Raw genomic sequence first — 144,179 nt, forward strand, 5'->3', positions numbered from 1 at the left:
GGTCTTTGGTCTTTTGCATTTGTTGATCTCACCGCTGTCTTCCTTTCAAGAATGTCCTTGACATTGTCCACCCCCTGGTGTTTGTTGTCTCTCTTATGGGTTTGTTTGAGCCTAATGATGGCCTCCTTGACTTGCATAGACACCTCGCATGTGAGAGTTCCAGAGTTTCGGCTATCAATATAACACTCATGACCACCTTCAGGACTTTTATCTGTTTAATTAGTCATGGCGTAACCAGGGAAAAGGACATGGAATAGCTGGCTAACTAGGAAGACATAATGTAATCATGCTATCCTTCCATCAATTCTGAACTGTGCATTGTCCTCTAGAACAGGGTCATAGGTGGCTTGAGTCAAGGGGGGACAGGCAGGAGTCAGGGTACACCCTGGACAGGTCACCAGTCCATGGCAAGGCTAGCATAGACAGACAAACAACCATTCACACTTACACTTACACCTTCAGGTAATTTAGTGTCACCAAATAACCTAACTAGCACGTCTTTTAGAATATGGGATCTGGAGGACGTGCAAACTCTACACAGAAAGGACCCAGCCCAGAAATCGAACCTTCTTGCTGTAACTGTGGCAACCATGACTATTAATTCTTTTTATGTATGTTTTTTTAAAAGCCCGTTTTAGAGCTTATGTTGACAACCACAATAATCACAGTTTAATGTGTTTCCTTATTAATAAGAATGGAGTCCATGTGGTTAGTTTGTTACGAGAACAAAAATAAGAAAGAAGAAAGGAAAAAAAAAAGTTCAAGTGAGCAGAACTTCCTTTGAGAAAGTCATATTTTTTCTCCAGCCCTCGCAGTGTTCGACAGCTGAGTCATATTTCATCGAGCAGCGAGAAGGGACCGGACTGGTGGAAGTCTTAGTGAGTTTCTCAGGTGTGACTTTCTGCCAGCTGAAAAATTTGTGCTGCGTTTCGCTGTCACCTTATCGATCTGCTTGCTATCACTGTCATTTAAGCAAATTCCTCCAAGGACGTGAACCGATCGACCCGGGGAGATGAGAAAAGATCACTGATACGATGCACACACACACAGGCCTACTGTTTCTCTCACTTTAACACCTAAGAAAGATGCACTCTTAGCACTGTGTTCAGCCTCATGTTTTAATCATAAACTCTATATAAAGATGGTCAAACCCTCTGTGACATAGGTTTCCTGGAGAGCTTGTGGTGTTCAGTATGGGCAGTACCTGTTGTAAAAGTATGTATAGAGAACTAGTGATCTGTGACAGGTCTCCCTTAATTCCACATAATAATAAACTGCAGTTTATTTCTGCTTTAAAGTGGCACCTAGAGGAGTCACAGTGTTGAGTTTCCTGGGTTACAGTAGAGTACATATATATGTAACTTTTGACTGTACATTTTATGTCCTGTACTGTATTTATTTAAAGGACAATGGACAGTTGTTGTTTTTGTTGTCCCTTAAAAGACATGACTGGGACAATTTGGGGGCCATTGTCAAATATAATAAGCTTGTTGTTGTTTGGTTTGGTCACAGGGCATTTGTTTCCAGTCGAAACACATATCATAAGTGGCACATTAAGCAGCTTAGGTATTAGCCGCATGCTATAGCGGGGATCAAAACAAAGCTAAAATGAGACAAGTGTTGGACCTGATTTTGTTTGACAGCCTAAATAATATTTTATGTCACCCATAGGCCTAGTGCTACCCCTTAGTAGCTCAGCTATAAGGAGAAGCTCTATTATCTATGGAACATTGGGCAATGACCAAAAGACCAAAATTGTTAATTCAAGCAAGTAAGAAGAGGATTCCTCCACAGGGTACATACAAGAGTACATCTGCTGCTCATTCATACTGAAAGGCCAGTTGAGGTGGTTAGGGCACCTGATTGGACCTTCAGAGCACCTCTCTAGCTGGAGGGGATTACATCTCCCAGCTGGCCTTAGTGTAGCTGTTGATGCTTAAGACAGGGCTGGAGGAAGCCACTGGAAATCACAGGAAGACCAGAGGTCAGCTGTGCTGTTATCGTATTGTCTGGACTATAAGTCGCACTTTTTTTCATCCTTTGGCTCGGTATGGGACTTATACTGAGGACTTATATGTGTTATATATTATTTATATGGTTTTTTGGCTGGTGCAACTTATAGTCCAGTGCAACCTATAGTCCAGAAAATACGGTACTAACTAAATTATGCAATTCTACTAAGTGACCGTGACATAGCCATAGCTACAAAACTTGTGAACACATTTACGGGTATGAATGTCTCAGTGCCTAAACGCAGAACCATAATTCCACCCAAACTTTGGACTGCCTCAACTAGAGCGCAGTGTTACAGAGGATCAGTTAAGGCTAAATAAAAGCCCCTTAAACTGTGTGTTGTTGATAGTACTCACACAAACACAGCAGGCAGGATGGCCCTAGTGCTACTATGAATTTGTATGTATACTACAAACACCCCCATGTGCTGTACCTTTTGGTCACATTATTAATAGTCGCAGCCCTTTTAATAAACAAGTGTGCTCACAGACTCTCTGACTGCTTCTCAGGCAAATTTACGCTGATGAGTTTGAACATGAGTTCATTGATTCATTAGGATCTGTGCTGGTGTTATGTGCCTGCTTGCATGTGTGTGTGTACCAGCAGAGCCCACAGCATTATGATTAGAGCATTTCTTCTGCAGAAGTGTGCTGATGAGTCTGTCACAGACTGTGACTGGAGCCCCTCCAATCATTATGACTGCTTCTTCACTTCCTAAGATGATTAGAGGCTGAATAATTTACACATGCCACATTTTCTCAGCTTTGTTTGTCTCTTTTTTTGCAGTTTGTCTTTTTCCCTTTGGTGTTTCATCACTCACTTATGAGACATTGCCCTCAACAGCTTATAGTAGTTAGGATTTTGTGTTCGCATAGCTATGGCTACAATCTCATCACAATTCTAACAAACTAAATAAAAATAGCAGCAGAAGATCAACATTTTTTTCAACCTGGAACATGTTAAAGGCAAGTGAAACAACCAGAATACATCTCTAGTGCTCAGAATATTCTAGAGACACATGTGAGGACATCTGTTTGACAGTTAAAGCTTGGTGGAAACTGGGTCATACAACGGGACAATGATCCAAAGCACGGCAGCTGATCTACATCAGAATGACTGAATCAAGGTTTTGGAATGGACCAGTCAAAGTCCAGACCTTAACACAATTGTAAAGTCAATGCCCAAAAACATATCTTTTTGGCTTCATCCATCCATCCATCTATTTTCAACTGCTTATCTGGGACTGGGTTGCGGGGGCAGCAGTCTAAGCAGGGACGCCCAGACTTCCCTCTCTCACTGGACACTTCTTCCAGCTCTTCTGTGGGAATCCCGAGGTGTTCCCAGGCCTGTTGAGAGACACAGTCTCTCCACGGTGTCCTGGGTCTCCCCTCGGGGTCTCCTCCCAATGGGACATGCCCCAGGGAGACGTCCAGGAGGCATCTGAACCAGATGCCCGAACCACACCAGCTGAAGATTTTGGCTTGATGTTTTTATGTGTTGTTCATTTAAGGGTTGTATGTGCCTAACACTAAGATCCACTATGATCAGATTAGTTTTATTAAAACGTAGAATTCAAATAAGGGGTTCCTAACTTTTCTTCTATAGCCTAAAATGTGTCACCATGGGAAAAAAGAAGAAGTTTTGGGGCCTGAACAAAAAAGTAGCTGCACCGGTTGGCCTGCATTGGTCTACCCAGATACTTTGGCATGGTTGTACAGTATAGTTTGCGCATATGTGTCAATGTTGAAATGTTTATTCATATTATTCATATTTTAGTGTAGCCTCACAAACAGATTTAAAAAAAAAACATTTATTTGTAATAAAATTAGTATAATTATTGTTCAAGAAAACATAAAAGAGATGAACACAAACAGGTAAATGTTGTGAGGATAAAACTCCCATGTCAGGGCGCTTCTTGAATGTCTGTCTTGTATGGCTGTCAGCAAATCAGAGTTGAGTGTGTGGGGAAAAACACACCAGCACTTGTCAGACACCATGCTTTCATCTGCTGTTGCATAAAAAGGAGATGTCATTGCTTCAAAGAAAGCTTTTGGCCTCCTCTTTCTCTGCACTCCCTTTTTTTTTCTAATTCTGCTGATGGACTTTGGTCCGAAGTAAACAAAGGCTCTTTAGCACCCTCGCACAGTTTCGACGTGCTGAATTATTGACATGGTTTTTCAAAGCGGCATCGCACAGCTTTGTTTCTCACGGCAGGGTGGAGAAGCAGGACGGAGAAGTGTCTCGTGGTTTTTCTAGCAAAAATGTGAAATCCATTTGTGTCCTCTCTCTCTCCTCTCTCTCTCCCTGCCTGGGAGCAGAGGGGATCACTGCCTGTCATTATGGCTCTGTGGATGGCTGCATGTATTTGGGACAGATTTAAAGGTCATCTCATGCACAACAGTTTGCTTTGTGTTATTTTTATCCTCGGCAACACACAGCATCATCCAATTTTTAATTTATGACTGTAGGGCATCACTGATGCTTCTGGGCTAATATTAGAAACGTTAAGGCTCTCTATACCGCACAGCTGTTACCAGGCAGTTTTATACAGTTCTTTACTATGATCTCTGCTCATTTGCAATGCAATACTATATAACTAAAGAATGCTAAATTCTAGCATCTGCATCCTTTTTCCCTGTGGCATTCAGTGCTCTTTATCAATATGGATGTTATTTTTGTACGTTGGTCGGCTTGATTTTCACAACATTCATGAAATCACAAATCCATCTTCTCGGCTTCAAGCTATGTGTTGTGTTCGATCTATGTTGTGTACTGCCAGTTCTTGCTTCTGGTGCAGAATCACCAGTGAGCAAGTACTGGCAGTTATATATGTGTTTAGGTGTGATGGCAGACTCATTAGCTCCCTGTTTTTGAGGTTGAAACTGCAACAGCAGTGGTTAGCACTGTCGCCTCACAGCAAAAGGTTCCCGGTTGGATTCTGACTGGGGCCTTTCTATGTGGAGTTTGCACGCTCTCCCTTTGCCTGAGTGGGTTTTCTCCAGGTGCTCTGGCTTCCTCCCACATTCTGAAGAAGTGCTTGGTGACTGAATTGCCCACAGGTGTGAATGGTTGTTTGTCTGTGTGTTGCCCTGCGATGGACTGGTGACCTGTCCAGGGTGTACCCCGCCTCCCACCTATAGATAGCTGGGATAGGCTCCACCCCCCGTGACCCTGCACTGCAGGACAAAGTGGGTGCAGATAATGGATGGATGGATGGATGAAACTGCAACACAAACAACACATGATGGCAACACAAATGCAAAACTGACAACCTAGATATACTGTAACAACAAAAAATGCAACACAAAACCCATGCAAAATCAATACAAATGCATACATCTGACAAGAACTGAAATTATAGTCACAATGGATGTTGACAAAACTGGTGGATTACACAATTTAATTTTCTGCATGATTGTAAGCTAATGAACAGCATTTCACATTTTACCAAACATGTACAATTTCTTCTTCTCATTCTTTCTCTAAATAGAAGATTTTGGGACTAACTACCACTGTAATTAATTTCTGTTGTCAGGCTTTTGCATTTGTGTTGTGGTTTCTTGCATTTATGTTGTGAGTTTTGCATTAGCGTGGGTTTTATAAATAATATAATAATAATGAAAAAAACAGCAGATCAATCAAAATGTCTTTATAGAGCTTTATTATGAAATCATCGCTTAGCCTTTCCTTCATGTGTTTTGTAATTCAACTCTCATGTTTCCTTACTTTACCTTCGCAGCCAGTGCCCGCATTAATTTTTCAGCAGAATATATCCAGCCCAGCAGTCCTAACATGTTCGGCAGCTATGAACGGTCTCCCACCTGTATTAATATTGTATTAAATGTGTTTCTTTCCCTTCTGTCTTTTACAGGTTATCTATGCACTGAACACAAAAAACGATGAACACGAGGCGGCCATCGCCACTCTGAAGGAGGCGCATGAGGAGGAGGTGCAGCAGATTCTTTCTGAGACCAGAGAGAAGATACTCCTGGTGTGTACAACTCACTTTACTTTCACTTTGTTAGCACCAACACCCTGAATCTCTTAACCAATCAAAGTGTAGTCGTCCTACTTCGCCCATGTGGATGGACAGTATATATATGAGGGGTGATAAGTTTGTGGTCTAGGGAGATGTGATAACAAAGACTGTTCACGGTCAAAAACATTTTGTTCTACTTTGAGAAATTGCAAGTCAGTATTTTCCAAGGAAAAGGGCCATTAGTCTTTATGGATCCACTACCTCAATCTCAAGGGAGGTCCACAAGTACACAGTGGTCAAGTGGAACACTTGTAATGGGTGTTCCTTCACCTACTTGGTAAAGGAACGGGCTTGCGAATTCAAATGTGGCAACGAGAGACTGGAAGTTGGCCTTTGACCTTGGGTGCACCTCTTCCAACCAAAGACCAAGGAACAATCTAAACACTGGAACCAAAGTCTCCAAATTATTGAGGTCAGCATCAAGGTGAAAGCTTCTGTGTGCTCTTCCACAAGGATAGCACTCTAGGTCACAAGTCCAACAGTTACGTGGAGTAGTAGAGCTCTTTCCTTACGCCTAAAATTTACACCCAGGCACTGTATACTGTATAGGAATTGAGTCTGAGCGGCTACTCATTTCTAGTTCTAAGTCAGACATAACACTCAGGTGTAGTAGTACACATTGGGCGTACACATTGCGGTCACCATGGTCACATGATCATCAAATGACAGGTCAGAGTTTTGAATAACTGGAGAGAGCACCCACACCGAAGATGACGATGATGAGAGTGGTAGTGTTAAAATAGCTGGAAATATTATGATAACGTCTAATTTTGAGTCAATTAACTGGAAGAAAATCCTGGACATCCATTTTGGATTTCGGTGAGAGAGAGAGCTTAATTTTAGAAAGCGAAAGCATAGTCATGGAATTTAAAGGGATAGCATTAGTGTATCATCTGCATAGCGGGGAAAGTCAATTTTTTGTATATATGAATATGGACATGAGTAAAAACAGTGACTGATTCATGAGATCTAAGAAGCATTTGTTTTTTCCTGGATTTAAAGATCTCTTTATAAATACACCTACTGTTGTCAGAAGTCATATTTAGGTCAAGATGAGACACTATCAGTGTACATCCATATCTAAACTACATCTCTCACATAGAAGCTGATCCATTGGAGACCTCAGACCATTTTTAAAATGAACTCATCAATATTTAATCTAGTAAATATGAAATATTTAAATCTATTATGTCATGACTCTTGAGGAAGTTGACTTGCTTCCCTGTGACTATAAGCCACAGTTTTCCACAGACTGTCCCCGGAGGTTGTTTATACTGGTGTGAGTTGAATGCAGTGTAATTAATCGAAGTGAATCAAATGAACCTGTTTAATCTTTTCAATTTTCACGTTCATTTGTTTATCATAATGAGGAATTTTAAGTCCGTGCACATCAGCTCAATCTATTAATAATCTAATTTTAATTAAAGCTAGAACCCATGATGGTTAATTAGAGTCGCCAAGGAGACTGCGGTGTTTGTTGACTTGTTTTTGTTTTTTAGCATATCTAAAAAGGTCAGTGAAGTTTGAGGTATTTTGAAGGATTTGGCTACACGGTTTTTTTATACAATACAGTGTAGTGGATGCAGTTTTTCTAAGCAGACCTTTGAACACATTTGTTGCAGTATAAGAGCAAGATCAGCGATGAGATGGACCTAAAGAGGCGGATCCAGTCTCTGGAGGAGTCCATGGAGCTCCATGAAAGGATGAAGAGACAGGCGCTCGCTGAGTTCGAAAGCTACCGTCAGAGGGTGGAGGACATGCAGCTGTGTACCGAGGCTCAGGTAGGCGGCCGCCTAATACTTTTGTCCTTTGTTTCAATGAATGTGTCAGAAAATGTCCTCTGTATAAGTGATGTATAAAAACTTATCAACCACTGTTCCACTATGCCACTCACATGCAGAATGCCGTCCTTGCCCTAATAACAAATCAATCTAAGTGGAGTCGTTTCTTAGCTTTCAGAATCCGTTGCCATTTTTTGAATATTTGCGGAGACATGGTTGTTCAAAGTGTGCAATGTCCCTTGTGCCACCAGCTGCCGTTTTAGGAATGTTAAAGGGACAGTTCACTCCAAAAATCAAAACACCCACGGAAATACACATACACTACATTGCCAAAAGTATTCGCTCACCCATCCAAATGATCAGAATCAGGTGTCCTAATCACTTGGCCTGGCCACAGGTGTATAAAATCAAGCACTTAGGCATGCAGACTGTTTTTTACAAACATTTGTGAAAGAATGGGCCGTTCTCAGGAGCTCAGTGAATTCCAGCGTGGAACTGTCATAGGATGCCACCTGTGCAACAAATCCAGTCATGAAATTTCCTTGCTCCTAAATTTTCCACAGTCAACTGTCAGCTCTATCATAATGAAATGGAAGAGTTCGGGACTCTAGAGCAGTGGAGACGCGTTCTCTGGCGTGATGAATCACACTTTTCCATCTGGCAATCTGATGGACGAGTCTGGGTTTGGAGGTTGCCAGGGGAACGATACATTTCGGACTGCATTGTGCCGACTGTGAAATTTGGTGGAGGAGGAATTATGGTGTGGGGTTGTTTTTCAGGAGTTGGGCTTGGCCCCTTAGTTCCAGTGAAAGGAACTTTGAATGCTTCAGGAGACCAAAGATTCTGGACAATTCCATGCTCCCAACCTTGTGGGAACTTTTTTTTAAGGTCCATAAAGACATGGATGACCGAGTCTGGTGTGGATGAACTTGACTGGCCTGCACAGAGTCCTGACCTGAACCCGATAGAACACCTTTGGGATGAATTGGAGTGGAGACTGAAAGCCAGGCCTTCTCGACCAACGTCAGTGTGTGACCTCACCAATGCGTTTTTGGAAGAATGGTCAAAAATTCCTAGAAACACACTCCTCAACCTTGTGGACAGCCTTCCCAGAAGAGCTGAAGCTGTAATACCTGCAAAAGGTGGACCGACATCATATTGAACCCTATGGGTTAGGAATGGGATGGCACAAGTTCATGTGACTCAAGGCAGGTGGAATACTTTGGTAATATAGTGTATGAACTGAGAGGATGCCAGCCATTTACACATGCAGTCATCAACACGCTTAATACCCACTCACAGTTTTTTTCACCAGCAATGCACCTTGATATTTAAGGAGTTAAAGTATGGCATTATACTATGAAGACTTTTCAATTCTCCACCCCAATTAGCAGAGTAGTTATGGGTCCTGTGTCCATTAATTCTAATGCTAGATGTGATCACAATTCAGATTCCGAGCAGGTCTGTCACACTATGATCATAAAAATACAGTAGTATAGTATAACATGTATGCATCCATGTGGAGCTTGAGGTTTTGTGTTGTTGTCGTAAAGTTCTAGTGAATTAGTGGGAAAAAAAACATGCAGCTGTCAGTCACAGTTCTCACCTGCTCCTCCTAGACCTCTCAATCGTGAGTGAAGGTGCAACATTGTACAAAGCCACTGATTATGTAATTATCTGCTTCCACGGAAAACAAGTGCTCATTTCAGACTGTGCAGCCAAATTGAATAAAAGGTGTGAAAATATGTAAATCCAGCCAGAAGAAATGTTTATCACTACCTGCTTCTACCTCTTAATACTGTGTGTGTTTCTGATCAACTACTTTCTCTGTCAGTACACAGCAATGGGTGCCTAGTGATAATGATGATGCACCAACGTTTTAGTACCTGGGCTTTGTAGTTTCAGTGGATACCTTCTACCAATACAATTCCTTTGCAGGTTGCAGGTATCGTTTGAACTTGTTAGTGTAGCAAGCAAAGTGCCTCAGTACAGCTGACTCTTTGGATCACTTTGCAAACATAAAATTGAGGAAATTAGAGCGGCCTCATAGTTTAGCCCATCATTAGAGAATCCAGATTGGCAGCAAAAAGGTCAAAAATCCCCCCAGCCGTTACTTTACTACTTGGTTTGGACCTTTTAAAAAGTCACCTGCTGTGTAAAAAGCCTACAAACCCATAAATCAATCCCCCCATCACCCCTTTCAGCTCAGCCTTTCATTCCTGTTTCCAGCACACGCAGCGTGTGGTGTCCATGTCGAGGGAGGTGGAGGAGATGCGGCGGTCCTTTGAGGACAAGCTGCGTACATTCAGCCAGGCCCAGGCCCAGTTCGAGCAGGATAAGAAGGCTGCCCTGGAGGAACTAAAGGCCCAGCACAGACAAGAGATCCAGGAACTCCTTCGTAGCCACCAGAGTCAGAATGCAAACTACAGCAAAGACCAAGAGAAACTGGGACAGCTTCATAAAGCAGAGGTAACTACTGCAAAAGTAGAGCAAAGATGCAAGAAACTGAACCACTGCAGGGAATTCCAAACAAAACTGGGACAGAAGCTATCAAGTGTGTAGAAACCAGTTAATTAATCTGCAATTCATCATTAAAAGTTCTCCATCTTTTCTTCTACAGGTTGATTCTCTGTCGGAACGGGTGGAGGAGCTCAAGCAAGACAAGAAGAGACTGGTGGAGGAGTATGAAGCCAAGCTGAGCAAGGTACAGAGATGTAGCCTCTGTAGTTATTGTAACACCTAAACAGCTGCAAGTGTCTTAGTGATGATCAATCAGTCCATAAACTCTTCTTCCTCTTCTTCAAAGGCTCAGGCGTTTTATGAGCGCGAGCTGGAGGCCATGAAGAGAACCCAGCAGCTGACCACAGACAACCTGTTGGCGTGGAAACGTACCGAGGCCGAGCTGCGGTGGGAGTTCGAGACTCAGGAGGCTGCTCTTCAGAAAACTCTTGGGAAACTTAGGGCAGAGCTCGCCAGGGTCACAGATGAAGCTCGGGAAAACCGAGAGAAGTCCCACAAACTGCAGTCGTCGCTCAACGCCGCAGAGAGCAGCGTCAAGGTGTAACCCTCCCGTCATTGGCTCTTATTATCCATATTCTGATGAAGTTTTTATGACCAGCCTGCAAAATTTTATGTCTGTAATAGAAGATAAAACGCAGATATAAAATAAAATGGGGTATATGGGATGAAATGAGGTAAAGTGGCTACCTTTCAAGTCACTTTATAGATTAAATAACACAAAGTAGATCTTTAAGCACCTGTCCAACCAAAGCCTTTTTTCATATTGTAGCTTACTTCAGAAATTAAAGCCACTATTGCCAGTACCTTTATTTTAAAAATGGATGAAATAATGTAATGTGAACAAGCTGAAGCTGATTTTATTTCCTCCCTCTTGCTGCTTTCTGGTTTTATGCTCTTCAACTTTACTGGTTCCAGTCCCAGAGAGCCCACTAGTGATCTATTAAGCTGCAGCAGGCGGCCATTATGAACCGACTGTTGGGCAGACAGATACAGTGGTAAAATATTTAACAGCATGTGTACTTTATCTACATTGTACAAATTTAAAAATAACATGGTCAAAATTAGGGATGTCAGATTCAATCAAGTGATTGGAAATCAGGCCAGAGTGGTTTCAGACTCGATCGGAATCGGACGTTACCTCCCAATCAGTACTCGGATATATATGTATTAGTGCTATCAATGACCCTCTGGCGCGTTGTCTAGACGTATGATAGTTGCTTTCGTATACAATTCAATTCAATACTGCTGTCAGTCAAAATGTACTTGTCGGGCTCGGGCCGAATTCTGTCGGATTCGGTCCAGGTCGGGCCTAACTTTTAAGGCCTGATTACAGCTTTAATCGTCTTTGCTGTGGCCTCCCCTGATTATCTCGACCGTTGAAAATAAAGTTGACGTGTGCTTGGGGGCAGGGGCCTGATTAAGTAGGTCTTTAGTTGTTATGACGCAAAGCTTGTGTGAAATTATCTGTAAATGCACAGAACAGGAAGGAATCTCCTCTGCTTAGTGTTGCTGCGAACACGATCAAGGTCAGCCATGGCTGCAATGTTAATCATTTATTATCTATCAGGGCAATTAACTGTAACCCAGATAAAGAAGCAGACAGCAACAACTTCACTTGATAGCATTTGATACAAGCAGATAGAAGAAACTGTCTTTTGTGCGCTGCATGGTTGATTTGTTTCTGTTGTTATGGTAACATCACAATAATCACTTAATAACAGCCTCAGTGTATGGACATATCTCTTAATCCTTCACTTCCTGCTGCGAGTTCATGGTTGGAAGATAATAGATTTTAATTTAATCTGAACAAGCTCACAGCTTATTTTTAATCTTTTGTTTAATTTCTTATCCCTTTGCAGAAACAGAAGTTGCTCAGGTGGAGGGACATTTTTAGATAGGCCAAAAAAAAGAAATGTATTGAGACTCTAGATAATTAATACGTTTCTGAGTCTGAGGATGGGATAATTACAAGCGCCCGATCGCTCCGTGGGTAGAAACAGTGGCATCAAATATCGAACAGTTGTTGGTTGATGCCGGGGATGCTACATATCCTTGCTTCTCCTGTTCTCTGTCATCCTCCGTTAGCATATGATTGTAGGCAAGTCTCCAGAGAAACACAAGCATATGATCGCTCGGAGTAACTCAGACAGACGTAATTAATGGCTGACTGCTCACAAGCTTCTCTTGGAATATTCATGCAGTTACAGTTATTCCCCCCAAGTGAAATTCTCTTCTAAAGGGCCGTGGCAAATTGATGCTGTCAGTGTGTTTGGACTCTCAGGTAAAGCCTGTCTGGACAACTTGATGGAAGCTTTTAGCAAAATAAAACAATCAATCAAGGAAAAGAGGCGCTTTTATATCTAAATAGAGGCAGCCAGCTTCTATAAGTGTGAAAGGCAGATGCGACGCCATGAAATAAAGTAATGTGATGGTAACAAGGTGGGACTCTTGTGGGATTTGTAGTTACTATTTTTAGCCCATTGAGCTCAGTGAACTTCCAAAACTGCAGTACCTGGAATACCTTGAGGGGCTGGCTCCACAGTTGAGTCAATTCCTATAGGTCTCCATGCAAATAAACAAAAACAGTTTCCACTGTCCTTTAAAAGCACTTTTAGAAACTTGTCACTGACATCATGGTCAGTTCATCCTTATAGTCTATGACAAGAGTGGAGGACTGGAGAATAAACTCCAGCAAAGCTGTCGTAGTTCAACAGTTGTTTACATACAGCTTTTGTATATGACCTGGACCTCATGAACTGGAAGTATGACGTGGCTTGAGGGTTTCGCTAGCCGCATTTTCGTTCAGACCTGAGCCAGATTTAAGCCAATCTAGCTAGATCCACCTCTGAGAGGTGGATTGAAATCAAGCTGGATATAGCCGGATTTGCGGTGTTCACACTCATACATCCAGATATGAATCCTGCTCTAGCCGGATTGATTTCCCCAGTGTGAACCGGGTCTAAGAGTATCGGCCAAGTTAACTTAAAATCGCAATTATGGGCGTTGCCGCTTGAGTGACAGACAGTTGCTGTGTGTGAGTTTCCTGCTTCCACGATCGCCCGCCCCCCTAAACCCCGCTCGTGCTCCCCCTCTTTGTCCATATTTGGATTTTTAGCGGACGTGATGCTACCAACATAGCGTCGGTCATCACTCCCGGAACCTCCCACTGAGTACAGAGAAGCTCTGTCCATAGTTTTTACTGTCAATGGTTTCAAGACTAAAATGGAGTCTGTAGCTTGAAATTTGTTGGAGCAGATACATTTGGCCGATGACCCTCATTGAAGGGCTCTCTCCTAGACTCCATGTTAAAAATGACACCGAAATTGCTTAATATTTGGAAAAATTAATTTTTTGAAAAAAACGTATGGAAGAATAAGATAGAAGAAAGAGGGTGAAGAACAATAGTTTGATTGCCTAGCAACGGCAGTCAAACTAATGACGCAGGGACATGCATTTAGACTCCCAAGTCATACCATCAAGTTCTAGGAGGAGTGGCCAATGGAAGGATTATAACCCTGGGGGTCTAGACCTGGTGGTGTTGAAGAAACTAGGACTGGAGATTGGGAGAGATGAAGGCTTGGCATGGCATCAAGGACTTGAGGCTGGCACTATACAGGGCGGAAGAGGGTTGCAAAAGACATTCTAAAATAACAGCTTGATGCCACATTGGTGGCTTGAGCAGAGACTGATGGAGACTAGAAGCAGGAGAAGAAGAGACTGTGTGAGAAAGGAAAATAGAGAAAAACCTCCATCATTAAACATATAACATCCATAAAATACATTATAGGTGGTAAATACCTTTTTCACAATGTCTGTTCTGGACAATAACGTGCCTTACTTCTGGACCAGACTCCAGCATACACCAAGACCTTACGCAAAAGCAGACGTGTGAAGAAATCAGGACCCCACCAAGGGGTCTTGGTTCATATACTCATCCAAATGACATAACATAGGATCAGTAAACAATAGCAAATCAATGTGGTGCTACAATACAGCTTGCTTACCAAGCTTAGCTAATTTTACCAATAGCAAACACGGTCAAGGTCACATCATACCAACAAATCCACGATAATGAGATGATATAACATCAGTGAGCTGTATCATCATCAACATCAGCTGATGTATAGTGATTTGCGAACTACAAGCCTCACACAAGGACCAATTCCTGCAGTACTGGTACAGTAAGAAAATTAAAAATATATGGGTTTAAAATTTAAAATGGATAACACATCAATCAGCATGTGTATTGTGTATTTCATGTGTGACTCCTCCGTGGTTGCACCAGACTGAGGTTTCATTGTCGTAGGCGCAGCAGCATTAATTAAGTTTGAGGCCGGCTGTTTGATGGGATTGAAAGATGTGAAATTGCCTCTCATGAGTTCTTACAAAGAGCTAAATCACACAGCCACTGTACTGTACTGCGTCTGTGTGTTTGTACGTGTGCGTGTATGTGTGAGTTCATTTCGAATCCCTCCCTGCAGTGTAGTTCGTATTAATTGAGCAGCAGTCAGCATTTGGGTTCTTAATCGTCAGTATTATTAATGCGCCATCAATATGCTAATATTGGCACAGTGATTGTGGAAATCTGAGGTCCCGAAATAAAAAAAAAATTCACATTTTTTTTATTGGATTGGCTGTCATTCTTTTATTTGCATAGTTAAACTTGTAAGCAGCAGTAAAAAAAGCTCATCTTAACAAAGCTGTGTGGTTTCACCTATCTGCAGGACCTAACTAAGCAACTGGACGAGGTGACCCAGAACTCTGAGATTGTGGAGATCCGTCAGAAGGAGGCTGAATGTGAACTGGAAGCAGCCAGAGACCGAGTTCAGCAGCAAGCAACTGAAATATTACTCAAAGCCAGTAAGATATCTTCCTCTTCTTTCCTTGTCTTTTTTCCTCCTCTCTCTCTATCCCCTGTTGTCATATGTAGCGCATATGTATTTTGTGCGAACACATCAAACATATGCGCTAACCTCTCACCTTGTTTGCGGAATTATGGCTTGTAACATTAATAGCATGTATCCCTGTATGTGGGAGTTAATGGCATTCCCAGGTTCTCAGTGACAGAGGAGGCTCTCTGTTACACCCAGTTTGTGTGCACTCGCCTTGGGTGAAATTGTTGTGTGTTAGATTCGGATTTAATATCTTATGATGTCTCTCTGTCATTACTTCGTGCATAAACATTACCATCTGCAGCATGTGAGTCGTGGCAGCAGCTTAGCGCAGAATTGTACTCGGCCCATTAGTTCCTGTGAGCTTTGTGCGCTCACCGAGGATGCGTTATCAATTTCCAACAGAGCTGTGCGCATGTCTTATGATAGATTAATAAGATGTCATGACAGCACAATACAGATCGTACAGCCTGTCAAGGTCAGTCAAGAAGGGATTAATGTGGAGTAACCGGAGCATCGGGTATGCATTGTGGAAACTGTTAGGGACTAAGCAAAAAAGGAGGACAACAAAGGTGTAAAAAGTATTAAAATATTTAATGAAATCTTGAAATTAGGTTTAAAAAGCTAAAAAATAAATATAAACAGGGCCCAGCCAATCATACACAAGTGTTATGGTAGGACCAGAGCCCTTGATATAACCCAATCAGAATCATAATATCAAGGGCTTTGGGACAGGAGGATATCTATTGGTAGGACGCAAGAATAGAACTGAATTTAACCCTTCCTGAACCCAATGAGTGAAATTTTTTTTTTTTTTTTTTTTTTTAAGGGATCAAATTATTGGCGGGGACAATTTAGTAATCGCTGGACATTGGTGGGGACACCTCCACCTCTGTCAATGATCAAACTACGCCCTTGATTTCAAACAATTAAGTGTTGTGTGTTAATTAAATTACACCTAAATAAGTGGCATGAGGTGGCCACACCTGATAGAAACACACCACCTATTTGCCGGTATCAGGTTAAAGACTTACATGAAATTTTTTTTTTACTTCTCTTAATGCAGCCTGTATAATCAATTGATTTGACAGGCCTCTTCCAGACTCTTCCAGAGGCCTGGGAACTTGAGCATTCTTCGTAGTATCTTAGCTGTTCCTAGCACTGCGCTCTTCTGGACTGAAAGTTCTGACGTTGTTCCTGTGATCTGTTGGAGCCACTCTCCGAGTTTGGGGGTCACAGCCCCGAGGGTTCCAATTACTACGGGGACCACTGTTACCTTCTCTCTTCCACATCTTTTCTAGCTCCTCTTTAAGCCCTTGGTATTTCTCCAGTTTCTCATGTTCATTCTTTGGTATGTTGCCATCACATGGGATTGCTACATCTACCACTACAGCTTTCTGCTGTTTGTCCACTACTACTATGTCCCGTCGGTTAGCCATCACCATTTTGTCGGTCTGTATCTGGAAGTCCCACAGGATCTTAGCTTGGTCATTCTCAATCACCTTTGGGGGTGTGTCCCATATTGACCTTGGGACCTCCAGGCACAGATGTTCCTGTACACTATGCCTTGGTTATGCCGTTCCATGTACGCCCTGCCTGCTAGCATCTTACACCCTGCTGTTATGTGCTGGATTGTCTCAGGGGCGTCTTTGCACAGTCTGCACCTGGGGTGCTGTCTGGTGTGGTAGACCCCAGCCTCTATCGATCTTGTGCTCAGGGCCTGTTCCTGTGCTGCTGCGATTAGTGCCTCTGTGCTGTTTTTCAGTCCAGCTTTATCCAGCCACTGGTAGGACTTCTCGATGTCAGCCACTTCCTGTATCTGTCGGTGGTACATTCTGTGGAGGGGTCACTAAGTATTCCATCGCTTGGGGCCATCTTCCTGATGTACTCGTGGATTTTGGCTGTTTCATCTTGGATGGTGGCTCTGATGCTCACCAGTCTAATATATATATATATATATATATATATATATATATATAAAGATTTCACAAATTTCACAGTATCTAGATTTCTTAAATTTTTAAACATTTTTGGAAAAAAGAAAAAAAGACAAACGAAGCAGTGTTTAATGTCCCTAAACAATATTTAGTGAGTTACTGACTTCTGATGCTACTCCCATGTTGTCTTTGAAAGGAAATCAGAAACATAAACACATTCAGGACTGAATAAAATGTGCTAGATGCATTTATAAAAATGACCTAGAATGACAGTATGCTGATGACATTCCATTCTACTGTGCGGTCTCCTCACGCCTGTCAACTCTGTCCCCGTCATAGGTCAGATAAGCAGCCTGCAGGCCACCCAGATGACCCAGGAAGCAGCCATCAGGGACCTAGACAACGAGCGAAGCCGGCTGAAGGACAAGGTGGTGAGGATGGAGGAAGAGAGGGAGGCCCTGCTGAGCCAGGGCCAAGCCCTCGAGGAAAGACAAAAACAGCAGATCCAATCCCTGGAGAAGGTGTGTGTGTGTTGTTTTATATTCATGTCAGGCTGTAGTAACTCCGCTATGAATAACCAGTAAGTTATCAAGATGCAGTGACTAAACCCATCTGCAGACTTTTCTCCAGACCTCTTTTTTTCCTAACATTTAATAGCTCAGTGCTCAACACAGAGTTGTCTATAAAATCCCACCAATACTCATTAGAAGCCATTAGATTACTGCATTACAAATAATGGTTAAAAAAGAGGAGACAAATTTGAACTGTCGGTTTTTTCCCATGTGACTTGAATGCAGCATGACTTTCCCAAAACTACTCACTCTCCTCACCTGGAGAACATAATAATAGGACAGCACAGTATTTCTAGGCCTTGGAAACAACCAGCTGCTGTAATTGACATCTTTCTGGGGTATATCTGTATAGTGCACGAAAAAATGTCTTAATTGGGATGACAGCCTAGAAAAGTAGTGTTTGTTTTTTCCACATGCAGCCAATTTTAATCTCTAATCCTTTCAGTGAAAACTAAAGTGAAATTGAGCTCAATTATACCTACTCCTTACTTTAACTGGTGGAATTTATTGCTCCACTCATGCAAACAACACCACATGTTGGTTTTGGAGTATCAACCAAACATCGTGATCATGTTTCTTTCTTCCTTCCTTTTGGACTTTCCTGTGATTTTACAGGCCATAATCCCCCATCTGTGCTCATTCAAGGCCTTTAACTACTGTACAATACAAAGGCCATTAAAGCTAAACTAACAACACTAACAAAACACAAAACCTACAACATCAACGCAAGACGAGTGTCAAGAACAAGCTACGAGAGCTGCCGAACAAGCGCTCCGAGAAGGGGCAAGAGCGAGATGAAAGTTCTTTGTTCTCGTAGAGTATGGAACATAAGTAGGCACATATTATATAGATCTTATGTATGCAACGAAATATTTAAACAGCTGAATAGGTCAAACCCGATGATTGGAGCATTTACAAAGTTTGTTTAAAAAAAAAAAGCTTAAAGGTCAGATGATTTAAGAAACAATGTAGTCAGCAGACCAGCCGCAGCTGACAGTAAATGTCAAGCGTTGCTGCTTCATGTGTGTTTTCCCATCCTTTTATCGCTGACATTTGTGCCGTGTAATCCTCTGAGAGCTGGGAGTGTTCCTTGCTGTGAATTTAAATGGATGATGGGAAATCTTGGATCACTTCTCCAACAGCTTTTCAATCCTAAGTCATTTCTTGCTTGACATTATTGTTAAGATTCATATCAATTTTACACTTTCTAGCAACCTGACTAGCTATACCCTGTGTTTATTGTCGTGTCAGAGCATGCACACTCTGTTGGACACTGTTGGACAAAGGACACTATGTCTAAGGAATGTCTTTAATACTTTATCTGCAGGCAAGAGGTAGGGTATAGTCTGGACAGGTCGCCAGTCCATCGTAGAACAATGTTGCGTTCTAGGGGATAAGGGGAAGCAACAATAATGTTACCCAGGCCTGAGGAAGAGACAGGAGGTGGAGACTTTTCCATTCTTGAATAAAGAATAGGTAAATAAAGAACAAAGCAACAAAAGCAAACAGAAAGGCAAAACCAAAAAGGTCAGTACTGATCATCATGCTTCCGCCCCACTGGACGGCGCAAAGATGGTGCCTACAAGTTGCAAGCTCGTCTCTCTGTTTGGTTGGTACTGCTCCCTGGAAATCCATCTTTAAATCCATAAAAGAAGAACAAAAGAAAGGCCAGGACAAAAGCTGTCAGACCTTGTATTGAGACACAGAGACAACAAACTCTACTCCGCCAACAGTGGACTCAGTTTGTTGTCAGAATGTTGATTTTCTCGGTGGAAAAAAAAACTAATCTGAAGCCACCATATTTGGATTTAATTAGGAAAGTAGCTGCTTTTTCACTGCATGACTTCAGCCACATTTTAATTAGCCAAATCCTGCCAAAACACTAAAAAAAGGAACAGTATTATCAATTAGTTCAGCTGACGATGCACAAGAAAAGTGTGAGAGTACCTTCTTCTGGTGCTAAAACCATAGTAGTAGGCACTAAGAGATCCATTAAAATATTATAGACTATTCTTTTGGTTCTTTACTTAATAACAGGTGAGATTATGATGATGCAAAAGAAATTTTAACAAATTAGCTCTGCAATTTCTATTTTATTTAGGTGCTTTAAAACCAGTCGGTATCTGGCAGATTATCTGATGCTGGCAGCAACATGAAACAACTTCTAATCTCCCATCAGAGAGCGATCACACTGGTGTTCAGTAATTGCTCCAAACCAAAGGGCTGTTTTGGAAATTTACCAAGAAACATCAAACAAACTGGTCAAACTGGGTGAGACTGCTGTGTTTTCATATGGCCTAAAAGGGAAAACTCCACAGTGTGACATAAACAAATGAAGTGAGAGGTTAATTTCTCCCTTTTGCAGAGAAAGGGCCACATTAAATCCCGTTTAGATCTACCGTTTCATTTTCATCACTCTGAGTCCTTTGCTGTCATTTAAGGTTTACGTCTCTCTCCTCTCCTTAGCCTGTGTGTGTGTCTGGGAAAGCATCTCCTTTACAACTGTTGTGTTAGATGCTGGGCTCAAAATATACTTCTAACTGGTTCAGAAGATTGAGGATGGATGGGCGTGGGTGGTGATTCTGGCCAGATTGAAAGGGCGTAAGGGCATGGGATATTAAACTTCTTGTATTGTGCAGACATCACCTCCACCCTAGAAACCCCCTTACCTGGACTGAGTGGCAAAACAAGCAGCAACATGGCTGGTTTCAGAGGAAGACACTGTGAAAACACAAGTAAAAAACACAATATTATCCACTTAAATTTTACGGCAGCTGGACTCAACTCAACCATGAGCACTGACATGTGTCCAGGAATCAGATTTCCTGACATTTACATGTAACTGTTATTGATCCAACTATTGCGCCCCCTTGTATATACTGACCCCCTTGATGATGAATGTTGATGATGAATGGTTTCTTTGTATTTAGGTGTCTTGGTGTAGCTGATCGTCTATTTGTTTGGAGGCTTACTAACGGGTGGCAGTGGCTTAGTGGTAGAGGGTCGTCCAATATAACCAGAAGGTTGGCTTGAATCCCACTGGAATCTTTTAACCATCTTGGTGGTGGCCCATTCACCAGTGTATGAATGAATATTTGGCAGAGGCCGTATGTGCAAACTGGTAGTCTCTGTTAGTCTTCCCCAAAGGGAAGCTGTGGCTACAGGTGTAGCTTACCACTGCCACTGTGTGAATGTGGAGTGAATGAATACCGCACTTTGCACGAATTAGTATTGTTATTGACAGGGCGCATGGGAGCGGGCTGCTCCCTGCTGCCCGGGAAAGGTGCTCCCTGGTCGGGCAGCCCGCTCCCATGCACCCTGTCAATAACAATACTAATTAGTGGCCACGAAGTAGTATTTTCTGCAAATGAATTAGTATTTCGTGGGAACAAATTAGTATTTCGTGGGAACGAAGTAGTATTTCGTGGGAACGAAGTATTTCGTGGGAACGAAGTAGTATTTCGTGGCCACGAATTAGTATTTTGTGCGCGCGTTATACATATTTCGGGGGCCACGATTGATTGATTTTTTTTACCATGTCATCACAGGGGCTCCGTAGTTTTCAACAAAATGCTGCCACTTAGTTGGCATAACAGCATCCTGTGACATCACGAGTTTAACCTCCATTGATCTTTAGACATGTAGAATAAAGTTGTTGTGAAATTTCTTGATTTTGTGCTTAGAGTTGCTCGTACATGGTGGATTCAAGGACCATCGGAACAAGATGTCCAACGATACTGCCTGTCACTGATTACCAGTACCAGCCCCTCCTGTGCAGGAAAACCAATATGAGTGTGAATTGGTGACAGAGAGAGAGACAGAGAGATCAAATTTTAGACACCACAGACAGGATGCAGGATTAATTCCTTGGCAGTCACTAAACAAACACTGGCAAAAAAAGGCTGAATAATACAGCATATGGTGTGAATGTCAGCCCAAGCTCTGTGTTATGTGTGTTGTCTATCAACATTCTCACCTTTGAGCTTAATTCAAACCGGTGTGTGTGTGTGTACGTTTTGTGCATGCCAGGCCTTGCTCGAGGAGAAGACATCCCACAAGATGGACATGAACACCATACGAGCTCGATACGAAGAAGACGCCAGCCAGATGAAGGAGAGCCAGGCTCGAGCTCTGGATGAAGTCGCCAAGAAGCACAGAGTGACCCTGGAGAATGCTCTCAATGCAGCAGAGAAGGACAAAAACCGCCTGCTGGCTGTGAGTACACACACACACCAAATCTAGGTTGTTCCCTCTTGATTGAAGAAGACTTGTAAGCATAGGAAGCATCAGATGGTCAACTTCACCAGACTCACTTTCAGATTGCTGCTTCTTGAGTAATCAGCGTTTGTTTGAAATGAACAGCTGTATGTTTTTAATTGATTCTGCATCATCAAACTCTTGCTAGAGGACACAGATGAGAGGGCAATTTTAGGTACTTGTGACTAGTTGTAAGTTTGTGCAACTTATTTTAGAACAAAGGGGCATATTTTTACATATTTATTCCACCACTCTTACTGTTGTTTGATGCCTCTCTCCTCCCTGGAGAGAAAAGCACTCCCTGTGTGACCCAAAGTTTCCATGTAAAATGTTTGTCAAAAAGTGACTACACCAGCTGCTTCCTCCATATGGAGTCATTTTTCTGCATGGCTTCCGCTCGTACAGTTACTCCCAAATATCTAAGTCCAGCTTGAAGCTATGAAATCTGTGGCAGACAAACAAGAAATCTGTGGAAGTAGGATTTGTAGTTTCAACAACAGTTCTGGCGAATGATGAAGAAAGTTTTAATATTTGCTTGGCTCGGCAGCTGCTTAAACCTTCTAACATTAGATCCAGTGACATTAAATGTATTTAGACTGGGTTTTTACTAGGGGTGTCCCAATTCTTTTTTTGCCCTCAAGTTCGAGCCATTTGATTTTGAGTATCTGCCAATACCGAGTCCAATCCAATACTTTTAGGGTTCACTACAAAGGTGGTCACTCATTGCGATTATTTGCGCTACCTTGGCTGTGATGTCCTGTGCCTTTGCGCTGTCACGGGGCATTTTTTTTTCTCCTCTTTAAACCTATTACTACTCGTGTTTCTTTTTTACGTAAGCAAATCCCTGTGTGTGTCCCGAGAGGAGCGCTCGCAACTGCACCAACTACCATTTCCATGGGCACAATACTTCGAACTGCCTGAAATGCATTGCCGCAGGCTATAAATACTCTATCCATCCCCAAACTGGGAAATTTCGCAAAGGAAACAGCTCATCGGACTCTTGAACCCAGGACCTCTCACACCCAAAGCAACAATCACACCCCTAGACAACGCACCAGGGAGTCATTACTAGTCATTACATATATCTGATTCCGGCGGTAACATCTAATTCTGATCTAGTCTGAAACCACTTAATCTGGCTTGATTTCCGATCATGTGATTGGATCGGGACAGTTCTGTGTCTGCCAGCTGCTGCACGGCATGTCCTTTCAGTTAAAAACTACCCTATGGCCAGAGGTAGTGCTTGCCAACAGGAAACTACATAGTGCCCTAGGCCAGGCAGAGGCCAAAGAGGGTAAATAACCTCCCTAAGGGGGGCCCACTACATTCCACTCAGTTGCACTTTGCGAGTGTTGAGTGAGTCTTAACTCAATCATTTTGTTAGTTTACTTGGCTGTTTAATGTTCATTAACTTAGCTTAGCTTACCATGCTAGTGGGTCCAGGTGGCTCTACTGGGCCATGAATGAGTTGAGTGCATGCTGTACGATCAGCACTCTACTTGTTAGCCAGCAGGCTACTTAAAAGAACTAGCATTCACAGTATTAGCGCTTCATAACCAGTCAATCTGGTTCTGGGCATCATTAACATGGTCATGTTTTTTTTTTGAGAATCTGTCACTGCCCCTTACTGGGAAAGCAGAAATCTGTATCATGATTTGGAGCTTCTGCCGCCTAGCAACCTTTGCCCCTTAGAGAAAAAGAAGGGAATCATTGCCCTGCCCATGATAAGGTTAAAGTCATCAAATGGAGAACTAAGTGACTAAATTTGTAGAAATCACCTGTTGCAACAATTCATATTGTTAAGATGAGCAAATCATCATTAAAAATCTGACTGATCAGGACTGACTCGGTGTAAATACAAGCTGTCAGCTGTCACTGCCTTCTGCAGCTGCTGCCTTGCCAAAAGATGTGTCATAAATGACTCTGTTGATGTTATATCTGTTAATGAATGAGTGACATCCAGCTTTGTTTACATCTGTTTTACTGTGTCACTGTGATCAACGCTGCAACACTGGCCACAGTATATGTTGCTGTCAGTGTGTGTGTGTAGGAAGGTACGTCGACCCCCGTGTGGGCATTGTTCAGAAGTGTTCGTGTAGGCTAATGCGCGCAAAGCGATTTCTTAGAGACAATCTGGAAGTTTTGTCAAATGGATTTACTAGAGCAGCTATTTACAGAGTTTGCCTTGAGACTTTTATTTAGCATTGTAAATTTTGTATTGTCTGAATACTGTTACAGAAGCTTGTCTTTGTTGATATGGAAGAGAAAGGCTGGGAACAACATTCGGATCATTTGGCAGCGGATTTGGCAGGCGATGCTCCTCCAGCGTGTTCAGTTCAAGCCTTCACTAGAGTCACTGCCTTTTAAGATTCAGAGAGTGCAGTGCTGCCTGTATATAGGTGAGCAAACATAGTGTTTGAAGTCATTGGACATCTATGAGAAAGGTGGTTTATTCTGCTTAACTCTGGGCAGCGATGTGTATGCCATCTCAACACCGAGACTGATGCCTCTGGATTTGCTTAGTGCTGAAACTGTTGACATTTTTCAGGATCTAATGGCAGTGCTGATATTACTGTAGAGTTACTGAGTACACTGTAAAAAGAATAGCAGAAAAACAAAAAAATAGTATATTGCTGTAGTAGATACATAGATTTACTGTACATCAAGAAACACTAGGTAGCTTTACTTTTTTGCTGTTAGGTTAAAAGCAGGTAATTAAAAAGCCACTATCAACATCTTCCCCTCGCTATATTAAAAAACAGGACAGCAAACATATTGGAAGTGATTTGTAAAGTAGCACAGAATGGCACTAAAGAGAAGTACAGGGACCTTTAAATTGTCAGTGTCAAGTCAAGTCAAGTGTTGTCAAGTACAGTGCTTGACTCAATTATTTAGTTACTTTCCACCCCAGCCTGAGGGTATGTTTGCAGCCATGGCAGTATCTTTTTTTGGGGTTCAAGAAAAAAGTGCAATATTTCAAATGTGTATAAGTCAGTGAAAGATTTTAGATAATTATTTAACTTCAACCTACTGCCACGTAGATACGAGTGTGGCACTTTAAGAGACTTCATCTCAACACAATGTACAAGCTGCAGATATTTACAAGAAAACCAAACACAGAAACACGGTGAAAGGTTTCTATGGACCAGCCTAGCCAGCCATCCTAATGATTTTTTTCTATTCTAAACAAAGAATTAGTCTGGTACCTATTGATTCCACTTGGATTTCTATGAGGCGCTACCAACAGACACAGAACTCCCCTCTGGTCTCATTTGGATAATTCAATTCAATTCAATTTTACAACCAATACACCCATTTAAGAGACACATACAAGCATCAGAGAAACAAAGCATGCGATGTAGGCAGAGCAACAACCAGACTATCAACAAAAGACTTGAGATTTTAGTTTAACATTTGAAATTTGAAACAGGTGCCAAGGCTAACCATGGATCATCAAGGGCGGTCATTAACGTCCTGTGACTTATGTGACTTATGAAGGTACTTCTAATCAGTGCTGATGGAAATTAGGTTTGTTTTAATACACATTATACCACAATATATTGTTATATAGACCTGTCCAGGGTGTAGCCTGCCTCTCACCCATAGTTAGCTGGGATAGGCTCCAGCCCCCCGTGACCCTGGACTGCAGGACAAAGCGGGTTCATATATACATAAGTCCTTCCATTGTGTTCTAAGTTTCGTGTTGTGTTGTGTTTGACAGTTGAGTCTACCTGTCTTCAGGTTTTGGCTCTACCAAAGTGCAAGACAAACAGATTTAACAAGTCCTTTATCCCTAGACTTCCATTATAACCACATTTTTGGACTGCACAGCCATGGCACTACATAATCATGCATTCTTGGTTGTTGGTGGTTTACCCTGTTGTTGTCACAAATTTTACCTCCAAATTTAACCTCCTACCAACAGGGTAAAACAACACGAAAGGGGGTAAAATTTGCCCACAGTGTATTATTGACCTATGAAAAATTTAAAAATCATATTAACAGATTTTATGTAAAATTAAGCTTATTCAGCAAAAATGATTCAATTTGCTCACATATAGACAAAAAGTTACTCTCAGAGGACAAAGATGTCCTGAACAGTGCATAAGGGTTAACCTTTTCACTGCGTTAGCACGGTTATTAGAATGATCAGAAGACTTTTGGCATGTAGACCTGTTTCTGGGGAATAAGGGAAAGAACGTTCAATAATAACCTCCTTAGCATACCGACTAAAGGTTAAGGGATAAACACTGTTATTACTGTGTCTCTTTGCAGAGGTTGTTAAAATGAATTTAGCTATATGTAAGCGTCACAGGCCAAGGAAGTAGGGAAAAAAATTAGCATTTTGTTTAGGTTGGACTAAAATACTTCAAAAGGAACCCGAGCAGCGACTAAGAAGCTGGTAATCTCGAAGGAGGAAATTCAACCTACTGACGTGGGAGCATATTTATATTTATCACCTATAAATGTCATCTAGGACACCTCACAGAGCCTAAGCTGGTGAAAATGTGCGGAACATCGGGGGGAGCTTCTTCTGTCAGGGTTATATTATGTTACAAAGAAAGGCAAATACCAATAAATCCTCACTGACAACAACGTTGGGAGATGTGGCAGCTGACACACGCAGAGACTGCACACAGTCTCCCTGATGACTCACACAGGTGATAAGAGCGTCTCCGGATGCTATTTTAAGGATATGCTAAAATTGCTACTCCACGCTTCACACGCAGATTTTACGCGGCCCCGCCGAAGCATGGAGACAATAAGGAACTAATGAGATTAGGACATGAGAGCGAGGGGGGGGATTGTGGAAATCTTTCAAACAAACCCTGAAATGAAGCTGCGGAGGTTTGACATTTAAAATGAGTGCACAACCCGTGGATGTAAATTCACAGTCCTGCTTGAATACTGCTGACATTTACAGCGCATAAAAACTGCAAGTGGGGAAAGTAAAGTAATCAAAATGAGGACCAAATGATTTGATGCTGAGAGAGATGGATGTGAGTCGTTGGCTGAGGGACCCTGGCAGACCACCAGTCCTTGTGTGTGTGTGTGTCTGAAACTTCAAACATCAATATTTTAATACTACTTACTTAACACAGAGTGTGGCCACCCTAACAGGCCTTAAGCTCATACATAGCGTATACACTCGCTTCTTTGATGGCGCTTTTACACTGCTTGTCCATTGCATATTCTATGTTATATATATTTTTTACTCCATCACCTTTTTTAACTTTCAAAAAAACTTTTATCCTCAGTGAATTCAAAATCTGATGGTATGAAAATAGAAACCCTGTGAGGTGTTTCTTTTCTATTCAGTCTCCACTGTGGAATCTAGAAGAATATGTAATTGAAACTGACTTTTAGAGAGGGTGTTGGTCATGTTTTATGGAACCAACTGGAGCATATTGAATCCTTGTTCATAGAATACTTGGACTTGGAGAAAGTAGTCCCTTGTAATGGCGACTACAGACCACCTCCTTGATCTTAGGGTAGAGGTACTTTGTACTACTACCACTACTTTGGAATTGTATACTGGAGCTCTAGTGTAAGATTCCTGCTCTGAATCTCATTCTCCCATGGCAGAGATCAGCAAAGTCAGCCCCTGTAGCACTGTGAGCATTCCAGGTGGTCAACCAGAAGCCATCGGGAGCCACTGAATTTGCATTGGATTTGGTCTCTGGTTGGAAATCCTTCTTCAAAAATGGCAAAGATTTCATTGTTCTCACCCACTTTGCAATGTACTACAGGGTCACAGGGGTGCAGGGTTAATACCCTGAACAGGTCACAGACAGAGAGCTTTCATGCCTACAAACATTTCAAAGTCTCAATTGGGTTAATGTGCAGTTCTTTGGTATATGGGAGAAATCCAGAGTACCCAGAGAGAACACACAAAAGTTCCACACCAAAGGGCCCAGCCAGATTTGGTGTGAAGCAACAGTGCTAACCACTGCTAACTCACACAAGGCCAATCTTTTTTCATTTTTGTCATAGTGACCACAATAGTTTTAACAAGAAAGAAATGTCCTCCTATATCTTATAATCAAATAGTAACAAACAGACATTTTCCATAATCCTGATATGAGACTCCAGACTACAACCCACATCTGGGACTTGTTCAATGAGCTTGAGGTTGTGCTGCATCAGAGGGGCACATCCACCAGCCTGAAAAAAAAAGCCATGTGAGATGTAAGATCTCCACCAAATCCTTTATTCCAGTCACACACAGCCACGTGAAAGCAAGTGATCAAGTATTCTCTTGCATCAAAGTTGCATAATGAGGACATGTTTTTAAATGATATTCCGCTGTAGAACCGATCAGAGCTGACAGCTACATTAAGGGAAGAGTGCCGTAATTAGATATGCGTTCCACATACGAAGAAGCTCTTCCTATCTGGGCTAGTGTGAATTTCATGGACTCCTATTCCCTTCCTACTGTGTTCTGAACTGCGCAGTAATTTCCCTGTTGTTCAGACCTCTTTAGGATTGTTCTGGTAGGTGTTGCTGCAGAGTGTCCAGCATGTAAGAGCAATGAGGAGGAAGAGGAGGCGGCTTCTCACTCAGTGCTCCTTCAGTTTCTTTTCTGCAGCATCTCAGATATGAAGAAGTCCATCTATTCTCTGTCACTAGATTCTTTTGTCTGTTTCATCACCTCTATTCTTTCATCACTTTAAATTATAATGAGGGTTGTCTGTGAGACGGCTGCCTTTGTGAATTTAAATGAATACGTCTGCTCTACCTCGGTCTCGCCCTCTAAATCGAGCCGCGAGGTATGACAGAAATCCTGATGCGTCATAATGGATTTCTCACCGTCTGTTTCAGCGTCAGCCGATGGAAAAATAATGATAAATCCATTCATTCACGCAGGGTGCTGTGTTTCATGGTTGTTAGTGATTATCTGATAGCTGTGCATGCTTGCTCTTGGTCTAAGGACTGGTGAGACTATCAATATACAGTTATTCTTTGAGCATTTTAGCATCTTTCAGTTCCTTGTTTTGGATTCATGCTTTGCAACATTACTGTTGATTTCACCTACACTGTTGCTTTCAGCAGGAGATGAACGTCGTATGCATGCCGATGTTTTTCTCAATGGCTGGTTGAAGTGGAGTGCACAAGCGCAATGTAACTGGAATTAATACCAAGTGCACCAAGCCGTAGCTGCGCCTGGTCTTACAATGCATGTCACTATGAATACATGCAAAGCCAGGATTGTTGCCAAGCAACACACTTATATCAAAGCGCAAGATAGCTTTTGCCTTCAGACATGGAGGACACGGAAATCAGAAGAAAAAGAAGATAAGTGTTACTGAGGGAGTGAGAAGGAAACTGAAGAAATCTTCTTACATACTGCTGTGTATGGGTCATATCTCCCACAGTATTGTGAAAAGCCCCATGTGTTTGCGTACAATCTCAGTGAAATCAGGAAGTGCAGGTCATTGACAGCAGAGGGTTTCTTTCTGTGTGAAAAATCCATCAACTCGCTGTCTGAATTGACATCCTGTCACACCACTCATCTATGTCATTTTTTGATCTATGAATGAGACACACTGCCATTGTTGTTCTTTTAAGGTTGTGTGATCATCATTTTCCATTATGAGTATTATGATTATTAGTCCATCCTGCTCCATACGAGGTGTAAAAGTTACATCTTAAGTCCGAGTGGTGCATGGGTCAGAACCGAATGTTTGTTAGACGTAAAGTTACACCCAGGCGTATACCCCAGCTCCAGCATTCACACTGCTGACTTCAGGCTATACCCTTGTACCCGAACTATCGTGGTCAGTGTCTTGTTAAAAAGTACTTACATCATGATGGTGTCAGTGAGAAGGGATCTGTTTGGATATGGTAGGACACACGTTGTTATGCTGGGTTTACACTGTGAGATTCAAGACGACCATCGTAGAGAACAATCATGGAGGTATCTTTGGTCGTGGCTCTAAAACGATGGTCTTGTGTCGCACTGTGATACAGCTTCAACGACGGCCGTTGTTTTTACCAACGACAACCTGAAATAAAATTCTAGCGGTGGCAGCTGCTACGACCTGTCACCCTGCATCCACGTCCTCCTTCTCCTCCTCTCATAGTGACGTACATCGCAACCTGCGATCACCTGCGATTCAATAAATGGTCATTGTACAAACTTGACATTGTCATGCAATGACTTCCAATCATCAGATGGACAGAAACATAACTTAAAGAACAACTCTAGAAGCTTCATTGTCCTGCTGTGCTTTTACAGACCTTTATGGTGGAGCAGCATGTTCATGCATATCCATTTTAACATGCATGTTAACTTGAAGTTTGTTCTGTGCTTAGTTATTATTCCATTGTATATCTGCAATTTCCAATAGCCATAATAGGAGGATGTAAAAACTGTGTAGCGATCTTATTGAACCAGCAAGGACTTCTTGATTGTAACGTGTTAGCACAGTACGTCAAACAAAGCTTTATATAGTAGAGATTGTTGTTGTATGCTAATGTACATTTTATTTAAACCTCAAACATTCAGTGGAATGATTTAAGCTGTCAGTTTCAATTGTTGTTGGCATGGAAAGCTAACGGTTTGATAGTTATTATCCTACCAGCAGAGAAGTCTTTCCTACTCTGTGATGAACAAAGTCCCATTCATTGTCCGATGTACTAATTCTTTTTTTTAATACAAGACATTACAAACTCCATCTTCCTGTGTAATGAATAATAGTGGCAAATTTCATGTGGCATTACAGCAATTTCCCTCAGCTCTAATTGTCCTTGGAAAATGGCAATCATTGCACAGTAGAACAGAAAGTGTTCCCCATTCATCAGCAGACATAATAAGCTTTATTACGGTAACAATGCGAGAGCTCTCCTCTCTGTCAAGGACAACGAGGATGTTTGAAGTATTTTTAGACATTTGTACAGATGAATGCTTTGAATGTAATGTCAAACAAAAGAGGAAAGAGGAGGCCATTTCTAGATCTGTGCCATGATTGCCTGGCATGTAGTCCTGTGATCCATGTGATCCTGCTTTCATACATCACGATCATCCATTTTCTTGAATTGTAGCATATTTGTTTTTCAATACTGAATCATCATTTTCAAACTTTATCACATCCATTACTAGGCTAACATCTCTGGATAGCATACCTTTAATTCAACCCAGCATCACAATTCTACTATGCCAGACATGGGCCAATCAGGGCCCTGTAAGGAATCATTGACAGCTATCGTTGTGTCTTGGGCGTGGTAAGGGCCATCAGGAAACACTTTGGAAACACTTTTCTATTTACTATCAGCTTTTTTTATATAGTTATACTAAAGTGCTAACTGCTACTTGTTAGCTTTTTGAGAGGTACTGCTTGTCAGCAGACAAGGCAGGCAACTGCTTGGGTTCCCCAAGCCAGTCGGGGCCCCCTTGAGGAGCTGACAAACTTTAAACTATACTAATGTACATAAGTTTGCAATTACTGTTGGACATTTCCAAATTTTTAAAAAAAAATTTTAAATACCTTTTTTCAGTATTAGATTATAACGGTGATGACTGCCGATTGGAGGTCGTACAATCACCACTGAATGATGAATAATGCTGTTAATATAACTATATAAATATAAATATATATTTTTCTGCTGTTAAGGTGGAGCTAGCCTCAAGTGGCCAAAAGTGGAAGTGCAACTTTTAGCACTTTTTCATGCCCATTGTTCGCACCTTTTATATCTGTTGCTTTGAATTAAAGGTAGGGTAGGAGATTTTGAAAACTCAGTAAGAGTCAGCCAGATTTGGAAAGTAAACACACGCCCCTTTCTCTTGGAGCTCACCCCAAAGCCACGCCTCCCAACCACATTTTGAACACAGTGTTTTTATGTTTGTGTGTTTATGAATGTTTTCCACAGGAGCTGGAGCAGCAGTTTGAGAGAGAGCGCCTCTCTCTGGAGGAGCAGAAGACGCTGCTCAGGCAGCAGCTGATGATCTGAAGGAGGACTCACATCCAAACTAAATGCAGCGGATGAGAGGTAGGGGGAAAAAAATGACATTTTATTTGAGTATGTAGTTGTACTAGCTAAATAACCAAGACACAAAACTTTCACCCTGCCATGTTGGACGATAACAGTCTTTTGTTAGATGTAGCTACTATAGATGTAACAGCGGAAGCATTTCCAACTTTATTAGATTATATTACAAGCCACGCTAGCTGTCCGTTACCAAGTAGATGACTAGCACTAGCCTTCATGCTTAGAAATACACCACGTCTCATCGATTCATTTCTTTGTACACATTTGAGCAGGGTCAGGAGAGAAAGCCACCAAGAGCTGGGATGTTTATGCTCAGCAAATATGAAATAAATAAATTATATGATGCTTATTTACATGTCTCCTTTTGTGACAACAGATGTTTGCACCTAAGTCGTGACACTAAGTTACAGTGCTGCGTCGCCATGCTTATGCTTTAGAGTCTTCTTAAACAGAGCTCTTGGCTTAAACTTTGAATTTAATTTGCATCTGCATCTGCAACAAGCTTCTCTGACATTTTCATGATGTGACCTGTCTGGTAGATTGAAATTAATATTTGAATATACTTGCTGGTTTGGTCAGTATATGAGTGCTGAGGATTATTTCCCTGAATAGTCTTCTACGGCCACAACTGTTTACATTAATGTTTTTTTTTTGAGCACAAGCACATACTTTCATTTCAACTGTACTTTTAATGTTGAGGATGCATTGCAGAAATATGTTGCCACGTTAGCAAAAGTATGTGGGTCCTGGCTCATTTGAAATTCAGAAGTGGAAACCCTTATTGAAAGCAGTTTTGCTTATGTTCCACCTCACCGAGCATAAAATGCTGATGTAGTTTTAGGGCCAAAGCCTGAAAGCGCAGAACCGTGTGGAGTTTACTCTCTTCGTGCCTGCAGGTGTCTCGGTTGCAGCAGGAGGTGCAGCAGAGGGAGCAGGACCTCGGAACATCTGAGGGGCAGATCTCCACGCTGAAGGACGCGCAGGACAAACTGCTGGAGGAGCTGGACGCTACCAGGGCCCGGCTGAGAGAGACCAGCACGCTGCTGACGGCACTGCAGGTCGCGTTTACTAACCCTGATCCTAGCCATCACATGGTGCAGTTTCAAGAAACAGTCATAAAAAATTCTGACCTGTGGAGTCGATTTATTTCTCCACTATAGATAAGAAGTAAGGGGATACCATCAGAGCCATACTGCACTGAGTGTCTCTGTTGGTCTGAATGAATTGTTTAATTGTTTAATTTTTTAAAGTTCATATCTGAGAAGTGCTTGGGACGATTCTTGTCTAGTGTTCCTATACAGTTTGTCAGTTTATTTAGGTATTTACTTAAACTTAAATTATATAAAATACTGTAAATAAAGCACATAATTTAACCATCAGCTTTAGAGAAACAGGGACTTTTTTCCAGAGTTTTCCATGCCGCATTGGTTTTTGGATTGACATTGCCAGGAGCCAACTGTCCATGTTGACATTTGTCAATGTCCATCCAGATGTTTTGACAACTTTTTCACGCTACAGGAAACTACAAATCCACAACTGGATTTGTGCCCTAAAGAGGGGGTTATACTTAGACTGAGTTTCTCTTCCGATATTTCAGGAGGAACTGGAGACCCAAAAGCGTCAGCATGAAGCCAAACTTATCACCACCAAAGAAGAGAAAAAACTCAAGATGGACAAGATGGATCTGGAGCTGGAGCTCAAATGGACGGAAACGCTAGGTAGGAGTTGGTGTACAGATCATAAAATTAGAATGGATGGGAAACAATGAGGTATTACGCTTTCCTATAGTAAAACTGGGTACACACATACACACTTATAGCCACAGACAGCATGCCACACAGGGGTCACCTGGCTCCCAGCGTTTACCGTGACAGCGCATTCGCCTTGGCGGACTCTGCAGCTTCTCAGCTTAATCCAGCATTAAAGCCCCTAGCTCAAAGTCTCTGTTAGCGTCCACAGACCTGCGAATTGTGATTATTCACAAATGGACTGTTTTGAGGTGTGACCTCATACACTTTTCACACTGTACTTGGCAGCCACTAAATGCTTGAATGATCTATAATCTCAGACACTTTTCCCACTTGAGAGTTGAGATGAAAGAACATTATATCTGACTTACTCCAGGTTAAAGATTGGTTTATGACTTCTCTTATTTCAGGATGTCGGGGGGTCGCATTTGCTTGTTTCTCTCAGCCTGCAAGTTGTTGAACCAGTTAATGCTTCAGCTCTTTGCAAAGGTCACGCTCGATATTATTTGATATTTTGAGCTATTTGTTGCTCTGTGATGGCTTAGGAACAAGGGAAAGAGAATTTGTTTCATTTCATTTTATTTGAAACAGATTTCCACCCTGTAGTCTGAACTGCTGAAGCACAACCAAGATGGCCATCCTGTGCTGTCCAGGAGCATTTTTGGGCTGCATCTGCATATTTCTCTCCTTGGAAATCAATGGATTTCCAACATTTAAAGGGACACTTCACCTCAAAAATTAAACATCTATTAGTTAGTGACATAGATCCAGTCAGTTTAGTAAGAAAAGATGGTATAGGTATGCACGTTTGATATTGTAGCACCAAAACAGAGTACACAAGTACAAACATTTCAAATTAGGATCAATTGATAAAAGTGAGATTCTGTCTGGAGTTTGCTCATTCTCCCTGTGCCTGCGTGGGTTTTTTTCCAGGTGCTCCCACTTTCTAAAGACATGCTTGTTAGGTCAATTGATCACTCTAAATTGCCCGTAGGTGTGAGTGTGAATGGTTGTCTGTCTGTATGTTGCCCTGCGATGGACTGGTGACCTGACCAGGGTGTGTATAAAAGCTTGTATAATTGAAGACAAATCACATGAGCTGGTCCTTCCAAGCCCAAGGGCCAAGGTTACAGCCTCATCTCTGGAACAAACAGAATGGCCAAACCTAAGGATCTAAGGCTGCATGCTGGCTTATCAAAAAGTCAAAACTGCAAGTCACAAATGTAATCATGGAATACTGTAAGCAGTAAAGTATTACAGGTACTATAATAATGCATCCAATATGGATATAATTAACAAGACAGTGTGTTGGACCAGAGTGTCTGATCTCAGAGGGAGGAGTTGTACAGTTTGATGGCCACAGGAAGGAAGAACCTCCTGTGGCGCTCAGTGGTGCATTTAGGAGGGATCAGTCTGGCACTGAAAGTACTCTGTACCTCAGCAGCACATGGTGTAGAGGATGGAAGCTGTTCTCCAGGATCCCTGAGACAGCATCCTTCTATCAGACACTGCTGTCAAGGAGTCCAGCTCCACCCCCACCACACCACCGGCCCTTCTGATCAGTTTGCTGAGTCTGTTTGTGTCCGCTGCTTTCAGTCTGCTGCCCCAACACACGACAGCGAACAAAACTGGCACTGGCAACCACAGACTGATAAAACCTCCTCGCCATGCTCCGACAGATGTTAAAGGACCGGAGCCTCCTCAGAAAATAGAGCCCTTCTTCTAGAGGGCTTCAGTGTTCTTTGAGTGATGTCAGAATCTAGTCTTTAGAAAACAAAGGCATGGATGCCTTTTCCAGGTCAGTTAAAAGGTTTGTAGCTGAAGATTTCCGCAGTGATGGCAGGATCAAATCCTCACTAAGGACCCTATCTATTCTACCAGTTCTCTCTGAAGTCAACATAATGTGTGCACTTCGAAGGCCAATTTTGCAATCAGAGCTGTGCTTCATGTGCGTAGTTTTCACTAGCTCACCTTACTCTGTTACTCCCTGTTACTGAGGTCCTACAAAATGCTGCCTCCATGCTTCTCGCACAGCACAGTGTGAGTGGAATAAAGGTGCAATGGGCTGTAATAGAACTAGATGGCTCTCGGTCAAAGTGCCAAAAAAAAAAATGAAAAGTTCAAAAGTCAAGCTCAATGTCAAAGTGGGCAGCAGTGACTCAGTGGTATAGAAGGGTTGTCCAATAACCGGTTGGTGGTTCAATCCCAACTCCTCCCTAGTCACTGTTGTGTGTCCTTGAGCAAGGCACTTTACCTGCATAGCCTCCAGTGTACTCACTGGTGTATGGCGCTCTTTGCTGGGCTGCCTTAAGCAGTTTCCCCATTGTGGGACTAATAAAGGTTTCTTAAAGCAGTGAGACTTTTCTGAAATCAGCAGCCTGTTACTAAAGAAAATCCGCAGACCTTTTTATGAGCCCCAAGATGAATGGAAGACATTATGCATCAAGTCGTCATGAGTAGATAAAGGCGGCCCTCAGTACGGATTTCTATCATCACATCTATCCGTTGTATTACCCTACAATGGCATTTTATTTGGAGTTATATTGTTCCTTTCTAAGAATAAGACAAGACTTTCAAAAAGCACGAAAATAGGAGGCCAATACGAGTCAAGTCATACATCGAGTTTAAGAGAACTGATGTTAAAATATCAGGAAACTGTTTAGGAACCTTGTGCATCATCTTCTTTTTATCTAGAGAATCATCACAACCTAAATCTGTCAGCAGCTTCTCTCCAGGCACTCTTTTTCTTTTTTATTACCTCCCCAGAAATATTTGCAAACACACACTTCCACCTACCAGGGACCTACTTCTCTCCAAACATGTGCAGCCGGCTAACTACACCCTGTGTATACTTTCCAGAATAGAGGGGAAAATCAAAAGGGGGTGGACTGCAGCAGTTTCCATCTTTGGTGTGACATTGGTGACAAAACATGACGCCGTCACAGACAGATTATGTTGTCTAATCTTATAAGCAGACTGTAGAGTTAACAAACATACTTAAAGAGCGCTCCCGTCTTTGTGCCACTCCTGTTCTCCTCGCCGTCTCCGCTCAATTTTGCTTTCATTCAACCCTCCTTTGTCTTTCGGTGCCAAGCTCTTTATTCTCCGGAGAACATCTATTCATTTGAGTACACTGTGGCTAGTGAGCCGTCTGAATTAAGGAGGCAGGCTTTAATCCCCGTTTCACAGCGGAAACAGAAGGTTTGTCTGTGATAGTGTAATCATTGAAAGCGCCCCCAGGATTACCTAAGGAACTTAAGGAAGTTCAACGGATCAGCAGACGGTGTCGTGCCGGTTGCTGTCCCGGTCTAATGACCCCCAGTCCATCCTCACAAGGAAGACATATAACATGAGGTTTATATATCAGTCCTTGAAAACAGAACAATTTGTGTGTATTTCTCACCTCTGGGGGTGGAAGCTGTTTCCGTGGTAGCCAATAATGGCGACCTTTATCCTGTTGTTAATGTGTAATTTTTGAAAAAAGTAAATAAAAAAAAAAATCGCACACATGGGCAACAACAAAACCACCTGGGTGCCCAGGGATGCAAACCCCTGAACTTCTACACAAAGATCCACCATCCGCCTTTACCACCACTGTTCCCAACCTTTTTCCACCACAGACTTTTGCATCTGTATTGGTCCCATGCTCAGATGACATTAAACAATATGTTCATATGTTCCGATATGCTGTTTAGCTTAATGTAACACTGTTATCTAGACCTTTCTTAACTCTTTTGTTGGCTGATCAGATCACCCACACTGCAACACTTTGTAAACATGTGCACCTAAAAACTTAGCATCAGCTGGCTTGACTGAGTTTTTCAGATGATGGCCTACTTTACTGCAGTAAAATCTCTGCATTGGTTAAATTCTATTAGAAGCATTTGCTCCCACAACTATTGTGGTGTTAGGCAGTATCTTTGCAGCAAGTATAGCAATTATTATGATTTTTATTATATGCATCTTGAAAACAATACCAACATCTAGACCACGAGATCCTCATGGGTAGTTATGGCCAAGCTTAGAACAATGGTCAATATGTTGAAAGGTAAGGGTGCATAATTGTCCAAACACCCTCCCATGTCTGTGTTGAGGGGGCTGCTCCTTTAGCTACTGACTTTGATGTAACCATTTCTGGAAAAAAATGTATATGAGTAGTACTTTTAGATATTAATTTGTGTCCATGTCCCATCCGGTAACACAGAGGAGGTGAAGTTCTTCTTTTTTTTGGAGAAAGGGAAGTAGCAATTTAAAAGCAAGAAAGCATCTGAATAATTCAAATCCAAATAAGATGATAAATACTGCTTTTTCGGGTTGCTGCTTTTTTTCCTGCAAGGTGACTCACTGCCTTTGCCTCCAGGTATAAAAAGAGTCTTCTAGCAGTTTGAATTTAACAAGAGTTTGACTAAAAAGCCTCCAGCCAGTTTGTTTTCAGTGATATCTGCTTTTGAGAAAAAGTGTTGAGACTCAGCACCTCCATCTGTGAATTTGACATTGACAAGGTAAATAGCAGGAGGACAGATAATATTTAATTACAGCTTGTAGATCCACCTTTAGTAGCAAGTAAGTTGACGTAATGGTTTCCTGTATGACTTTATCGGTCTCTCACATCATTTTGGAGGACTTATGGTCCATTCTTCTTCGGGTTATTGATGTTTTTGGGCATTCACTTATGTACGGACCTCTTAAGGTCCCACCACCACCTCATTTCCATAACCCGAATTCCCTTATTCATTTCAATTTAATTCAATTCAATTCAGTTCAATTTCATTTATATAGTGCATTTTACAATCAGTTGTCTCAAAGCGCTTCGCAGAGACCCAGATCCTGAACCACCTTAAGAGCAACAGTGGCAGGAAAAACAGGAAGAAACCTTGAGCAGGACCCGGCTCATAAGGAGAACCTTCCTGCTGACAGTCGGCCGGGTAGAGAAGGAGAAGAGGAGGTAGACAGTAGGGATGTCCAGATCCGATCACATGATTGGAAATCTGGCCCAATTATGTGGTTTCAGACGTTACCTCCCGATCAGTACTTGGATATATATGTATTAGGGCTAGCAATTACTCTGGCGCTTTGTGTAGGGGTATGATTGTTGCTGTGAATTTGCTTGGACGTCCACTCCTCTGAAGATTGACAGCTGTCTTGAATGTTTTCCACTTGTGAATAATCTTAATCAGTGTAGAACATTGAAAGCCATATTAGGACTTAACACTGCACATAATTAAGGACATGACCAAGCACCGACTTACTGCAATTGCCTTTATTTGGAGTTTAGGTAGACTGTGACGCTGAGAACATGGCGACGGTCAGAGCGTCCCACAGACTCTTTAGAACCCTGCAGGTAATATCATGGAAGTTTCGTCCATAGTCTAAAACATCTGTTTATATAGAGGTCTGCACACCTGCTGATGATCGGCTCATCAATGGTGGATGATCAGCCTCTAATTTGTTTACACAAAAAAGCAATGAGCCCACACTGACTGACATTATATATTTTATATATAATGCCATATAAAAAATACTCCCTTAAAACATCCAGCATGCATCTGCAACTTCTCCGAATTGATGTCGTATTAGTACATTAAGAAAATTAATGTTACATCTAGATACGCAAAACACTTAATGCAAGGCAGGACTAGCTAATGATGGACTCAATTAGAAACATGACTTATTTAGTGCACACACAGCACACTCAAGGCCATATGCATAATTTGACACACCTTAACCCAGCACATGTGCCTTATATCTCTCAGGATCCAGCCAATTATCCCACATTTTCTCTGAATGTTTCTTTCCATCTATGACAGTTCCTTCATCCTCTCCTTTTTTTCTTTACCTCTCTCCATCTGCCCAGCAGATGCTATAGAACAACACTTATTAGGAAGACCAGGGCTCTTTGAAGCCCAAGGCCTGTGTGTGTGTGTATATATGAAAGCGAGAGAGCGGTAGAGAGAGGTGCAACTTCTGCATGCTTTATCCCGAACGAGGACATGAATGATGACACGTGCCAAGCGCGCCGCACTATGAACGTGACTGTCTGGTGTGCGACCGCATTGCAGTGCACACTGTGTTGTGTGTGTGTTTGTCTGCTTTCAGTCTGACACTTTCCAGCACTTAGTGACAAGAAGACACACACACACACACACAAAAACATGATTGCCTGGATACTTCATTTAACAGCTGCCATTTCAACTCCCACACAGCTATTACATTGGCAACATGCAGACACATACACACACATTGGCACACATCGCCACGCGGAGAGCTGTTAGCAGCAGTGTTAAAGAGTGATGGTCGCTCAGTAGATGGAGTGTGGAGGTCTGATGATTCAGGACAATTTATTGCTGCCAGGAAAGGGATATTGAACTCTCTGGAGCTACGTTTACAGCACAGTTTGAGTGTCTCCTTTCGGATATTGTCGAGTTGTTGTGAGCTATGATGATGGGAACATCTTGTAGACAAAAACTGAAGAGAAAAACCATTTCAAACTTTTGTTTGCTTTATTGCATGTACACCTTTTATTTTGCCGAGTGCCTGCACAGTGCTGCTGCAATAGCAACATTTCCCAGCTTGGGATAAATAAAGTATTTCTATTCTATTCAGTTGTGTGTCTGTATAAGCCCCCTGACCTGTCCAGGGTGGACCCCGTCTCTTGCCTGTAGATAGCTGATAGAGGTCCTGGTTTTAAGACTTGGATGAGTCGTTTCCGTTGTGGCGAGCGCTCCTCTCGGGACACACTCACGCATCGAGTTTTGCTTATGCAAAAAGAACTGCGAGCAGTAACAGGTAATAGGTTTGAAGAGGAGCGCGAAGGCCTGGCATTCGTCTTTGTAGAGAACCCTAAAAGAATTCGGTACTCGGTATCAGCAAAATCAAATGACCGATACTATTGATTATTCATTTGTAACTTCTCTCAAAAGTTGCAATCTCCAGTTTCATTTAGGTTTTTTTCACACTGTTAAACAAATACCTGAATCATGAATGCACTTTTTTCCCCACTGTGTTGTCTTACAGGCAGGAGTGTAAGAAGCTCCGAGAAGAGCTGAAAGAGGAGCATGAGGAGGACAAGACCACAGCGTTGACTCAGCTGGCACAAAGCAAGGAGCAGGAACTGAGCAGCGCCAGGGAGAGCTGGCAGAGGAAAGTGGAGGACCTGCTGGAACAGGTACGGCTGACGCATAAATATGGAAAACAAAAAGTAGTCCTAGGTGTAGAACACATGTAGTAGAGTTGTTTACTGGTTAACAAGAGTTTTTATATATATATATCTTCAGCAGATCTTCCTAAACACAAAATGGCTGATGCCTACAGCTTGTAGTCAATTGGCCGTAATTACACCAGCAGTAAAAATCAATAGACAAAGAGGAAAGAAAAGAGAGGCTATAAGAGCAACTGCCTCTCTTATGTTCTCCCTGTCTCTACCAGATTGACTTTTTTTCCTTCCTTACAAACACACATTCATTATGCACTTCTCTGCACGACACACAACACAGCTGCCGCTGCTGCTAATGACCGTGCAGTAGTATTAATGTAGCATGAGTAAGCTCTCTTGTGGTCATCATGCGTGCTGAATCAATGGCTTTATTTATGTCGATTTTTGTATTTGTTGTGCGTTAGCCGCCGCTCATCAACGCACCATCCTGCCCATCCGTCATCGGGGATTAATGTGGTCGTGTTTTTTTACTCTTAACTTACTTAACGCCCAATCAGGGCAGCAGTCAATCACGTCATATGATCATGTTCGCACTCACTCTTTTAATTTACACAGAGCTCTTAAGGTCCTGATGGCATTTCAGTTGTGTTGAGATCTGGACTTTGACTGGTCCACAAATCTTGATTATTTTATTTTTCAGACATTCTGACACCAAGCTTTAACTGATCACATTTGTCTCTAGAACACTCTGGTATACAGAGGAGTTCATGGTCCACTCAATGACTGCATGGTGTCCAGGTCCTGTGACTGTAAAACAAGTCCAAACCATCATCCCTCCACCACCGTGCTGGACAGTGTGTATGAGGTGTTTCATGCTGTGTTTGGTGTCCAGCAGACATGGTGGTGATCATTAAGACCATGTGTCCATAGGACATTGTTCCACAAGTGTTGTTCTTTGGTCAGATGCAGTTTAGTGAACCTCAGTCCTGCTTCCATGTGCTTTTTAGACATAAGCGTCTTTCTCCTGGTAACCCCTCAAACAAACTGGACTCATTCAGTCTTTTTCTAATTGTGCTGTCACATTAACACTGAGCTGTTCAAGTACCATTAGGATGTTCTGTCATTAATGAGTGAGGACGTGCTGGTGTTGTGACATAACACAAGTTAAATACAGTTTTTCCCAAGCAGACTGTGCTTGTCTGAACACTTGACAACCTGAAGTATACCCAGCTGTCTAGACAGTCTAATCTCTGAGTCACACTGCATCCTCCTGTTTGTAGTGCTACATTCAGTGCATTGCAATATTAAATACTTTTAAATACTAAAGCAAGCTGATTTTTCTTAAGGCTCTGCAAGCTTTGAGAGTGTACTATATATATTTGGTCGATTGACACCTTTCGCTTGGTCTCCCTCTTATCTTATGACCCAGAACTTATAACTTTTTTTCTGTCCTTGTCCAGATCTCCTTGCTGAAGCAGAGTCTGGAGATGCAGCTTTCACAGTCGCAGTCGTCGCTTCAGCAGCTACAACACCAGTTCAGCCAGGAGAGGGAGCACCTGAGGATGCAGCTGGACGAGCTGCAGACGGAGCACCAGAGGCGACAGCAGCGCCTGCAGGAGGTCCACCGCTGCGCCATGCAGGAACTGGAACACGTCAGGCAGCGCGACCTGAAGGTAGGCGGTGGCCTGCTGGTTTAAAGCTTGATGTTGAAATGACTCAGCAGTTAAATAAGGCTGCATAAAATAAATGAAAAAAAATGAAATGGACGTGATGCAATGTCTGAAAGAGGAGTTAACAGGAGGAAAGATGGTAATGCTAGACCTTCAGAATAAAAGCACTGAATTTATCAAAGGACATTATTTAAAGAGTGCTCATCTGGAGCTTTTCCAATCAGATTTTCACAATAAATGCACATTTCCTGTCATTTAAAAGACTCACATTCACATGTGAACCTTTTCTACTCTGTAATGACGTTTGTGCTCTCTTTCAGCTTATTTTACCTTTTTAGACTTTTGACAATATTTAACTTTTTTTTTCCACATTTCAGCACTAAATGACTCAACATCTTTTCTCAGCTTTAGAAATCATTTCAGGTTCACAACAAATCACAAGGCTTTGCTCTATTAAACTTTAATTAAGATTCTTTCAGAGTTACTTCAGCCCTTTTTCTGCAAATTCTGCTCTCATTTCAACATCGCAGCGCTGCACATTCTCATTTATTTATTTATAATTATGTCTATTGCATACATTTTAATAACATGGCATCTCAGGGGAATACAGTTTCCATAGCCCTTTTCACACATGCACTGCAGCCCTATAGTTTGCTTTCCTGAGGGCCTGAGCGCGCAGACATTAACTAATCATGTGCGACTAACGTTCTTAGGCAATCGCTGGAGAATTCAGTGCAAGTGATGAGGCGCACTAATGTACTTGATACCTTTATGAGTTTACATGCTCCATACCGTTTTTCTCATTTCCACTATAATCTCATGTTTATATAGTAGACATATTTAAATACATGTATCACCACACCAATCAGTCCTTCTGGCAGCAATCAAATTATTTACATTATCCAGCAGGTCATCATACAGGATGTTGTTGGATCTTTTCTATATTAGACGTTTCTATAACACAGCTTGCTGAACTGAGGGCAGACCAAGTGGCTCAGACTAGTCATTTGTCAGTCGCAAACATTTTGTTTAATATGAACTAATCTTTTATATGACTCAGGAGTAATGAGTCATCTCAGTGAGTGATTCGTTCACTTCTCTCAGTCTTTAGTCAGCATTACAGGAAACAGAAATTTCACGACTCGTTTGTCCGCGGGTCCTCTTTTGGACCGTTCTTTTGTTACATGACAGCTAGGCCGCTCAGGCTGTGTAAGAAGCAGTTCTCGTTTTTTACAATGCCACGACAAGAGGGATACAGCGCCACCTGCTGTAAAAATTAACAACATGAACGACATGACTTACAAAAAGATTCGTTCAATTAGTGTTCGAGAGTAAAAGAACTGAGTCAGTAAAAAGAGTCGAACTTCACAACACTAGCTGAGACATGAAGCCTTTGCAGAAATGCTCAACATTGCAGTTCACCCCACAGCCTCTAGGGACTTGAGTTTAGGTTGGATGTGACAAAGCCAACATGGCAGACAGTCGAAACCTCCTACAGGGACTCCAAATGTTTCTTTATAAACCCATGGATGACGACATGGACGTTACTCTCACAAGACTCGCTCGTGAGCATTGTTACTAAAACAAGAATCTGTTGGAAATTACTACAATTTCCTGCATTCTTTATGGCAAAGTCATACATCTTTTAAAGAGTACATGAACATTCCTGTCCTGCCTGTTAGTAGTGCAGCCATCCTTGGCGATTTATAATGGAGGCTTGTCAAAGTCAAGGTTAGAGTGGCAGTGACTCATCACCATCGTTACTCACTCTCACTGACAGCAGGCAGCTTCTGCATCAAGCAGCCACACTGACAGCTCTGTGTTTCCTCTTTTTAAAATGTCAAAATATGCAACACAACATACACACACTACCGGAGCTGCCAAGAAAATGTTCTTCGGCGCTTAATCCTTCCATTTCACAGTCAAGGTCGATTTGGATCAGCCATACATCACAATCCCAAATCCCTTCTTCGTCTTGGACGTCTTGTAATTGTATTAATGCTTCAGGCAGGATTGGAGGTCAGGAAACGGCGTCCTCGCGATGTGGTTTTGGGGGAGACTGTATGAGGATGAGCGTGGCACCTCTGACTCACACAGCTCTTATGATAATGTCAGTTTTCATCATTTAACCAAATGTACTCCTATAACAAACACACCTCCTTCATCTCCTCCTCCTCTTCCTCCTGCACCACCTCCTCCTCAGATGCACATTAACTCAGAGCTGCCACAAAATTAACCAGCTATTCTTTGGGTCTGTCACAGCCTTAGTTAATGAGCAGGGAAACCAAGTGTTAAAAGCTTTCATCGTGACAGGTGTTTGTGTTTCTGTCTGCAGTGCAGGGAGAGAAAACTCCATCCGTCGTTTTGTGTGTGTGTGTGATCATTTTATGTTGTTGAGCTGGATGGGAGGTACAATCATATCGTCTGGTGTTATCACTTCACAGTTCACAGGAAGTTCTATCAAGAGAATATTACATTTGTGACAAATACCTGCTACACACACACATTCTAATAAGCAAATGTGGCTCGACTTGCTGCAGATGGAAGCACAGAGCGTGCATGAAGGAACTGACAGATTTTTTTATTCTCTCAGCCTTGTTTGTGGTAGTTATTTCTTTTGTCTCCATGATGAAAGTGCATTTGTTTGTGACCACGTAACACAAATCCATGACCAAAAAAATACATAGGCTCAAATATTATAGCGACAAGCCGATGGACTGTTCAGACTTTTATGGTTTGAGTTCAGTGTTAACTAGAACAAGTTTGCATGCTAACAGTGCCGTCGTTAAAGGCTGTATTTGAACTGTCACAGTGGCAAGTTTAGACTGCATCTAAGGCCGCGGCCTTTGTTAACCTCAGCTTATCAGTTCTATTAACCCTCAACCTTCACACAAGATTCATTTTGCACTGGTGACATCTGGATTATTTTATCCAAGATGCTGAAGCACAATCTGCAGATTAGCATAATTTGAAGTAGCTCCCCTTCCTATAAAGGGTGCCTGTGTTTCCGGATGTGTTCATTGGTCCAGTCTAGTATGAAGTCCAGCTCCAGAACCCATGTATTTGCAGGTTTAAGACCATCCTAACACACCCTTGAATGAACACAGGTTGCAGGTGGTGTCTATGCCTCCAGACTTTGCCCTCTGACATCATCTTTGGTGGAGATGTAGATCACAAAGACCCCAATCAGGCTCTTGTACTACCCAACTCTGTATTTCCCCAATGCACCCCACAATGGCATTGTCATCATGAAAACATGTGCATGTGACACAAGTCCAAGTTGTACTTGAATTCTGAGGTGTACAGGGTGAGCAAAGCCTGCCAGAGCACCCCAAGGCCAAAGTCTCATTCTTGTTCCTCACTATCACACCCCTTTAACTCACTTAAATGGACTCACCCACCAACAGTAAAAATATTGACTGTCCAGTAATGGAAAGAAGATTGAACAACCAGGCCCTCTCACGCGTAACCATCGCAAAGATGAGACGGGAGGGAGGCGGCTGGAAAAACATTCAAGTCAATTTGTAATTATAGGATTCACCACGATTACGTCTAATTAATGTGCTCCCTTTAAATTAAAGGAATAAAAGGTATGTTTTTTTACTGACCCACAGCACAAAAAGCACCAGTGATCAATACCAAGAGAAGATTAGTGGCTTTTAAAACTCACTTTGTCACAGTGTCACACAGTCTCCCACCGGAGATTCACACAACACACATTAACTTGTTAAAGACAGAGAGGATTAGCTATGAAAATGAAAAGTCCCTCTCTGGACAGTGGAGCTACATTAAAGACTATAGACTATAGAGCAAGCTTAAGGGTTTCTCACTGCTGTCACATTTTTTAGTCGCTTCACAGCAAATCACAGTGATGATGATTTTGCTGACACTGCCAGTGAAAAGGAATTCAAATCATCACAATTTTAATTACCGTATTTTCCGGACTATAAGTCACACTTTTTTTTTCATCCTTTGGCTTGTTCTGCGACTTATACTCAGGTGCAACTTGTATAATAAAATATATTATTTCACATGTTTGTTATTTTCACGCCGACAGCCACTAGAGGGCACTCTTGGCTTGTCCACCTCTGGAGTCAGCGGAGTTTTTCAGAAGTGAATTCAATGGATTTAATGGACTTGTTTTGTTATGTTCTTTATGCTATAGTTATCTGAATAACTGTTAATATGGTACATAAAGGACACCTATTAAGTTCGTATTTATGCTTCATGTAGCTGAATAGCCATCAATTTGTTACGTTAGCATACACCTACCTTTTTTTTCTTCTTCATTACGCATTTTTTGGCTAGTGCAACTTAATAATCCGGTGCGACCTATAGTCCGGAAAGAAGGTACACATTTACCAACATGTATAGTGCCATCTTGTCCTATCAGACAGTGACACCTGACTGTGTTGGGTGGTGTGGAACTCCCAACAGTGGCAGGCATTACCTAACCTGGAGTGACAGCTTTGACAATGACTACCAAGCTTAAAGTGATACAACAAAAGCCAATGTCTGTACTGCCACTGGATGTAGTGAGGATTTAACAGCCAAGAAAAGATTGTCCACTTATTTTATCTCTTGAGTACCAAGTGGTTGGTAAGCTAGTAGCACTAAAATGAGAAAACCCCATCGTTAGCAATGGGATGAATTTTGGAAACACACTATTTACTTTACCTTACCAAGTCCGACTCAGTTAGGTGCTAGCATTTAGCAGTGGTACACCGGTAAGACGCAACTGGTCAGTGGCACACCATCTCGGACACAATGAAGCTATACAAGGTACTAGTTACCTAGTTCACTGATAGTGTTAAATCTGTCTTTATTTTTCAGAGGGATAATCCATTGTTTAAATTATGCTTTTTAAAAAATTGTATTTTCTGGCTACACCTCCTTCCTGTAAACTCACAGCGACAAACACAAACATTGCTCACACACATCAACAAGCTTTTTTTCTGCCAGAGTAAACACTTGGCTGCCAGCAGTGTAACATTAGTAGGTCTAACATTACACTGTGAGTGTGTGTGTGTGTGTGGCAACCCTCCAGTCAACACTGCTAATGTCTGATGCTAATACTCTGTCTGTGTATATGCACTTGTCAGTTTAATATGTTGGTTTGTTTATATTCTTATAATGAAGCCGAAGCTCATCTGAAAGAGAGAGACATCAACAGCTTATTACCGGTCTAATTATTGTCTATTGGTCCTCTTCTACAAGGTCCATAGGCCGCTTTGTGGACTAAGGTCCAATGAGATGAGTTATATAGCTTTGATTTCATGTGCATGCAGTGAAAACATATTAGAAATTCATAACTTTTGTGATATTTAAGTTTGGAAAAAGTGTCCTTAGTGTAGCCGGTCTGAAGGACGAAGCAGTACTTTGGCATGGAGCTGGGTGTCTCCCAGGAACATGTCTATGCAGTTATCCACAACAAACTCCAAATGTCCAAGCTGTCAGCTGGCTGTGGGCCTGGAAGCAGATTCGGAGACAATCTGTCTTTTTTTTTTTTTTGATGATGAAAGAAAAGTCCAAATCAGTGACGTCTGCATTGAATGATAGACCACCACTGTCACGAGGGACTTCGGAGTCTAATCTGAAAACTCCACACTAGAATGTTTTTGTGACAGTTCAAGTATGAAAGGCTTGTACGACTTTCACCGAGCATCTTGGTTCAGAAGGTGAACTTCGTTTGGTGGTCACACAACGAAAATGCTTTTTCTAACAACCCCTTCTTCTTTCTCTTACTTTTCCCACCCACCCCTTTATTTTCCTCCACCTCTCTCCTCACACTCTCTCTTCGATTTCCTCCCACTCTCTGTCATCCTCTTCCTCCCTGTTCCCCTGTTGCCTTCCTCTGTTCCTACGTCCGCTGTCTCCATCAGGACCTGGAGGAACGACTCCGTCATCATCACCACTCAGAGCTGCAGTCTCTGAGAGAGGCTCACCGCCAGAGCATCGAGAAGCTCAAACAGCAGTCGGAACAGGAGCTGCAGACGCTCCGCTTTGAACTGGAGGACGAGGGCAAAGCCATGCTGGGTGAGGCGTCCAGGGTGTGAGGCGTGTGATGGGATATATAACAACTTACCTATGTCATTCATCAATGCTGTTGTTGAAAAAAATACACAAAGCATACATACATTTACAACTTAATATTGTCTAGCTGACGTCAGTAGAAAGTCAACATGTGAGAAGACTGTCAATTTATGCGTGCTGCATGTTGTTTAAATATGCTTACAAATTTCACAGCTCCATTAGCCGAGGTAGGTGACAGGAAAAAGCTGTTTCTGTTAGCTCAGCATAGACAGTCTAGAGGCAGAGTACACCAGCTGAGCATTATGTCTAACCTAGAACTGAAAGTTACCACCCACTTAGACACAGACCTGTATGGGTGCGTGTGACTTTTAACACCTAGTATGAACCAGGCGTAAATTGTAAAAATCTGACTAATCTCTATGGTTGCAATACGGAAAAACTAATGATCGCACGATCAAGACACTGAAGGCAATGTAGGTGCTGCCTTCTACCAACCAGGCACAGTCGGTCCACATCACATCCTTGTGTTGTGTGCTCAAATTCTGTGATGAGCAGCTGGAGGACATCTTCACGATCATCTTCACGAACATCCTCCACATCTTCCACTGCCCACCAGTTTATAAACTGCCACCATAAAATCTATTAACTCCGTCGTACGTCCCACATAATCTGGACCCACTGCAGTTTGCTTACAGAGCAAAAATCTACAGAGGACGCCATCTTCACCTTGCTGTGTTTTGGACGTTCTGACATGCAGATGGCAGATTGTCAGAGTTGGCAGCATAATATCTGAAACCCTGTACTGGGTTCGTTCGTTTTGCCATTTTTAACAGCGACTACATCATTCATATATTCATTCAGATACTGTTTTCAGCCTTATTGCCAACAAGTGTGTGTACAGAGAAGGGGTAGAGCACCTGATTACCAACAATCGTATTACAGCTATATATATATATATATATATATATACATATATATATATATGCAAAGTGCATTAAAATCATAGCCAGACTCACACCCGAACTGTGCCGTGATGAACGATCCTCCATTAACCTTCATGTCATGGTCCTGACACCGGAGAGCTGCTTCCATCTATCTCTCACTTCCCACATCCTGACATCCTTTTATTACCTCTGTCTCTCTATCTTTTTCTCTCCCCTGCCTTTTCTGTGCTTTATTGTGCGTCCACAGTTGTGTGCATAGTATGTATGTTGTGTGTATATAGAAATAGTCATATGTTTTTTTTCCTCTCCCCCCCACCAGCATCTCTGCGGTCAGAGTTGAACCACATCCACGCATCTGCCATCGAACACCTGAGGCAAAACCAGCAACAGGAACTGGCCGCTGCCAAAGCTGAGTTAGAGAAAACTCGGGAGAACAACCGGACACAGGTAGGACTTCATCCTGTTCACACTGGGGAAATCAATGCGGCTAGAGTGGGATTCGGGCCGTATCTGGATTTATCTCGATAGGTTTTTTTTGTGAGTCTGAACAACGCAAATCCAGATATATCCGAAATTGATTTCAATCCACCTCTCGGAGGTATATACCCAAACTACAATCTTCACCTAAACCTAAATGAAAACCCAAAGTAAAGGGACATTCGCACATTGTTGACTGTGATTGATTGACTTGATGGGTATTGACTGGCAGGTGGTTCATCCAATCAGATGCCAATTCTTTTAAAGTCCCCTGTCTTTTAGAAACAGCTTCCAGATAGGACAATCTTCCAGATAGTTCTGTTGGTTTTAAGAATGTGTTACCACCTCTTAAATCTGTAGCTGTAACTAAATTATAGCTACAGATACACACACACACACACTGACTGCGAGGTAAAGCCATACAACGGATGACTTTCTAGTCACGTTATAGACTCCTCTCAAACACATTGAAAAGTGTGATTGGAGAGAATCCACACTGTGCAGACACCTCTCAATAGATTTTCTACGGGGTCCCTTTCACACTATTACAAACATTCACACACACTCAGGTGAGAAATTACTCTCACTGCTAAAATGCTTCAAGGGAGAAATATTGTGTATAATACACAGCCGGGGTGTAGGGAATCAGAAAGCTGTTCACAGACATGGTCTGAAAAATGATTCATTTAACCCTTGTGCATCATTAGGGACTGTTTTTTTACCTCCTTACCTGACCACCATTTTGTCTGTGTTGGTGCATATGGCACTTTGTTTTATAACAAAGGGTTTTAGAATTCAAATTTATATGCATACATCTCATAAATCAATAGAACATATTAATACAAATTTACTACGCTGTTGAGTCATTAGGAACAAAAATGTCCACCTCGAAAAAAACGGCTATAAAAAGTTAAAAGATGTTTTTTTTCTTTGCATAAATCTCCAGCAACAACTCCAGCCCTGCTCAAAACTACAAAGCATTAAATCATTTGGAGGAATTTAACCCTTTAAATGACAGTTTAATTACTTGATGTCACAGTTGTTATTTTATGGGGGAAAGCACAAAAAAAGAGAGAGAAAATTTTTTTTGGGGGTGGCTGACAACAAAAACTAAATAAAGAAAAAAAAACAGTCATGGATGTGTCAAAGGTTTGCTAAAATATTGACCTTGTTACATTATTAGTTTTTGTGTAGCAACATTTTTAAAAATTGACTATCCTCTTGTGCCATTGGGAACAATATACTTCCAAAACACTGCTATTAAAAACTTAATCAGACAAGATTTACAATGCCAACATGACTACTTCAGACACATGAAATGGCACAAACAGTAATGGCTATGATATTAAAAATGTGGTTATATAATAGGACTACATGGGACCCAAGTGGGAATTACCATTTAAACCTGATGCTACACAAAAAACTAGTAATGCATCACAGTCAACATTTTGCTAAATCTTAATAATTTAAAAAAAAAATGCCCCATCCACCCAACATTTGTTCGAAAAAAAACTTATTTTATGTGTGTGTATTTTTCCATAAAAACCAACCGTGACATCAAGTATTTTCACTGCCATTTAAAGGGTTAAATTCGTCGGAATGATTTATTGTTGGGTAGTGTTGAGCAGGGCCGAATTTGTTTAAGAGATTAAGATCATGAATAATAGGGAATAGGGAATTAAGAAGAAAATTCACCCTACCTCTGACCTCATAAATAATATTTTTTCATTACATTCTGAAATGTAAATTAAATATTATTTACATAAAAACAGGCTCAGGTAGAGTCCTGGACAGTTGTCACCTGAGTTTAATGTTTAAAGTTTTGCTGGCTGAATTACAGAAATGACGACCACATTATTAGATGATGTCTCATAATACACCTGCCAGAGGCACACACACACACACACACCAGCCGGCAGGCAGCCTTCTTACCGTCGCTTGTAAATCTTCCTAATTACCCCCAAACACCATGGGCTCCTCTCTCGTATCACCTTGTGATACAGATGTTCTTGCAGAGACGCACAGCTGGTCGTCTATAATCCTGAATCTCCATCAGTCCCTCTAATCTGAGGCCAATAGGGAGTCAATAAAAGGCTGAACCCCCTGTCAGTCATACAGTCTTATGTAAGTTTCTACTTTAGTTCTTCTCCAGCCTCATTAGAACTCACATTAGATCCATAAACTGCAGGCCTTTATTAAGCCCATTCACTTAGCTGTGACTTAATGTAGCAAGGCTATAGTGGAAACCTGGGATTACACCACCAAGTATTCCTGGCATACAATTGTCATCTGGGAACTACAGTCTGCACAGTTTATTAGTGTCATAATACAGCATCCCATACATTCTGACAAAACAACACCACATTTGGTTGATAATACAAACCTCCGATATAACACATCCTTACACTGCTGGAAGAAAGTAATGACCCATAAGAGTGAACAACTAGAGATAAGCAAGCTGTAAACATGCTAACACAGCTTACCGTTTTTGCACCAATCTCACTCACTGCAGACTGGATTGTGGGTCTGTTGCATTTTGTTTCCAGAACAACATGTGGCAGTGTTCTGGAACACACAGTGAAAATGGAAGGCGCCAGCAGTTTGGGGGTTTCAGGGTCAAAACAAATAATAACTAGCCTGGCCAGCCATCCTTAATCCTTTCTCTGTTCTATACAAATAATTAGCCTGGAACTGAGTTGGATTTCCAGGGGGCAATACCAACAAGACGCAGAAGAAACTCCCTCTACACACACACTTTAATAGACATACAACCACTCAGAGAAAAGAAGCATGTGATGTTAGGTAGAGTGGCAACCAGACTAACTTCAACAAAAGACATCCAAACACCCTGAATAGGTACAAAAACTTGGAAATCCAAGGTGCTATTACCAATGCTGCAAAAATGCAAAGGCCGTCACATAATAAAGAAACGGTTTCTATTAGTGTGATAGGGTCTGTTATGAAGGGAACAGGCTGTGAAAGGGAGGGACTTCAGGCCCACTTTATGGAGAGGGTTTATGCAGAGTGATGGGGTATGGCTGGCAAACACTACCTCCTCACTGTAGTAGTAGTAGTAGTTTGATATTTTAGACTCTCTTTAATGCAAACACACAAAATTCCTATTTAATTTTTTTGTCCCTTATAATTTATTAACGCTGCATGCGGTGACAGCGAGAGCGTGTGTGTTTACATTACTTCTCTGTTTACTATGGCAGAGCCCTAATGGCACATAAACTTCCTGAGTGGAGTCATCAAGAGTGGAAGAGCTCAGCAGCACGCAGTCGACACGCTGCGTTAAATAATGTTTCTCCAATACTTCCAATTACTTAACAGATGGAGAGGAAGTGTGTGTGTGTGCGTACACATTGTTATCTGTCTTGTCTGATCTAATGGAGTCGTCTGATCAATTACGTTTAATATCTGCTTTGTTCTATTTCTATTAGATTCTATTTCTGATGTTTTTACTTGTTTTTCTTATCATCATCAATACATTTTTCTCTTATAAATATTATTTTTCTTCTTTTCTTGGTGTTTGTTCTCCCTAAAGCAGAAAGACAAGGGCATATCTTCTTCCATCTTTTTTTCAGTTTTAGGCTGCGTAAGCGGGGGCATCTTATGTTCTATGGTCAATTCCTATATTTAGTCCAGAAAATCTTCCCTTTTTTTGTAGAATTCTTAGGAGCGCAATGGCAGCATTTATATCATCCCCTTGTGAATCTTGTTGATGTTCTGTAGTAAGGCCCTGTCACAGTGTAAGCCTTATCCAGGTGGACTAAGAAAACAGAGGCCTTATTAACCTGCAGGTACGCCTCACTGATTCTGAGACTTGGACTCGGATTATTTGGCTTTCTGGTTAGAAGTGGACAACCCGAAACCTCTGCAGATTTGGCAGATCATCTCTTGAATCTGCTTCTCATGCCAGCTTACTTTGTGTCAAATGTTAGTATACTGTAGACCAACTTCCAGGGCCCTTATCCTGCCTGGTGACACCCTCTATCCAGGTTTAACCCAAATATCACAAAAACAGAATAATCTGTGCCCAAAAAACATTTTTATGCGGCAAAATGAATCAATCAAAGGTAGGTACTCATACTCTGGTCGATGGGTAGAGCACAGTACCAAGTTTAATGGTAAATGGTCTGTACTTATGTAGCACTTATCCACGTACTCAGGCACTGAGAGTGCTTCACACTGCTTCACATTTACCCCTTTCATGCACACATGTGTCTTGCCCAAGGACACATTGTCAGCCCACAGCCGCCCTATGGCCGAGGACGCCCTACGGCCGAGGACGCCCTATGGCCACATATGGTTGCTAATGTCCTTAATTATGAATATTTGAGTACCTTATTTATTTTTCAAGGATAAGAAAATGAAAATAAAGAAGGACTGGCAAATGTTCTTTTTTTATTTGACACTCCTAGCCTGTTACTTTAGAGATGTTTGGTCTCCATTCATTCATTTATTCATCCATTCATTTGATGTTACCTCCTTCTTGATAAAGTCAGATGTTTGCTGATCTTACCAGTAAAATGATCAAATTACAGATTATTCATCCCCTAAATTTATGGACATCAATCACATCAAGTTTAGATGCTAAGGGGAGATGCCGTTAATATATGCAAACTAATGGCTTTCGGACGTGTAAACACAGCTCTTGGCATAAATTGTTGTGAGGACAATTTAAATGGGATATTTGCAGGGAGATGACTCATTAGCGGACAATGGCTCAAAGACGTTTAATAGAATTCTGATGGAGCTAAGTGGCGCTCACGTGGGAGTCTTCAGATTACATCTTGCTTCCTTGTTCAGGTCTCTAATCATAACGCGCGGTTTTGGCACACGAGGCACCCCATCATCAACTTGGCAGTTTTCAGGTTCATGTTAATCGCTTGTAATAGCAGTATAATTTAAGTCCGAAAAATATCAACAAGACATTAGCAGGTGTCGGTTTTTATCAAAGAATATTATGCGTCTATAAGAGTGGTGCTGGGTTGTATTACTGCAGCAGGACCGATGAGGTTCTCTGCAGGTGGTGGTGAAGTTCTTCTGCTTTCTTGTACTCTACAGATGTTGAGTTATAAATAAATATTCACGTTCTTATACAGTTGATATATACATTATATCATTATACATTAAAAAAATTATACATGTTTGATCAAATTATATTTATGATCAATTATTTACTTCTTTATACTTTCATTGCATGCTCCATTTTATTAATGGTGTATGTCATTTATGTCTGTTTACCTGTCTGTCTGTGTCTGTGTCTGTTTACAGTGTTCACATCAAATTACTTTGATTTTTAATGTTTTCTTTTTATATTATTTCTACCGTTAGAGGTATATGTTATGTCTATTCTATTCTATTCTATTCTATTCTATTCTATTCTATTCTATTCTATTCTATTCTATTACCAGCTTGGTGCAAAATTATATTTTTGAAGCTTATCATCAAAAAGAACTCTATGTTCATGGTAATGCTGTAAATTATATTGAAAATGTCCTTTAACATCTTTCCACTCTCATTTACATAGATAAATCATTTTCAGATAGAATGCCAGTGGCTTGATTTGCACTATAAAGCTGAGGCTTCTATGCTTGGCATCCACCCAAAGAACAAGGTTCCCGTATCTCTGATTCTGATTCTGATAGTCAAACACGGTGGTGGCAGTATAATGCTTTGGGAATCTTGTCAGGTTGGAAGGAAATGAATGAATCAGCAGCAAAACTGGGTCTTAGTTGTCGTTTTCTCTTTCACCATAACAACCACCTGCAGCATACATCTATTCCAGTGAACAACTACCCCCAGTTTATCATCACAAATTCTGTCAAATTGCTCTCACATGGGGAAAAATACCTTATCTTCTCACACAACATCTTTGTTTTGTTCCCCCTCCTGTTGTAGGAGCGTGAGCTGCTGGGCCGTATCTCCGAGCTACAGGAGGAGGTGTCCAGAAGGAAGAACCACATTGCTCAGCTGGACCACCAGATCCACACACTCAATGAGAACATAAGCACTCTGACTAAAGAGCTGGAGCTGAAGGGCAAAGAGGTGCTGAAGATCCGCAGCGAGGCCAATCAGCAGATCCGGTACACCCTATAATCTTTAATCTTTCAAAAGTGATCAAACTGACATTTTCCTTTGACTGTTTTTTTTCTAGCTTCTTCTGTACCCTGCTAACTGTTGCTTTGCTAGCTCAGTTAGTAAAGCATGAGACGCTTAATTGCAGAGTCATGGGTTCAAGCGTTTCACTATGCATTTCATTATGTACAACTGTATATGTGACAAAATGATTTGATCTTCTTACACTTTTTACATGCAAAAAAAAAAAAACAGAAGCTAACGGTTTATCTTTATTGTTGCCTTGGCAACCAAACAGCTGAATATTAGACAACATGTAAGTAGTCTGTGATGTGGTGCTGTCTCAAGTTGAGTAAGGAGTCAATGTCTTGCTTTTCACCCAGACAATGCCACACCAATGCTAATCTTTGTTAGCGAGCTAGCTTTCATCAATCTTAGTCAATTAGGGTCAATTAACTCCATTAAATCCCATATTCCGTGATCAGACGAGGTGTTCTGTGTAATACATGTGTTGATGGCTAATTACTCCCACTGCTTAACCAGAATGTTAAGCATGTTATGTCTGTAGCTTTCAGTGACATCGGTCTTTTTTAATCATACTGCGCTTTTGTTCAAACACCGAGCTTTGACGTCAAATGTGATATTTATAAATATTTCCCATAATGGCATCCCATTATCAGTGACATTTCAAGAGAGCTGTGACATCTACAGCCCCCTTTCTTTTACACACAGACACAGTCAGAGGCCTTGTCATCATGTTGCTGAATTTGCCTTCACTGATTACACTTGGATGACGATAGTTTGTGCAAGCCCCACGCTTCCCGATGAAAATACACAAAGATGAAAGGAGCAAAGCGAAAGTGTCTCTCCATCCATGTCAGGATCCCATTGATTAGAAGACAGAAAGGTTATTTCGGGTGAAAAGCAAAATAGAATCTATCATCATGTTGTCCCCTGCGGAATCTTATGAATATTTGAACATTCTGTGTGGTTAACGTGCTCCTCGTTAGAATCAATCACGCTGTATTTCATGTGTTTGATGTGCTGCCTTGTCCGCCGGTGTACAGTACTTCTGTCTCTCTGCTGGCAGGCCCATGCGCAGCACATTCCCTCCCCTGTTACGTAACATCACTGTCTGAATCCTGGTCACAGGGATAAAAATAGGCTAATAAATAAATAAAGAGGAAGCAGCCAGAGATAAGATGTGTGCCCCCTCAGGGGGGGAAGGCTGGCCCACTCAGAATGAGAGGCAGACAGACATCAATGTTTCCCCTTCATCATCATCCTCTCTATTTGCCTTTCTTTCCCCCTCCTCATTTCATCGCCATCGCCTGTTTCTCCATCATCTTCTTCCTATTAATTCCTGTAATCCTTCAAATACAACGCATTCGATAAGATGAATAATTCATTCCACACATTTCTGGACATGTGTTTGCATTCATATGTGACGTCATATAAATACCACTTACGTCATCCTACATTTGTGTTTTTTGTGCATTATGTGTGTCATAGCGTCTAAATCTGAATCAATAACAATAATAATTCCGTTCTTTGTATGTTTCCATGCATTTAGAATGCAGTCCATGCATCAGTCTCCCTTTCCTAATCTCGGCACTGAGAAGAAGCACCTCATTTTGCTTCTCCTGAGAGACGTACAGAGAGGAAGCAGGTCCTGATTAAGTCTTAAACCAGGATGTTGTGCATACGCAATTAAATTAAATGGTGGTCATAATGTCATACTCTATGAGTGCATGTACAATTAGCTTGAAATGAAAAAGAAGATATTCTGTATTGCTACCATTTGACATGCAACTAGCTGTACTAAGGTCCCTTCTATGATGTCCCTTCAACTCAGCACAACTGCCCACCTGCCTCAGCTCCACCTGAGTTCCACCTCTTTGGAGTTTAGAAGGACTGTGATGCTGCCAACATAGTGATGGTTGGACGCTCAAAACAGCTCTTCAGAGAAACCTAGCTGTCTCAGAGATCAGCGTAGTTGGCCCCTGTAAACACTGCAGGCCTTGTCCCAGTTAAGGGGATGCGTTTGTAGAGCGATGGCATCACTGGAGCACAATTAGGTTGTCCTATTTTGAAGGCTTCTTTTAACGTGGCTGACATTATTAGATGGTCATTTTGTCAATGGTCCGATGTGAGATGACATGGGTCATCTTGGCATGGCTTGTAGAACTGGACCCGTGTAACCCATTCTACCATAGGGTAGGGTAGGGTTCTTCGATTTCCTCTGCTGACTGCTCTCCTATTTCTGCAGTGGTCACGAACAGGAGCTGACAAAGAGGCACGAGAGGGAACTCACCGAGCTGAGCACCGCCCACAGCAGAGAGACGCAGAACATGGTGTCAGACTTTAACAAAGCACAGGAAGTGCTCAAAGACAAGATCTCCGCCCTGCAGATACTGTAAGTACATAACGTGCCGTCCTATAGCACAACATTTCTATTGTTCTGTAACCCACATCCACTCGAGTCAACCACAGGAAAGGTGATGTCCAGTATGAGAAAGAAGGGGGTGGAACTGGCTCATATCCAATCATTTACAGCAAACAACTGGTCCAGGGCCTGATTCTGTATGCAGGAGGCAACACACCAATCCATGTGTGGAATCAATTTAATAACAATGACGAACGTTTTTCAGACAACTGATTCCAACTTAATGAAAGATTAATATTAAAAATGGATCTGTGTGTCTGAAACTGTGCTGTCAAAACAAACAATGCAAAACTGTCCGACATGACTTGAGGAGATCCACTTGTCTCTTCATTAAAATCTGATGTGAGCCCTAGTCTAAATGAAACCAAAATGACAACATGTGGTGAATACTAAGTACCTCCATGATTCAGTATCTTGTAGATCCACCTTTAGCAGCAGTAAGTTGAAGTAATGGTTTCCTGTATGACTTTATCAGTCTCTTGTGCGTCTTGAATTTCGGTCCATTGTACTTCACAACATTGATTCAGTTCATTGAGGTTTGTGAACATTCACTTATGTTCAGATGACTTAAGGCCAGTTGGGTTGAGGTCTGAACTTTTACCAGACCATTCCAAAACCTTGAGTCATATTTCAGTCATTCCGATGTAGATCAGCTGCTATGATTTGGATCATTGTCCTGTTGTATGACCCAATTTCCACCAAGCTTCAACTGTCAGACAGATGGACTCACATTTGTCTCTAGAATGCTCTGGTATACAGAGGAGTTCATGGTCCACTCAACAACTGCAAGGTGTCCAGGTCCTATGGCCAAACCATCATCCCCCCACCACCGTGCTGGACAGTGTGTATGAGATGTTTCATGCTGTGTTTGGTGTCCAGCAGACATGGTGGTGATCATTAAGACCAAACTACTCCACTTTGGTCTCATGTGTCCATAGGACATTGTTCCACAAGTGTTGTTCTTTGTTCAGATGCAGTTTTCTGAACCTCAGTCGTGAAGTGGTGCTAACTTTTGAACATGACCATAGGTGCTACAGGGCCAGAGAAAGCAGACGGAAGAGGCTGTGTGGTTCTCTGTGCCAAAGAAGTCATAAAATTTTAACACCCAGAATGCACTGGGCTTACTTTGTCAGCATGTTGAGAATTATGAGAGTAAGATTTAGTCCCAAAAACACCATCTAATACCAAAACACTGTCACCGTGGCTCTCACTCTGTTCTACATCAATTTCCGGCTGCTAGCTTTGGTTGTTTTTTCTTGTTTCATTTGGGGATCATGATGATCTAAATGATATTAGCTGCTGTGCCTGCCATTGTTGGCCTTATCAACCCTGACATACTTGCATTTCCAATAGCTTTATATCTTCATAGCTTCAGTAGCTGCAATTTTTTTTATGATAGTCTGATGACCGTGAGATGATTGCGCCTGATGAATTTATTGTTTAGGCAGAAATGCAATGTGAGCCATGCAGTTTAGCAGCTGTAGGGGTAATGCCATGGTGATATATGGGGTCATCAGGGAATAATTTCCCATCAGACACAAAAACAGCTTAATTTAAACATTCTGTTCACATTGGTGTCTTAAAATGCTACATTTAAGTGAGTGAAATCACACAAACTGTATTAGCATCTGTACATTTCTCATCTGAAGACCTTGCAGATCAGCAAGAAATGATTCTATGACTCTAGGTAGTGTTTTATTTTTTTATTTCCTGCAGATGAAGAGGGAGGTCTGTTATATTGATGAGGTTTGGTCAGATGCATCTGTAGACAGAGAGAGAGAGAGAGAGAGAGGGGAAAAAAAAAGAAAGAAAACCTAAACAGATCGAAGTGAGTTGAAAGGTAATTCCTTGCTGGTGGGCAGCAGCTCATGCCAAAGCGCAGAGGAAATGGACTGAGGCAGATCTCAGGAGAGCGAGACTCAAAAGAGAAAAAAAAAACAGGGGTGAGAGGAAAAGATGCAGAGAGAGCCAGCTTCCTCCTCTCAGCTGACCTCCTTTTACTGCATTCAGCTGAGAGCACAGCGCCACCTGCTGGGCCTTTGACAAACGGTGTTGTCTCCAACAGATGCTGTAATGAAGTGAAGTGAAGTTACACACTTTCGTTTTGACCAAATTTGCATCCTCACTCTCCCTAAAGATGCATTTCTGGGTCTCTTGTCAGAGTTGATCCACTGTCTCTCATCTAATTAACTACATCTTAACAAGTCTTCCTACCTAATTAATCACTACTGTGATGACAGCTTCGCCCTCCCTCTTTATCCCTACCCCCCACCTGTTTGTGAATATTGAACTATTTTTGTCCCAGTGTTGCTCGATCCTCTGGGACTTCAAAATTTCACATCTGGAAAAAACATAATTACATTCAACACTTATAGAACACATCAGCGGCTTAAATATATTTAACCGCAAGTAACCATAGCAACAAAATGTCTCCAGTTTGCTTCTCAATAGCAGAAGTTCATGATGAAGTAGTTAGAGTAACCCACTAAACCTTATGTCCCAGTCACCATTAATTCATCCTTTGGTCTTTTTAGGCATGTACACCCTTGTGCGTCTTCCTTCTGACGGATCATAATCTGTAGGACTTCTGCAGGATTTATTTCAGGGTTAGAAAAAAAGTTAGACTATGTTCCTGCAGAGGAACATAGTCTAACATCGCTGCAGCAGTATGAGAGTATGAGAGAAATTTTTTAAGAGAGGACCAGAAGGTAGTGATAGATAACAGGAACGTTCTCTTGACCATCAGTCATTGTCAGCTTCAGTAATATTATATTCCAACACCTCTGACTCTTAAGTCATCACCTTATCACAGACTCCACCCATACCAGAAATGAACAACTTCCTGCTGACATTTCAGCGCAGCATCTCCTCCGGTGTTTTTTATTTTTTTTTATCAGCTTAACCATGCAGTGGAGTCCCCCCCACCCCTGCAGCTTGTGTTGAAGAAAATCGGCTTGATGGTTTCCGTATAAATCAAAGAAACAGCAGGTGCGTTTTTTGCTCAAGCCCTGGAAATATTCTGTCCGTGTGATCTGAAAGCCAAAAAATATGATGGAGCCACGGGTGACACTGTGTCACTGACACTCCAGCTGGGTGTGACAGAGGGTCTTCCTGCTCACTGAAGGGTTGCTGATGCTGCTGCACTCAGCCGAAAAATAGTTGGACACCGAACATTTGGCCTCAGTGTGCTCCTGCTCAGAGAAAACTGCAGTTCAACCACAAAGATACATACACTGAACACCAGCTGGAACAACACACCGGCCTCTGTGGGACCAACTTTGCAGCTGCACAAGGGAAAAAGGCATTTGAGGAGTTTACATAGCAAAAAACTCTTCTCCTTGATATTAGTTAAAGTTTTTCTCTCTGGCATAAAAACAAAGAAGTCAGTTTACACAACAGTTGGATTGATACAGTCATGTATCATAAAAGACTGTTTTTTTTTCATTTAACTGCCTGCTGTCCTGCACTTGTGTCCGCCTTCCACCCTCAAACCCTGACAAACACAGCATGAAACACCTCATACACACTGTCAAGCACGGTGGCAGAGGGATGATGGTTTGTGCTTGTTTTAAACCATTACTTTGAGCTAATGGTGCCAGATGGTGTTTTTATCACATATATTACAGTTCTCTGAAAACCATTGATTGATTTTAAAAGTTCTTGTAGAAGATCTGTGCATCTGTTTGTTTTTTATTTATTTATTATAGAGAGGACAATTAGTGTTTATTGATAAGAAGCTAATATAGAAGGAAAGCTTATGACTCGCTCATCTGCACACTTTTAATTCTTGACATGCAATACAAAGTGGAAGATCAAATATAGCGATCGATGCGCTCCATCCTGCCTGTATAATACTGCTATTCATCATTTTCTTTTAACCCCAATTATAACCCCAAACCAATTACAGGAAGTTGCCTGAGTGCCTTCAAATATGACAGACTATCAAAATAGATTTCAAAATAAAATACACTTAGGGGAAAATCAGCATCCTCTTGACATCCTCTACATGATCAATCCCTGTCTCTACCTCTATTAAGAATGCATGCATACGCAGGGAACTATACACACAATTCTGATGGTTAGTTGTAAAAATATAATTTGTCTGAATAGTGGCCTTTTATTTTTGTTCAGAATATTGATGGTTTTGATTGATGTTTTATCTGCTCACTTGCCTGCAGTCTGGAAGGAACAGAGGAGAAGTTTAGGAACCGAGAGAGCCGCCCTGAGGATCTGCAGATCATCGCTGAGCTGAAGGACATGGTCTCCGAAAGAGAATCTCTGGTCAAGAAACTGGTGGTAGGTGGCAAACGAGGAGGTAATACCCATACCCAAAGCTATTAAAGTATTTTGTGGTAGTTGGTAGGCAGGTGTAGTAGCATTTCATTTACACAACTTTCCAAAATGCTAAGTTATGTCATTTTATTTGTCTTTTGTTCGAACATTAAAAAAAATACAATCTTTGGGTTGGTACTACAAAGTTGCATCACAAATACTGCAGATTTTAAGCTACAGGAGAGAGGAGGGAAATGGTAGGTGGCACCCAAGATGGTTAGAAATCTTCCTTGAATAACTGTAGAGACCACAGAACTATCTTCCTCCATATTGCCCTCTGCATGACTCCTTCCTCCCTCTCTGTAATCTCCTTCCTCGCTGCCTGTCTTTCATTAAGGTCTCTGCAGAGGTCCTCTGGAGTCCGCTGACTTGGGATTTCTTTGTTCTTTATAAGTTTCACTTTTACAGTGTGCTCACTCATACCTGACAATGGCCTGAGATGTTTGGCGTCTTATAAGGTTAGGGGTTAGGGGGTATAAGTATGGAAAACAATGACTTAGACAGGACCCAAGGTACAACCAAGTGGAACACCATATTTGTTGAATGAGGATCATTTAAGGCCAGTAGAATATGGATGAAGTAAGATAGGCAAGGACAACAAAATTTCCAAATTTGTTGTAATATACTCCTTGTGAATGCGACTGAACAACTCGGCTTTACAGTGTGCTGCTGTGGCCATTATGGTTTATGAATAATTCAGATTCAGTCTACACAATTTACAAGGTTAATTGAAGGGCTGAATCTGAGCCTGATCTGGATTTGTTCATCAGATAGATATCCCATTTTTCAAACTTGGTATCTGGATATCTGTTAGAAAATACATAGTTGTACACATCAGTTGTACACATTTCTTCGCACACTTGTCCGTTGCACTTCTAGAGCCCATAGAGTGGAATGGGGGTGGGGCTATTGGGTAACACAAAGAGACTAAATCCAGGTGGGAAGATGAAGCTTATTGTCAGAATTCTTTTTTTTTTTTTAAGTATGTGTTCGTTAGCCGTGATAGAACTCACTGAACAAATTACATTTTTTGTCATCATCCACGGACTCACAGGCGGGCCATTAAGCTAACGCGATTTTCTCCTCTCAGGACGACAAGAAGTTCTACCAGCTGGAACTGGTCAACAGAGAGACCAATTTCAACAAAGTGTTCAACGCCAGTCCTAATGTAGGAGTCATCAACCCACTCATTAAGGTAAGGCCCTAAATGTCCGGTATCACACCACACACACACACAGGGGCACTATCTATGATAAGCCTGTCCCTGTTGTTTTACTGCATATAGCAAAGACGATATCCACTCCACGTCATTTCATATACATTTGTGCTGATCAACCAGGACGATTGATGGGGGTTGTTCCAATCGCCCTCTACACAAGAAAATCTGCTGTAGGGAATAAATGTGTTTTATAGCAAAGGACAGGATTACTACGTTCCCATAAAAACAGCAAAGTTTATAGAAGATGATAAAGGGACGATGGAAAAATCCATTATTGGACAGAAGTTGTCCAGGCCAGAGAGCAGCATGACTGAAAAGAACATTGGTGTTTGTATTTTCTTGTTTTCTGTATTCTTGTTTTTTTATAAGTCATTTTTATAAGCATGTCCCTGGTATCACCAAAATGGCGTATGAATAACAGATAAAATTCATTAAAACAAAAGGTTATCGCAAGTGAAAGCAAAACAGTTAGTGGCGTGTATAGTTGCAGTTGGGCGAACCTAAGACTACACCGTACCACCCTACCCAACCTTCTGCCTTATACGAACCTTCATTGCTTTGTCATTCCATGAGCGCATGGGGTGTGAGGTGACGTCAGCTGATTTTTAACCAGTGTTTTGTCATTTGTGGCCAAACAACAGTGTGAAATAACACACCAGTAGCCTAACATTTGAGTCCATTCATGCAAAATAGGGTCAAAGTGACATGCGGACGCTTCAACTGGATGTTATTTATACGCCATGGCATGATATCACGTTCGATGGACTATGTTCTATGTATTAAGGTAACGGTCTTGTGAATTCAGAGCACTCATAGTGCATCAGAGTAAGGAAACCTCTAATGCCGGGTATACACTGTACGATTTTTTGGGCTGTCCTGGACAAAAGACGACCATTGTACTGAAGGATCGTGGAGATATCTTTGGTCGTGGCTCTGAAACTGTCTTAGAGACAGGTTCAATGATGGCCAGTGTCAGTGTCTTGTGACTAAAGGCAACCTGAGATAAAATACTAGCGGTATCAGAAATTTAGGATGACTGTTTCACAGTGTGACAGCTTCTACGTCCACGTCCTCCTTGCATGTTGGCGTACGTCGTAACCTGTGACGTAAATGGTCATTGTACAATCTGTACGCATCGCTATTCAAGCAGCACCCCAATTATCAAGACACACAGGCCAATAGACGCAGCCTTTTTCTGTTCTACCAGTACCAATAGACGCAGAATAAACTGCCATCATCAGACTAGTGTCAACAAAAGACATGTGCAGTGGAGTAGGTACACTCCAAAGCTGGATACGTTCGGACCTATTTTCAAATTTACTATCACACATGTGTGTCCACGCTCAATCCAGCTTAACCTGGCTTCTTTGTTGTCCTCCAAACTGCTAGGTGGCACCTCGTAAAATTCAGAGTCCGTTCAGGCCATGCTAGGACAGTTGTGATACGTGTTGATACGTCGTGTCTTCTTTTGTTTTTTTTCTCCTGTGTCGTTCGTTCTTTCGTTTTTTTTCCAGGTTCTAAAAGCAATTTATTTCTTTGTAGCCCTGTCGAAAATAAACTCTGGGCAATGCTGTCGTATTTCGGGTTGTTTACACACAGCTTTTGTACGCGACCTAAGTATGACGTTGCTAGCAAATGCGGCTAGCGAATCCTGTGAATGCCTGGTGCCTCAAAAACTATAAAAATGTGTTCGGTATGCTTCGAATATTAATATTCAATTCTGATCGGTCATTTGTTGCATTTTTTTTAGTGTATAAGTTGCAGATCAGTTTGAAGGTTTTGATGAAGAACTGACTGGCTCGCCCTTTCAACTAGATTAGATTACAACAAGGAACTTTTGCTTCTTCCTTCTAGCATAAAATAATCCATTTCCATAGCTGGTTGAATTATGTAACATTACTCTTGTTTCCAGCAAGGAAGCTAGTTCAGGAGATATTTTTTCTCCAGCTCACCTGGTTGTGATGTTTCATGTGTGTTTTGTTTCCATTGCATGATCAATATTAAACTGTTGACTCCATCTCAGGTTCTATAACTTCCATTTTTTTTTTTTCTTGCTGTAAATTTTTATTTACGTTTTTATGTGTGTATGTGGATGTGTATGTGGACCGGTCCTCCTAACTGTCTTCTCCTCCAGCTTTCCCTTTGCTTTCCAAGCCATTTGTTATAGCGTTAGAGATGTTTCCTGCTTCGACACATCTCCTCCTCTTCCTCCTCCTCCTCCTCCTCTCATCTGAACTTTCATTTCTGCTCAGAGCGACTGTTGCTTTAAGACTGAGTGTGAGGCCAGTCTTCAGATGATCGATCCATTCACTGCTGCTTCAATCAGCATTTTTTAAATATGATCAAGTCAGCTGCCGCTCTTTCCTGTCTCCCATCGGCTGGACTGTTTCGACCGAAAGCCCCCCCCCATTCCTCCCCTAGTTTTCCATTCCTTCTCATTTTTATTTCTTTGTTTTTTAAACCTCCTTCTTGCTCCCCTTTTTTTCACCCCCCACCCTCTCCCCCCATGCCCTCCCCTTTCCTTTGTGTGTTTTCTTGTGTAGCAAAAGAAAAAGAATGAGAAAACAGCAGCCAGCAGATTCGGCAGCTCTCCTAATCTCAGGGCTCGGGAGACAGCAGGTTTGAGCCTGAACGTGGTGGGTCAAGGGAGTGGGCAGCCTCCACAGCCACCACCACCCCCACCCCCAACCCCGCCCAGCCGCCTAGAACCCATCCCCAACTCCCCCCTTCACCACCTTGAGCTCAACTCCAACAAACCTCTTGCCCCGCCGACCCCTCCCACCGAACCCAAGAAATTCATGAGGTGAGACCTTTCTTAGCCCCCGGCAGCTCATGTCAGTCATTTAATCATCCAATCACAGGGCCTCGGTTTAAAGTGCGGGTTCTTACATTTGATTGGACTGAGTCAAACCTGCACTCATCCCTACCCCTTTTAGTTTTTGACTTCACAATGGTGGCAGATTCACATAGATTTAAATGACTATGGCTATTTAAGGCTTAGCAAGCAAGGTCGCTAACCCTAAAACTAACCTGCAATGAACAATCAAAATTTTGTGTCTGTTTAAAAGCACAAAAACAAAACAAGTGTGAAGTTTTAGCCATTTAAAATAATTATTTAAAGGGCTAAACTATTTGTATACTTATATATTTACTTCTACTTAATCCAAATACGCCGGAGGTTGCAGGCAGCTCGCAATCACACTGTGCAACCTGCCTGTTACTCACCATAAAGATGGACATTTTAACATGGAGTTGTATGGGGGAGATTGACTCACTGCAGATTCGTTCGACACAGGCGTTGGCTTAACTTCTTAGCCTTGGAAGTTGCCGCTTGGTCATTGCACCCAGAGTTAATAAAGAATATTGCATTGATAACGCTAGCATCCTCGCAAGATGACGTGGAAAATATAGACAAAAAACATATCGTATTTTTGTACACGTCTAGTAAAAAAAAAAAGTAATATCATGATTGTCCACTAGGGGCTTTGGCTTCAAAAGCAAGAAATAAACAGCCCGGTACACAAAAGTTAGCATTCAAGCTCCAACATCTTTGCCCATATTCGGATTAGCTATAGGAGCTAGTCATATGTAACTGTAACAGATGCAGTCTTCCAGCACTTGTGTAATCCAGGAATATGATCTTAGTATAGCTGGGGGCCCCTCTGGGTGTCAGGGTGAAAAGGGGGTTTGGCAAGTCCTGGCTCCTCAGTTTCAGTCAATGCTGATGAACAAATGTGATAAATATATTTTTATATATATGGAGGGATAACATAAACACAAAGAGAAGTCCCATGTGCTTCAATAAATGGCCTTGGAATGCAAAAAAAGGGGCATGTCTATTTTATTTTTCATGACTGAACGTGTTGTCCTGCATGCTGACACTTTTGTTTTTCTGTTCAGGAAGTTATACAACTTGTTCATATGTGGCTTTTTTGTTGTTTGTTGTCATTGTTGCATTGTGCCATTTTTGTGATTCTTCATCCTCCTCTTCATGGGAATTTTAAGCATGTTGCACTTTAAACTTGACTCCAAGAGGGTTTTGTAAATAAACTTAATGAGTTTATAATGAAGTAGATATTGTCTTTTGCTATCATGGCCTGTCCTTCCTCCCCCTCTCTGTGTGTGGTGCTGGTGGCAGCTTTCATTGCTGTTTTAAATGCTGCGCTTGTTTCATGATGAAGTGTGCGCGCGATGATGAATTATGCAACGTGCTTCTCACATTAAAACATGCAGTTGCATGCCAGCAAAACGTGTAAAAAAAAGCATTGGTGTTCAGGTCGATAGCATGCGTGTGAGCGGGTATTACTCTCCATACTGCTGCATGTGTGTTTTTTTTCCTGCTGTTACTATGGGACCAACACTTTGTTACGCTTGTTACAAAATGCCACACAACACATTATAACATTACGTTTGATGGGAATCTTAAGAGCAGCAGCAACACGCTCTCACACACAACAAAGTGAAGCCGTAAGAGTATGAGGTCAGATATTATAGATCCACTCTGATGCCGCCGTGCACTCTTTGTTCTTAACAAGCAGACAAAATAATCTGCTCTGATTGGTCAGTTACAGACATCAATCAAATGGTGGTTACATTTTTAAGGCGATGAAAATGACCTGTGTTTACATAGCTACGTGCCGTCCTGAGTCTGTGTGAATTAGTGCCCCGTTAACACGTGGAGTAAGTCAATCCAGCTAGAGTGGGATTGAATCCGGATAGCCCTTAAACTGGATACGTTCAGACCTATTAACCGAGTGTCTTTGTTGCCCTCCAAACCGCTAGGTGGCATCTCGTAAAATTCAGAGTCCGTTCAGGTCGCGCTAAGATCGCGTGCACGGATTTGCGATATATCCGGATTCTCGTTGTTCAGACTCAGGAAAAAAAACAAAAAACGATACGAATATATCCAGATATCCCCCGTTCACACTGGGGAAATCAATCCGGCTAGAGCGAGATTCGGGCCGTATCTGGATATATCCTGATAATTTGAGTGTGAACACTGCGAATCCGGCTATATCCAGCTTGATTTCAATCCACCTTTTGGAGGTGGATCTAGCTGGATTGGCTCAGGTCTGAATGCAAATGCAGCCAGCGAATCCGGCTAGCGACGTGATACTTCGGGTTCACGCGGACAGTGTCGGGGTCGTGTACAAAAGCCGTATGTAAACAACCGTCGAACTACGACAGCTTTGCCCGAGTTTATTTTCCAGAGGGCTACAAAGGAATACACTGCTTTTTAAACTGAAAAAAAAACAGAACGAGCGACACAGGACAAAAAAAACGTGAAGCGTGCACGCACTCGGTCCTGACGTGGCCTGAACGGACTCTGTATTTTACAAGGTGCCACCTAGTGGTTTGGAGGACAACAAACAAGCCGGATTGAGTGTGGACACGCGTGTGTGATAGCCAGATTTGAAAATAGGTCTGAATGTATCCAGCTTAAAGACTATCTGGATTCAATCCTACTTTAGCTGGACTGACTTTCTCCAGTGTGAACGGGGCCTTAGAGCACAAGGTCGCACAATAATTCACCCTTAACAGGTGCCTGTGGCTCGACAAAGGTGATCAAGGCGCATCGGTGTGCTTCAAGAAGGACGAGCAGAAGGACTTTCCAGATGGTTATTTGTAACATCTGGCATGTCAGTTAGACTTGCTAGCCACAAATTGAGCAAAGAAACTTGAAGATGGGAGAAGTTCATGTTGTGTGAAGTAATGATCCAGCTTTCTTTTTATACTCTCATCAACTATATAGTATGGACAGTTAAGAGGAAATGAAACACTGACTGTATTTAGCATAATATAAAAGATGCATCATCTGTCTAGAGAGTTAATTAACACTGTCAGTGAACATGTACAGCGCCATCTTGTCCTTTGTTGGTACGGTGAGTCAACAGCGTGTTTTTAAAAACACATCCCAGCCACATTAGCGCCTGTTCACACAGAGGTCACTAATGGTAGCATTGTGGCTAATTGGAGGGTTGTGTGTCAATGAACCAATCAGCACATAAGACACAAAGCATGACAGCGAAAGATCTTTTAACTAGTTGTTGACTCCAACAATCAGTGGCATGAATCCCCCATGTCTGTGATTTGCCTTTAAATGCAGGTGTAAAGAGAGGCCATCATCATAAACGGACAGACTTCCCTTCCTTCCCTCTGATCCTCTCTCTTATCTCCTGGCCCTTTTTTTTCCCTCTGACCTTGATTCATCGTTTCATCTTTTTGCCAATTTCCTCTCATGTCCTCTCCGTCATATTTTCCTGCCCTGCACCTCCTCTCGCATTTTCATTCCACCAGACGACGACTCCTGTACTTTATTTCCCCTTACTTGTTCCAGAGATGTGTGCAGAAGCATCCAAAGATCTTTTTTTTTTTTTTACAGATTATTCATGTCAAACTGGATTTTAACACTTTTTAGTAAAGCAGGATTAACCCTTTCCACCACATAAGTCTATTTTTAAGGCCTCGATTTGAAAATAACATCCCCGAAATGAATGGAGTTTATCTCAGCAGCCACTAGGTGTATTTGAATACTGTTGGTGTCATAATAATAAAGGGGACACCTGGGATGGTTTTTAAGGTACACCGTGGTACATTTGCTGTATCAACAAGTTTTATGCGTTTGACTTTCCCCCTCTTATAAGACCGACTCAGCTGTTCTGCATTTGCTAAGGAAAGCAGGTCAATGGCACAGCATCGGACTTGTTGCTACAGGCGTCTGACTCAGTCAGCCGATTAGCTGAATTAGCAGCGGTGGGATGGTAACAGGTTAACAGGTCAACGGCACACAGACCCGTTTTTTTTCTTACCGGCCTTCCTAAATGCTAACAGCTGAATGAGTCAGACAGCCAGTAGACCAGAGGGAGCAGAGCGGACTTGTTGGTCTTGCACACACTGTACACAATTATCTCTACAAAAGTCTAGCATCGCAATTAACAACGTATGAAAGTGGACAACGTTTCACTGGTTGTGTCGCTTTTAGCTCGGTAGCTCCACACCAACTAACCCGATGATGTCATTGTCTCCACTAGGACAGGATGGCACTTTAATATGTCAGTAACCCATTTTTTTACTAAGCTAACCTACAGTCAATGTTTTATGTTCCTCTTTAAAAATGACACCCTACATAAACATTTAATACATTGATCAGTCTGAACTGGGACTATCTACAGTATAAACACAATTCATTAGCCTGAGCAAACATAAGGGAATCTTTTGGGAAGCAATTGACCTCCTTAACAAAAAAATAACCCTCCGAATTATAAATATTACCCTGGGGCCTGTTTTTTTTTCTACAAGTAGCCAATTAAAGAGGCAGAACTGGCTCCTCTGGGTGTTTATTTTTGATGCATAGTAGCTAATTAGTGTAAACTTTGGGGGACAATATGTTTTCTGTGTCATTAACATGAGTCAGGAAACAACTGCAGCTTTATCAATTGTCGGGGTTAAAATCCCCTTGTTTCCTTCTGATCACCCCCTGAATTAGTTTGTAAGGAAGGAGCGGATAAATTCTGGTCTCAAAATTATAATTTATTAAACAATGAGGCAAATTCTGAGTCGCAGAGCTCTGGGTTGTTGCACACACAGAACCAAACAAGAACAACACAAGAACAGGACAACCAACAAGAACAAACAACCACACAGCAACAACGAACAATGCAACAACAACTGGACATGGAATTCACACATTGATATACCCCATGGGCGTTCCTGCCTGCCGGCCCACAGGGGCATCTACCGCCCCCCTGCAGACCCTGGTTCATACAGCAACTAGACCATTAGTGTTTACTGCCAAATAAGGTAAAACTTCAATTCCTCAAATCTCATAGGTTGTGAGTCCGATCTGGGGGTGACCATAAAACTGGGTACTCAGGAGAAAAACACATTCCTTTAGAATCTGGCTTTTATCAGGTCAAAGGTGCTGCTGTCCTTAGTCTGAATTTATGACCATCTCGTACCAACCGGAGCTCTCTCCAGAGAGCAGAAAAACAACTGATCTCATCTGCCACAGCCTGAACTGCAAAAAACAACGTTATATGACATACTATGAAATTACTTATTAATACATTCAGTATCCGCAAATTACTTTGATTTTCTATAAAATTTCCTAACACATAAACACATAAACACATCACATTATTAAGCGATAAACACATATAAACATGAATACTTATATATCTGAACACACTGCATGTTAACACCATGCAGAATAAATTCTTTCACCCAATAATTCCCTCTTTTGAGCTCTTATAAGAGCTCACAACAAATCTTCCTCGTCGTCACCTGGCACGGGCACCTCTGCTGCCAGCAGAGGCATCTGATATGAAGGAGAATGAAAACCTGAATCCTGCTTTTCAATTGCTGACACAATTAACCTGTAACCTAAACAGTGCACACAGGGAATATAACAACAACAACCACATATAGTCAAAATACCCAAGAATGCTGCAAAAAAAAGTGATTAGTGACATACCATACTACCACCTTCCAGGGTCCCAGCACCCTAATCAGCCAGTCGTCCAGGGGGTTATCTATCCCTGAGTGCTCATGCAACGTACTGGAAAGAGTTCTCAAACCTTCTAAAGCTTTAGTGACCTTACCGTCGGGAGCAGTGTTATTGGGAATGAAAGTACAACACATTTCATCAAACATAGCACATACACCTCCTTTCTCTGCCAATAACATATCCAAAAACATCCAGTTCTGTACTGAAATCAAATCCCCATGCATCGTCTGGATATAATGGGGCAGGTTCAGTGTACAGGTGGGGCCTCGCTGATGCACAGGCAACACAATCTGACATATTTTGCTCCCTCACCTGTTTTACCATCCGAGCCAAATATTATCATCCTCATAACCAGTAGATAACGCTAATACATCGAACGGGGTGAGCTTATGGACTACAATGTCGGGTTTGGAGTCCCAACATTGGCCAGGCACTCCGGAAGATTTAACATAAGGGTTGTGGTCCAGGCCAGTAATTGATAACATAATGGGATTCTGCGTGCAGCTCCAATCTCTTTGTATATGGAAATACCCACTGAACAAGATCCGCCCGCCTGAGGTGGTTTTAGCTTTTTTAGGTGCCCAATTTGTGTGCTGCCACCCCAATCCACAAACATAGACGCCATACTGTCTCCACGACACATTATGTCCCCCGCAGTTGATTACTGCGCACAAATCAAAGATAAAAGAGAACTCTGAACCCTTATAGTAGTCTAACTCTATACCTCCCCTGTTTCTCACACATGCATCTCCTCCTGTCCCTGGTGCTCTCCTCACCCTGCGTGTGCTGGGCCCTGGATTTGATATACCATTGGATCCTGGAAAACTGACAAAATAATTATGTACACACAAAAATAAAGTCAAAGATACACTAACTACAGACATGAAAACACAAGCTCCCAACACCCTCCAGTTACCCCACAGTCCCATCTTGTCAGCCGGAGTCTTCTTGACACAGGAACTAGAACCTCTGCTCCTGAAACTTTAGACCTTCCTCTCGACAGCTGACCTTACTGATGACTGTGGTTCGTTTCCTGGTGGGGTGATGCGCTTAACTTCGCCTATCACCCTTAGTTGGAGTGATGCGCTTAACTTCGCCTATCACTCTTAGTCCCACGCTGATCCTGATGATTGCTCATGTATGTGTATTCACCGTCTCATCCTCTTCAACCAAGTAGGGTAGACTACCTACTGGTCACACTCTTGGTTTCAGGGGATTATTCTGCCCCTTTTATTTTATCCTCCTCCTGCTCCTTCTAATGTCGGCCAGCGTCCATCCTGGCTCCAGTGATACCAGGTGTCTCCTTTCCCTTTCAGCCGCACAGCATGGGATGTCCTCTCTACCACCTGATATGGTCCCGTCCACCTAGGCTCCAACCACTTTCTCTTTATCGCCTTCAGGAGGACCCACTCAGCTGTGTGTGGCTTCTTTTGGACTCTCCATCTCTCCTTTCTCCTTTAATACAAATACTAACACCAAAGCTTTAAATTCATTATATTATGGTTTATATTAATACCATACTGCATACTTCTTCAGTCTCAGCCGGCCAGCTGGTCCAGGAAACTGTCGACCTGTAAGAAGCTCATGGGGTGTACATTATATGGCGTTATTAACAGAACATCAATACAATAGATAATACTTGAACCCATATAAATTTGGTCTGTGCACAGATTTTAGCCAATTTTTGTTTTAGGTTGTAGTTTCATCCTTTCCACTTTTCCCTGTGACTGTGGGTGATACACTGCACCATACCTATGTTTTAGGCCTAAAGTCTGCTCCACCTTTTCCAGGTCTACTCTTAAAATGAGATCCATTCTGGGAATCCATGCTGTGGAATGTAATAGTTATTCAAACAGTTTATTGTCCGGTTTAAAACTCAAATACATTAATACCTGTCTCACCCTCTTTTTTCTGAAACAGAACACCATTCACAACTCCACCTGTTTCAGAAACATCAAGATATAAAGGAACTAAGTGATCTAGGAGAACCAGATCATTATGGAAGTTGAGACAATGAAAGAGACAAGAGTACAGGAGGCACAAAACCTACATCAGTAAATGATGAAGACCAGATGTTATGTGGTAGTGTGGCTAACATCTCCTGAGCCTTATTATGCCTCTACTGTATGAATGGCAACCTAATAAGCTTTAAAGGATGAAGAATTCTAAACACCTATCCTCTGTGCCTATTCATTAGAAATAGCTTTACATTTCCTAACCATGGAGCTTAATTCTATAATATTATGTGTGGTACAATGACTAAGCAAACAAGTGGCACACTATCATCTGCCATTTTGAGCCATTTAAAACTGTTCTGGTGTTAACTATACGTCAGCAGCTACTCCCTCCTCAGTCACAAACAATTTATCTGCTGTGATGGACCAATGTAGTCCCTCTCATTAGGAGGTAGAACCTCTCCTGATAGAAGAGATCCTCACACCTGTCATAGAAGAGAATAACCTACAGGGATCAGTGGACAGCCTATAGGGTCAGAAAGACATTATCCAGGGTTTCCACAGCTGGAATAGACTGAGGAGACCGCCCCCTTAAAGAGACTCAGGTAAAAACGAATCCAGCAGATATCTTCACAAGACATCTGTATCATAGTGGTTCTCATCAGCCACTGTCCAGTAAGAAAAGTCACTATTAATCCATCTGGGGAGCACATAAGGGAGGTTCCAGTTTTGATCAACAAGTCTCTGCCCATCAAATTCACTGGTGATGAGCTGGAGCAAATGAAACAATGTCTGTGGTGCTGATAACACAGTTTCACAAGTTCTGTGAATGGCAAAGGTTTCCCAAAAGAAGCCAACCGATGAAATGATGTGAGATGCCGGTGTGATCTTTGACAGCCATTTCCCTGGGGAGGATACCAGGGAGCCCCTTGTGGTCACTGACGGGGCTGCTTGTAGTGACAGTCTCTTTCCCAGTGGCCAGGTTTTCCACAATAGAAGCAGCCACCTCCACTCAAACCGCTGTATCCACCCTTTCCATGCCCCCCTCCCCCACGGCCACCCTCTTTTCCCCTCCAGTTACTTCCTCTATGATATTGACCCCACCCACCTTGATAGTGGGGGCGGGTGACCCAAGATGGGGTTAAATACATATCAAGATTTCCCACAACTGGGGACTGTGGCTGAGGTGGGGGAGCAGGCTGAGGCTGAACCACCCTCTGTGATGCAGGGGTGTATTTCTTCATTTTCCTCTGATATGCTGCTTCCTTTCTAGCTTGAGCTAACTGCAGCTTTAATAATTGTGTCTGCAGCCCTTTCATCTCCATGGTCTCTGTGTCTGTGTGTAGATTCATATGGTGTACAACATGTCTCTCCCAAGCAATAGAGTCACTTCCTGGTAAATCAGGGTCATTTTTCTGGGCCTGCTGAAGCAACAGGGGAAGCCCCTCCTCTGTTGCCTGTCTGTACCAGTGCTGCTGGGCACCAGGTTGACTAGAGTTCACTCCTATCTGTCTGTTGCTCGCCCCCTCCCATCAGGGACAGTCATGATGGGGTACATCCCAGGAAGTGGGGTCTGAGGCGAAGCAGAAGCTACAGCAGAGGCTGGTGAATAGGCAGGCGGTATCTCCGCCCCCTGAGTTCCCTCGCTCTCTACTTCCTGTTTGATGTCAGTGGTACTACCAGGCTTCTCACAATCATCATCTATGCAGCACAGATATGCCTGATATAGAATCTTACGTCTCTCCTCATCAGCCTGCACTGCCTCCTTCAACTCAACTGTCTCTAACACTAATAATCTAATAATCTCCTCCTTTCTCTCTCTCTCTAGTTTAACTCTATTCTCCACTGTTGCAATCACACTTTTTAGTGGCTTTTTATCATCTCCTTTCACTCCCTGCTCTGTCATTGCTGTACACACTGCTGCTTCCATCTTAGCTGCAGCCTTCTGTTGTCCCTCTGGTCCTGCCTGTCCGCAGCAATGGCTCAACATCTTACTCATCTGTTCATCAATTGTCTTCCACGTAGACATGATTACCACTCACCAAATCCTTCTTGCGTACCTGCTGTATGTTAAAATGTACCTTCTATATGTGCCTTCTCCTATCCCTCATTGTGAATCTGGCAACAGAGTCACACACCTTCACTTAAACACACTTTCACACACACACACACACAGACACTCATTCAACCTGCAACACACACACTTAGGCCTACACACACACACTCACTTCTCCGACGGCATGGAGTAAACACCTTTCCTCGACGGCACGAGGTCAAAACAATTAAACACAATTTTCAATACATAAAACACAACTTAAACAATAGGCTATATATTTTCTTCTCTTTTCTCTTTTCTCTTTTCTCGTGATCCTTTTTTTTGTCTTTATTATTTTGTGATCACTGTGACACTTTTCCTCTGTGTGACCCTTTTTTTTTATTTTTTAAGCTTTAGGCGGTCATCACTGTCGTTTCAGGGGTCATCAAATCCCACGGGCTTTCAACCGAGCTTTATCTATATTTGCGTCCAAATATAGCGGGGGATGCCACTCCCAATGACATAACGCTCATTCACGTTATTGTATTAACCCTTTTTTTATTCTTTTTATTTTTAATTGGTTAATATCTCTCTCAGTGTCACTTTTCCTTTTTCTCTTTTACTTCATCTCATTTTCTCTTTTACTTCATCTCATTTTCTCTTTTACTTCATCTCATTTTACTTCACTTATTAAGACTTACAATCTGCCTCTTACAATTTGAACTCTAAAACACCGTACCCATCCCAGTGACTACTTAATTTAGATTGTCCAATGTGCAGAATTTTGATTAAACAGGTATCTGCTTACCTTGTTATTATTGGCCAGCCAGTAGTCACTCCGTCAGGCAAGATGTCATTTGACCCACACTCCTTCGAGTCCCTGTTCGGGCGCCAAATTGTCGGGGTTAAAATCCCCTTGTTTCCTTCTGATCACCCCCTGAATTAGTTTGTAAGGAAGGAGCGGATAAATTCTGGTCTCAAAATTATAATTTATTAAACAATGAGGCAAATTCTGAGTCGCAGAGCTCTGGGTTGTTGCACACACAGAACCAAACAAGAACAACACAAGAACAGGACAACCAACAAGAACAAACAACCACACAGCAACAACGAACAATGCAACAACAACTGGACATGGAATTCACACATTGATATACCCCATGGGCGTTCCTGCCTGCCGGCCCACAGGGGCATCTACCGCCCCCCTGCAGACCCTGGTTCATACAGCAACTAGACCATTAGTGTTTACTGCCAAATAAGGTAAAACTTCAATTCCTCAAATCTCATAGGTTGTGAGTCCGATCTGGGGGTGACCATAAAACTGGGTACTCAGGAGAAAAACACATTCCTTTAGAATCTGGCTTTTATCAGGTCAAAGGTGCTGCTGTCCTTAGTCTGAATTTATGACCATCTCGTACCAACCGGAGCTCTCTCCAGAGAGCAGAAAAACAACTGATCTCATCTGCCACAGCCTGAACTGCAAAAAACAACGTTATATGACATACTATGAAATTACTTATTAATACATTCAGTATCCGCAAATTACTTTGATTTTCTATAAAATTTCCTAACACATAAACACATAAACACATCACATTATTAAGCGATAAACACATATAAACATGAATACTTATATATCTGAACACACTGCATGTTAACACCATGCAGAATAAATTCTTTCACCCAATACTGGTTATATTCATAACGAGGTGTAGGACGTTTACAGAAAGACATTCGTCATGCTGAAGTCCTCTTTCAGTACGCCGATGGTCGGGCTGCAACACATGCTTGTAATCACATAGGCTCTGCTGCCACCTTGTGGACAGAAAAGTGAGTTACACCAGCACAAGGAGAGTTAACACATGACAACATGCGGTGTGAGGAATGAGGAAAAATAAGTCAAATTTAAAAAAAACATAGCAGCAGGTGCAGTTCTGAGGAAAGCTGAGGACACTTAACCCTACGTTGCACCACTGGTGTGTGAATGTGTGTGTGCTTGTGTGCACAAAAGGGGTTAATGTGAAGTATGAAGCACTTTGAGTACCCGAGTGTTTTTTTGTTTTTCCTAGTCATAGCACAACAAACATGAGCTGAAAAACATCAATCAACACCTAAGTAGACTGCAGTTCGCTTCATAGCCACAGGTGTCACTATAAACAAAACACATATGTGTGCTTCACATTGTACTGACTGTCGAGGCAGCCATGTTTCAGACATGAGTGAAATTGATTTGTGTGTTTAACTTGTTGTGTTGTGCTGGTTGTCGCCCCTCCACCCCACCCCCACCGAAGCCCTCCTGAAACAAAGGACTCCACCATGGACTCCCCAGATGCTCAGCGCCAGGAGCTGTTCGCCCAGTACTTTTCCTTTTGATCGACCACCAACAAAAACCTGCAAAACACGAAAGGATTCAGCATGTCAACCAAACTTTGAAAAAGAAAAATGTAAAAAAAAAAAAAAAAAAAACTGAAAAAAAAATCAAACTATTTGTTATTTATTGTCATTGATAGCTTTTTTGGGGGGAGGGGGAGGGATCAGTTCACCTTTAGCTTCAGTTTTAGCTGCACCTTTGTGGTGGCCCGGATTTCATTATATTCTGGCGGACGTGTCAAAAGAATTTGATGTCATTCACTTTTCATGAGCTGGCTGAGCTGACGGTGAATCGATCCTGATCTTCATCATCACTCCGATCTTAAATTTGATTGTTTGAATTCTCTCTCTCTCTGATTGTTTCACTGTGAACGAGTTTTTTCTCTTAGTACAGTGACGATGATCCATCAGTATGTTCGATGTTTGTTTCATTTTTTTTTTTTTACCTAACATTTTTTTGCAGTTTCTCGGAATTAAGAAAATAAAATGAGTGGTGCGTTATCATGCTGCTAATTGCCATTGTTGGACTACAGTAAGAAATATATATATGTATATACATACATATATATATATATATATATATATATATATATAAAGAAGTATACAGTAGGTTATTGTGCTCTCTCTTTCTCTGTAAGTGGGCCTTCCGCATACAGGCTCCTGAATTTTAGGACGGCACGCGTCGTTGGCCGAGTTTGTTACAGCTGCGTAGAAGTTTCGGCAGATTTTGGTAGAATATAAAATAAAATAACCTGTTTGTATGGTCTGTCTGTCTCAACACAGATATAATGATGTCTCACCGATTTTGAAAAAAACAAAACAAAACAAAAATAGCATATTTTATATTTATATTATTATAATGTGTATGCTTAATAAATAATTATTGTGACATTTACTTGTCTTTGCTTGTCATTTATTTTTATTTATTTATTTTTTAACTGTGATGTCAAACCTGTAAATGTAAATAAAAAGGAAAAAAAATCAATCCAAATGTGTACATGTAACTACATATAACCAATCAAAGCTTTATCATTAGAATATTAGTACAGTTATCCATCAGCTGTAATAAAATAACACCTCCTAGATCTCAATGAATGAAATGTTCCAGTTGAAAATCTTCTTTCATTACATAGTGGAATACATTGAGGACAAAACAACGTAAAAATGATCGATGTAAATCAAAATTGTTAACCCATGGAGGTCTGGATTTGGAACCATCCTCAAAATAAAAGTGGAAAATCACATCACAGGCTAATCCAGCTTGAGTGGAAGTTCCTCAAGACAAGTCAGAATGATGCTCAGTGGTGTGTGTGGCCTCCACGTGCCTGTATGACCAGTTCGGCACAGCCGGCACACTTCAGCCACATGAGGCCTAGCATTGTCATGCATCAGAAGGAACCCAGGGCCCACTGCACCCGCATATGGGCTGTGTTCGAAATTACTCACTCCCTACTTCCCATATGGATGGACATTACTTTTCAAGATGCATTGTGGGATACATTGAGGGCCCTATATGGGGTCTATAATTTCTCACTAAGATTTCGGACAGCACTACAAAATGGCAACGGCTCTATATAGGGCCAAAGTGAATAGTGATTAGGGAGTGATTTCAAATACAGCCATGGTCTCACAATGGGTCTGAGGATCTCATCCTAGTACCTAATGGCAGTCAGGGTACCTCTGGCTAGTACATGGAGGGCTGTGCGGCCCTCCAACGAAATGCCTCACCACACCATTACTGACCCACCACCAAACCGGTGACAGTGTGAGCAGAAATATGCATATCAGTGGCCTGCTGGAGGTCATGTTGTAGAGCTCTGGCAGTGCTCCTCCTGCTCCTCCTTGCACAAAGGAGGAGGTAGCGGTCCTGCTGCTGGGTTGTTGCCCTCCTGCGGCCCCCTCCACGTCTCCTGGTGTACTGGCCTGTCTCCTGCTTTCTCCTCCATGCTCTGGACACTGTGCTGACAGACACAGCAAACCTTCTTGCCACAGCTCTCATTGATGTGCCATCCTGGATGAGCTGCACTACCTGAGCAGCTTGTGGGTTGTAGACACCGCCTCATGCTCCCTCTAGGGGTGAGAGCACTGACAAAATGCAAAAGTGAGCAAACATCAGGCAGATTTTATAGGGGCTGTCTTGATAACTGCCTCTCATTTCCACCTGTTACGTGTTCCCTTTATTTTTATGATGAGTGTAGATGACCCACAGATTATTGGCACATTAGTGCCACCTTCTGGAGTAGTAGAGTGTGTACACTTCCTATACTGTTTTTATGCAAGCTGATTTTAGAAAAATTAAAGAGCAACTTCACCTCTTGTTCTGTTCTGTTTTTCTGTGGCTGAATGGTTTATGATGTCAGCTTGTACCTAATATAACTGGGAAAATTAGCTACAGTTACAAGGTTTCAACCTGCAGAGGGCACTCTCCGTACACATTTGTATACCTACACCCCTTAACCTGACAAATGTGGAATTCTTTCCTCATGTGTACCTGATAAATGGAAGCCTCTGCCTTCAAAAAATAAAATAAAATAAAAGAACAGCTGACTTTAAAATATAAATTATAGACAAAATTTGTAAATGTCAAACAAATAAAATGTCAACAACCCAAAAGTTAACTGACTAACTTAACTAATAAACTATCTGAATGGATATTTTCATCAATAATTTCAACAACAATCACCAAATAAAAAATAATGTTTGCAAATAATGTTTGCAAATAACAAGCTACATTAAAATATGAAACAATTTTAGGAGTGAGTAAACTAAACTAAACAAAATAAAATAAAATAAAATAAAATAAAATAAAATAAAATAAAATAAAATAAAATAAAATAAAATAAAATCACCTGTGCCATGTGGCCTCCATGTGCCTGTATGACCTCCCTACAACACCTGGGCATGCTCCTGAAGGTGGTGGATGTTGTCCTGAGGGATCTTCTGGGTTTTTTTTAGCTCATCTAGTCATTCAGCTGGACACTTAGTTTACTCAGTTTCAAGTTTTTAAAAGTACACTGCTAAAAAAATAAAATAAATAATAAAACACGCTAGATCTCAATGAATGAAATACTGATAATGTCAGGGATTTGAGGAAGGACACAAGCGCAGGTAGGGGGCGGAGTTCCAGAAACGGGGTAAGGAGAACAGTGCTGAAAGTCACCAGAGCAGATGGTGGAGTGTCAGGGTTTGGTGAAGGAGAGGACTCCGATGAAGGCAGAGAGGCAATGTTCCCAAAAGTAGGGATGTGATCTGGTTTTTTTGCCCTCGAGTCCGAGTTGTTTGATTTGGAGTATCTGCCGATACCGAGTACCGATCCGATACTTTTAGGGTTCTCTACAAAGGCAAGTAGCAAGTCACTTGTTGGGCTCATTTGTGCTATGTTGGCTGTGCTGTCCTGTGCCGTTGCGGGGTTACTACAATGTTTTGCCTGTTATTGCAAGCAAACCGGTGTGTGTGTCCACAGCACCTAATGAGCACGCTGACTGTTCATCACAGCCACATCGGTTGCACATTTCCACATGTGTGCTACCTCACCAAACTGCCCATGGGTCATCAAACCCAGGACCTCTCTAACCAAAGACCATACCCCTACACTACATGCTAAAGAGGCATGCTGGACAGGAGGCATTAACTTTGACAGCCCTAATAAATATATATCCGAGTCCTGATCGGGAGGTAACGTCCGATTCCGATGGAGTCTGAAACTACGTAATCGGGCCCGATTTCAGATCATGTGATCGCATCGGGGCATCCCTACCCAGAAGGGTTTATATTGAGCAGCCAAAGCCATGTAACAGAAAAGGCATTTGACATAAACTTGACTCTAGCATAAACTAAAAAAAAAACAAAAACGTGGACTAATGGAGACACTAAGGTAACTAGGTAACATGGTAACATGGTATCAAGGTAGCAAATTAAAGAGGTAACAACAGGGGCCCTAACCAAAATTTCATACCAACACCTCAGCATCAGATGCTTCATCATCCTATAGGCTGCACTGTGTGTACACGCTACTGAATGTGTCATATCATCTTGTTTGTAATAATCAATGTTATTTTTTAAAATATAAAAAAAAATATATATTTTATCATGGATGTGTAGCAAATATGCTAGTTATTATTGACAGCCCAGGCTAGTATCAGAAGTTAGGAAACATCTACTGGAGGGAGAAACAGAGACATAAGGTTTGTGTTTTGATGGTACCTTATATTATGGACTTTGCAGACAAACAACAAACAACAGACATGAAACAAAGAGTCCGAATGGATTGAATGGATGGAAATTTCAAGTAGTTATCAATTTCAACATTACATGGTTACAATCGACATGATTGTGCCTTAAATGTTATTCATTCAACTTCCCAAATTCTTCCAATGTCCATATGCCACACAGCTGCCCAAAAGGAGCAGTGTGGAAGTTGTCTGTGTGGAGAGGGACGTGGCAGAAGTAATGCAGGGGGGCAAACGTTTGTGTAGGCTACAGGAGCTTTCTACGAGCCTATTGGAAAGGGGACTCCTCAGGCTTGAGGTGGAAAAGTCTTTTCCCATCTTGAATTGAGATAAATCGCCATCAAAACCTGGCCTGGATGAGACACAGGGCCCGGGCTTCAGTTAGTGTGCACACAAATAACAGTAATTACCAGCTGCATTAAATACATTTCCCAATTCAATATCAATGTAACATCCATCAATGTACATCAATAAATATAATGTCAAAATAGACCACATACAATATTAATCAATATACATTAACAAAACTGTCAGTGTGCATCAGTGTATATTGATATAATATGTATATTTGATAATATTGAACTATATTATTTTACAAGTCATTAAAACAATACTCTAATGCACAGTGCTAATATAGGACAACAAATTCAATCAATTTGCATTGACAAAGTTTCTGTCAAGTTGTATGCAAACATTCAAAGAGTAACAGGACATTATTAGAGTTATGGACACTTCATTTAAGTTTGCATTATTTGAGAAACAAAGCTTAAAAGCCCATGCTAACCGGCCCATTCAAATCAATAGGTCCGGCTAGGCTAGCAGTAGCAATACAAGCAATACAATGGTTCATACATCAGATTCTGTTTGAACCACTGACACACTGCTGTGTTCGATCTTAAACACTTGGAACATTTCTGCCTTTCTAATGATGCAGTCTGGGTTTGATTTTTTTTCTCTTTTTTGAGATATTGTTAAAGAACATGAACCTTCCACCGCCATGCTGAAAAGAACTCCTTAATGGGGTTTAGGAAGGGGAAGTATGATGGAAGGTATTGAACTGTAAATTGTGGGTGTTAATGAAACCAGTTTTGGACCGGAGCGGTACGATGGAAAGCTACATTGTCCCAGACGACAATGTATTGCATCTGGTCCCTTTGTTATGCTGCAGTGATGATATTTTGTAATCTGTCTAAAAATGTAAGAATGAGGTCAGTGTTGTAAGGACCCAAGTTGGCGGTGGAGGACCCCATTCTTTGTAATTGCAGCACAAAGGGTAATGTTACCCCCACGCTGCCCTGGTACATTGACAATAGCCCTGTGGCCATTGATGTTTCCCCTTGTGCAAATCTAAGCCAGTGTTTTGCTCCTTGAGTGTTAGGTTTTGTTCATTGTGGCATCGTTTTAATTTTAGTGTGTAAGCAATTGAAAAAAACTCTAACCTGCCAACAGTGAGAAGAAGAGGAAGAAACATCATTGGCCACAGGGCTATTTTCAAGAAACCTGTTCAAGAAACCTTGAACAGGACCCGGCTCATTAGGGAGAAATTTCTTGCTGACAGTCGGCCAGGGAGAGGAGGAGAAGAAGAGGGAGACAGGACAGAGAGGATGAAGGAGAGAGAGAGAGGAGAAGAAGAGGGAGACAGGACAGAGAGGATGAAGGAGAGAGAGGAGAAGAAGAGGGAGATAGGACAGAGAGGATGAAGGAGAGAGAGAGAGGAGAAGAAGAGGGAGACAGGACAGAGAGGATGAAGGAGAGAGAGGAGAAGAAGAGGGAGATAGGACAGAGAGGATGAAGGAGAGAGAGGAGAAGAAGAGGGAGACAGGACAGAGAGGATGAAGGAGAGAGGAGAAGAAGAGGGAGACAGGACAGAGAGGATGAAGGAGAGAGGAGAAGAGAAGAAGAGGGAGACAGGAGGAGAAGAAGAGGGAGACAGGACAGAGAGGATGAAGGAGAGAGAGGAGAAGAAGAGGGAGACAGGACAGAGAGGATGAAGGAGAGAGAGGAGAAGAAGAGGGAGACAGGACAGAGAGGATGAAGGAGAGAGAGAGAGAGGTGAAGAAGAGGGAGACAGGACAGAGAGGATGAAGGAGATAGAGAGAGAGGAGAAGAAGAGGGAGACAGGACAGAGGATGAAGGAGAGAGACAGGAGAAGAAGAGGGAGACAGGAGGAGAAGAAGAGGGAGACAGGACAGAGAGGAGAAGAAGAGGGAGACAGGACAGAGAGGATGAAGGAGAGAGGAGAAGAAGAGGGAGACAGGACAGAGAGGATGAAGGAGAGAGAGGAGGAGAAGAAGAGGGAGACAGGACAGAGAGGATGAAGGAGAGAGAGAGAGGAGAAGAAGAGGGAGACAGGACAGAGGATGAAGGAGAGAGACAGGAGAAGAAGAGGGAGACAGGAGGAGAAGAAGAGGGAGACAGGACAGAGAGGAGAAGAAGAGGGAGACAGGACAGAGAGGATGAAGGAGAGAGGAGAAGAAGAGGGAGACAGGACAGAGAGGATGAAGGAGAGAGAGGAGGAGAAGAAGAGGGAGACAGGACAGAGAGGATGAAGGAGAGAGAGAGAGGAGAAGAAGAGGGAGACAGGACAGAGAGGATGAAGGAGAGAGAGAGAGAGAGAGAGAGGGAGACAGGACAGAGAGGATGAAGGAGGGAGACAGGACAGAGAGGATGAAGGAGAGAGAGAGGAGAAGAAGAGGGAGACGGGACAGAGAGGATGAAGGAGAGAGAGAGGAGAAGAAGAGGGAGACAGGACAGAGAGGATGAAGGACAGAGAGGAGAAGAAGAGGGAGACAGGACAGAGAGGATGAAGGAGAGAGAGGAGAAGAAGAAGGAGACAGGACAGAGAGGATGAAGAAGAGAGAGGAGAAGAAGAGGGAGACAGGACAGAGAGGATGAAGGAGAGAGAGAGGAGAAGAAGAGGGAGACAGGACAGAGAGGATGAAGGAGAGAGGGGAGAAGAAGAGGGAGACAGGACAGAGAGGAAGAAGGAGAGAGAGAGAGGAGAAGAAGAAGGAGACAGGACAGAGAGGATGAAGGAGAGAGAGTAGAAGAGGGAGACAGGACAGAGAGGATGAAGGAGAGAGAGAGGAGAAGAAGAGGGAGACAGGACAGAGAGGATGAAGGAGAGAGAGAGGAGAAGAAGAGGGAGACAGGACAGAGAGGATGAAGGAGAGAGAGGAGAAGAAGAGGGAGACAGGACAGAGAGGATGAAGGACAGAGAGGAGTAGAAGAGGGAGACAGGACAGAGAGGATGATGGAGAGAGAGAGAGGAGAAGAAGAGGGAGACAGGACAGAGAGGATGAAGGAGAGAGAGAGAGGAGAAGAAGAGGGAGACAGGACAGAGAGGATGAAGGAGAGAGAGAGAGGAGAAGAAGAGGGAGACAGGACAGAGAGGATGAAGGAGAGAGAGAGAGGAGAAGAAGAGGGAGACAGGACAGAGAGGATGAAGGAGAGAGAGAGGAGAAGAAGAGGGAGACAACAAATTCAATCAATTTGCATTGACAAAGTTTCTGTCAAGTTGTATGCAAACATTCAAAGAGTAACAGGACATTATTAGAGTTATGGACACTTCATTTAAGTTTGCATTATTTGAGAAACAAAGCTTAAAAGCCCATGCTAACCGGCCCATTCAAATCAATAGGTCCGGCTAGGCTAGCAGTAGCAATACAAGCAATACAATGGTTCATACATCAGATTCTGTTTGAACCACTGACACACTGCTGTGTTCGATCTTAAACACTTGGAACATTTCTGCCTTTCTAATGATGCAGTCTGGGTTTGATTTTTTTTCTCTTTTTTGAGATATTGTTAAAGAACATGAACCTTCCACCGCCATGCTGAAAAGAACTCCTTAATGGGGTTTAGGAAGGGGAAGTATGATGGAAGGTATTGAACTGTAAATTGTGGGTGTTAATGAAACCAGTTTTGGACCGGAGCGGTACGATGGAAAGCTACATTGTCCCAGACGACAATGTATTGCATCTGGTCCCTTTGTTATGCTGCAGTGATGATATTTTGTAATCTGTCTAAAAATGTAAGAATGAGGTCAGTGTTGTAAGGACCCAAGTTGGCGGTGGAGGACCCCATTCTTTGTAATTGCAGCACAAAGGGTAATGTTACCCCCACGCTGCCCTGGTACATTGACAATAGCCCTGTGGCCATTGATGTTTCCCCTTGTGCAAATCTAAGCCAGTGTTTTGCTCCTTGAGTGTTAGGTTTTGTTCATTGTGGCATCGTTTTAATTTTAGTGTGTAAGCAATTGAAAAAAACTCTAACCTGCCAACAGTGAGAAGAAGAGGAAGAAACATCATTGGCCACAGGGCTATTTTCAAGAAACCTGTTCAAGAAACCTTGAACAGGACCCGGCTCATTAGGGAGAAATTTCTTGCTGACAGTCGGCCAGGGAGAGGAGGAGAAGAAGAGGGAGACAGGACAGAGAGGATGAAGGAGAGAGAGAGAGGAGAAGAAGAGGGAGACAGGACAGAGAGGATGAAGGAGAGAGAGGAGAAGAAGAGGGAGACAGGACAGAGAGGATGAAGGAGAGAGAGAGAGGAGAAGAAGAGGGAGACAGGACAGAGAGGATGAAGGAGAGAGAGGAGAAGAAGAGGGAGATAGGACAGAGAGGATGAAGGAGAGAGAGAGAGGAGAAGAAGAGGGAGACAGGACAGAGAGGATGAAGGAGAGAGAGGAGAAGAAGAGGGAGATAGGACAGAGAGGATGAAGGAGAGAGAGGAGAAGAAGAGGGAGACAGGACAGAGAGGATGAAGGAGAGAGGAGAAGAAGAGGGAGACAGGACAGAGAGGATGAAGGAGAGAGGAGAAGAGAAGAAGAGGGAGACAGGAGGAGAAGAAGAGGGAGACAGGACAGAGAGGATGAAGGAGAGAGAGGAGAAGAAGAGGGAGACAGGACAGAGAGGATGAAGGAGAGAGAGGAGAAGAAGAGGGAGACAGGACAGAGAGGATGAAGGAGAGAGAGAGAGAGGTGAAGAAGAGGGAGACAGGACAGAGAGGATGAAGGAGAGAGAGAGAGGAGAAGAAGAGGGAGACAGGACAGAGAGGATGAAGGAGAGAGAGGAGAAGAAGAGGGAGATAGGACAGAGAGGATGAAGGAGAGAGAGGAGAAGAAGAGGGAGATAGGACAGAGAGGATGAAGGAGAGAGAGAGAGGAGAAGAAGAGGGAGACAGGACAGAGAGGATGAAGGAGAGAGAGGAGAAGAAGAGGGAGATAGGACAGAGAGGATGAAGGAGAGAGAGGAGAAGAAGAGGGAGACAGGACAGAGAGGATGAAGGAGAGAGGAGAAGAAGAGGGAGACAGGACAGAGAGGATGAAGGAGAGAGGAGAAGAGAAGAAGAGGGAGACAGGAGGAGAAGAAGAGGGAGACAGGACAGAGAGGATGAAGGAGAGAGAGGAGAAGAAGAGGGAGACAGGACAGAGAGGATGAAGGAGAGAGAGGAGAAGAAGAGGGAGACAGGACAGAGAGGATGAAGGAGAGAGAGAGAGAGGTGAAGAAGAGGGAGACAGGACAGAGAGGATGAAGGAGATAGAGAGAGAGGAGAAGAAGAGGGAGACAGGACAGAGGATGAAGGAGAGAGACAGGAGAAGAAGAGGGAGACAGGAGGAGAAGAAGAGGGAGACAGGACAGAGAGGAGAAGAAGAGGGAGACAGGACAGAGAGGATGAAGGAGAGAGGAGAAGAAGAGGGAGACAGGACAGAGAGGATGAAGGAGAGAGAGGAGGAGAAGAAGAGGGAGACAGGACAGAGAGGATGAAGGAGAGAGAGAGAGGAGAAGAAGAGGGAGACAGGACAGAGGATGAAGGAGAGAGACAGGAGAAGAAGAGGGAGACAGGAGGAGAAGAAGAGGGAGACAGGACAGAGAGGAGAAGAAGAGGGAGACAGGACAGAGAGGATGAAGGAGAGAGGAGAAGAAGAGGGAGACAGGACAGAGAGGATGAAGGAGAGAGAGGAGGAGAAGAAGAGGGAGACAGGACAGAGAGGATGAAGGAGAGAGAGAGAGGAGAAGAAGAGGGAGACAGGACAGAGAGGATGAAGGAGAGAGAGAGAGAGAGAGAGAGGGAGACAGGACAGAGAGGATGAAGGAGGGAGACAGGACAGAGAGGATGAAGGAGAGAGAGAGGAGAAGAAGAGGGAGACGGGACAGAGAGGATGAAGGAGGGAGAGAGGAGAAGAAGAGGGAGACAGGACAGAGAGGATGAAGGACAGAGAGGAGAAGAAGAGGGAGACAGGACAGAGAGGATGAAGGAGAGAGAGGAGAAGAAGAAGGAGACAGGACAGAGAGGATGAAGAAGAGAGAGGAGAAGAAGAGGGAGACAGGACAGAGAGGATGAAGGAGAGAGAGAGGAGAAGAAGAGGGAGACAGGACAGAGAGGATGAAGGAGAGAGGGGAGAAGAAGAGGGAGACAGGACAGAGAGGAAGAAGGAGAGAGAGAGAGGAGAAGAAGAAGGAGACAGGACAGAGAGGATGAAGGAGAGAGAGTAGAAGAGGGAGACAGGACAGAGAGGATGAAGGAGAGAGAGAGGAGAATAAGAGGGAGACAGGACAGAGAGGATGAAGGAGAGAGAGAGGAGAAGAAGAGGGAGACAGGACAGAGAGGATGAAGGAGAGAGAGGAGAAGAAGAGGGAGACAGGACAGAGAGGATGAAGGACAGAGAGGAGTAGAAGAGGGAGACAGGACAGAGAGGATGATGGAGAGAGAGAGAGGAGAAGAAGAGGGAGACAGGACAGAGAGGATGAAGGAGAGAGAGAGAGGAGAAGAAGAGGGAGACAGGACAGAGAGGATGAAGGAGAGAGAGAGAGGAGAAGAAGAGGGAGACAGGACAGAGAGGATGAAGGAGAGAGAGAGGAGAAGAAGAGGGAGACAACAAATTCAATCAATTTGCATTGACAAAGTTTCTGTCAAGTTGTATGCAAACATTCAAAGAGTAACAGGACATTATTAGAGTTATGGACACTTCATTTAAGTTTGCATTATTTGAGAAACAAAGCTTAAAAGCCCATGCTAACCGGCCCATTCAAATCAATAGGTCCGGCTAGGCTAGCAGTAGCAATACAAGCAATACAATGGTTCATACATCAGATTCTGTTTGAACCACTGACACACTGCTGTGTTCGATCTTAAACACTTGGAACATTTCTGCCTTTCTAATGATGCAGTCTGGGTTTGATTTTTTTTTCTCTTTTTTGAGATATTGTTAAAGAACATGAACCTTCCACCGCCATGCTGAAAAGAACTCCTTAATGGGGTTTAGGAAGGGGAAGTATGATGGAAGGTATTGAACTGTAAATTGTGGGTGTTAATGAAACCAGTTTTGGACCGGAGCGGTACGATGGAAAGCTACATTGTCCCAGACGACAATGTATTGCATCTGGTCCCTTTGTTATGCTGCAGTGATGATATTTTGTAATCTGTCTAAAAATGTAAGAATGAGGTCAGTGTTGTAAGGACCCAAGTTGGCGGTGGAGGACCCCATTCTTTGTAATTGCAGCACAAAGGGTAATGTTACCCCCACGCTGCCCTGGTACATTGACAATAGCCCTGTGGCCATTGATGTTTCCCCTTGTGCAAATCTAAGCCAGTGTTTTGCTCCTTGAGTGTTAGGTTTTGTTCATTGTGGCATCGCTTTAATTTTAGTGTGTAAGCAATTGAAAAAAAGGATGAAGGAGAGAGAGAGAGAGGAGAAGAGGGAGACAGGACAGAGAGGATGAAGGAGAGAGAGGAGAAGAAGAGGGAGACAGGACAGAGAGGACGAAGGAGAGAGAGAGAGGAGAAACATTGATTATATAATAGTGGATATCTATATCTACGTATATATATATATATATATATATATATATATATATATATATATATATATATATATATATATATATATATACATAGATATGCTAAAAGTTACGATTTTATCGGCCCTATGATACCTGTTCTACCTGTGGCTGAGGCCATGTCGACTGTACCGATAACTACCAGCCCTACACACTATGTTTAAGACATACATGTATTATTTGGTCATTGTTATATCATTACCAGCCATCCTGACCAGATTAGACTCAATGTAAGGATGATTTATGTTGGTAATTACAATAAAGAAAATAATAATTTAGCTGTTTTAAATCCTTTAACATGTGGCTTCCTAAATCAATGTTTTAGAATAAGTAATATACGCTCTTGTCTTTACAACACAACAAATGTGTTCATCATCAAACTAAACAAATCACACACATCATAATGCCTGCAGGATAAGGATCAGTCCACAAACCAAATCCTTTTAAAAAGCATCTAACACTTTCTGTAATTCTTTCTATATGTCAACAATGAAACAGGCAACAGGCCATTTCCATTAACAGCATGTATAATATTATAAATATAATATATATATATATATATATATATATATATATATATATATATATATATATATATATATAGGTATAACAGTTTGTTGGGTGATAATAATTCACCCCTTGACTTCCTTATCTGACTGTGAAAGTGTTGGATTCTGCATGATTTCCTTGTTATAATCCTGCAGCTGTACCGTAAGCCATTCGGGTCATGTTCAAATCAAAAACGTTGTTGACTTTTTCCATCACTTCAGAGCTGAAGAAGCCACTTTGGGGAAGGAACACAATGTCTTAAAGTCCAGCTCCACAGATCTACAGATGTAGATCATAAAGTAAAGTATCATTTGTGTTTTTTGTCCAGTCGGCATGATGTAACTAAAAGTGATCCTTACAGTCTAAACCATGTCGCACCTTTGGGTTTGTTGTTTAGTAAATAAACAGGAAATATTCTGTTTAAATTGGACTCGGTGGGAGTATTATGTTTTTACTTACACAATTATGTGATAATACGCTTGTTTTGTTGCTGTGTTTGTTATTGATAGAGACCAGTAAGGCCCCATGTTGAAGAGGTGTGATGATCCAGGTGAGTGTGTAAGTGTGTGTGTGCTGTTTGGTGACAAAGCCAGCGCAGGGACTCCCTACCACACCATTGCATTCACACCTCTAATTGATGCTCTATCCAGAGACATAATTATCAAGACAAGTGAGCTGTCAGGTAAACAAACACTGAAGATCTGATTTTGAAACTTTTTAAACTACTCTGGATATTAAAAAAAGCTACAAACACAGTTACAGTTTAGCACAAATACACAAGAATGGGCTTAAAAGAAGTCACTGTAGGAACTGACTGACTGTTCTATTGAAATCTATAGGAGATGGGATGCATGCTAATCCAGGCTGATGATTTATTTGATGGGGCAGCATTATGGTGGCCCTGAAGGTCAAAATACAATGACATGAAAGATTATGGAAAAAGGTGGGGACAACACTAGGGATGTCCCGATCCGATCACGTGATCGGAAATCAGGCCCGATTACGTGATTTCAGACTCGATCGGAATCGGACATTACCTCCCGATCAGGACTCGAAAATATATTTATCAGGACTCTCAAAGTTAACGCCTTCTGTGCAAGGTGGCTCTGTGTTCTGTAGTGTAGGGGTATGACAGTCGCTTTTGGCGCGAGAGGTCCTGGTTCGAGACCTCGATGAGCGGCTGCGTGTGTCAAATCTCCTAGCGTGCGCCACACACACACGTTTTGCTGCTAGGATCGGATCGGGACTCGGTATCGGCAGATATGCAAAATCAAATGACTTGGACTCGGACTCGAGGGCAAAAAAACCTGATCGGGACATCCCTAGGCAACACTTCTTGTTTCTGATTTGACACGAGCCGATAATGTAATGTCTACTCAGCTGTTCCATGTTGGAAAGAATGGAGGACGGGATGGCATTAATACAGGGCAAGATTGATAGAGCAGCATCTAATGAGCGTTTTAAGACTAAAATGACAAATCTGGATTTGTAGGAGGAGATACATTTGGCAGATGACCCTCGTTGAAGGGCTCTCTCATAGACTTCCATGTTTAAATTGACACCGAAATTGCTTAGTATTTGAAAAACTATAAATAGTTGAAAAATTCAAAAGTCAACCTGGAATGTCCTCTGTGAGATGGACTTTTTGATAGTTGAATGGCTGAAATCGGTCAGTGTATGCTGAAGATACGCTGCACCAAAAACGTACAGAAGAAGAAGAAGAAGAAGAAAGAGGGTGAAGAACAATAGTTTGAATGCCATTGCTAGGCAATGAGAGGAGCTGCTGTGCTTCATGGCTGGGAGACCTGAGACAAGGAGAAAAAAAAAAAGGTAAGTACAATTTTCGGCGAGGAATAACTATGGCTATGAGGCTGGTGTCTTGCTATGTCAGGTAATGTGAAGAACTGGTGCTGAAGTGAAGTGAAAAAAACCCCACTATTCTGAACCAGTGCTGCACTGCTGTTGACAGATACTACGCAGTGTCCAGCCTCTGACATACAGAACTGAAATTACTGTTCACGTTGTTGTGCTTATGGTTCCGGTGAACTTGAGTATCTCCCTTCGTTGCTATCATAATTGCAGGATTAAACCATGTTTTGTTGAAGTTCTGCTGCTTTAGGACCTACTTTTTCTTTTTATATAACAGCAGTTGTGATGTTGTTTACCAACCTGAAGATTTTGTATTGTTGCACAGAGACCACAACACAAAATCTGGAGGAACCCTCAGTAAGATGGACAAGAAGGCCGCCAAAAGTGTAGGTCATGGGAGCATTTCTGCTCTGCTGGGTTTTTCTGTATCACCGTGGTGCCTTTTAGAAATTATTCAGTGCCAGCCCCTATGATTCAATTCAATATAGTTCCGTTTTATTTATATAGCACCTTTTAAAATCAACATTGTCTCTTTACAGAAACAGAGAGCCTGAATCTTGCTTGGGGGTTCAGGCTTGGGGGTTTTGTACTGCAATTACCATTGAAATATTAAAACTGAATTATGTGGAAATAATATTGCTGTTAGCATTTGTTTTGATAAGCTAACATTAGGATATGATGTTAATTCATATTGGCCAGGTCTCTTGTTCAGATGGCGAGCTACCCAAGGCCTGAAGAACATGTACACCCTCCGTAGGAGACGGTGAACAGTGCACAGTGATTTCCAGCTGCTTTGGGTTATACGAATGGACTCCATTTTCAGAACATATGAAAGTTTTGTTCTAAAAATAACCCACAATAGTCAAAATCCGCAAAGTCAGCTTTATTTTTTTTTTACAATTGTTATAGATGTTTTAAGGCTGTGAAACCCCTCACTACACACTTTATACAATTTTCCCAGACTGGCATGAACATTTTCACACTTTTCTCTCTTGAACACTCAAAGTTCAAACCTTCGTAAAAAAAAAAGATGAAGGCATTCTGTACTGTACAGGAGACACGGCACGGAGGAGATTGATTGACAATGGTCTACAGCCAATCGCACAATGTGCTGTTAAAATAAATAAAATGCACTAAAAAGTACAGCTATAACGCGGTTACCGCAGTTTCGCTGATTTTTTTTGTGCAATTTTGCTTTTTTTTTTTTTTTTTTACAGCGCATTGTGTTCTGTGTCCTGATTGGCTGTAGACCATTGTCAATCAATCTCTTCCATGCCGTGTCTCCTGTACAGTACAGAATGCGTACTGAAAACAGGTTTTGGTTTCATTCTATAATACTGGACTTATGTTTTTTTTTTTATACAAAGTATAAAACTAGAGATTGTTGCCGATATTGAACTTTGTAGCCAATACTGTTACAAATCTTCACACAAGTAAGGAGTCGGAGAGCCTTGTTATGTTGATTGGACGAGCACCTGAGAATGTAAATGATTAATGAGTATTTTGTGTATTGTTATCATCCATTTTTCTGGACTTTCCCATATGAGTCTTTGTCTGCCTTTTTCCCGGTGTCTGTGCATTTGTGTGCATGTGAGCGTGTCTCCCCTTCACACTCATGTCAAAGAATGTGTCAATCAGTTCTGATGTGTTTGTGAATGGGATGAGGTGTAGTTCATAATCTAATGTGTGCTTTCTATTTGTGTTTTCCACACCATCCAGAATCAGAATCAGAATCAGAAATACTTTATTGATCCCAGGGGGAAATTGCTTACCAACCTTGCAATCTTTGCAGACCAACCATTTGGGCTTTCAGACTCTATTTACACTATCATACTGTTGGGTAAATATCATATCCATTGTGCAAAATGGAGGAACTGCAAACCTTCCTTCTCTGGTTTTCTTAATAATTTTAAGAAGTGTTTTTTTTTATCACTTATTATTATTAAATATGCCAAGAAATGAAGCCTGAACTTTTCCCGTCTTCTGCTTTTCTAAATTCTAACTTGTTTTTAACAACATGGTGCTCATGCCTTTGCTTTTTGTTTTTGTTTCATGAAATTAATTCTGTATATTGTACCTCATTTCATTTGTATTTCAAAAACATGTTGGTGGGGTGAACATGGGATATTATGTGTTGGGAGACTCTGCCTATCTTCTATACAGTGGTGGCTCCTGACTGCAGAACAGCCAACATACAACAGGAGACTGAAAGGCGGGTGGTGCTGTCTTATGAAGAGAAATGATAGCGACATTGAACTAAGTCCATGGTGTTGACTTGCTGTGTCCTGCACACAATCTATGTGAAAGACATAGGGAAGACTTCCAGTCTGACTGGAATGCGGCATGGTAGAAGAGCCTGCAGTGGGACACTTGGGACAGTAATTTAAATGTCCGAATAAATAATATATATATAACTTTTAGCAGCATCTCATTCTTTCTCTTTCCTCCACTACACTACAACTACAGCTGGGCAATTTCACGCTCCAACTTACATCCAGCATGTAATGAACCCATATTTAAAAACAATATGCCATGTTGTGTGTTCCTATGTGTTCTTTAAAGTCAACAAACCGCACAAAATTGCCCAGCTGTGGCCTTCACATCGCAGCTGTGAGCAAAAATTAATATGGAAAAACATACATATAGTAATAGAAATAATTTAATAAATAATTCAATTAATAAAATGACAGAACATGTTGTGTACACAGCAACAAAGAAACAGACAACCCAGGGCCTAAAAGTGCAAAACATTAAACAGCAAATAGTAATTTATATATTATATAGTAAAAAGCACTACTGGTGGAGGAGGATGGGGGCACGTGACCATGGCGACTACCCCACTAAATCGCAAAATTGTCCCTGCTTATGTTTGGGACAGGCTGCTATTTGGGGCAGGCCTTTAATTGTTCTGGAGAAAAGCCATCCAGAACTAGCTGAAAAGTTCTCCACATCCCTTCCATCATTAAGGTCATCGTACATTTCTTTAGCCTTAATCCTTATCTTCCGAGTGACTCGAAGATGTTTCGCCCACATGCTGATCCATTCGCTCTTTTTCACCTCCAGGTCTTCGCTAACCTTTTTTCTCTGGCCCTCTTACTGTCTTCATCAGACAGACGTTGAAGTTCAGCCTTCATTTTTCTCCATTCTCTCACCCTCTTTAGATCAATGGAAAAATGTCTTGCCGCTGCTTCTCCTGAATTTTCTTCGGCATATTTGACAACTGGATTTGGATTTTTACTCCTCTACCACCTCCACACTGACTCCTTTGATGTTGGTTGGTTGTTTGGCTTGAGTTTGCTTTTAAAAAAGTCCACACTAGCTGCTGCCCTCAGGTCTTTAGGCAGGCTTTTCCACAGACAAGATCCATAGAAACAAAAGTCCTACTGATTATACTTTTAGTTTCCCTCCCGTGTCTGCTCTTGATGATTTTAAAGCCCTAAAGGATCTTGATGCCAAGAAGTCTGCTGGGCCAGATATGACTGGCCCAATTCTTAAAGTTAGCTTCAGATTACATAGCCGAGCCTCTGTCACACATCTATAATTAAGTCTGAGTTCTAACAAAATTCCAAATGTATGGAAATCTGCCTTTATACTTCCCCTTTTAAAAGGAGTCCCTGCGGAACTAAACAACTGTAGGCCAATTTCAAAATTATGCATTTTAGCAAAAATCTTTGAGAAGCTTGTCAGTGTTCAACTGAAGGCATTTTTAGACTCTAACAGCATTTTAACTGACGTCCAGTCTGGTTTTGGAAGACAGCACAGCTAGGCCTGTCGCGATAATCAATAAATCAATGAATTGCACGATAAGAAAGAATGAGGTCGATAGGTTTTCTGGCCGCGATAATTTAAATATTCATGCATTGATTTCCGTGTCTCTCTCTCTCTACCAAACTGGGCTGGATGACAAAATCGGGCACGTGGCTCTCGACTGACCTCTCTCGTTTGCTTAACGTAATGGGGAGCGAACTCTGTTGTCACAGCCCGGTGATGAGTAGCACACAAAATTTGGAAAAGTGAAAGATGGAATTGGTTTCCAATCCAAACGCGACAGCTGCAGTGTGGGAGCACTTTGGCTTCAGACCCAATGACCGTGGTGAACCACTTAACCTGTGTGAGCCGGTATGTAGTATTTGTTTTAAAACAGTTGCAACTAAAAGCAGCAATACGAAAACTTGCATCTGCACCTGAAACATAACCACCCGGTGCAGTTTTCCTAGCTGGGGAAAAAAACTCCAACAGAGGGGCCGTCTCCGTCTTCCCAACAGTCCAAAATCACTGGGACGTTTAGTCGACAAACAAAATACAAACAGGACAGTGCAAAATGGTGCGCACTCAGACAGCGTAATTCGTTTAATTGCAAAAGAGATGCTGCCCTTTAATATTGTTGGCATTTCGAAAAATGCTGCAAACATTTGACAGGCAGTATGAATTGCCTGGCAGAACATATGTGTCACAAACTGCAATTCCACAACTATACAACAACATTAACCCTTTCCTACGGCGCTAGCGCAGGCCCTATATTTTCCCTACGTGGACATTTATTACCATAACTCTGTCATAGTTTGTCCAATCAGAAAAATAAATGGCATTAGAAAGCTGAGATTTTGCGCTTTCCATTGATATGTGGTACATTACGGTATTCACATACGTCATATATACGCGACGTAAATCCACATAAATAACGCGAGAGTGCAAGATGCCTTCTCACTACCGTAACTCCTCGAGTTTTGGCCCAATCTGAAAAATTCCAACACTGACAGAGTTCTGAGAAGCCGTGCTTTCCATCAGTATATTATATATGTTATGTATTACGGTACTGCAAAGATGTTGCTTCGAAAGGAGGGAAAACTGACAGCGAGAGGAGAAGAGAGAGTGGAGGAACGGTTCTACAGCGTTTTTTTATCAAAAAGGGAGAGTAAAGTTGGAGAGAGAGTGTGTGTGTGTGTCTGTCTGTGTGTGGGTGTGCTTGTACACTATTTATAATGTTGGGAAGACCATCCAGAACCATAAAAAGGCCGCTACGATTTGTGGAAGAGAGCAATTTGGAGGATGCTACTTTTGAGATGAGGTATGTGAACACATCAACACCTAGCTAGCTAGCTACTCAAATGTATGTATATTATTATTAGTAGCAGTCTTTATCATAGATTGTGTGTCATAATGTTACCTACACATTATTTGTACTTCATATAATCATTATATGATTACTGCTTGCTTGCTATAACAAAAATAAAAGAATTTCATTTGTTTCTATCCATGTTACTTTCAGTCTTCCCCCTTCTGATGAAGAGTCCTCTAGTGACAGGTATTGACAGTATTTCAAAAACACTTATATGTACCTGAATGATTTTAGATTATGTGTGGGAGATATTTTTCCCAATTATTTTCAGTGTTTTGTCTGGTAATGAGCAGTCATGCTGCAGCACTGTCTGCCAAACTGCCAGCGTCCCACAGCCTGGGAGAGTGAGACACAGAGGCAGAAGTGATTTGGGTCACCACTTATCACCACATCAGTGCCGGAAAAAGCTTGATTATCCTGATGAGGATGCCCCTACTCCCCCCAGATTTTTTCCAAAATGCCCCCCTGGTGTCCAACCTCCTTTGAACATGGGTAATCCTCAACCAGGTGAGATCTTCCATCACTTTTTTGATGAAGAAGTTCTTCAAATCCTGGTTGAGCACACCAACCAAAAAGCAGCAGCTAACCAGGAGAAGGGGAAAAAATTTAGCTGGATCCCAGTTTCTGCTGATGAGGTGAAACATTTTATAGGTATGCTGCTGTATATGTCTGTGGTCCACCTACCCCAGATGAGTGACTATTGGCGGCAATCAATGACAATTTTCCATGTACCTTTTCCTGCAGCTGTCATGTCCCGTGACTGCTTCCGGCTAATTCTCAGCAACCTCCACATGAGTGACCCAAAGGCAGATGTAGAGAATGACATTTGGCAAAGAAAACTATGACCCCATCCAACGGGTCAGAAGACTCCTGAACATGGTCCGCATCCGCTGCCTGTCCTTTTACCACCCCAAACAACACCTGGCAGTGGATGAGAGGATGGTTGCCACCAAGGCCCGACTGGGCATCAAACAGTATATGAAGGCTAAACCCACAAAATGGGGGCTAAAGCTGTTTGTGTTGGCTGATGTGAATGGATACACAGTGGATTACATCCTCTACACCGGGAAGGCCACCACATCTGTCTCAGGGAAGGGGCTGTCATTTGATGTAGTTGCTAAGCTGGTAAAAAATGAGTACTTGGGGACTGGCTACATCATCTACATGGACAATTTTTACAGCAGCCCCCTGCTCTTCCGCCACCTCATCCAGCAGGGATTTGGTGTTTGTGGCACATATCGGGAGGGGAGAGTCGGTGTGCCAAACCTAAACAAAATGCACTGGACAAAAAGTCACCAAGAGGAAGCATCCGCTGGATAAGAGATGGTGACCTTTTGTTCGTCAAATGGAAGGACACCCGGGAGGTCTCTCTTTGCTCCAGTGTCCATCCAGTCTGGGGGACATGGTGGAACGCTGGCAAAAGACATGTGAGAGGTACCAGAGAGTCTCTGTACCCAGGCCCACAGCAGTGACTCAATATAACAAATATATGGGAGGTGTTGACACTTCTAACCAAATGCTTGGCACCAATTCAGTTCACCGCAAAACAAAGAGGTGGACAATCACAGTGTTCCAGCATCTTGTGGACATCTGTGTGACCAACAGCTATGTGCTCCACAAGGAAGAGTGTGCCAGCCAACAGCAGGCACACATGACCCAGCAGCAATTTCAAGAAGAGCTGACTGCACATCTGCTTGGAACACCACTGAAAGTCAGTGGTCCTCCTCCGCCAGCCACCTTCCACTGCCCTGTCCCCACCAGCACAGGGAATCCAGCTTCCCAGCGGTCCACCAAAGGCCGGCGAACATGTAAAGTGTGCAAAAGGTGCACCAGCTGGATGTGCAACCTTTGCAATGTAGCACTGTGTCTGCAACCAGACAGGAACTGCTACAGTTCCACATTGAATGTAATATGTCATAGTTATTGTTTACATTTTGTTGTAATTTAGGGCCAGGACATGTTCATGCAAGAGCTTGAAGTGAGGCAGCTGGACCAGTTTTGTGATGATGTTTTGCTGCTCCTCCAAGCAGTTTCATCAGTTCTGATGAACTACAGTTGATTTGTAGTGACAGTTTTAAAATTTGACTGGATTTGTATATATGAATATATTTACTTATATATATGCACTTTTTAAAACTTATTCATATGGTTTGGTTTTGCGCTTTTTCGCCTATGTAAATACTTCACTTTTGGACTGTTTTATTGTAAACCCAGAGCCCCAGGCTCAAAAAATGAATTAGATTGTTTACATGTACAGGATCCCATTTCAAATGTTAAATTAAACTTCATGTACAACAAAGAATATTTTCCTAACTAAAATCCTAAAAAAATCAAATTCGCTTGTTTGTTTTTCTTCTTTTAAACTGCTAATACCTCTATAACATGTGCAATAATAACTTCCCAGGTGTTAAAAATTAAAATTCAGCTACTACTCTAAAAAAGGACCAAAGCACTCAGACACAGGGCATTTTCTGACCATTTTATAGCCCTAATATCATAGCATTACATACTGCTTAAATGAATACAGTAAATAATAACTTCACAGTAAATAAAATACATTCAAATAAGGATAACTGTCATGTAGTCACATGTGCTGTTTCCACCTTTAACCATGTAACATTTGGAGAAAACCTGAAGTCTGCTTTAGAAGACTGGGGACTGGATGAGCACAAACTAGTTTGCATCACTACAGACAATGGTGCTAACATCGTTGCTGCAATAAGAAATCTTGGCTGGCCATGTCTCAATCTCCATCTTGCTGTGTCCCATGGTCTGGACAGTGACAAAGATCGAACAGCACGTGCCATAGGACTCTGTAAAAGTTTGGTGAACACATTCAACCTGAGCTGGCTTAAGAGGAGAGACCTGAGGAAGGCACAGAGTGAGGCTAATCTCCCCCAACACAGTCTAATACTGCTGAGTGATGTTTATTCAGTCATAGTTTAATTTAAAAGACAAAATATTTAAAGAGTTGTTATTTTTATTTTATAGTAGCCGGTAGACCTGTAGAATCTAACTGAGACTGTGGTCTGTTAGTATGAAACTGCACTGGCATATAAAAATAATATACAAACATACAAATTGATAACAATAAATAATAGAAATAGCAACAGTAGTATTTGTTAAGTTAATATTGATATAGACTAACTAATGAACAAAACAATTTTATCTTATCACAGGATGTTGTCACACAATGGGGCAGTAAGCAGAAGATGGTAGAGAGGGTGTTGGAGCAACTTCCAGCCATTAGACGTGTCCTGGTTGAAGACAGAAAACATGGCCACATTTTTCAGTCATGGCACTGACTGAAAAATACAGCTCACCTGCAATCCAAGTCCTCCTGAGAAGGGCCACAATATTGGATCCAAGGTATCGTGGCAGCATGGAGGAGCCAGAGGCATTGGATGATGTCAAACGTCAGTTTGTGCAAAAGCTACTGGACTTTAAAGTGCCAGTAGGAAGTGGAGAAGGTGCCAGTGGTGAAAGCTGCAGCAAAACTGCTGGAGGAAATGACGGTGAACCTACTGCTGCTGCACCAAGCAAGAAGAAGATGAAACTGAGTGACCTTCTTCAAAACAGAAGAGCTCATCTCACAAATCAGGCCCAGGCTGCACTTCAGGCTGCTGTGGCACAGCACTGTCACAGCCACCTTAAAAGTTTTAAATGATTTTACCCATGCTCTGGACCGCAAGCAACACTGTGTAGCCCTGTTTATTGACCTGTCAAAGGAATTTGACATGGTAGACCACCCTCTCCTGATTAAAACCTTGATAAATATAGGTTTCACAAACCAAGCTGCTGCTTGGTTTGCCGACTATCTGTCAAATAGATCCAGTGTACAAATGGCAGGTTCTGTATCGTCTTCTCTTGGGGTCACGAGGGGAGTGCCACAGGGCTCAGTTTTAGGACCTATTTTATTTTCTATTTATATTCTCACCAAGGTGTAGATGACAGGATAACTTGCCTGTGATAACAACACTCCAGGGGAAACACATTGAACTGGTCACCAGCTATAAATATCTTGGATTCTTACTTGACTCAGAGCTGTCATTCAAAGCACATATTTCAAACTTTTCTCTTAGAGCCCGCAGACTTCTGGTATCGGCAACCTTTTTACCACTGATCGACTATGGTGATGTTGTTTACATGACTGCGTCGTCAAAATGCCTCCAGTCCTTGAACACTGTTTATCACTGTGCCTTGAGGTTTGTGACTGGCTGTACCCGCCTCACCCATCACTGTGAACTGTATGCCAAAGCTGAGTGGCCCTCCCTGAGCACTAGGAGGCACACTCACTGGATGGTATTGATCTATAAGTTTGGCTCCACCTTATCTGTGTACTCTTCTTCAGCCATGCCCTGCAATCCAGTGGCATTTACCACCTGCAGGTCCCTCATGTGCGGACTGAGCTAGGAAAGCGGGCCTTTAGCTACTCTGCCCCTTCAGCCTGGAATACCCTCCAGACTGAGTTAAACATTTCTGAGCTTATCTCATTTAAAGCTTTTCATTCTTTATTACACATTAGGCAAAAAGCATCCATCCATCAGTGCCTGTGTTTTTAAGATGTCTTTCTATTACTGCACTTATTTTACTACTATCATAATTGATTGATTCTTTGATTTGTTCTAATTTTCTCGACGTGTGCTGCTGACCACTTGGCCAGGTCACCCTTGTAAATGATCTGGATCTCAATGGGTTTTTACCTGGTTAATTAAAGGTTAAATAAATAAAATAAAAGAAAGAAAAAGATGACTCGCTGTGCGTTTTTGTCTTTACTTTTGGAGTAGTACCAGAGGAGGGGTCTAGAAGGTTCATGTGTTAAAAGCAAATCAGATAAATAAGATGGGCTAAAACCACAAAGACATTTATAAACTAGTAAATGGATCTTAAAATCACTTCTGAAGCTGACAGGAAGCCAACACAGAGACTTTAAAAGTGGTTTTACCGTGTATTTGTGTGTTCTGATTATAAAAACAATATTCTAAAATATTTTACAACACACTTATGTATGAACACTGAACAAAAAAAGGCCTAAGTCATTAGAATGAATAGAGTGTGTTCTATTCATCATAGTGTTTTACGTTAAGCACGCCAGTGTTCAACTGGTTTTTATAAAGGTCTATTCATATTAATTTTTTTGTGTGTGTCATTTGAAACAAAATACCATATTGAGAAGATATAACTCTGTTTTCAGTGTAAAGTTTGTTTTGCAGGAGAACTGAGAGATTTTGCCCATTGAGTGTAGATTTGTGACTGAATGAAATGCAGACTCAAAACGAAGATTTAATCATAGATAACGTGTACTAGTGATTTTATGATGAATATTGAGCGACTGTATTGACACAATTTTGACTTGTTTGTGAAAATTTTTCTTTGATTTTTAATTACTTAGAACAAAACTCCAATTTATCAAATTTTTTTTTCCCGCAATTTAATCGCAACAAAGTGTTGCAACATGCACCACTTTTTAAAAAAAAAAATACTGCTGCAAAATCGGGCATTTTAGGCTCGCAACCAAGCCCGCAAAACTCCTGGAAGGACTGAGTATTTACAGATCAAATGAGTATCATGGTAGATATGTTCTAAATGTTTCCTGGCTGCTAAAGTTGAGCTAGTTCTTCTACGAAGTTACTTTTCTGTTTGTGTTTTTTGTCAAGTCGGCATAACTAAAAGTGATCCTTACAGTATAAACCATGTCGCACTTAATAATCAGAATCAGAAATACTTTAATAATCCCAGAAGGGAAATTGCTTGACAAACGGGATATATTCCCTCATATTCTGTTTAAATTGGACTCAGTGGGAGTATTATGTTGTTATTCACACTATTATGCATTCATAAGTTTGTTTTGTTGCTGTATTTGTTATTGAAAGAAACCAGTAAGGCCCCAAGATGACGAGGTGTGATGATCCAGGCGTGTGTTTACATGTGAATGTGTGTGTGCTGTTTAGTGACCACACCATGCATTCACACCTCTATCCATGCTCTATGCTCTATCCAGAGACATAATTATCAAGACAAGTGAGCTGTCAGGTAAACACACACTGAAGATCTGATTTTGAAACTTTTGAAACTACTCTGTATATTAAAATATAACCAAAACAAGCAGAAAAAGCTACAAACACAGTTACAGTTTAGCACACATTAACATTTAAGAAGAAACTGACAAAAAACAATGGGAGAAGGGAAAAGGGGAATCTTATTACATGTGTACAAAGCTTAGTTTTTCAGCTTTACAGCAGTGTTATGAGGAAAGGCTGCTGCTTTGAACTAAACGATAACATACTATACGCATGCTGATGATACGCTGGTATGATGTATAACATTAGCTAACATTTATTTTTTGTATGTTGCAGCTTGGATGTTTCGCTGAGCACATGGTCTATTCTGAACCTGAGCAGCATTGTTGTGCCAGCCTCTGACATACAGAGCTAAAACGACTGCTCGTGTTGTTCTGCTCATAGTTCTGGTGAACTGGAGTGTCTCCTCAGTTGTGATGTATAACTACCTGAAGTGGTGATTTGTATTGTTGCACAGAGACCACAACACAACAAAACATGGAGGAACCCTTAGTAAGATAGAGAGGAAGGCCGCCAAAACCGTAGCTATAGAATAATGGGTGAGTGTTTCTGATCTGCTGGACTCTGTTATTAACTTACTCCTGTTCTGATGATGTCTAATTTATTTCCTTTGAGAAGTTAGATGTTGGACAACACAGTCTGTATTATACGCTAACTGCCAAAAGCTTTGTATGTAGACTAAGTCACATATCTTAGTGACAAATCTCTTAGGACGTAGAAAAAGGCTTTGCATAATGTGACTGTTTACCATCACATGATTATTATTTTTAATGGGCTTTGTGGCTTTGTGTTTGGGGGCAACAGTGGCGCAGTGGGATAGCAGGGTTGTCCAATAACCAGAAGGTCACTGTTGTGTGTTCTTGGGCAAGACACTTCCCAACTCCTCCCTAGTCACTGTTGTGTGTTCTTGGGCAAGACACTTCCCAACTCCTCCCTAGTCACTGTTGTGTGTTCTTGGGCAAGACACTTCCCAACTCCTCCCTAGTCACTGTTGTGTGTTCTTGGGCAGGACACTTCCCAACTCCTCCCTAGTCACTGTTGTGTGTTCTTGGGCAAGACACTTCACCCTAGCCTGTGGCGCGCCTTGCTAGTCATTGTATGACACTGCTTGTGCAGCAGCCGTAATGAATTTCCCTCTGTGGATTTTTTTTTTATTTGAGCTGGACCTGTGTGTCTCAGATAAATCAATCAGAATGGGGCAAAGACAACATGACAACATCCAGGGATGAGAAAAAAGGTAGCCTATACACTACCGTGCAAAAAGTGTGGGGTCACCAGGCCAGTTCTACAGCTTCTCTGACCAGCATAACAGTTCAGCTGTGCTAACATCATTTCACAGGAGTTTTCTAATCATCAATAAGCCTTTTTAGCATGATTAGCTAACACAATGTAGCATTAGAACACAGGAGTGATGGCTGCTTGGAAAGGGCCTCTGTATACCTTTGTATATATTCCATTAAAAATCTGCCTTTACTAACTAGAATAGTCATTTAACATGTTAACAATGTCCAGACTGTATGTCTGATTACTTTAACCCCTTCCACCCCAAGCCCATTTTTAAGGCATCAGCTTGAAAATAACATGCCCAAAATGAATTGAGTATATCTCAGCAACCAGTAGGTGTATTTGAATACTTTTCAAAGTGTCATAATAAAATAAAGGGGACACCTGGGAGATTTGCACAGTTGTGTAAGTATTAATTTTTAAAATTTAACCTATATTAAATTTCCAAGATGGCTGCTATGTGCGGCCATCTTGGAAATTTTTAAAGGTCTTAAAATTTAATGAACCAAACTATATGTTTGACTTTTAAGTCACTATTGGTGTTCATCACTTCTATTTACATCAGTTTTTACTTGTATACATACATTATTACACATCTGTAGGTTATAACAGATGTATAAGGCAGATAGGCCACGCCCACCTAATGCTAAGCTAATACCTTGTCAAATATGCAGGTTGATTAGGGTGATTGACACCTCTATCAAAAGGTCAGAACCAGTACATTTGACAGGTAGTAGTAATATTAGTGCTAGACTCACCAATGACCAGCCACATGGAAGAAAATGCATTTTATGCTAAACAACAGTTGATACATTCTCCCCCCCAAAAAGTCCTCCACAAACATAATAAATGTCTAATCCTAATATTTTTAGTCTTGAATAAACACAGACATGTTGGTCTATCTGAACCAAGCGTTTATTGCCTTCAAATGTGACTGATTATTGCAAATTTACAGAAGAAAGACAGAATTTTTTGTTACTTGTGATTTTTTACTTTTATATTTTTTATGTTCTAATTCACCAAATATTTATAATATAGCAAAACAACTGTAACAGTGTCAAAAGTCTCAGCTTTCATATGACACCTTGTTTGTGTGACTTGAAGTATCACAGAGCTAGCAATAACCATGCGGCAAGAGGGTCGACTTTGATATGAGAATTTTATTTTGATGAGTGATGATTGATTTGCATGGTGTTGAAGTTATGTTTGATGTGTGTAAAGATGGCTTATATGTGCTTGTAGTAAAGTTTCTCCTGTTTAATTTAATATGCAATATGATTATTTTTTTGGTTGGTTAGTACAGTGTTATATGGCTTTTATTCTTTGGGTGCATGAAAAAGCCCCCATTAATGGGTCCCTTGGGGTTTATTAATGTTGTCTTCATTGATTCACTTCATTTTTTTAAATAAAGACATTTCAAAGTGACGGCAAACTTGTGAACAGTAGTGTATGTAGCCCCATACCTGCTATACTGATACTTGAACACTATTGCATGTAGTTGTGATATAAATAAGCATGCTTTAAACACAGAAGAAAATATGGCATCCAAGTAAATATATATCAAATTTAATGTATAAATGAATTAAAGGCTAGAACTGGAGAGAGAAAAAAAAACATCCACACATGGTGTTTGATTGGTCGTCTTGATCCTCACGGTCTCCCGCCCCCCTTGTTGTGTAACTATATGGTAATTAGATGGTGTTTGATAAGTATCAGGGCTCTGCACAGTGATGCATGTGACAGCCAGTATTCATGCATGAACAGCCTTTGACACAGAGGTAAGGATGATAACTGACACTGTTGCACTATGTACAGTATGTATTTCTGTATTAACAATAATATGAACTGTATTGAATTGAAGGTGACTGAAGACATGAAAACTGAAGTTATTATCAACTGGACTGATGTCATGACTGACACAAGTCACTGCTCTGACATTCTTAACTTCAACAACATACCAGCAAACAGCTATTCAAGTATATGTACATTATTATATGTTTTCATAGGCTTATTAGATGTTTTCATCATATGTGGAAACCTGCTTGTTATAATCTCCATCATTTACTTCAAACAGCTGCACACTCCTACTAATGTTCTCATCCTGTCTCTGGCTGTGGCTGACCTGCTGGTTGGGATGGTTCTCTTTCCTCTCAGCATGGCGTTCTCTCTCAGATCTTGTCTGTATTTTAAGGATCCATACTGCAAAGTGAGAGGCAGCTTTGATGTTTCACTGAGCACGTGTTCTATTGTCAACCTGGTTTGCATTGCTGTCGACAGATACTATGCGGTGTGTCAGCCTCTGACGTACAGAGCTAAAATCAATAATCGTGTTGTTGTGGTCATGATCCTGATGTGCTGGGGGGTTTCTGTTCTGACTGGGGTTGCGGTTGTAATTGCTGGATTGAACAATGAAAACTGTGAGGACAGGTGTTTAATACAAGTCCTGATGACAAATACTGTTGGACCCATATTATCCTTTTACCTCCCAGTGATCATAATGCTGTGTATCTACCTGAAGATTTTCCTCGTTGCACAGAGACAGGCGCGCAGCATCCACAACACGACGAAGTGTGGAGCAGCTGTCAGTAAGATGGAGAGGAAGGCCACCAAAACTCTGGCTATAGTTCTGGGAGTCTTTCTTTTATGCTGGTCTCCTTTGTTTCTTTGCATCACCTTTTTGCCTCTTGCCAATGATCCAACAGCCATTCCTGTGATTGAATTTCTCAGGTGGCTCTCATTATCAAACTCAATGTTCAACCCATTTATTTATGCTTTCTTCTACAGCTGGTTCAGATCAGCCTTCAGAATGATCATTTCTGGGAGAATATTTCAAGGTGATTTTACTAACTGTAAACTGCACTGACTCCTGTTTGAAAAAGTGATGGAGGAAATGCTCTGATCTTCTCTTCAAGTAAAAAATAATTACACTTATGTGTACTGTGGAGCATGTACTTAAAGTATTTAATATATGCAATAGAGAAAAATGGCAAAATTCTTATTATGAATTCATTCATTCCTAACACTCATCCCTTTTAATGGTCAAATATTTAAAAAAATAATATGTCCAAAGTGATGTCTTGATAATGCCTGTCTTGTTAAAACTGTTTAAAAAGCAACAGAGGTCCCCAGATTTGGGCTAAAGAACCTAATAATCAAAATGAACGAGTGGCACACTTACTCTGCTTTGGGGTACAACCATCACTCTGTCAATCACAGCAGGTGGTGCCCATACATAGCATATTGAGAGGACATGGAGACCATACAGGGAGCACATCTGGAGGCTTAGGGGGAAATCACACTGAATGTTGAGTGTCTTTCTGACCACCTTGCAGTAATTTAAAAATATATGGAACGGAAGTTGTTTCATCTTTTAAAAGGCTACCATGATGCTGAGGGAGAGAGGAGGGATGTGTGGAAGATGTAAAGCTTCTGCTCTTGGAAAAAGTAAAGGACCATGTAACATGTCTTTTGCACAAGAAAATATAATCAAAGGCGTTGGGCCCTGGGTTAAATTAAAATATGGCTGACTGCATCATCTGTAACGTAGGTCTCTCTTCTTTGTATAGATAGCGCAGTATGAAATGCAGTTTTTTTTTTACCACCTAAGAATATTTTTTTGGTAAGACACCAGCAGGGCAGCAGGCAAAAAAATGTAAAGAAAGCTTGGCAGCACGCGCTGTGAATGTGGAGGTTTCACATGCAGGAATCAAAGTCTGTTCATTTGCAGCCTCTGCTCCAGAGTTTTTTTAAGGAACTCTTAAAGGGTAACATACCTGAGTAAAACACAACTTGCGATACTTTAAATGCAAAATACGAATTTATCTTAACTTAAGGGTTTCTACTTAAGAAGAATAAGAATAAGGTATACACAAATTAAGTAAAAATTAAAAAAATAAATAAATAACATTATGCAGAAACTGATGACAATGCTTGTGTGTTTTGTGGTCTAAACCTGAGTGACCTCTTTACTTATATATTGAAAACAATATATAAACAAATGCACGTTCACAGTTTACTCACAAACTCAGCAGACAGTCAGTCGGACGCCTGCAGAATGGGTGACTGGGCAGAGATGAGATGAGATGAGGGGGAAATGCCACCAAGCATCAACAACAAGGTGTCGCAGCTGAACTCCAGGGTATGCTCCCAGCAGGAATAAGAAAAAAACCCAAGGAATAGAATAGAATAGAACAGAAATACTTTATTCATCCCAAGCTGGGAAATTTCACTGTTGCAGCAGACAAATACAGTCACTCAAGCACACAAAAAAATAACAATATACCTCTAAGATAAATATAAACACAGGTGCAGAAGCAGAAATGTGCAATTTGTAATGCAGGTATAAATATAAGTCTGAAACGGATAGTGCAATTTGGTATATGATATGATATGATATGATATACAAGAACAACAGTGTGCAATTTGAAAGTAAGAAAAACCTAAACCTTGTGCAGAACGAGGCAGGAAAGATTTCCTGTAGCGTCCGGTGACAGTGAAGCTGTCTGAGCCTTTTGGAAAAGGCGCTCCATTGTCTGTCCAGTACAGGGAGGAGAGGGTGGTCGGGGTGATCCATGATGGATCACAGTTCAGTGTCCTCCTCTCCACCACTGCTTCAAAGGTCTCTTGTCTGCAGCCAATGACAGAGCCAGCCTTCCTGATCAGTTTGTTCAGTCTGTTGGTGTCACTGGCTGCAATGCTGCCCCCCAGCAGACCACAGAGGAGAACAGAGTGCTGCAACAACAGACTGGTAAAAGATCTCCAGCATCTTGCTGCACACGTTGAAGGACCTCAGCTTCCTAAGGAAGTAGAGTCTGCTGCAGGCCTTCTTGTACACAGCTGTGCTGTTGGTCCTCCAGCTCAGTCTGCTGTCGATGGTCACTCCCAGGTACTTGTACTCCTCTACCATCTCCACATCCTTACCCAGGATGCAAAGGGGCTGCGATGCTGTTCCCTTCTTCCTGAAGTCAATCACCATCTCTCTGGTCTTGTCTACATTATGCAGCAGGTGATTCCCTCCAGCCCACTCCACAAATCTGTCCACCAGCCTCCTGTACTCCTCCTCCCGTCCACCACTTATACACCCCACAACTGCAGAGTCATCAGAAAACTTCTGTAAATGACATGACTCTGAGTTGTACTGAAAGTCTGAGGTGTATAAGGTGAACAGGAATGCAGAAAGCACAGTGCCCTGTGGGGCTCCTACACCACTCATCACCGTATCAGACAGGACACCACCCGGATGAACTGTGGCCTGTCTGTCAGGTCATCAGTGATCCAGGAGATGTGGGTCAACCCGCCAGCACCCATCAGCAGCACACACAACATCTCTTAGTCACTTTCTCAATCAAAAGTCACATCAATAAACTCACACTGAGCTAGGTTTAGCTTTAAACTTAGCGCACGGTTAACAGCATACAGTAACATTAGCTCAGTTTGATACAGGAGCATTACTTAGCAAGTCATCTAGTCATCATCAACACCATTACAGACAATGCTAACATGCTAATAAGGGTCTTCGACACTTAACTTACATTCAGAGACATATACATTAAATAAACATTCTGTTAAAATGCACTTACCTTCAAAAAACCTTAGAAAACTCCCGTTATAAAGCTGCAAACATTCACCACTTAATGAGAAATCCTCCGTAGTTTTGCACTCTTGGCATATCAGCTCCTCTCGCTGCTCTGCTTTAGTCTCTGCACCATACGTGCCCACCATTTTTTTCTTCTGGATGTCGCATGTTGATTGATTAAGAATCTTTATTGTCCCCTAAGGGATAATCTTTCTCACACATCAGTTTGTGTTTTCAGACAGTAGATGTAAATAGTAGTAGCAGGCGTCTCACGACATACATAGTGTCACATTTCCCACAGACATTTCTGATGAACAACATAAACAGCCCAAAAACACATAGACTAGAGACAGGTAGGCAAGACAACACAGCGGTAGCACAGCAGACTGGGTGACTGTCACAGGTCCTGGTCCAGGGTTCTGTATCAATGACCAGATGGGAGTAGAGTGAAGAACCGGTTCAAAGGCTGATCAGAACTGTTTACTATGGCTCATGCGAGGGGTGTGATGGCTGTGTCATTAGCGTCAGTCAGACTGTCTGAGGGTGGGAAGATGTATTATCTGAGATTTTGATGAGTTTGTTCTTGCTGGTTACAGTTGATATAGTGAAAAAACAAGGGGAGTTGTTGAGGGATCCTGGGAGACCTAAGGCAGCGCAGGTTTAGCAGAAACACATCCAGCACCATCACAATGAACACCGGGGCTCCCCAAGGATGTGTGCTGAGCCCCCTCCTCTTCACTCTGCTGACCCATGACTGCACGCCAACACACAACTCCAACATCTTTGTGAAGTTTGCGGACGACACAACTGTGGTGGGTCTCATCTCCGGTGGAGATGAAGCAAACTACAGGAATGAGGTGCACCTTCTGGCCGAGTGGTGCAGAGACCACAACCTCTGCCTGAATGTGGAGAAGACAAAGGAGATGGTTGTGGACTACAGGAGAGCACACAGTCAGCACACCCCTCTGACCATCGACGGTGCTGCTGTGGAGCAGGTGAGCAGCACCAAGTTCCTGGGTGTGCACATCACTGAGGACCTCTTGTGGACTAACAACACTGCATCCCTGACCAAGAAGGCACAGCAGCGCCTCTACTTCCTCCGCAAGCTCAAAAGAGCCAGAGCCCCTCCCTCCATCCTGTGCACCTTCTACAGAGGGGCTGTTGAGAGCATCCTGTCCAGCTGCATCACTGTGTGGTACGGAGCCTGCACCGCCACCTGCAGGAAGACGCTTCATCGCATAGTGAGAGCAGCTGAGAGGATCACCGGCGTCCCTCTCCCCTCCCTCCAAGACCTCTACGACAGCCGTCTCACCCGAAAGGCCCTCTGCATCACAGGAGACCCCACCCACCCTTCACACCGCTTCTTTAGTCTGCTGCCATCATTTTTCTCCCTCTTAAACTTTGTAGATATGCTTGTACATCATGTAACTGCGATTGAGTTGCCATTTTAAAACATAAAGCAAAAAAGTTTTTCAGTGTATAAATGAGTTATAAGAATGGTAACAAAAACATGAGGGAGGAAAAAAAAGAGAAACATACATGGTGTTTGATTGGTCATTTAATCCTCACGGTCTCCCGCCCCCCTTGTTGTGTAACTATATGGTAATTAGATGGTGTTTGATAAGTATCAGGGCTCTGCACAGTGATGCATGTGACAGCCAGTATTCATGCATGAACAGCCTTTGACACAGAGGTAAGGATGATAACTGACACTGTTGCACTATGTACAGTATGTATTTCTGTATTAACAATAATATGAACTGTATTGAATTGAAGGTGACTGAAGACATGAAAACTGAAGTTATTATCAACTGGACTGATGTCATGACTGACACAAGTCACTGCTCTGAGATTGTTAACTTCAATAACATACCAGCAAACAGCCATTCCACTATATGTGGATTGTTAAATGTGATCATAGGTTTGTTAGCTGTTATCACTGTGTGTGGAAACCTGCTTGTTATAATCTCCATCATTTACTTCAAACAGCTGCACACTCCTACTAACTCTCTCATCCTGTCTCTGGCTGTGGCTGACCTGCTGGTTGGGATCGTTGTCTTTCCTCTCAGCATGGCGTTGTCGCTCAGATCTTGTCTGGATTTGAATGTTTTATCCTGCAAAGTGAGAGGCAGCTTTGATATTTCACTGTGCACATGTTCTATACTGAACCTGGTTTGCATTGCTGTCGACAGATACTATGCGGTGTGTCAGCCTCTGACGTACAGAGCTAAAATCAATCACTGTGTTGTTGTGGTCATGGTCCTGATGTGCTGGGGGGTTTCTGTTCTGACTGGGGTTGTTATTGTATTTGCTGGATTGAACAATGAAAACTGTGGAGACAGGTGTATGACAGACATCCTTGTGGCAAACACTGTAGGTGCCATATTAACCTTTTACCTCCCAGTGATCATAATGCTGTGTATCTACCTGAAGATTTTCCTTGTTGCACAGAGACAGGCGCGCATGATCCACAATACGACAAAGTGTGGAGCAGCTGTCAGTAAGATGGAGAGGAAGGCCACCAAAACTCTGGCTATAGTTCTGGGAGTCTTTCTTTTCTGCTGGTCTCCTTTCTTTCTTTGCATCAGCTTCATACCTCTTACTGGTAAATTAGCACCCATCTCTGTGAATGAGTCGGTCAGATGGCTCGCATTATCAAACTCAATGTTCAACCCATTTATTTATGCTTTCTTCTACAGCTGGTTCAGATCAGCCTTCAGAATGATCATTTCTGGGAGAATATTTCAAGGTGATGTTACTAACTGTAAACTGCACTGACTCCTCTTTAAAAGGAGATGGAGGAAATGCTCTGATCTTTTCCTTAAGCAAAAATAATCTTTACAATTTTTTAACTGATTATTAATCAATATAATAGCTGGATTTTACTTGCTGTTTTCATGGTGAAATATTGTTGTGGATTTTTTTAAGATGGAAAGCAAACTGATGCAATGAAGTGCCAAGTATTAAAAGTGTGTGACTTAAAAGGTAAAACTTCTAAAAGTGGTATTTTTTTCAATTTGTATTAAGTGTTTGATAAACTCAAAATGCACCCCCCTCCTCATTTCTCATAGCATAGATAGAGAAGGAGCAGTGTGATGAGAAAGTAGTCATGCATGGTACATTATATGATATACACTACCGCTCAGAAGTTTGGGGTCACTTGGAAATGTCTTTTTTTTAATTGTTTTTTTTTCAATGAAGATAACATTAAAGTAATCAGACATACAGTCTAGACATTTATAATGTGGTAAATGACTATTCTAGTTAGAAAAGGCTGATTTTTAATGGAACATATACAAAAGTATACAGAGGCCCTTTTCCAGCAACCATCACTCCTGTGTTCTAATGCTACATTGTGTTAGCTAATCGTGTTAAAAAGGCTCATTGATGATTAGAAAACTCCTGTGTTAGCACAGCTGAACTGTTATGCTGATCAGAGAAGCTGTAGAACTGGTCTGGTGACCCCAAACTTTTGAATGGTAGAGTATATTGTCCATCCAAGTAGACCAGAAGGGGGCAGAGACTGACGCAACTTGGGCCCTCTTAATCCTACTCCAGCTCGTCAGCTCAGGATGAGCGCAGGATCAGCTCCACCCAGCAATAGAGAGAGAGAGACAGCAGCAACAACACTCCCCGAGAGGCCAACACAGGGCCGTAACTCTCCCCCTGTTAGCAAGGACTCTCGACCCTGGACTTTTAGCTCTCTCAGGAGGTTACAACACACAACTAAACATAACCTTGACCCCGAACGGCTCACCATTTCACAGGTTGACCCTGTGGTACCTCCATAGCCACTGCATCCTCTCACCTCAGCAACCTTGGCGCCTAGGAGCAATTTAAGAGAAAGGAAGAGACAGAGACTATAATGGACAACACAAGAGCCAACAAAGTTACATTGGTGCTCAGGACAAAGCATCTGCCATTATGTTATCTTTTCCCCTAATGTGACGAATATAAGTTATATGGCTACAGAAATAAGTTCTGTAACGAATTCAAGAAGGTTAATGGGTTGTGGTCTGTAAATACAGTTATGGGCATCCCAGAATCTAAAACAGAATATGCTGTAGAGGCAGAATTAATGCTAGAGCCTCTTTCTCTACAAAGTAGTTTACCTGGTAAGCGTTGAACTTCTTAGAAAAGAACCTAACTGGGTGGAACGGCACCTGCACCAATGTGGCTGGCATCCACATGCAGTTTACAAGGTTGATCCATCCTGGGAGCTAGAAGGACTGGAGCCGATCACAGCAGACTTTAAACACAACAAAAGTCCTGCTGACAGAAGAAGGATAACTTTTAATCAAATTTGCCAATTCCACACTCTTCTCAGCAGACAAATGGCCCAATAAACCCTCCAAGATTTTAAGTGATTCTGAGTTCTTCAAACCACCACGCAACACAGGATCATCAGGTGCAACCACGTCCTCCTCCCCCCCAACAAAAGTTGACTGCCCCACATTACCAGCAGTCAAAGCTGGACTTGCATCAGGTAAAGAGGAATCTGGCTCACCCTGGGACGAAACACGAGCATAATATGGCTTTAGCAGATTTACATGGTACAGTTGATGTCTCTTCCTGTGGTCAGGAGTGTCAATCTGATAATTTTGTTCAGACAGGTGATGTTTCACAGTATATGGACCAGCAAACTTTGCTTGAAATGGTGACCCAACACCTGGTAACAAAGCAAGTGCTTGATCCCTCTCACTAAACTGGCGCTTGTCAGCATGACAATCATACAAATGTTTCATCCTCTCCTGAGATGTCTTCAGTTTTTTCATGGCCAACTGACCTGCCACGTAAAGCCTATGCCAGAAACCATCAACATAGTCTATTAAATTTGTTGGGGGGGGGGGGGGGGGGGATCATCTGGCAACCAACCATCACGAAGTACAGCCAACCTTATGACCAAAAACTAGGTCATTGGGGCTGAATCCTGTACTTTCCTGACACACCAACAGCAACCATAGCAGACCTTCCTCCCAATCTCTGTTCAATGCGGTGCAATATGAACACAATAAAGATTTGAAGATTTGATGAAACCACTCCAGGGCCCCCTGACTCTGAGCGTGATAGGACTTCGACTAAAGCTGGATCCATACTCCGTGAGACAAAGAGCGGAGAACGCGCTCCACGGGTGGTAAGAGATACAAAAAAAAGGTCTTTTCCGCACTGAGGTACCATACTCCGCGAGACGCGTGTGTGCAGAACTCCTCATACGGCCCGCCCACTAAACTATAAGGAAAGACTTTACTGAGTTTTTTAACACACCACAAGGACTTGTGCCATGGCAAGAGGGCATTATACAGAGAGGGAGCCTGCAACAGCGTGAGATGTCCGGCGATGAGTTGTGAAAATGCGACATTAAAAGTAACAATAGCAAAGATTCAGTGTTTGTGCCTTTATGACCACATTTGCACATCTACTGTGTTCCAATGTGCCTGCGATACTTAAAACTGTCCGGTGATGAGCTGTGAAGATGCGACATTAAAGGTAACAATAGCAAAGATATACAGACATTGTTAACGAGCCTATTATGCCCGGGTATGTAGGAGTATATAGAATGGTAACAGTCACCATCTGGTATGTGTGAACGGCTGTCTGGAGTTATTGGTGACAAATCACCCTGACTTGCCTTTCTTTCTTTCTTTTATTGCTCATCATGCAAAACCAGTATGGTCTTATCTAAATCTGTTGAATCAGCGCTGTTTATACACCTACCTATATACCTGGAGAGGCTCTTGCGCTTCTCCACTTTCATCACGCCCACAATAAATTCCGACCAATCACAGCATGGTTGCCGCACAGCCTTGAAAGACAAAGTTCGGCCCGGACCCTGTGCACAGGAGTGCGGATCAGCGGGCGGTCAGAGACAAAAAATGACGTCATTTTGTGGGCGTAACGTCTGCAGGGGGGAAAAATGTCTTTGTCTCGCGGAGTATGGATCCAGCTTTAGGCAAAGGCACAACAGGGATTGGACACAAAGGGGCAGGCTTAATAGATTGATTTGGCTTACCTGTAACTTGACAAGTATGACATGTCTTTATGTAAGCTGCAACATCTCATTTTAGACGAGGCCAAAAGAAGTAACGCAATATGTGGTTGTAAGTTTTGCTCACTCCTAAATGACCTAACTGATCATAACAACACTTCAAAACTTCATTGCGAAACTTGATAGGAACCACAATTTGGACCACTGGTACCCCCACACAATCAAAACCCTGGGGCAACCACTTACGGATCAATACTCCATCCTGCACAGACAACACTTGTTCGTCAGTCACCAGTTGTTTCTTCAAAGATGGCGGCTTAGCTGGCGGAGAACCATCAGCCCAGACACGATGTCCAGCCAAATCATTGCCCAAAATCACATCAATGCCATCAATTGGCAAAGCTGAAAGGACACCAAGATGGACATCACCTTCCACAAGACCACAATAGAGACTGGCCCTATGCAAGGGAACACACAATGTGGACAAACCTATCCCTTGAACCAACACACAACCACTAGTATCAGTAGCCTGAGAAAAAGGCAACAGAGAATCTAAAATGAATGAATCCTTTGCTGCAGTATCCTGAAGAATTTTTCTCATCACTACCAGGGAGTCAGACAAAGCCTTCAGACACAAATGCCCTGCACCCAGAATATTTATCAGTCTCATGTGTGATAGGCACTGGCACCCCAATCATAGGCATTTTCACCACTGAAGCAGTGCAAACAACAGGTTTAACATGTTTACCTCCTGAGCGACCACCCCTGCTTTTCAGTATTGGACACTCAGCTTTCCAATGTCCCTTCTCATGACAATAATTACAGTCAAATTCCACAATGTACCAGAAGTCCGCCATTTTGAAAAACCTCTGCCATTTTGTGTTTCTCACCTGCCATACTTTTACGAACTCTTCTTCGAGGGATTTCCCATAATGCTGAAAATTTGTGAGCTCACTTTTAAGCCCATAAGGACCAAAACTTTGTGGAGCTTTATTACACACTCTGCCCGTGGCCTGCCACGAAGTTGACCCTTCGCCAACACACAGGAAATAGATGTTTTTGTGGCTGTATCTCCCACATACTTCATCCTATGTGGATGAAACTTTACAGTCATGTTGAACATCTGACTCTGCACACATTGAAATGCTGATATGCTACAGTCACTGCGCCACCTACTGGCTGGAGGACCTTTCTTTTGTATATACGCATTTCGTTGTACTTCTCTGTCCAGCTGACCACTGCACATGCCAGTAACGTGGGAGAAAGGACTGCAAGGACTGCATAGTTTTAGTGCATAGTTTTAGTGAAGCATGCCTAACTATATATATAGATAAAGGTCATATTCTTTATTATAATGACTGTTCTTATTAGTTAACATTTTAAAAGAAGGCCACTCAATGTCTGTTCATGAGTACAGAAAAAAATGCACTACATGCCTCTGTTCTTCACACACTGCCTATACAAACAGTATTAACCAATCTAAATGATCAAATAATGATGATCTGCATACTTCCAAACATTGGATGCACGTACCATACTCGTCATCACTAGTAACAATTCTGATTGGACAACATCTACAACAATGAAACAGAGATGAGAGAGTATTAACCTTTTGCCCCAGCAATAATTACTCTTTATACCAGAACACACAATGATGCACTGTTGATACTGAAGGTTTGACTTGATTGAGGTCTAAAACATGGAAACTGAAGGCGGTAACACAACTTACATTGTGACTGACATACATCCCTGCTATGTGATAGATAACTTTGATTACATTCTGACAAACAGTCCTTCCATTCTATGTATGTTGTTATATGCTTTTCTTGCATTGTTAGCTGTTATCACTGTGTGTGGAAATCTGCTTGTTATAATCTCCATTATTTACTTCAAACAGCTGCACACTCCTACTAACTCTCTCATCCTGTCTCTGGCTGTGGCTGACCTGCTGGTTGGGATCGTTGTCTTTCCTTTCAGCATGGCGTTCTCTCTCAGTTTGTGTCTTTATTACGAGGGTTTATTCTGCAAAATAAGAGGCAGCTTTGATATTTCACTGAGCACGTGTTCTATACTGAACCTGTGTTGTATTTCTGTTGACAGATACTATGCGGTGTGTCAGCCTCTGACTTACAGATCTAAAATCAATCACCCAGTGGTTGTGGTCATGATCCTGATGTGCTGGGGGGTTTCTGTTCTGACTGGGATTGGGATTATAATTGCTGGATTAAACAATGACAACTGTGAGGACAGGTGTTTAATAGACGTCCTCATGGCAAACACTGTTGGACCCATATTATCCTTTTACCTCCCAGTGATCATAATGCTGTGTATCTACCTGAAGATTTTCCTCGTTGCACAGAGACAGGCGCGCATGATCCACAACATGACAAAGTGTGGAGCAGCTGTCAGTAAGATGGAGAGGAAGGCCACCAAAACTCTGGCTATAGTTCTGGGAGTCTTTCTTTTATGCTGGTCTCCTTTCTTTCTTTTCATCACTTTTCTGCCTCTCGCTGGTGATTCAGTAGTTCCAATCCCCATGATAGAAACAACAAACTGGCTGGCTCTGTCTAATTCTATGCTGAATCCATTTATTTATGCTTTCTTCTACAGCTGGTTCAGATCAGCGTTCAGAATGATCATTTCTGGGAGAATATTTCAAGGTGATTTTACTAACTGTAAACTGCACTGACTGAAGTGTGGAATAAAAGCATTGTTCTTAATTCTCTCCTGTCTAAATATTAGGCAAAAAAAAACAGTTCTTTCCAACATTACAACCACCTCATACTTCTTAGCACATGATCTACTGTCATTTTAATCTGGCCGGTTGTCTAAGTACACATGTCTAATTATGAAGATATCTAAAAGGTGTTGTAACATTAACAGAGGCTTATTAGTCTCAAATCCTGTTGAGTAACGTAACTTGATTCAATACAATTATAAATTGAAACTGTATATTGCCAAGAGTTGATAGTTCTTTTGTTTGTATGGAACAAACTATTATCTGCACTACTATAAGAAGGTGGCAGGACAAAAGAGCTATGTTTGCTATGTTTGTATGACTGAACCAGGCATTTAAGGTTAAGGTCAAGGTTACATGTGTACAATTTCAGAGGAGTACTTCACGTGTAAAAATGGCTGTAGCGAACAGCATCTGAATCCCAGCTCTGTATAACACATTCATTTCAGTAGTAAATGTAATGATCTGTATTGGATTGGGCTGCTAAGACTACAAGTGTGAAACAGAGGCCACTGACTTGTGAATCAGAGTAATGCAATAATTTTATTGTATTTTTTACTCTACTGGGGGATGATAAGAAAGAGAGGTGTTAAAAGGAAAGCCTTCACTTGCCTTTCAACTTGATAAAACGTAACTATAAAGGAATACGTCCCTCTTTGTGCCAGACAGGTGCGCAGCTTCCACAACACGACTAAGTGTGGAGCAGCTGTCAGTAAGGTGGAGAGGAAGGCCACCAAAACTCTGGCTATAGTTCTGGGAGTGGTTGTCAGTGCCTGCTGCAGTGTATGAAACTCTGAACTACAAAATGTAATTGTATATTATTCATACAATGACAAAGTATCTGTTATGTCTGTGGACGCTCTCATTCATCCAGGTAATGTTATGTTCTCAACGACAAAAACCACAAGAGCAGCGAAACTGAGGAAGTCACTCAAGGGAAGGGACCTCTTCCAAAAATGTTCTCAGGTTGGGCTTGAAGCAGATAAGACCGGAGGTACCTCCCTGGAAGGTAGCGAAGCTCATCCAGGAAGGCACATCAATGAGAGCTGTGGCAAGAAGGTTTGCTGTGTCTGTCAGCACAGTGTCCAGAGCATGGAGGAGACACCAGGAGACAGGCCAGTACACCAGGAGACAGGCCAGTACACCAGGAGACATGGAGGGGGCCGCAGGAGGGCAACAACCCAGCAGCAGGACTGCTACCTCCTCCTTTGTGCAAGGAGGAGCAGGAGGAGCGCTGCCAGAGCCCTGCAACATGACCTCCAGCAGGCCACTGATATGCATGTTTCTGCTCTGACTGTCAGAAACAGACTCCATGAGGGTGGTATGAGGGCCTGACGTCCACAAGTGGGACTTGTGCTTACCATGCAGGGCGAACACCAAGATTGGCAGATTCACCATTGGCACCCTGTGCACTTCATGGATGAGAGCAGGTTCGCACAGGACGCCTCCCTGTGTTATGTGTAGGGAGTGCAAGGAGAAGGAGGCAAACACAGACCTCCAGTGAAAAAGCAAGTCTTTATTTACAAAAATCAAAGGTCTAGATAACAGAAAACTTCATCTGGGGAGAATAATGAAGAGCTGGGCACACTGAGTGCCGCTGTGGCTGGCTGGGAGCAAGCACCTGGCCAGACAGGTCAGCGAAGTTAGATTGAAGATCTGGTGAACGCTCCTTATAGCGCCACCTGCAGAAGGACTCATACGTAGAAACAGATGTAAAGAGCTCAGCACTCTTAACATCAACAACATGCCACAAAACACCTCAGATTTTTAGTTTGTATTTCTTATAAAATGCCAAAATTCATATTGTGACTAAACCCTAATATTAATCTCCTTATCTCCTGGTGGTTGCTAAGTGAAACAACAGTTAACTTAAGTCTGGGTTTATGGTTTCAAAATTATTTTAAGAAGATATTTAAATGCAAAAAAAAAAAAAAAACATTGGAAAAAGTCTTCCCTCTCTGCTTCTGGGCCTCAGAATATGAGTGATTGTTTACACTTACGTGTGCAAGCACACACACAACTACTGCATAAACTGTTGTCATGGCATCCTAAAGTTTCTCCTAAGAGTCACTTAAGAGTCTTGCATCTGATTGGACAGTGAGACTCGCAGGCTTTTATGATGTAGTAAAAAAATGATAAATGTTTATGTACATGTCCTGTTGAGTGCCACAGCAGGGAGGGACACATACGGATGTGTATCTTCTGACATGGTGATGTATGAAAACAAAGGATTGAATTGTGCATGTAGCTTGTGACTTGTGTTACTGTTTTTCTTATTCTGAACGTGTGACTTACAGGATCACACAGGCATGGAAATCACCGTCAACAGGACCGATGTTCTCACTCAGATTCATCCCTGCTTTGAAATAGACATGTCTAAGGCACTGATAAGAAACCTGTCTGAAATGTGCACACTCTTTCATATTTTTCTTGGTTCATTGTCTGTCATAACGGTGTGTGGAAACCTCCTCGTGATAACCTCTGTTATTTACTTCAAACAGCTGCACACTCCCAGTAACTTCCTCGTCCTGTCTCTGGCTGTGGCAGACATGTTTGTTGGGGTTTTAGTTTTTCCTCTCACCATGGAATTCTCTTTCAGCTCCTGCCTTTTCTACGATGATATATTCTGTAAGGTGCGAGGGACATTCGATGTCTCGCTGTGCTCGTCGTCCATTCTAAATCTCTGTTGTATTTCCATTGACAGATACTACGCAGTGTGTCAGCCTCTGACATACAGAGCTAAAATCAACGATTATGTTGTCGTGGTCATGATCCTGTTGAGCTGGGGTGTGTCTGTGATAATAGGAATTAGTTTTGTGATTGTTGGAATCCACCAAGAACATTGTGCTGAGAATTGCTTCCTTGACGGTATATTAGCACACATCATGGGGCTTATTTTCTCTTTTTACCTCCCGGTGATCATAATGCTGTGCATCTACCTGAAGATTTTCCTCGTTGCACAGAGACAGGCGCGCAGCATCCACAACACGACGAAGTGTGGAGCAGCTGTCAGTAAGATGGAGAGGAAGGCCACCAAAACTCTGGCTATAGTGATGGGAGTGTTTCTCATGTGTTGGCTGCCTTTTTTTCTTTGCACCACTGTGCTCTCATTCACTCGTGTGTATGTGCCGCTTTTAGTGATTGAACTGCTAAACTGGCTCGCACTGTCCAATTCACTGCTCAATCCATTTATTTATGCGTTCTTCTACACATGGTTCAGATCGGCCTTTCGAATGATCATCACTGGGAAAATAATCAGAGGTGGATTCTCTAACACAAACCTGAACTAACATGAATGTATCTGTACATGTGTGTACACATCGTAAAGGTTCTTATAAGATAAGATAAGATAAGATAAGATAAGATAAGATAAGATAAGATAAGATAAGATAAGATAAGATAAGATAAGGTAAGGCAAGGTAAGGTAAGATGAAACAAGATAAGATAAGATAAGATAAGATAAGATAAGATAAGATAAGATAAGATAAGATAAGATAAGATAAGATAAGATAAGGTAAGATAAGACAAGCTAAGATAAGATGAAATAAGATAAGACAAGATAAGATAAGATGAAATAAGATAAGATAATATAAGGTAAGGTAAGGGGTAAGGTAAGGTAAGGTAAGGTAAGGTAAGGTAAGATAAGATAAGATAAGATAAGATAAGATAAGATAAGATGAAATAAGATAAGATAACAAAGATATGATAAGATAAGATAAGATAAGATAAGATAAGATAAATTGAAATAAGATAAGATAAGGTAAGATAAGACAAGATAAGATGAAATAAGATAAGATAAGATAAGATAAGATACGATAAGATAAGATAAGGTAAGGTAAGGTAAGATAAGATAAGATAAGATGAAATAAGATAAAATGAAATAAGATAAGACAAGATAAGATAAGAACTTTATTAATCCTGGAGGAACACCTTTAATTGTAACAAAGTTGTTATACTGAGGTAACTTTAAAATGTTTGTGACAACATAAAGTCGTTTTTTACATATACAGCAATATCCTTAAACTCATGACATGTTGTTACTAAATCACACAAACATATATTAAATGTATTATGTAGATGTGTACATAAATATTCTTCTGTGCACTTGTTGCTAAATGATGTCTTTGTTTCTACAATATATAGTGCACAGCATCATTGCAGTTTAATAAAGACATGTTTACCATGAGACACACACAAAGGCTGTGTCCCTATGGGAGAATGCAACAGTGTAAAGCCTTCATATGACTGCAACTCATCATATGATGTATTCTTGATTTCTATTCTAAACAGTGTAAGGACTCTTTGTGAAGCAGCAGTGCACATCAGAGTTATGTGAGCACATGCCAAGAGAACCCAATTCAATTCAATTCAATTTAATTGTATTTATATAGTGATTTTTACAGTCAGAATCATCTCTAGGTGCTTCACAGAGACCCAGAGCCTGAACCCCCTTAACAGGATCAAGAAAAAACTCCCTTTAACAGGAAGAAACCTTGAACAGGACCTGGCTCATAAGGAGAACCTTTCTGCTGACATGTTGTTCAAGTTAATTATACTAGCACTGCACAGAAAACCACATAGGCACGCATTGGGAATAGTATAGTATCCAGCACTAGTAGCACTGGATTTATCAGAGGGCCGGAGGCCGTATGTTGATCTAAAGGGAGAGAGACATGCAGAAAGATACAAAGAGAGAGGCATAAACTACAAGGAAGACTGGACACACAGTGATAACATAATATATATTATAATGATAAAATATTAGATCATATATCGGCTTGATGAGGGGAGAGGAAGAAGAGCAGAGGAGGTGGAGGAAATGATCGGTGGATCATGTTTGTGTCCCCCCCGGCAGCAAAGGCCTAAAGCAGCTTAGCTGTGATAAAGTTTACAATTCAATTTTATCTATAGAGCGCATTTTACAATCAGAATGGCCTCAAAGCACTTCAGAAAAAACAGTGATATATCAATAAGCATTGAAATATTCAGGGGCTGGACTGCAGGTCAGCATGCAGGTCTGCTAGGCACTTCCCCCAAACCAACACCTTAAACCTTAAATTATATTTTGAAAGGGATCAAAACAAGAATTTGTACTTCCTTCATGGATACAGAGGGTGAATCAACTCGAACCCAGGCCTCATGGGTGGCAGGCAGAACTCTACCACTGAACCACCAATGCTGTGCAATGCTGACATCTAGTGGTGGAATCGCAGGCTGCAGCCTCCTTATTCCAAAATCAATCCCTCCTCCACATAAAGTCAGAAGTTCTAAATGTGAGTCATTAAATGAGAGGTTCCAGCAGAAACGTCCAAACATCTGAAGAGAAGCTGAGAAGCCTGAGATACAGGGGCTGCAAGCTGAGCTTCAACTGTTCCTGTTTAGACAATAAGAACAGATCATCACTGTCTTTTAAAATGTTCTGATCAAATCACATTAGTTTGTATATTTATATTACACACAGAGCATATATATATATTACAGGAACTGGTTGCTACATTAAGAAACTGACGGACCTTTGAAGGACCTTCTTTTATAAGAAGAGCTACCTCAGAAAGAATAACATTGTTCAGTGCAGGCCATGAATGTGCTGTGTATGATATGACACAAATATAGGTATGTGCACTTTCAATGAACGTGTCCATCAATACTAAGTGTGGCAGTATGGAGACCTCCCATTTTCTCGTAATCTCTTTTTTTAGCTGCTGTTAGTAATAGTTTAACCAGATATCGGTCCTCCGTTTGTGCGTTTGCTTCACATAGGTTACCCAAATACAGAATAATATATCATAAACCGACTTATGACATCACATTCTGCATAGGTAATGTTATTTGAAAGTATCTTTGACTGGTCGAAGTTGGATTTTCTTTGATTTGTTTTTTCTGTTTTGTTTCAGTTTCTCATCAGTTCTATCACCCAGTGGGTGCCGTTGCAGTCAGTGGGTTGTCCAGACAGTATTACAGTACAATACAAATGGCACCGAATAATGACCCGTTGATAATAGTACGGACAACAGTGGTGGAAAAAAACAGCTGGAAGAGAGGAAGTGGAGACCAGGACCTTGTTGTGTCAAATGTGGGTCCAGGGATTCTAGCAGGCATGAATGGGAGGCTCTGGCTTTCGGTCCTTCTCTTGTTAGGCTCTGTCTTGCACCACGCTTGCTTGCTGGTTTGGGCATGGCTTTTCCTTTACGTTTGGGCTGCCTCTCTGCCTCACTGTGACAAAAAAAATAAATGAGTGGCCTTGCTTTGAAAGACACACATATGCAAACATAATGATAGATGCATACACACCTTCTGCCCTTTCAGACAAACAAATTTATGAAATCTATCGATCGAAGTTATTCCATATGCTGAATATTTAACCCTCATGGACTGTTCGCAAACACTACCCTAATGTGTTGTTTGGGGACAAAAACATCCCCTAACTTTAACGGTTTTAAAAATATATTAGATAAATATTTTTTTGAAATTTTTTTGCATAGACCTTTTAATTAACTTCAGTTCTAATCAACAGTAGTGAAAAAAATCATTTTCCCCCAGGATTTTAACCCTTTAATCACCAATTTTATAAGGGGTGGTGCTGAAAATTGAAAAAAAAAAACACACACAAAATGGCTCATTTTTAATAGAAAAGGTGAATGTGGACTGGATTCTTTTTAACCTTTATTACAGTCTTGGTCATGTCAAACATCAGTAAAAAAAATGACTTTATTGCATTATTAGTTTTTGCACAGCACTGGATTTTTGTCCCATAGACTTCCATTATAAACACACTTTTTTTGACTGCACAGCCATGGCACTAAATAATCATGCATTCTTGATTGTTGGTGGTTTACCCTGTTGGTAGGAGGTAACATTTGTGATTTTTACAGTTAACAACTTAATGACCATATTATCCCTTTACCTGCAGGCCTGTGCTTATGTAGTGTAGTTTCTGGCTTGTATATGGAGTTATAGGGAGTATTTTAGCACATAATTGTGTGTCTACACACTGTGTGTGTATGTTAGAGAGAGAGAGAGAGAAAGAGAGATCTGTGCACTGTGTGTAACACAACTACCAAGACTTTATAGAGTAAACAAAAAGTGTGGCTCTTTGATGCTGAGAGGTGCAGAGTAAATAAAACCCAAGCAGGTGGCCGTGCATGCGTTCTCCTGGTCATTTGATAGTGAGGAGAGGAGCAAGCAAGATGAAGAGAGGATTCACTTGTGCCAAAGCTTTGGAATTGATAATGCAGCCTGGCCCTTCTAGTGAGCTGGAGGACATGTCATCTTCTCTCTCTGACACTACGGATACAGCAGATTCAGATCCTGATTTTGCCGTGGCACCATTATCTTCTTCAACTTATTCCACTGAAGGTGAGGAGGATTCAGAGGCTGATGGATATGGGTGGATTGGAAAAAATGGTGAAGTGTGGTTTCCCACCAATGCGGAGACAACTCCCTTTTTGCAGCATGCCAGAGGTGTGAAGCCAGGGCCAACACAGTATGACATTGTCAGGGTCCAGAATGCGGATTCTGCATTGCACCTGTTTTTTACAGAGGAGATGATTGACCTCATTGTCAGCATGACTAACCTCCATGGACACTGCACAGTGAGGAACTGGATTGCCATAGACACCACAGATCTGCGTGCCTACATGGGGCTCTTGATTTTGGCTGGAGTCTACAGGTCCAGAGGGGAGTCCACACTCAGCCTGTGGGATGAACACAATGGTCGTACAATTTTCAGAGCTACTATGTCCCTCTCAAGGTTTCATCTCATCAGCAGAGGTCTGCGTTTTGATGACAAGCTGCAGAGACCAGCTCGTCGCAGAGAGGACAAGTTGGCCCCCATCAGGTCCCTGTGGGAAATGTGGGTGCATCGCCTTCCCCTCCTGTTCAACCCCGGCAAAGATGTAACAGTCGATGAGCAGCTGGTGCCATTCAAAGGGCGATGCTCTTTTCGACAGTACATGCCAAAAAAAACGTCCAAATATGGACTAAAAATTTGGGTGACTGCCGATGTTGCTACATCTTATGCTTGGAAGTGTGACATTTACCTGGGAAAGATAGGTGATGCTGCAGAGGTAGGCCAGGGCAAGCGTGTCGTCATGGAGATGACAGAAGGACTCCAAGGTGTCACTGTCACATGTGACAACTTTTTTACCTCCTACTCACTTGCCCAGGAGCTTCTGCAGAAGAAAGTAAACTTGGTTGGGACCATGAGGAAAAATAAGCCAGAGCTGCCAGCCAACCTGGTGCAGGTTAAAGGAAGACCTGCATTCTCCTCCGTCTTCGCCTTTAAAAAGAACACCACAGCTGTGAGTTACATCCCTAAATGTGGGAGAAATGTGATCCTCATCAGCACGAGGCACCGCGAGGCAGCAGTGACAGAGGGACCAAAAAAGAAGCCGGAGATCGTCACCGACGACAACCACTGCAAGGGAGGCGTCGACAATCTTGACAAGGTATGTGAGATTACATATTTCTTTTTTCATTCATTCTGATGATTTTTTTTACTAAATTCATATCCCTGTTACAGACAAATTTAGGAATTACAGTTAGTGTTTTGATCATCTTTGCATAATTATTCTCAATGTCATGTGCAGCTTCAGAATGAAGTTACTCCTTGTCAAGATGAAATCTGTACTTATTCTCTTCTTGTTTTTAATCTTTGTAGGTTGTCGGTACCTACAGCTGCAGAAGAAAGACCAATCGGTGGCCACAGGCCTTATTTTTCAATATGGTGGATGTCTCGGCATATAATGCATATGTCATCTTCACAGCTGTGGATCCCTCCTGGAACAAGGCAAAGTTTTTTAGTTTTTTAGGCTTTTCCTAGAAGAGCTGGGAAATTCTCTAGTCTCTGCAGCAATGTTAAGAAGAAAGCACACCCCTCGTGCAGCAGCTGCTTTGGTACGGCTGAGAGGGATCCAGGCTTCTGCAGCTGCCCCTCCAGACGCGGAGCCACCGATACCAGAAGACACCTGCAGCTCAAGAAAGAGAAGAGCATGCATGTAGTGCACAGGGCAACGAAAAAAAACCGTCACCACTTGCATCTCTTGTGGTCGTTACATTTGCAAAGAGCACCAGGTGACATGCTGCAAGTCCTGCGGTAGAAAGTAAACACTAAATACTTAGTGTAGGTTCATTTGAGGTTGTTGTAGAATGTTGGTTCATAATAAAGTGTTATGTTCATAAATCTGATGTAATGAAATCTGAGTCGTTTCTTTTAACAGGGAAAAAAAGACAAGTATTTCATCCACAGGCCTGCAGGTAAAGGGTTGTATGGTCATTAAGTTGTTAACTGTAAAAATCACAAATGTTACCTCCTACCAACAGGGTAAACCACCAACAATCAAGAATGCATGATTATTTAGTGCCATGGCTGTGCAGTCAAAAAAAGTGTGTTTATAATGTAAGTCTATGGGACAAAATGGGAGAAAAAAAGAAAATCCAGTGCTGTGCAAAAACTAATAATGCAATAAAGTCAATGTTGTTACTGATGTTTGACATGACCAAGACTGTAATAAAGGTTCAAAAGAATCCAGTCCACATTCACCTTTTCTATTAAAAATGAGCCATTTTGTGTGTTTTTTTTTTCAATTTTCAGCACCACCCCTTATAAAATTGGTGATTAAAGGGTTAAAATCCTGGGGGAAAATGATTTTTTCACTACTGTTGATCAGAACTGAAGTTAATTAAAAGGTCTATGCAAAAAAATTTCAAAAAAATATTTATCTATCCACTGATTCTTGAGATTATGGACAGAACTACATTTAAAATTAAAAAATATATATTTGTAGTAACATTATTTTAAAATGGTATAACCTATGAACACAGGTCTCACTTTTTAGACCATGTAAAGGAACAAGTTATTTACTATATAATTTTTTATAAAAAATTAGGATTTATCTGATTTTTTTTCATCATATGTCAACTCCATACAACATATCCAAAATAATTTTATTTCAATTTGAATAATTAAGTCAAACTTTAAAAGCTTCAAATATCAAGTACTAGCTTACTTAATCATAAAAAAGTGATTAAAATACATATTGTACCATTCTGTCATTATTTTACACGGTTTTGGAAAATGACTTTTAAAAAAAACTTTGTTTCATATATTCATTTTTAATATTAATCATATTTAATCTGCCAATTTATGCAAATAAGAGACCAGTGCATGTAGTCCAAGTAATATTTTAATAAACAAATTCATAAATTGTACCAAAATGTAATGCATTTAAAAAAAAAAAGAATAAACCTACACTTGACGGTGCGACAACTGATGGAGTTGACAAGAGTAGGCAAAGCCTATTAACAAGGCCAGTAAACAACACATGAATACACATGACAACTTTGGAGGTACTCTATACTTGGAATATTGCTGAACTGAACTGTTTGAGGAAACATTTAAAACTTATTTAGGACACAGGCTTCCAGTGGCACCTGTGTGGGATCCCGAAAACTCCCTGAATGCATCCTCCCTCCTTTCAAGGGCTCACTGTAAATGAAAGTTTACAATCAGACTCAAAATGTCAATGCAATGTCTGTTATTATTCAGTGCATGTATGATATGTATGTTATTATACAGCTGCTGTACAGTATGTTCTATCAGTCAGGTAACTTGGTTTCTACAGGACAAGTGTCAAGGTTGCAGATCTCCTAAATGACTTTATGCATAACTCAATAATTCAAAAGTTTACCTAACCTGTACGATTTAGGCATCAGACAACAAGCGGCGAACATGCATGCGCTCTATGAAGTCCATTACTTCAGGAGTCATGTTATAGAGCTCTCGTCTCCGACTGGACTTGACTGGTGATGCGCTCCCAGTTAATTTAAGAAGGATGTCCTTTACTGGACAAAAACAGATGTCCTCCATTCCTTGTTTTGGGTGAAAAGTGGCTGTAGGACCACAAGGGTGCATAAACTCAACCTTCACATCTTGGTGCTCATTGTCTATGTCAATGGACTTTGCAAGCCACCAGTGGTTGTCATATACCACTGCTAGCCAGTCTCCTTTTTCAACATTGTTGATAGTGATATCAACAACAGTGCCCTCAGGACCATTCAATGTCTCCTCTATTTCATCCATCAAATCACTGTCTTCTGCTTCCCATGTCTCCATCAAATTGTCTTCTTCTTCCGCTTCATTTTCCATCTCCTCCATTAACAGGGCCAGTGGCCTCTTCTTACTTCTCCTTGCTTCAGTGTGCTGCTCTACTATGCATTCTTGCAAATGTGAGGTAGCCAGGGCAAAGCACTGACAATCCAGAGGCTCACTACAAAAGCAAGACATCTGTCTGTGACAGATACTATTGTCATTCGGGATGACCTGGTGTATTTGTCTTGTTGCTGGAACCTGTCTGAGCTGTTGTGTAAGAAATGCATCATATTTCTCCATGTCTTCTTCCTCAATAAGATACAGCTGCACACCATTGAGGCAGTTTGAAACCTTGTCAAAGAACACGTTTCCATTCTCAATATGACTTCCCTGTAGAATCAACGAGTCTGCAGTTCTCTTTACAGTTCCTCCAATGCCATCAGGGGCACCCTTGCCATGGGCTGTTGGAAAGTAATTCCATGTAGTCCTACTGAAGCCGAAAGTGGGTGGCACTTCAGAAATGAGTAAGAAGTTTTTCTTGTTTTTGTACTGCTTACTTGGCCCATCTGACCAGAAGTGTACAGTGGTTACTGATGGATATTTGGTCTTTATGTCTGTGAGGACAGGATCTATGTGAGTCCAGATTGCTGCCGCATCTTGTCTCTTGGACTCAGACACTGAGCAAAATGCTGCCTTTTCATCCTTGGTATAAAACATCCCAGTATGTAGAGTCAACTGAGGCAAGTTCTGGCCAAAACGGCAGGCCTGAACCTCAGATGCATATTTACACTTCCAGGATTCTGAGAAATCAACATGCACGATGACTGTGTTCTCATTGCAGGTTTTGATGACATCTTTGTATGTATTTACTTGATTGCGAACCAGGCAGACATGTGTTGTTGTCTCCCTTTTAAGTTTCTCTTCATACAGATGAAGCAATTCTGAAAGACTTCCTGAGTGTGGTTGAAGTCTCATGTTGAAATGGCTCTCAGTTGTTGTCTGGTCCTGAACTCTCTCCCACTGCTCCCACTGAACATTAGTTCCACCCAGTTCTGGAGCCACAGCTGTGTGTTTGGTTTTGCAGCGTAAACAAGTGCGAAGTAGGCAAGCCTCACTTGCTGGAGAGCAACAAACTAAATGAAAACTATCTTCAAGTTTTGCTGACTCCACAACACCTGATGACACAAGAGGTTGAAGCATTAAGTTGGCATTTGCATGGTAATGACACATGCATGTGTTTCTGTCAGATGCCTTTGGAGGTGTAACATAGAACGGTCGTAGTGCACAAAATGAAGAATAACTGAGTTTCAGATTTGGGTTTGTGTTAAGAAACTCAGCGTGGAGATTTAGCATGGAGTCAGTCAGAACCATTCGCTGGCGCTTGATTTTTTTTCTGGTGATGGTGTCAGTTTTATCAGTGGTCATGCGGGATGAGCTCTCAAAGAATTCCTTAACTGTCTGGCTGATGAGCTGGAGATATGTTTTGTTTTTTTCTGGTTTCTTTTTTAGACTCATTGACTTGTAGCTGACTCCAAACTTGTGCACACCATGAAGAAGCCGATACTTCCTTAGAACCTTGCCAGACAGTGCCAGTTGCCTATGACCATTTGTGCGTCTCTGTGACACAGTTTCTTGGTCCTGTCTAAGCTCCTTGCAGAGAACATTGTGAAAAAAAAGTGTTCTTTTGATATTTGGGTTCCTAAGATAGCTTCCTGATAACATCTTCTCTGTCTCTGTTCATGGAGAATCTACTGTTGTTCTACCTCTATTTCGTTTGTCATTTGATTTTGGAGTTACTTTAGCCTTTTTCTCCCGCCATCTCTGCTTCCTAAGCCTGTTTCGCTCTTTTCTCAATTTTTCAATCTTTTTCTTCAAAGCTTGTATTTCCCTTGAGTGTCTCTTTCTAGCTCTTCTTCTCTGTCTCTCATTTGCAAGAGCTCGTCTACTGGTGGCCGGCTCTTCGATCCCCTGCTCTAAGGGACTAGCTGGTGGGGTGACAATATACTGTGTGGCTCTGGAACTTCTTGACCTTTTCTTTGCTTCCCGCCAACGTTTTCTGCAACGTCTGAGTTCCCTTGGCCCCAAGTCTACCACTGTTCTCACAGCTTTGTTGAGGACCCTTTGCCTCCATCTTTGCCTTTCCTTCTCTAGAGATTCCCTTCTTTTGTCTGCATCACTGTTTATTTTCTGTCTTCTCCTTCTTTGATATTCCCTATTTCTTTTTCTTTGCTCTTCCACTGAAAGTTTACATCTAGCCATGTCTACCTACAGATAAAAGCAATACATACAAGTTAACATTTGTGTTGATCATTTCTTTTTTAAATAAATAATTTAAAATGTATTTAAATTTAAATAAATAATAATTGTTTAAATAAAATAAATATCAGTCAGTGTTAGATGAGATTTATGTGAGTATTTTGTCATTCTATGTTTTGTTATTCAATACATAATGAGTTCTGGAGAATTTTTCAACCCCGTCAGGTTAAATGTCAACACCGTCAGGCATTCATTCTGACGGAGTTGACTCCTGACGGAGTTGACAAAATGAATTGTTTTTTTGTCTCAATCATGTCACATACACTGGAGCCATTTTGTTTTCCCCCAGGTGGTAGCTGCCTCTATAAGCTACGCTAAATTACCTACATTTATTTAACAATTTTCATATAAGATAATTATACCTAGATGACAAAGTTGACACCCAAAACTTGTGACGACAGAGAAATCGCCTTTATTGGCTAAAAAGAACAAAAACTGTTAAACTTACTTGAGCATGTGTTGTGCTGCTGCTTCCATCAAGAGAGGGGAAATGAAAAGGGGGTCCTCAGTGTTATAGCTGACCAATATATGCCTGATTTATTTAGAAACTTGAAAAAACCTGACGGAGTTGACTTGATGTGAGGACGCTACTTTGAAAAGATTTTTTTAATGGATATAATTATATTTATTGAACTTAATGTATTCTTGTACATTTTATAAAACCATCAAATTAATTTTGTTGTAATTTTTATGTATTATTCACATGTTTAATCACTTTTTCTTTCAGTCAGCTCTTATGACCTCTTGCAGAGGTCATGCTAATTGGCATGTACTTTCTTGCTCTGCCCTCATACTATATCAAATTGCTATGAAAGCACATACATATACACCAAACTAAGTTCATAAGTATATTTAAATCTCCCATATTAAACTTTCAAAGTCTCTTTTAATGATTTTTAAAAATTATTTTAATGTCCAGGCTTGCTTTTAAATTGAGGACATGTTTTGTCCCTAATCTCAAGAATCAGTGTAATATATTTTTAAAACCGTTAAAGTTAGGGGACGTTTTTGTCCCCGAACAACACATTAGGGGGTAAAATTTGCCCACAGTGTACCGTTGACCTATGAAAAATTTTAAAATCATATTAACAAAATGTATGTAAAATTAAGCTTATTGAGGAAAAATGATTCAATTTGTCCACATATTGACAAAGTTATGGCCAAAATAAACAGAAAAATTTCTCTCAGAGGACAAAAATGTCCCGAACAACACATGAGGGTTAAAACACATATACAACATCTCTAATAGTTCATATATAGGGCTTACATACCTTTCTGAATCAGAAGAGAACTGACGATGGGCTAAGTTTATCAGGCATTCGGAGGCATCTCCAGACCGGTTGGGAAGGTCGAAGACTGCTCTGAAGCGGGCCAGGAAGGTGTCGTGATCCTGGGCTGAGATAGGTCGTACCGCGTCCTTGGCCTCAGCCCATTCAAGATTCAAGATTCAAGATTCAAGAAGTTTATTGTCAAATGCACAGCACTTTACAGTTACACTGAGCAATGAAATTCTTACTTTGCGAGTTCCCTTCATATGACTTTATACACAACTAAATTAAGATAAAACAGTAGACTTAGGCATAAGAATAAATAAAAATACGAATAAACAATAGGAAAAAATAAAATAGAATAAGCAAAATGTGCAGTTCTATGTACAGAGGTAGGACGTTTAGAATGTGCAAATATTTTAAGAGATTATGAATGCAAAAACAAATATGTGCAATTTTTGCATTGTGGAAAGATAAAGAAAAATGTTCAGTCAGTGGTTCAGTAGCCTGATGGCCTGTGGATAGAAACTGTTTTTTAGTCTGGTTGTCCTTGCTTTCACGCTCCTGAAGCGTCTGACTGACGGCAGGAGTGTGAACAGTGAGTGCTGTGGGTGAGTGCGGTCTTTGATGATATTGTGGGCCCTCTTTGTGACCCGGGCATTATAGATATCCTGTAGAGGTGGGAAGGCTGCTCCACAGATGAACTGAGCCATTTTAATGACACGCTGTTACTCTGGGAGGGGACGCAGTCGTAGGTGAAGAGGGTGTACAGCAGTGGACTGAGCACGCAGCCTTGGGGGGTTCCTATGCTCACAGTCTTTGTGGCTGATATTCTGGCACCAACTCTGACAGTCTGGGGTCTGTCTGTGAGGAAGTCCTGGACCCAGCGGCAGAGGGGGGATGTCAGTCCAAGAGTGAGGAGCTTTTCAGCCAGTGTGCTGGGAATGACAGTGTTAAATGCTGAGCTGTAATCTATACACAGCATTCTTTGTGTTCGAGATGTGACAGAGCTGTGTGGATGGCTGCAATAACGGCATCGTCAGTGGAACGGTTCTGGCGGTATGCAAACTGCAGGGGGTCTAAGGTGTCTGGGATGGTGTCTTTGATGTGGGACATGACTATCCTCTCAAAACACTTCATTACAATGGAAGTGAGGGCAATGGGGCGATAGTCATTCAAACAGGTTATTTTGTTTTTCTTGGGGAGGGGCACTATGGTGGCGGTCTTGAAGCATGTGGGCACAGATGACTGAGAGAGGGACAAATTGAAAATGTCTGTGAAAACCTCAGCCAGCTCTGAAGAGCAGGCCCTCAAAGCACGGCCGGGGATGTTGTCAGGGCCAGCTGCTTTTCGGGGGTTTGTCCTCTTCAGAGCCCTGCGCACCTCAGTTGAAGTCCCAGTGAGTGAAGAGCTCTGTGCTGCCTCTGCTGGTAGAATCCCTCTGTGCTGTTTGGTGTAGAGGGTGTCGAAGCAAGCGTAGAACTCATTCAGCTCATCTGGTAGTGTTCTGTGGCTGTCTGTGACCGTACTGCTCCTCTGCTGGAAGTCTGTGATGTGACGTAGGCCCTGCCACATGCTCCGGGAGTCTGAGTTGTTGTAGTATCCCTCCAGCTTCAGTCTGTACTGCCTCTTGGCTTCCCTGATGGATCTACGTAGATCATATCTGGCCTTTTTGTAGGCTTCAGCATCACCAGAGTTGAATGCAGTGAAGCGTGCATGCAGCATGGAGCGTACCTCATAGTTCATCCAGGGTTTCTGATTGGGAAATATTTTGCAGCACTTGGTGGAGACAATGTTATCAACACAGGTGCTGATGTAGCTGGTGACGGCTGAAGCATATTCCTCTAAGTCCACAGAACAGTCCTCCTCTCTCCAAGCAGCAGTTTTAAACACGTCCCAGTTTGTAGCATTAAAGCAGTCCTGAAGCACCATGTCAGTCTCTTCATTCCAAACTTTGATGGTTTTGCTTACCGGGGGGGCTTGTTTGACGAGCTGTCTGTAGGCTGGGTAGAGGAACACAGAGATATGGTCAGATTGTCCAAAGTGGGGGTGGGGCGCTGCCTTGTATGCGCCCTTCACGTTGCTGTAGACCTGGTCCAGAGTGTTGTTGTTCCTTGTAGGAAAAGTCACATATTGGTGAAATTTTGGGAGCACAGACCTGAGGTGGTTAAAATCCCCGGCAACAACAAACACAGCATCCGGGTGTGCAGTCTCGTATTTGCCAATGATTTCATGCAGTAGTCCTAACGCTGTGGTCTGATCGGCCCGCGGTTGGATGTAAACAGCCAGCAGAAACACAGCACTGAACTCCCTTGGCAAATAAAAAGGTCTGCACTTCACCATCAACACTTCGATGTCCGCACAGCAGTGTTTCTCCACCACCTGAGCGTCTGTGCACCATCTGTTGTTAACGTAGACACACACACCGCCGCCTTTGTTTTTACCTGCGGCTGATGTGCGGTCTCCGCGGTGCACTGTGTGGCTCTGAAGCTGAATGGCTGAGTCCGGTGTACTTGCAGTAGTCCATGTTTCCGTGAAGATAAGAGCACAGCACTCTCTGATCTCACGTTGAGATGTTGTCCTTGTTCGTAGCTCATCCATTTTATTTTCCAGAGAGCGGACGTTAGCTAACAGAAGGCTGGGTAGTGGTGGTCGTGTGCCTCTAGCCTTTAGCCTAGCATGTAGCCCTCCTCTCTTGCCCCGTTTCCGTCTCGCTGTTCGCCGGTCCCTTTGTTTACTCGGGCCTTGTGGTGGTGCGGTCTGCCGGCTGGAGTTGGTGGGATCCGTGCAGAGGAGAAGAGAGCTGTAGTCCAAAAGTTCTGAATTTAGTTTGTGGTAAACTTTTCCGATGTCCAGAAGTGATTCTCTGCTGTACGTGATCCTTGTGAACAGGCACTGAACATTTGCAATCCTTATACACACTAAAATAAACAATAAACAAAGTCGATGTCGGGAGCTCCTCACAAACACGTCTGCCACGTGGGGCGCCATGACTCAAACATTGAAGAGCCCTGTCCCCAAGCAAGCCCATGATGTAGAGGTTCTTAGCACTGTCGGAGGCGAAGGTGACGGGTTTGAGAACGAAGACATTGGTACACTGAAGCAAAAAGCCGCAACAGCCTGAAGAAGAACCCCGGTAAGGTTCCGGGTCCGACAGTTCTTCTGTTACGTGGCGTACAAGGAAGGAGATCCAGGCGCAGGTAAAAATAATAATTCACTTTAATGATGGAACAAAAATCAACCTCGAAGGCGAATAAGGAAAGAGTCCAAAAATAACAAAGGGCAACCACGAGGGTGAACTACGATGAGCCTTCAAAAACCAAAGGTGACCACGAGGGCGGAAAACAAAACTCCAGGTCCAAGGCGATGAACAACTGGGTGGACTGGCAAATGACCTAAACAAGAAAGAGGTAAGTCAAAGGATTTCTTTAGGACAATGAGAAGAGGCTGGTTGCTTACTACATGGATATAGTGAAGAACTGGCACCGAGGAGAAGGGAAGCAGCAAAAAGAGCATTCTGAATATACACACAAAATACAGCAACAAAAAGGCTCAGATGAGGTGGGGGGGCCTCAAAATAAAGTTTTCTACATGTTATCTCTGCGATCTTCAGGGTATGATGGATCCATGCTTGGCAGTCTTTAACTGTAGTGTCCTGGCATCCATGGCATCAAGGAGTGACGTCTGGCCATGTGGCTGATGGTCAAAAACTTTCCACCTCCATGCAGAAAAAAACTCCTCTATGGGACTGAGAAAAGGTGAATAGGGTGGATGGAAGAGACGGACCAGTCTTGGGTGGACTTCAAACCATGTTGTGATGGCTTGAGAGTGATGGAAAGCCACATTGTCCCAGGTGATGACAAAGATCCTCATGTCCCTCCTGATCCTGCTCTGGAACCAGGTGCTGGTGAAGGTCATTCAAAAAGGCAAGAAGGCCCCGTATTGTAGGTCCAATCTGACATCTATGATGGATCAGTCCAGTATTTCCAAGTGCTGCACACATTGTGATGTTTGCCCCTCTCTGTCCTGGCACTTCAGCTGTGGCCCTTTTACCTGTAACATTCTGTCCTCGCTGACGCCTTTTGGCCAGATTGAACCCTCGTCCAGACATTACTTTGCTTGTCTTTTCATGTGTACGCTCCCAAAAACATCACTCCTCAAGGTCCTCCTGAGCAGCAGTTCATCAGTTCAAACACTTTTTGGTCCATTCCATTGTATCAGGTTAGTGGTAAATGTGACACATCCAATATGGCGGTCACACTGACGTACTGCAGTGACGGGCCAACCGGCTCAATGAGGCGTCTACGTATATATGCCTATGGTTTTAAAGGCGTTGTTTTTGTGGAGTTACTTTTTGTCCATTTGCTGTCAGATGGACAGCAGCAGAACGAGCAGCACCACACATGAAGCTGGAAAGTGTCTGTAAGTCCATCTGAACTGATCCAGCAGGTGAGAGTCCTTCCAGAGAAATCTCTCCATGTCTGATCACACTGTGCTGCATCACTGATTGATGGTACAGTACAGATGTTTCTGCTGCTGATTGGCTGCTTTCTCTTTGCTCTTTGATGACTTTTATAGCAGATGAACAGCTGTTTCAGAACAACTTGTGTTACTTGTAGTGTTTTTCTGTTCGAGGCACAGCAGACTGTAGAACTCTCAGGTCACATGATCAGTGAGGAATGCAGGGAGTGTCAGAACCGGTCTGACAGCTGGATGACTCTGCACTCATCACTTGTATCTACTGTTAACCCATTCATGTCCACAGTGGAGTTTGTATGATTTGACAGCATTTAAACACCTGCTGTGAAAATGTCGGTTTGTTTGGAGTTCATCAGATTCATAAAGTACCGTATTTTCCTGACTATAAGTCCCACTTGTTTTCGTCCTTTGGCTGGGTGTGCGACTTATACTCAGGTGCGACTTATATATTAAAATATAGAATTAGTTAGCCTGTGTCCTGACGTCTCATCACAGATGTAATGGCAGCTGTTCTGTCCCTCTCCTGACGGTTCTCTAGCTTGTCCACACTTTGCATTCCGAGCATTCATGGAACGTGTGCTTGCAGCTGAGCCTCAGACCTCACCTGGCAACAAGGAATTCAATTTTCTGATTGGTCGATAGGTCGCTAAGTCCAGACAGCTATATGAGCACCAGATCCAGAAAATATGGTCAATCTTTCAGTCAGTCTGGTTCTGACATCACTCCGGCCACATTGCAGAGGTGGAGCTGCTCTGCTCATGATGTCACTGCTGCTGTAAAAACACAGACACAGACATAAGAAGTGCACAAAGTGTTTTGCAGTCATGTAGCATGTGATGCAAAGCTGACAGATGAAAGTCATGTCTGAAGCAGCACAGTGCATTTCCATATGCTCAACACAACAACACAGGTCAGAGTCACACTGTAACTGATGCTTCACAACAAGTTGTGTAACTTCTGGTGTTTTTCTTTACTATCAGCCCTCAGGTCTCATGATCAGTGAAATATGAAGGAAGTGTCAGAACCGGTCTGACAGCTGGGTGACTCTGCACTCAGACCTGTTCAATCCACTGTTAACCCATTCATCTCAGTGTTGTATCAGGTGTCCTGTTTTCAAGGCGTGGTTTCTCTGGAGTTATGTTCATTGTTCATTTTCTGTCAGACAGACTGCAGCAGAACCAGCAGCTCTACACATGAAGGTGGAAACTTCTGGAAGTCAGGACTGATTCAGCAGGTGAGAGTCTGTCAATATCTGATCAGGTTGATCACCTCATTGATCTTTACTTTACATTGGGGCAGTGATTGATCTTTATTGTCGTTTCAAACTGAAACTCAGAACAAACGTCTGTTCTACAATCGCTCCCTGTCTGAAACTCAGCAGCTTTCATTTGCTCTGAAACTCAGAACAACTTGTTTAAAAACACTTTAAAGAGAAAATGTTGGTTTATTCTGAGATGATCACATCAGATAAATTTTTTTTTACTTGTTGAACGCAACTCTGAGGTCACATGATCAGTGAGAAATGCAGGGAGCGTCAGGACCGGTCGGACTGGATGTCTTTCTGTGACGTTTGTGTTCACATGAAACAACAATCAAGTAATAATAGTGATGATAATAATAAATCAATGAGTTATCTGCAAGAGGCAGGTCAATACAAACATACAATGGATCCATTAATAAAGTAAAACGTTCTTATACTAAATGGAGTTATTTCCAAATATATTCGGCCTACTCTTTGTGTGTGAACGGCTCAATGATGGACATCAGTTCAAACACTTTTTTGTCCATTCCATTGTATCAGTTTAGTGGTAAATGTGCCACATCCAATATGGCGGTCACGCTGACGCCCCGCAGTGACGGGTCAACCGGCTCAATGAGGCATCTACATATACATGTCTATGGTTTTAATGTATAATGGCAGCTGTTCTGTCCCTCTCCTGACGTTCTCTAGCTTGTCCACACTTTGAGCTCTGAGCATTCATGGAACGTGTGCTTGCAGCTGAGCCTCAGACCTCACCTGGCAACAAGGAATTCTATTTTCTGATTGGTCGATAGATCGCTATGTCCAGACAGCTATATGAGCGCACAGTAGTCGCCTTTTACTCATTTGCAGTATATTCATAGGAGTTTCTGTGCGGTGAAGCTGAATAATAATAATAACTATTTATATAGCACTTCTTTAAACACACAGTTTCAAAGTGCTGTACAATAAAATCCAAACAGGAACAACAGTGCGTGGTTAAAATACCATCCAGTCAATTCATAAAATAAGATAAGGCAGGAATTGCACAAGGTGAGTCAATAAGACATAGAACAATTTAAAATGTTAAAAGTAGAATAAAATAAAAATAAAAATAGGCCCGTAAGATAAAACCAGGGTAATAGCATAAGCAAAAAACAAATAACATACAATAATGTAAAACAGTGAATGAATGGATAAATAAACCGGTTTAGGAAAACACTAAGCGATAAAAGTGAGTTTTAAGAAGAGATTTAAAAGAAGACACTGAGTTTGCCGCCTGATATCCTCTGGCAGGGAGTTCCACAGACAGCAAATGTGCAGTCACCCTTTGTGATTAGCCGGGATTTGGGGACTGATAGGAACTTTCCAGAGGATCTCAGGCAGAGTTCAGGCTGGTGAGGGGTTAAAAGGTCCTGCATATAAGAGGGGCCGAGGCCATTTATTGCTTTAAAAACCATCAGTAAAATCTTAAAATCAATTCTAAAACTCACAGGGAGCCAGTGAAGGGCAGCTAGAACTGGTGTTATGTGGTCACTTCTCCTGGTATGAGTCAGAAGCCTTGCAGCGGCATTCTGTATTAATTGTAGTCTGTGAATATTATTTTTACTGATACCAGAGTAGTATGTATAACTGCATGTATAACTGTTTCAAACAGAGGTGAGGGGAGGAATGGTCGAATTTCTCTTAATTGCCTTAGCTGTGCGAAACAGGATTGTGGAATGCGGCGCTGAGGCCTAGGAGGATTCAAATTGAGTGCAGACCAGAGTCAGCTGCCAACAGAAGGTCATTTGAGACTTTTAGAAGTGCTGTCTCCGTGCTATGCATGCTCCGGAAGCCTGACTGGAATTTCTCAAAAATTTAATTGTAACACTCGACCATCATTTTACAGTCAATGTTACCACAAAAAACAAACTAGGGACGCTACCAATTTCAATTGTTTAATGAAAAGAAAAGACCAACTTGGATAACTTAAACCTCACTGTGAACCAGTGTCCTGTTAAAGGGCTTGCCCCACAAAACAATACACTCCCACAAGGAAACAAAGGTTTTTTCCAATCTAAGTATTTCTCACCCAACCAAAATTCCACCCCTTTCCCGCAAAACTTTCACCACAACAGGCAGTCCAAAAGGAGGCCGAAGGCACATCCTACCAAGAGAGCAGAAAAGGAAAAATGTCAGTTTTCTTATCCTGAGGGGGGCAATGTCCATTCCATATGAAAGGTCCCATAAATCCCAAAGTCTTTGAAAGGTAACAAAAATAAAGTCCAAAACACAAGTTGTAGCAAAAAAACGAGTTGGGAGCTTCTCCCTCACTCACCCTGGACACCAGGGTTTCCATCCGGGCTTTGTGGTGAGGAGATTCTCTTCCCAGTCTTTATTCTCACTTAAGGTTTGGTGTTTAGCCCCTTCTCAGATGTTCAGAGTCCCTTCTTGTGTATTCGCTGGGGTCCCCTTTTCACAGAAAACCCCCGTGGGCCCTGAAGAACCACAGACTCCTTTCCTTCCTGGTTCTGGGTACTATCTCTCCCCCCTCCCAAACATTTCTTACTCGCCCTTTTTCAAAGCTAAGCCACACCCAGCTAACCGGCATGACACAGGAAACACTTCTCCCAAACAGGAAGGAAACATACATATACACATGCACATATATTTTCTCATTTTTGTGGTGGTGCCACATAATTATTGTTCATGAAAGAAACTGGGAAGCCACAACTTTTTCTAGAATGTTAGATAGAAATGGCAGGTTAGAGATGGTCTGTAATTACTTAGAACAGCAGGATCGAGTGCAGGCTTCTTTAAGAGAGGGCAAACGATGGCATGTTTGAAAGAAGATGGGACAATGCCAGAGGAGAGAGAACCATTTACAATGGCTAGGATACTGGGACCAACCGTGTGAAGTACATCTTTTAAAAACCAAGAAGGGATGCAGTCTGAGAGGCAGGTGGTAGGCCTCGACTGCAACAATGCGTTCCAGTGAGGGGAGTGAAATCTCATGAAGCCGTTTCAGAGTGAAAGGGGTGGAGCACACAGTTTTTGGTTCCACAAAGACAGAATGGAATTGTTTGCGGATGTCACTGATTTTAGTTGTAAAATAGTTCATCGCATTTCTCAGGAGAGGGTTCAACAGGCTCACTGGCAGGGGGACTCAGAACAGAATTGATTGTTTTAAAGAGGATTCTGGGGTTATTACTGTTAGTTGTTCTAGCTTCTTTTACGGTGTGTGGATATTTACTCATTAATTGTTTTAGGACGACCAGTGATGTGCTTTGTCTTTTTTCCATTTCCTCTCAGCTCTCCTGCGATCTCTTCTTATGTTCCTAGTCTCTTCATTTAACCAAGGCAGGACTGTGGGCTTTAAAACTTTACATCTAGCCGGAGCTATGGAGTCTAAAATGCAAGAGCTATTAAAATTACTAAGCAGCTCCTCAACTGTGCTGCCGTTTTCCTTTTCAGATTCCCAATTTTCAATAAAAGCTTGACAGAAAATCGGGGCAGAGAGTGAGCTCAGAGGGCGAGAGTGGATTTTTTGATAGGTCTATGGTC

The 144,179-nt window shown here is 42.0% G+C and overlaps 5 protein-coding genes and 1 pseudogene across 5 annotated transcripts; all 6 read left to right on the forward strand.

Annotated features, from left to right (window-relative positions):
* Window positions 1–5,884: 5,884 nt before the first annotated feature.
* Window positions 5,885–79,069, forward strand: LOC114430728 (protein FAM184A-like; the record flags this gene model as incomplete). Its single annotated transcript, XM_028398693.1, is given in 22 exon segments — window positions 5,885–6,004; window positions 7,675–7,833; window positions 10,063–10,302; window positions 10,454–10,537; window positions 10,640–10,891; window positions 15,078–15,213; window positions 17,522–17,703; window positions 21,784–21,969; window positions 31,882–31,967; window positions 31,969–32,001; window positions 32,876–33,059; window positions 33,599–33,717; window positions 40,761–40,914; window positions 42,363–42,575; window positions 48,455–48,608; window positions 49,869–49,996; window positions 55,934–56,118; window positions 58,380–58,526; window positions 62,735–62,852; window positions 63,979–64,083; window positions 66,651–66,910; window positions 78,895–79,069. Coding segments are annotated over 22 exon segments (3,327 nt in total), but the record flags the coding sequence as incomplete, so codon positions are not given.
* Window positions 79,070–107,816: 28,747 nt separating this feature from the next.
* On the forward strand, window positions 107,817–108,806 carry LOC114430707 (trace amine-associated receptor 1-like). Its single transcript, XM_028398673.1, has one exon. The coding sequence runs from the start codon at window positions 107,817–107,819 to the stop codon at window positions 108,804–108,806; it is 990 nt and encodes a 329-aa protein (XP_028254474.1).
* Window positions 108,807–113,342: 4,536 nt separating this feature from the next.
* LOC114430708 (trace amine-associated receptor 1-like) lies at window positions 113,343–114,296 on the forward strand. The gene has a single exon (XM_028398674.1). The coding sequence runs from the start codon at window positions 113,343–113,345 to the stop codon at window positions 114,294–114,296; it is 954 nt and encodes a 317-aa protein (XP_028254475.1).
* A 5,015-nt stretch (window positions 114,297–119,311) lies between these two features.
* LOC114430709 (trace amine-associated receptor 1-like) lies at window positions 119,312–120,193 on the forward strand. The gene is made up of 2 exons (XM_028398675.1): window positions 119,312–119,528; window positions 119,601–120,193. The coding sequence occupies exons 1-2, from the start codon at window positions 119,312–119,314 to the stop codon at window positions 120,191–120,193; spliced, it is 810 nt and encodes a 269-aa protein (XP_028254476.1).
* A 2,357-nt stretch (window positions 120,194–122,550) lies between these two features.
* On the forward strand, window positions 122,551–123,531 carry LOC114430711 (trace amine-associated receptor 1-like). Its single transcript, XM_028398676.1, has one exon. It carries the CDS (start codon window positions 122,551–122,553, stop codon window positions 123,529–123,531), a length of 981 nt encoding a protein of 326 aa, XP_028254477.1.
* A 4,275-nt stretch (window positions 123,532–127,806) lies between these two features.
* Window positions 127,807–129,241, forward strand: LOC114430712 (piggyBac transposable element-derived protein 4-like; annotated as a pseudogene).
* The last annotated feature ends 14,938 nt before the right edge of the window (window positions 129,242–144,179 follow it).

Source organism: Parambassis ranga, unplaced genomic scaffold (assembly GCF_900634625.1).
Source record: "Parambassis ranga unplaced genomic scaffold, fParRan2.1 scaffold_27_arrow_ctg1, whole genome shotgun sequence".
In the NCBI taxonomy this organism is placed as follows: Eukaryota; Metazoa; Chordata; class Actinopteri; family Ambassidae; genus Parambassis; species Parambassis ranga.

Excerpts from the sequence above, each read along its gene's own strand:
- LOC114430711 (XM_028398676.1), top strand. The coding sequence starts at position 122,551 with ATGGAAATCACCGTCAACAGGACCGATGTTCTCACTCAGATTCATCCC.
- LOC114430708 (XM_028398674.1), top strand. The coding sequence starts at position 113,343 with ATGACTGACACAAGTCACTGCTCTGAGATTGTTAACTTCAATAACATA.
- LOC114430707 (XM_028398673.1), top strand. The coding sequence starts at position 107,817 with ATGAAAACTGAAGTTATTATCAACTGGACTGATGTCATGACTGACACA.
- LOC114430709 (XM_028398675.1), top strand. The coding sequence starts at position 119,312 with ATGTTGTTATATGCTTTTCTTGCATTGTTAGCTGTTATCACTGTGTGT. Across the intron at positions 119,529-119,600 it reads TTATTACGAGGGTTTATTCT|ACAGATACTATGCGGTGTGT; the intron begins GCAAAATAAGAG and ends GTATTTCTGTTG.